Genomic DNA, 144,179 nt, shown 5'->3' with positions numbered 1-144,179 from the left:
TGGCACATTTTGCAGTGATAGCTATAAACTGAGGTAGACTGTACTTAAAAGATGAATGTAGCAGGCAGATCTAAAAAAAAGAAAAGAAATGGAAATGCTAAAATATATTGTACCTGCAGTCTTTCTAACAGCCAGAAGAGGGCCACTCCTCTGATTTCAAACAGACATCAGATTGTATAGAAGTTAGTGAGAAACCACCCGTACTTTTAATCTGATCTGTGACCTTACCAAAGGTTTTTCTAATGATATAATCAAGTCTTCTTCAACACAGTAGGATGCTCTAAATTAGGGGTGGGCAAACTTTTTGGCTCAGGGGCCACATTGACTTTTGAAATTTGACAGATGGGCCAGACCAGCATCAGATGGTTGGGGATTGTGCAAACTAGTATGAATTACATGTTAAAGACGATACCAACAAAGTAAAGAATACTCACATTTAGTTTCAGTGAGAACAGTGTTTTTGGTCACCCTTTTCTGCCAGTGCATCAAAGTCTGGTGTCAGTTTGGTTGTGGCAATTCTCAGGATGGATCTGAGGTGTTCATCAGTTAACTGGGATCTGTGGTGTGGTTTGTTGATGTTCATCACGCTAAACGTCTGCTCACAAACGTAGGCAGACCCGAAGAACACCAGCATCCTGTGTGCCATTTTCCCAATGTTTGGAAACTTGGCTTCACTTAGTGAAGCTAAAAGTTATTCAGTTTAAGGGAGCTGAACTTCTTTAAGACTGAGTCACTTTGAAGATTGATCAGTTCCAACTGCAACTCCTGAGGTGCTGTTTCTGGGTCTTGTGACAAGGGACATGATACCAGCTGAAGTGTCTTGTCATTTTTTTCAAAATCAGAGAACCAACGGCAGAATTCTCCATTTAGGTCTTCTTGTGATTCCTTATACTTCATCACATGTGGACTGTCCTCTGCCAGCGTCGCCAGTGTAGGGAAATGAGCGAAGGATTTTTTTGACATTTGTCTTGAGAATAAAGTCAGTTTGGCTTTGAAGGCTGTCACATTTGTGTACATTTCGTGTACATTTTTCCTGTGAGTTTGGCGATCCATCTGTGGTGACATTGGCGAGTTTACACCACGACAGCTTCATCCTCTGAATGATCCAGACATCCTGTCCTACAGTCCTCTCCTCATGTTTTCCCCTTCATGGATTCATGGTCAAAAATTCCTCTGTTGTCTCAAGATGTTCATTAATCCCTCTAATGAAAATTAAAAGCTGAGCAGTGTCTTGTATGTCATTACTTTCGTCCAGTACTAATGAATATAGCTTGAAGGACTCCGCTTTTTCGTTCAGTGAGCTGGCTAAGTCTTCGTCGAGTAGTTCAACACGGCCAGTAACTCTCCTGCTGATAAATTTAAAAAAAAAATTTCAAATTTGTTTTTGGTCTCTGGACACAGGAGACCTGCTGTCTTTACCATGCATTCTTTCAAAAACTCCCCTTCGGAGAAAGGCTTGCTAGCCTTTGCTATTTTAAATGCTAGCAAATAACTTGCCTTCATGCTTGACTCTTGAATCGTAGTTTACAGAAAAAACGTATTTTGCTGAGTGTGTAAACTGGCTGCCAGCCTCTGAGTCGTAGCTGTCCGTTCTTGCGCTGACTGGCTGCTAGTGTAGTTAGCATGCTTCGTGGAAAAGTGCCGGCTGATATTGTATTCTTAAAAATCCACAAAGGTTTCATTGAAAATAAGACATACAACCTTTGAACGGCCTTCAGCGAAAAAATATTTCGTATTCCACTCCTTCTGAAACACTCCACGCTCCCTGTCGACTTATCTTTTCTTTGATCCACTCATAGTTCCGGCAGGGCTCAATGCAGCTGCAAAGTAGAAGAAGAGAAAATAAACCAACAAAGGTCACTTGTGTCTGGAGCGCGCCATCTAGTGGGGTCAACAGAAACGTCGGGTACTGCAGGGGAAGGCCAAATGAATGGGGTCTTTACTGTAATTTCGTCAGTTCTAATATTGACAATATTATTTCGCGGGCCGGATTGAAAAGCCCAACGGGTCGTATGTGGCCCGGGGGCCGTAGTTTGCCCATGCCTGGTCTAAATAGATCATAAAACAGTGTATATTTTAGGATAAAATTACCCTATAATTGACAGGCTGCTACTATATGGCTGTGCATAATGTCCCCATGTTCTCAGTCAGATCTAACCCTCGGTCCTTACATCAGGCTTCAAAAGACCAAGATAGCGCTGGCCAAATTCCAAAGTCAAGGCATGTCACTTTTATATACAGTCTATGCAAAAACCTGTTAAATGATGTCCTTCCAACAACACAACAACCACTGGATACCATTCGGACAGTCAGCCATTGCTATCATACATATGTCAGGTGCATGAGTGCCTGGTTATGTTCTAAAATGGCAGAGGAACTTAACCTAACCTGTTGGATTAATTCAAGAAGAAGCCATGTGGGAATCATGAGAATGACAATGAATGTCCATTTAATTTCATTGACTCACCCTCACTCCCACATGTTGTCAGAGGAGCAGCTGACCGAGGTTACTCATTGGGACAAATGACAGTGATTTACACCCCTTCCCCTTGATTGTTCCCCTTGATTGGTCTGAATAACCCACTGCTACTCACTGCTGCCGTGCTGTTTTGTCTGTGCATGTGCTGTCAGTTTCCTCATTTGCACAGCAGCATCATCAGTTATGGTTTTGTTTTCACTGTCTGAGAATGTGGGAAGAGTTGTGTGACTCTCATGGTCCATGCCTGAAGATAGGTAGCCCTGCTAACAGCCACATTACACTTCAGAGAGCAGACTCTGATTTGGTTCCTTTGTGAACATCCCATCTCCACAGCTCAAACCCTGCACGATCAGCAAGCTAACGTCACAGCAGTTGGTTGGCAACGTGAGCTGAGGCTGACTTGTGAACTGTTTCTGCATTTTGCAACAGTACAATCTAACTTTTTGCTAATATAAGCTCTGGCTAGAGAAAGTGGACCAGGTGGGTTTACTCAACATTTGGTAGCCTGTTTTCAGCTAACGATTGCAGCAAGAGTTGTGCAGCAGAGCCATGTCGACTAGTTGAGTCTACAGGTTAGTGTGGAAATGTATTTTCATGCACAACTTATTTAGAGGGACTCAGTGGTTAGTTCTGTCACCTTGCAGCTAGAAGATCCCCGGTTCGTGTCCCGGCCTTCCTGGGATGTTTCTGCATGGAGTCTCCATGTTCTCCTGTACATGTGTGGCTTTTCTCCACACATGTACCCTGATGAGGATTAAGTGGTCTATAGATAATGGATGGATGGAACTTATTTAGATGAACTGAGCTTCTATAAAGAAAACCTAGGATTGTAAGAAGAGGAAAGCGTACATGGTAGAGGTATAGAATGCAGCTGTTGTTCTTGCAAAAATGTTCTAACAAATTAAACAGAATATAGCTGCCATTAATTTCATCTTTTCAACATTTAGATGTGCATTCTGAACTGTTTCAGTAGAACATGGCTGTTGTTTTTTCTCTTCTTGCTGGACATCAAATAACCTCCTTTGACTGGGATTGTAGCAGCAGAAATCATGACTGAGGAACCACAGCTTTCTGCATCATCCACTACATGCACACTGGTCTTCATATTTCTGGTGTTCAGATTGTTTTCTGCATGTCCCACCTTCTTTTGCTCTACGTTTATCTGTTGGGGTTCCGTGTCCAGCTCCAGTCTGTGATAAATATGAATGTGCACACACATGACCAGGATTATTTAGCGCTGTGACGTGTTAAATGTGTTCATATTTATTTGTATACATTAGAGCCGCATGGATTCTGGAGGCGCAGATGCTGACTGTATTTATATATTGTACTGGGGAGGGTCTCAAGTATAGTTATTTTTGAGGTACTTTCCTTCTTCTTAGCTATGATTATTGTTATCTGCTTGATTCTGTACTACTAGAATGTATTCGCTGCGATTGCCGGTTCATTTATATATGCAACCAGTTAAGTCGTGTTTTTTGACAACGTGGTTTTTGCTTTAAAGCAGTCATGTCAGAATATTTCTCCAAAAATTTGAGAACAATTTTTGTACATATTTATGACTCTTATTTTCTGTATGTTATTTGGTGGGAAACTGCTTTGTAATTTGCTCCCTCCTATTGTTTGTGGGGTTTGTTGATCGGTTGTTGGTTCCTGGTGAAGGTCTACCAACCAAACCTCATGCATAAATGTGTTTTTGAAAGTTAGACGGTGTGCAGGAATCTGTTTGAAACTTTACGAAGTGCACATCCGTCTCCTAAACTCCTGCTTCAAAACATATATGCAGAAGAGTTCCTCTGTCTTAAATCAAAGCAAACATAAAAGAAAATAAAGCTGAGAATTTAAAACCAGCAGAAACTTCATGTCCACCGTTCATGTCCTTGAATTACAATCCGTTGCTCATGGCTCAGACCTTCACCCTCATTAGCAATAAGACCTCAGGAAACAGAAGAGAAACATCACCATAAGTCTAAACTTTGTTGCTTTCTGGATTCGTGCTCTCACAGCTGCTGGTCTTATCAAACACAGCATGCTCAGCTGTCCAGTGTGGACATAGATTTTCAGCCAAAGCCGCTCTTCATTTTTTTGCCCCCCGATATGTATTTTTTTCTGGTGTTGACTGAGATCTTTCTTCCTCTCTTTGCTTGCCGCTTTCTGTCTCAGTCTTTCTCTCCAACAGACTCACATGCATTCACAGAGTCAACACCACTTGAGCTCGTGCAGAAAGCCAGCATAATAAAAGGGAGCGTGAGTCAGTCTTTGTCTCTGTCAATCACCAGAAACATCATGGAAACGACTGGCCCAGTTTTAGCAAGACTGAGCTAGACGGTGCAGCTTGTGCTTGAAATCTTATAGTTTCAGAAACATGAGTAAATTTGAGGATATTTCCCTGCATTTGTATTTATTTTTCTTTAATATATACTGACTTGACTCCCTGTGAAACACTTACATAACCAAACACAGGCTATAACTCTATTCACTGACTCAACTCTGAATGAGTCTGATGTATCTTGCTGGAAAAAAGGATTCAGCACAGTGCTTTGTTTCAGCTGATCAATAAAAATATAGTTTTTCTTTTGAAGATTTCATCCAAATTGACCTAGAAACAAGTCTCTTGTGGGTGAATATGTTTTAGTCCTGTTGAACTGTTTGGCTCTAACAGTGAGTAGAAGATTGTTTTTTAGTGGATGTGCATGTGAATCAAAAATCATGCCATGTTTTGACTCCTGAGTTCTAAACTAAGAACCACTTGGAACCAAATTCAGCATCCAGTTCAGTTTTTGTTGAAAACTGCAGGTCCTACTAAAGTATATCAGTCTGCACCACATTTGGAACATTATATATTTGGAGGGTTCTGTTTCTTTGCACATGTTTGGCTGTTCTCGGAGGCGTGGCCTGATTGAAATAAACTGCCTATGTAACCATGTAACCGGCAGTTTAACCGGTCAGGTCACTCAGCAGGTGGAGTTTGTCCTGTTGTCATGGAAATGCAGAATTTCAGCAGAACAATCGGTGCTGTTTCCAAGGTCGAGAATATTTGAGGCTCTTTACGCTCAGCATCTCCATGACAGTCCGTAATGGATATTTATATGTTTAAAGGTAGACACAGAAATTCTCCTTCAGTGATATTTTGGATTTTGTAATACAACATGTTCACTGTCCTCATTTTGAGACCAGACCTGCACCCACAAACACAGAGTTTTATCTCATTTAATTAGCTCAGGGTGCACACAACTCTATTATACAGCTTTAACAGAGATGCAACCATTGACCAAAAGAAAATGCTCCAGTGGAGTCAAAAATGAACAAACCAGAAGGAAAAAAGCACCTTCTGTATACCCGTTAGATCTCGACCAAGTCATTAGACCAGGTGCCAGGAAAACATTTAGTCCGATGTTCCCTCTGTTGAGGCTTGAAAGAGCTGCTAACCTGTTTGAAAATGTCTTCTCTTTTCTTTACTCTGTATGTAACTTGTTCAGATGTAGGCACTTTTGTAATCAGGGATAGTGATTTTCTGCATCTCAGTACTATTCTGTGTCCTGTCATTTTATGTAATCAGACTAATAACCTCTATCATTCATGGTAATCATGCTCTATGTTTCCATGGTGGTGGAGGCTCCCACAGCTTTAACTGCAACCCTAACTGAGTGCTCAAACAGCATCAGATGGGAGTTTCTCGATCTAAGTTGTTTTATCTGCATGCAGGAAAAACAAGAGTGGAGGTCTGTTATGCTAACCTGTACGATGAATTTAAAATGTTTATGGGGATGTTAGAGAAATCCATCCATTATCTATACACCTCTAATCCTCATTAGGGGGATGGAGTCTATCCCAGCTGACTGAGGGTGAAGGCAGCAGGAGACACCTGGACAGGTAACAGTCTGTCACAGGGCTACATATAGAGACAAACAATCACATCACATTCACTCCTACAGACAATTTAGAATCACCCATTAACCTCAGCTGGAGAACCTGGAGAGAACCCATGTATGCACAGGGAGAACATGGATACTCCATGCAGAAAGAACTGGGGATCTTCTAGCTGCAAGGCGACGGTGCTAACCACCGATCCACTACGCAGCTGCTAACATGCTAACTGTCCATCCATCCAGCCATCCATCCATCATCTATACACCGCTTAGTCCTCATTAGGGTAGTGGGGGGGAGGGGGGGGGGGCGCTGTACTCTATCCCAGCTGACTAAGGGCTAAGGGTGAAGGCAGGGGACACCTGGACAGGTAACAGTCTATCACAGGGCTACATATAGAGACAATCAATCACACTCGCATTCACAACTACGGGCAATTTAGAGTCATCAATTAACCTCAGCATGTTTTTGGACTGTGGGAGGAAGCTGGAGTACCTGGAGAACATGCTAACTAGCTCCACTAAATACTAGCAATGTTTCCCCAGAATCTCATACTTCACTTTTAAGGAAGACTATCATGAAAATGTGTCCTATAATGTGACTCGTATAATAATATGATTTTAAAAGCTCTAAAATATTGATATTGACATCCGCCTCATCAATCCAGTGTGACATGGGCTCTAGTTCTGATGAATTCAGATCTGATTATGAAGATAAATATTATTAAACTGAAACAGTCTGAAGGATTGTGCAGTCTTGGCTGGGATTCCCTGTTTCCAAGTGTTACTGCAGTGTCTCATGAGATCACCTGTCAATCAAACCATGTGGGCAGCACTGAGGCATCTTCATCCTCAGATTTGGATGAAGTTTGTGTTTCTGTAGGTGGCATTTGCTTTGTTTTTCCCCAAACATGACTGCTGCTGCTGCTGCTGTGCAAGCTAACTCCCCTGTCCTTCCTTTTCTGTTCATTCAGCGCAGAATGAAGCTGAACAGACATCAGAGCCTGGGCCCCGTGTCTTTGTGTGGAACTGCGAATGTAGAAAAAAAAAGCTGTTATATCATACAGATAGAAAGGAACAAACACTGTACTTTATGACTGTGATTATCGCTTTAGCTTCCTCCCCCATGATAAAAAATAGACCACCTTTTTTTTCACCACAGTTGTGCATGGTGAAATGCTGCTGCTGCTGATGACGCCTTTTAAACTGCTCTGTACAGTACGAGTATCCATTGTTGCTCTTTCTTTCTTTCTCTCTCTCTCGCTCTCTTTCACTCTCCCTGCCGCCTCCACAGTGATGCGTGTTGCATTAATGCTGAGGTGAAGAGTGGGAGGTAGAGGGCAAACTGAGAGGGCTACAAGAGGGATGGAGTGAAGCACAGAAGAAGAATGTGTGGGAGACTGAAGCAGAGATAGATAGATAGATAGATAGATAGATAGATAGATAGATAGATAGATAGATAGATAGATAGATAGATAGATAGATAGATAGATAGATAGATAGATAGATAGATAGATAGGGTCTGTCCTTCTTTCCTCTTCTCCTCCGTTACCTCATTTCTAACACGTGTGGTGGTGATGATTTCCCAAGGGTAGCCCACTCAGGTCAAACTAAATCTAGAAGAGAAAGAGAGAAAGGCAGAAAGATAGCCATAAAGAGTAGTGATGAATGAGGGATGAGGAAGAGAGAAGAGATGGAGGGAAAAGAGAGGCAGATGGAGAGGAGAAGTTGGTCTCTTTGCAGCTCCAAAGCTCTTAAAGCCCCGGAGCTGTGTGGAGTGCAAATGGGAGGGAGAAAGAAAGAGAGAGAGAGAGGAAGAGAAGTAGAGAGGGAGAGAGAGCGTGAGGTGGAGGGAGGCTGAAATGAGGAGAAGGAAAGCTAGAAGGGAGAGAGAGTGAAAGGGAGAGGAGGAGGAGGAGGGTTTGCGTTGGTGTGTTGGTTGGCAGAGAGAGCGCTTGTCAAAAAAACCTTCCACTGACAGAAGGCATGATTCACGACGGAGAGAGAGGGAGAGAAGGGGGGAGAGGCAGGGAGAGGGAGACAAGCGACAGAAAAAGAGAAAAACGGCAGAGATAAAGAAAGACAGAGTGAGAGAGAGAGAGAGAGACGACAGGGGCAGAGATGCCAGTAAGAAAAACAAATGAGGATGCTGATTTGAAGCAGAATGGTAACACTCTACCAGGATGGGACTGAGATCGACGCACTGGATTGACTGATGCCTTTTACTGACTGTGACCATGTTGATAAGGTTCTGGCTTTTCCATTGATCGGGGGAAAACAGAGCAGGTGGCAGCAGCAGCGATGAAAGAGAGCGAGAGAGGAGAGAGAAATGCTGAAGAACGCAGGCACGCTGAAAAGATAGAGACTAGGAATGATTCTCAACTATCCGCAGGCTCTTTGAAGGCGACTGATTTCTGATGGAGACAGATTAGACATTCAGCTCAGATAGATGTTCATGGCGACTGTAAAAAGCTTTTTAAAAATGCTTTTTTCCACAATGTGAATGTCAGTCTGTTCTTTTCATTATGTGAGGAAAGAAGTACCCTAAATTTAGTTTTCAAGTCAGTCAATTATTCTTCTACTTTTTTCCGCTGAAGTGGTTCAAGTGTTGGTGGTGGAATTAGTCGGAGCCGTTCTGAGACTGCCAGGATGTGTGCTGGATGCCACGCTTCAGTGGTCAAAATTTTAACCGCCTTTTGGTGACGTCCTGTAAGTCACCACAGCTAATCACCATATTAAGTACCGTTATGATCTCCCACCATGCTGGACTTCACCGCCCGCTGTCTGGCGGTCTGTTTGGTACATGCAAAGGAGGAATATCAACATCAAACTAAAATTTCACGATGTCGCAATGTGGCAGATGAGGAAAAATCTGTGTTTGATTTGTCGTATTAATGGAGGAAACAGCTTTAAAGGAATATTGACGTCATCTTGACTTTATTTTTGGCACCAAATTTGCACGGGGGGCTTTAAGGCTGCTTTGTGCAGGCTGTCGCATCACCATCTCTCCAACTTCAAAATGCTTGCTGAGTTGTTTGAGGTTTTGTCTTTGGTTGTCTTTGCTCTGAATATTATTTCACCCTTTAGGTTGTGAGCGCTGCTGGTTATGTGTTCTAAGATATGACGTCTATGAAATTGTCTGAAGGAATTTGCCCAAGCTGGGCTCCATCTTAGCGCTTAGGCAGTTTTTGGGAGGACAATCTAAAGTTAAACTCAAAGCACATTTTACATTTTCTAGTGGAGCATTTCAGCCTTTAGGTTGTGAGAACTGAAGAAATGTTGCATGTGTCCTTCTAAGATATCACTTCCAGAAGGGATTCCTAGCGCGTCCATATTTAGCTTGGTGTTCAGCCATTACTGGGAGAAAGAAATGAAGGATGAGTTGAGATTATATCTTCTCAGGTCTTGTCTTTGAAAACAGCTGGCTGTGAAAATGGTTGGCCTGCTCTTTGTCATGTTAAAGTAGAGAACTTCAATGAAACTGAGTCAATAGCCTACCTACCAGGGCTTACGGTATTGAGCTTAGAGCTTTGCCCATCCTTGGGTGAAAACTCATGTGAGGCTTTTGCTTTTAGTTGTGATCAATCTCTTTCTCCCTTTAGATTTTTGAGACTGTCGGCCTTTAATATATAACAAACTCACTAAAAAAATAATCAAACTAAGGCTTCAGATTTAGATCAGTGTTTAGTCCATTCTTTTAAATATACATACTTGTCCACAAAAGTAAAATTAAGTGTATATTTGGTTGAGTTATCAAAATGTAGCATTTATGAAATGAACCTGTAGATTTAACCAACAACTGTACTGATGGCATTTATAGAGTGCTGTCTTGGATACCAAATCACAAAAGTGACTGCCCACTGCTCCTCTCACATGTTTCTTAGCGCGCTCTGTTGGATTTAATTTCATATTGAACTTTGATTAAGTTAGGGGACTCATAAAAGACAGAATAAAAATGACTGGTTGCAATCAAAGCATCAGAGAATATTGGATGTCTTACTTTCCAGTATAATTAATGTTATAATTCCCTTGATGCAAATCCGCTGTGCTTCCTTTAAACCCCCAATGCACAGTAAATGGCAGGCTGCAAAATTGTGAAGTCTTATACTCAAGCTGAGATGTGATCACAACACGAGGGGGATGTTTTCAGAGTTCAGAAAGCTCCAGAACCATGCAGGACTTTATGCAAATGTTTTTACAGTATGAGTGACACTTTTCCTGACAAGTAAACTAGTAATTAGACAGACTGTCAATCAAAAACTATTGTCCTAATACTGAATATGCTAGTATACAGTGACTTTGATATGTATGGAGAGACTTTTTCAAGCTGTCTTTGGTTCAAATCATTTTTGTTGTTTGCTTTGTTTTCCACAGAAAGCGGACGGCAATCAGCAAACACAGCCAGAATGAGAGAAGAAGCTTTGACTGGATTCAATCCTCTATCCACTGTACTCGCTCTTTCTGTCGCTCTGTGTCTGACGGACTAATGCTCTGCTGGATGAAGATTTAATTGGCTCTGAGCAGACAGCCAGAACAATAAACAGCCAGAATAAATACAAATGCAATCACGACAGAAGAGAATGTGAGAGAGGATGCACTAAAAACAGAAACCTTGTGGACATAAAAACTGGACATATTTTGTCTTTTGTTTGTTTTGTTTTTTCAAAATTTTACTGGAATATTTCCGAAAATAGGATTCCATTTTCAAATTTCATTTGGACATTATGCTGTTTACACTGTTTTTACGTCATGGAACATTTGACAAAAGGCTCTTTATGCAGGAGTTGCATACTTTGGTCACAAGATTCTCCTGACTTCTCCTTAAAATAGAAGGAATATGCTTCAGTAAAGAAGGATAAAAAAATGTTGGATGTGACATTTCCCCACTGCTTTTGTTTTGCTATGACCTGTTCAAAACCAGTTCCCATGCAATCTGCGCTTTCTGACAGTAATTTTGCAAGCCAATTTTTTTCCTAGATTTAGTAAAACTAAGGACTTCACGATTCATTCTTCAAACTTCCCACGTGCCTCCCACCAACCCCTCCCACCGTCAGCCATCCGACCAATCATGGGCAAGCCTCTCAGCCGGCCAGGGTGTTTCAGGAAGAGCTCATGCTGCCTGGAGAAACATGGAGCTGGGGATGGGGGAGTGGGAGGGCGAGATGGGGGAGTGGAAGGGGGATATGGAGATGGCTACATACCCCAGCGATCCATTTATGACACCATGTGCATCAATCAGCAGATTGACAGCCATCACCACCACCCAGGAGGGTCTATACGGCGAGACGGTGGAGGAGAAGGGAGTTTTTGCTACTCTGCAAGTGGCTCTCTCAGAGTCAGCCGGTCCCCCGCTGACATGTTCGATCCCCCTCGCTCTTTAACTCCAAACCCCTCCTTTGTACGGCGACTGGATGAAAGAGCCATCTACGATTCACTGAAACTCGGTGGTCAGGATGCAGATGGTGGTGGCTGCCATTCACCAGGATGTTTCCCTCGATCAGTTTCTCCCTCTGTGTCATCCTTCTCAGCTCCGGGAGTGTCCTCCTCCTCGTCAAAGAAACACCACCACCACCACCACCATCACCATGGAGACAGCACAAAGAGCAGAGATGGTCGGCATTCCTGGAAAGTCTTGACACCGCCAAAACACCTGGAGTGTTTAGAGCTGACTACAGCTGAGATGATGGAGAGAGGAGGAGGATATCTTAACCCAGGGCATTACCCCACTCCTGGAGGCCAGTCCTCCTCCCTTACCTCCCCACTAATCTCACCTTTCTCTGGCTCACCCCTCTCCTCAGGTTACCATACTCCAGTCTTCTTCTCCCCTGCCAAACCTCGCCCCAGTCAGACTCAGAGCTTGCGCTGTTCCCCTCCCCATGTTATCCAGCCGAGGCATTACTCCCAAACCCAGAGCCTGAGGCTGTCACCGCCCCATGAACTCAGACGGTCGCCCTACCGAGCCCCGCTGGTCCAACTGTCTGCTCACGACCTGGAGCAGGACTTGAGGGATCGAGGAGGAGGATGGGGCCGCAGTGAGCGAGAAAGGGAGTGGGAGAGGGAGAGGGAAAGGGAGATGGAACGAGGGTGGGCCCAGAGAGAATGGGAAAGAGAGCGGGAGAGAGGACGACTGGAGAGGGAGAGAGCAAGAGAGAGAGAGAGGAGGGAGACATCGTTTGGAACCTTCGGGTATGGCCGACCGGTTCCTCTGCGTTCAGACCGAGACTCTGTGTTTTTAGAACCAGATCAGGGTCTAGACACAACACCCCTGTTACTCCCCCAGCCTTCACCTTCACCCTCCCCCAGTGCTGCCCCCAGAATGGGCACTGGAGCAGTGGGTAGGAATAGAGCTGGGTCAAAGGTGGGCCCTGACAGTGGAGGTGGAGGGATGGTCGCTAAGTACGATAATGGGGGTGTAGGGCTGGTGTTGGTTGACAGTAAACATGGGTGTGGGCCGAGGTTAGTGAGTGAAGTAAGTGTTGGAAACATGTCAGAGGCTGAAATCAGGGCTGTAATACAAGAACATCATAGAGCTGAAAACTGGAGCAAATACGACAATGGCTCTAGAGTTAGCATTAAAAATGTGCCTGAAACTAGAATGGGCTCCCAGGTGAAAACAAGACCAGGGGGCCGGGATTTAGAAGGGAAAGTGCAATCAGGTGTGGAGATACAAAACATGGCTCCAGCTATGAACAAAGAGGGACACAGAGGAAGCACAAAGAGTGGAGAAAAAACTGCAAAAGGTCTGAGTAAGCCAGAACCTATTGCTGAAGTTACACCTTCATTTGTGGGTGAGCCTGAGAGTAAGGTTGGGCCTGAAGATAAAGCTGAGACTGAGGCTAGATCTGGACCAGTGATGAAGCCAGAGCTTGACACAGGGGTTGAAGTTAAGGCTAGTTCAAGACAGGACGAGAACAGGACTGAAGCAGAAGCTGAAGTTGTAGCTAAAGTTACGAATGAGGTTGATTTAGCAACAGAATCCAGAGTTGAGGCTAAAGTTGAAACAGATGTTCAGATTGTTCCAACATCTAAGCCTGAGGCAGCACTAGAAGCTGGGGTTGGTAGAGAGACTGGGAATACGAATAACAGTGAGACTGGGGTTGTCAGTGAAGCCAAGAACAGCACTAAAACGACAGAGAAAGCTCAAATAAATGTTGTGGCTGCAGATAAAAGTGATGTTGCCCCTGCAGATCAATCTGAGAAAAAGCCTTTGGACATTGACAAAGTTGAATCTAGCCGTGTAGAGAAAAGTTCAAGATCTCACAAGTCCAAATCATCGAAATCCAGCTCCAGGACTCGACCTGGCACAGCCACAGGGCTTCGTCCAGGTGTAGCCAGCCCTCGACAGAGCAGAGGGCTTGTAGACCTTGAATCCACAGTCCCAGCTGAAGGCATTGAGTCCACATGGCCTCGCCGGATCATTGTTAGAAAGAGGACTGTTCGTCAGGGAGGGGCACTCCACAACCTCCCTATTCTCCCCCCTCTCCCTTCTGTCCTTTCAGCGTTGGAGAAGAGGCGTCCACTTGGCCACCTCCACCGGTCAGGACACTTCTCAGAGAACCCATTATCAACTGTAGTGAACGCTACAAGCCTTGTGGGACGGTGTTCACTTAAAGAACCCTCTCATGTAGAACCAGGACAGGGAACCAGTTTGGTGGGTAGGGCTTCCTTAAAGGAGCAGAACTTAGAGCACTGGAGGGTCTGCAGAGAGCAGGAAGAACCCAGGAGATCCAGAAGCAAAGAAAAGCAAGGAGAGCAGAGTAAGGAGAAGACTGAGAGAGAGGAGAGGAAGAAGAAGGAAGAGAAGAGTGAGGAGAGGAGAGAAGAGAAAGACAAGAAGGAAGAGAAAGTGATTAAAGAGAAGACTATTGTTGTTGTGGGGCTGGTGGAAGACACTAAACACGAAAAAGTAGAAAAAAGGGTTGAAGAAAAAGTCCAAGAAAATGTAAACAAAGACAAAGAAGTGAAGAAAGACAGGAATATAGAGATAATAACTGAAAAATTGGATGACAGAAGTATGAAGGTGATGGTTGAGATACAAGACCAGCATGGACAAGAGTTTCCGGAGGTGGTGACGACATTACAGACAGAAGAAGGAGAAATGGAGGGAGGGGAAGCAGGAACTCCTGGGGAGGAAGGAGGGATGGAGAGCTGGGATGATGTCCTCGATATGGTGAACACACTGTGGGACGACGGCTGGGAAAAAGGAGGAGCAGAGGGAGGAGGTGATACAGATTCCTTGTCAGGCTCCCTGCAGCGTTGGCCTCTCCTCAGGCCTCCAGTCGGGTTTGGAGGGTCCCATCCTCCATCCTCGGCAGCCTCAGAGCTCAGCCTGACGGAGTTGGAAAGAAGAGCCCGGGAGCTGGACTCTGACCTGGAGCACTTAGACCTGTCCCAGCCCCACAGGGACACCCAGGATCTGTACCAAACCCTGCTGGAGCCACAGAGGGACCGAGCTGACATGTACCAAACTCACCCTGGACCGCAGAGAGACAAAGCGGTCGTCCTCACAGGTAGAGATTAGCTGGATTTTGTATCAGCAGTTTATTATGTTATTTAAACCTCTGTTTATTGTTAAGGTTGTTTACTTGCTGTTAACACAGCAGTTGTGAAAGTGGTGACATCTCTTGGCCTGAGCTTGGAGACATTAGCATTTATAACAGAGGCTTTGCAGGATGAAGTCAAACAGCTGAGGGCTTTTACCATGCATGGATGCATGTTGTTTCAGCAGCACTTTCATTACTTCCCCAGAAACTTTTAACTACCAACAGATTTTAATGTCTATTTTAATAAAAATCTAACATAATCAAGGAAATGTAGCAGTGCAGACCTACATACTAATAATAATTAAATTCTGACAAAGTGTAAATGCAGCACCCAGGTATAAGATTAGGTAACCATGTAGGACCTACCTTCACTGATGCTACGCTTCAGGAGTGCACATTATTATACTTTGTAGCAAATTAGCAATTAACCAAATTGCCAACAGCTAATTGTAAAGTCAGTGTAGGGCTTCAGGGGTCTCTGGAGGTCTGGGGCACTAAATGTGTTTGACTGATAATTCAGCATCACACATAGATTTATGCACAATTGTTACTCAAAGAAATACCAAACCTAACAAACACCCATCATCAGTCATTCCTTTCTGTTTCAAAATGAAATAGCATACTGACAATTAAGAAGAAAATAATAATTACTGATAGTTCTACATAAAGTAAAAAGAAGTTACATGTAATTCTAGTGTATTAATGTATATGTTTTATTTCTGCTTCTTTGTCAATTCAGTCACATGTTTGCGCTCATTGTGTATCTTTATTACGTTAAAAACAGCACTATTGTCTGTGTGTGTGATTGTGGATGGTAATATTCTCTAAATGGACCAAAATAGGTGGTGTTGGTGACTTAGTGTCAGCAAATGGCAGCTGCTCTTTGTTTTCGACCGATATATTAATTCATTTCCAGACATAAACACTGTGCTTATTTTCTTTCCTAATTAATACAAACGTAATGTTGTAAGATGACTTGAAAGAGAGAAAAGTAAGTAAGGGAGAACCTCTGACAGGATCACTGGGCCCTGAATTTTTAGTATTCATAAATATAGAATTCTATTGTTTTTTTGTCCAGTTTTTAAATATAAATTACCAAGAACCAGTCACTCCCAAGGCATAACTGTCAAAACTCACTATCAAAGCAGCTCAGTTTTTGTTTTGTATCATCTCTCTTGGTTCCCTCAGAAACTCAGACTTACTAAATATAATCCATATTATATATATATATCAGCATTCCTGTCTGCCTGGACTCACAGTTCAGTAACACTCTGCATGTTATTTTATCATGAGTTCATAAAGAGAAAATGAATAACACAATAACTATGCCTTCTAAATGACATAATATGATATAAGGAGCTATATTAAAATACCTTCCAATAACACCATGGCTTTCTCAGACAGTTCATAGATTCTCAACCTTAAGTTACCCCTCAGATAAAAAGCAGAAGAAATGGGCTGCTATTTGAAATCAGTGCCAAAATATGTAATCCGTTTAGACATTTTTATGGCTCAGATACTGAAATGAGAAGGAGCTCTTTTTAACCCTTAAACACCGGAGAAAAAATAGGCACAGTAGTTAGAATGAGTTTAATTCATGTAGTGTGGTATAGAAATGGGACCAAACATCAGTAAAGTGATGTAGATTGTGTATCATTGTATGCAAATGTACCGTATGTGCAGCAGTTTGCTCACCAGGCCGGGAGTGATGATGGATTCTCTAAGGAGGAAGGTAGAGAGAGAGAGATCCAGGTGGTTGTAGGAGGGAGAGGTTTTATAATGCTTTATGAACTGCAGTGACAGATTCGGGGGTCCATTTAGGAAACCCCAGGCTTAAGTAGAAGAGCTTGTGATCATTATTGTCATGTTTCTGATCAGTGGTGAGAGTTGTTTATTACTATCACAGCTCTACCCATATTTACCCACTCAAACACATGTGGGACATCTTCTAATGCTACAGAATTACCTTCACTAGAAAACTGAACAACAGCTAATAATGTCAAAAGGACTGGATGAATGCTGTAATGCATTGATCATATCTCTTGTTTCTCCTGTTAAATAATGTGAAAGATGTACTCTACTTTCCAGGAGTGGGCAGCAGATCGCAGGTCAGTCTGGAGCTCACTGCTATGGCCTCTCCAGCTACAGACACAGACAGATCTCCTGCTGATTGGTCGGTCAAATCTGCTGGGACTTCTACTGTTGGCACCAGGTAACTCCATAAACATGACAGCATCCAAACTATTCTCCATTAAGTGTTCCATTCTGTACATCCTGGAGGACTGCAGTATCACTGAGCAAGGCAAAAACTAAATCCACATCTGAATCCAGCAAAGCTGAGCTTTTGATCTGGTCAAAGACACTTTCAGTGAGCATTATACATGCACAAAATACCAACGCATACTAAATTCAATTCAGAACAATGATTTTATACTATACATGGACATTTACTGGCTTTAGGGGCAATTTTAAGGAATGTTTGACTTATATTTGGATATATAAATGTTTTAAACGAATTCTCTGGGTACCTGCATCACCACACAGACACAGAGAACTGCTCATGTAACAAGTACATTTCAAAGCTGATTTATTCAACAAAATATAAACAAACATCCATCCATCCATTATCTGTACACCACTTATGTCTCTGTGGGGTCGTAGGGAGCATGGGGCCTATCTAACTTAGGGTGAAGGCAGGAGACACCTAGACAGGTAACAGTCTATCACAGGGCTACAAATAGAGACAAACAATCACACTCATACCTGGGGACATTTTAGAATCACCAGTTTGTCTCTATGTGTAGCTCTGTGATAGACTGTTACCTGTCCAGGTGTCCCCTTCCTTCACCCTCAGTCAGCTGATATAGACTCCAGCCCCCCTAATGAGGACTAAGCGGTGTATAGATGATGGATGGATGGATGCTTTTGGACTGTGAGAGGCAGCTGGAGTACCTGAACATGTAAACTCATGTAAAATCTTCTAGCTGTGAGACAACAGGGATAACAATCGAGCCACCATGCAGCCCTATAAAAAAAACAAAAGAAACAAAATAATTTTTGAGCTTATTTTTTTCTTTTCAGTTCTCATTTCTTCTTTTCTTTATAAATCTTTTGATCTATACTCACAAAGCAATGAAATTTGTCAGCATCCAGTTTTGACTTGCAGCCGTGCACCGTACAGTGCGGTCTGGTAGTGTTTGGATTCTACATGTAAATAAATATAAAATAAATGCCCAAACATCTCTTAAGTTGAGCCAGAAGTGATATAAATGACCAGAATGGAAATGACCCAACAGCTGAGCCTTTAGGCCCAACACATCTGGTCAACCACTCAGAACAGTGAGCAGCATTGGCATGAAAGATGGCTAACAGTCTTAGTCGGTCCCAGAGATTATTTGTAAATCCCACAAATAAAAGTAGGTACATGTGGGTGTTTGGTGGCCAGTCCTTTGAAGTGGTCAGTTCTGGGAGATTTGACTGCACACTTTTATTCCTATGAGCTTTCAGTAGTGGTGGAACAGCAGGAGTGGACATTGATTGGAAGGCTACAGGCTTATTTCATACATATGAGCGTTGCAGCTTTCATTAGCTGAAGGTTACGGGTTACAGGTGTCCAAAATTACATGCCACATCACGCATGTCAGAAAGAACTAATCTGATATGCACCTAATTAGGTAGAGGAGAAAACAGCACTAATAATAATACCATCCTTTCCAAAATCTGTAATCATCAGATCATGCTAACAATCAAAATGCTATTAATATGAGCTCCGTCACTGTCGAACAAATGAAGACCAAACTATTGTGCGCCCTCAGCCAAATTAGAAAGTGAATGTAGTCATAAGATGGTGTCTGTCACCCATACAACTGTGCCAGTTTCATGTCTTGAGGCTGTGCGACAGAAGCAAATCAATGGCCTTGATCTGGCAAAGTAGGTTGATGGTGTCAGTGGTAAGCACTCGTAGAGAGTCACAGGAGCTTGTCAGACACACGGGCATGAATCTGACTGCCTTGTCTTTTTTCTAGCTCCACTAAAGAGGACAGCTCTCCAGACTCCAATCTAACGCTCGAGTCCGACTCCAGCGGCGTCTTCCTCTCCTTATCCAATCAGAGCCAAGAGGAGGCTGGCTCTGACAGTGACCAGCCAATCAGTGGCTCCGACCTCGGCAGCAGCAGCACATCGCTGGAGAAAGACGGGGACGATGGAGGGCTAAAGGAATGGGGCAGGGAGGAGAGTTCAGAGCTCCAGTGGTGCTACCCATCACTCCTCCACACCTCCTCCCACGACGACTTTGAAGGAGATGGTGAAAGAGAGGAAGGAGACCATGGGAAGATGGGAGGAGATGAGGAGAGAAGGAAAGATGAGTACGGAAGGAAAGATGGGAAGATAGGAGTGGTTTCAGTCATGAAGTCCCAGCTAGAACGTTCTGTCATCAAGAGCTCTGTGACTGTAAACGTTCCACAAAGTGAAGAAATGCCACCCAGGAAAAAAGTGACCCTCATGGGAGTAGACTCCCCTCTTCCTCTGTCTCCTTCAAAACAATCAATCAAACACCTTCTAGATCCTGATCAGAAGCCAATCAGAAGCTCAGGACTAGATTGCGGTGACATCGATCCGTTTGTCCAGTCGGACAGCTTTGTCTACCTTGCTGTGTCTTCTGGAAGATCTGCCTCCAAGGGGGAAATCCCCGCAGTGACCGAAGTTTCAGCCCATGATGTAAAACCAGACAGCGTTCAGCAACATACAGATCCATACAGTCCAAAAACACATGTGGGTCTGCCGAACATGGAGCGGGACACCAAGCCAACCCACCTTACCCCACACAAACCAGAGGAGGGAGATTTTCTGTGCACTGACAGCTTCGTCTACCTGGCTGCTCCAGCATGCCTCCTACTGGGCCCTGCAGGATCTGCACCATACAGTGGAAAGTATGTACGCATTGATTTCTGTGTGTCCAATATGGATCTAATACGCTTTATTTTTATGATTCAGTGCGGGGCCAGAGAAATAATTCAATACATATCTCAGTTTAGCACTTCATCCATCCATCCATCCATTCATCCATCCATCCATCCATCCATCCATCCATCCTTCCATCCATCCATCTCTAAGCGTTAGCCCTACAACCTATTGACCGTCTGGTCATTTGCTTGAGGGTTGGAATGTAGAACAGCAAGTAAACTGACCGTGTCACCTTAAACATGCTTGTGCTTGTCATCTGTGTGACCAATAATCAGATTGCAAATGCAGCTTTATTCATACTACAGTTGGACCACGTCAGTCTGCTACTTGGCCGGTTCCATTTCCCCTCATGCTGAGTGAGCACAGTAAAACAAATGAGGAACCAGCAGCTGGTTACAGATTAAGCTGTAACACTGATTATTTTTGAGGTTTGCCGGGCACAGTGCGTGAACATAGAACTGGATATCTAGGGAAATAAGAACTTCCATCTGTGTTGGGCTCCATTGATGGAAAGCTATACAGGCAATGTTACAAGCAAAGTCCAGCAGTGACAATTCTGTTAATGATGATTGTCCTCGTACAGCCTCTCCTCACGCCAAACATTTGTTTTAAGCACTATATGATCTCCTGGCATGTGGGTTGTTGGCAAGCCTGTAGTGTGGACCCTTACAGATTTCAGAGGATGATTAAACTCACGTCACATGAACCCTTACAAAGTATGAATTGGCCTTTAGGGTCACGTCCTTCTTCAGCACAACACTCAGATTCAACCTATCACATGTTCCATTGTCCTCACTTATGTGAGGTGGAAATGTCTGGTCAAAGCCCCTGTCCTCAAGTTTTTCAACTCTCACCTCCAATTTGTCCTTCATCCTAAAGTTGGAAACATGATGAGTATGCTCAAAGCGTCCAGTAAGAGGCAGCTGTTTGCAGGTGTGAAGACCAGCTGTAGAGAAGGTCTTCAAGCTGCAGGAGTCCTGTTGAGCTGTTCAGATAAAGGGACTCTCAGATTCACGCACAGGGAATCCAGAAATACTGCATCTTTGGTTAGTTGTTACTGACACAAGGATTCAGAGGGTGGGAGGAGTTGAAAAGCCATGGAGAAGGTTCTGGCAAGCTGTCAGACGGCTGAGTCGAGGGAGACGTTACTTGACCCAGGCTGTTTGAAGAAGCACAGAGCTGCTGACCCAGACTGAGGAAACTGTCGGATTTGGAAGCAGCACTCTGTGGAACTCCTGAACTGGAGCACAGAGATTCTCTCTTCAACACACTGTTATCAATTTTTAAACATTTCATGTACATACAAAGATAAAATTTTATTCATTGTTATTTCCCATTTCATTTCCATTAGAAGTTCATTATTAAGTACATTAAATTGGAGCATGTGTTTATGTTCCATTCTATAATAAATCTGTGTAATTTCTAGCATATAGATTTGATTATGTTACTTCTTTTTCACCATTTTCCACTGTTGACTACCACCACAAATAGAATTTTGAAGTAAATACTTATAAAAATAAATAGCTGTTGCTAAGCTAACTGTTGTTTGATTAAATTACTAATATTAATATTTCTGAAAGTATTCCAAAATGAGCCTTTTTACGACAGTTTAGGTGATCATTACATTTATAGCAGAAAGGTAAGCAGAAGATCTTTGTTGTTTTAGATGGAAAACCAAAAAAGTTCACCAGGTGCCATCCTGACTCCAGCCAGGAGTGACGGCATCTTTTTCACAGAGTGCTTATATGGCTGAAAGTCACAGCTGATGCAATATTACACCATCACACACAAACAGTAACCTTTCTGATTGCAGTCTGTCAGAAGCATTGGCATATGGTGAACTTGAGTCATTTTGGCAGCAGTTCAGATTTGATGCAGCTTTCTGAGGTCATGACTGGAGCAACATGTGGTTCTTCTGGTCTCTGCAAGTCGAGCCTGTTGTAGAACATTCTCTAATGTTGTGTTTCTGTCTGCTGTGTTTTTCCAGGGAGTCGGATTCTGAGAGTTCAGGCTCTGGGCCTGTTGACCTGTCAGTACTGGGTTGTGGCTCGGTGGCAGGGGACAGCGACTGGGACTCTGATCTGTCCGACTCCGATCCCAGTCGCTCCTCCAGAATCTCTGCTGTTGGAAGCAAATCTGCCGGCGTAGCTCGACCCAAGCGGCTGCCGACTGAACCCGACTGGGACCTGTTTGGAGAAGCCACTGAGCCTGAAGTGCTGAGTGAGCTCTTCACAGAACAAGATAGAAACAACAACGGCAGGGCTGGAAAAGTTGCCGGGGTTACCACCAGCATGGCAGCAACATCAGCCATTCCCACGGCAACCCAACCTGTCACTCCACCAGTGAAGCGAGCAGCGACCGTGGATCAGACGTCAACCACAAAGAAGGTGACGTGGCAGTTTAAACCAGCCCAGAGGTCCGTTTGCACTGGAAGCAGGAAGGAGAAAGACAGGGAAGGGACATCTTCATCAAGGTTCACAGAACTGGGACCGTCCCCTTCATCTTCGTCATCGTCATCATCGTCACCGTCATCATCGTCATCTGGTTGAGTCCTGAAAGAAAGGGTTGTTTGAACTTTGGGAGAAGCTTTTCAACACCTGAAGCTGAATTGCAGAAAGGTAGAAAAGATCTTTAACTTTCTGTAGAACTACAGTTTTATGCCTGTAAAGTAGATTTTTGCATCTAGCTGCTGCCATTGCCTTCTTTGACCTTGTAAAGGCTGCATAAAGAGTTGTTGCATTTTCTTAGATTAGAATACATAATGTTGTCTGTAGTCACTTTAAGTTTGAGATGGAGGCTGAGACTCAGGCTTAACAGAAACAGTGACTCCTAATGGGTTCTATCAACAGTCAAATTTTGGAAAACAGGGTGGACGTGTTAGTTATGTGTTCACATTATTCTCTATCTAAATAATAAATATGAATAGTTCTGTTGAATTTTTATTCTGTTGAATGTACTGTACAGGATATCTATACAACTACAGGGAAAGTCCACCCTAAACACATTTCACATATCAGACTTTTTCAGTAACTTGGCTTGGTTGCTTGTATTTAACATAATTATCTCTTAGAATTCAGTTACAATAACATTTAAAAAGGATTTTAGTTGGAGAAAAGAGTCGCTGCTGCTCTCCGACGTGGTGTAATCTGCTTATAGATCTAACAATGTACCTGTGCCTCGGACCGTATTCCAAATTACACTTAGTTTCCCTATACTACCAGAAAAACTAAAACCGACCTTTAGAAAACAGCTGAGGCTGAACATTACGATGTATTTTTAATCCCCATCCAAATTTACAGTGTATTTAGCAGTGTGTCAATAATATATTTTGAACATGGAGATAATTACTGAGCGAGATATATATGTGATGAATGTGCAATCATGAACGACTAATGAAAGGATTTAACACATTTAATTTAAATGTTTTATTTATCGATTAGATTGAAATTGTGAATGTTATAATTGAGCAATATGCTTACAGATTCCTGCTATATTCTATGTTTCATATGTGGAAAGTGATGTATAATAATGGCTGAGTTTAATTATATTTATACAGCCAAACACTGATTGTAAATGCAGTCTTACACTCATTTAGAGGTTTTATGTGTAACATTTTTAATCATCAGGTAGTTTGGTAAGTGCCATAAACAATGAGACCGTTACTGGGATGATTGGCAGCCTTTGTCTCACAGCGGGGGTATTTTTAGTGCTAGAGCTTCTCAGAATAAAGACTTCTTCTCCCATAATCCTCTTTGTGCCCTGTCTGTCATCACCCCGCCCCTGAAGAGGATAAACATGCTGCAGACCATTTTTGTCCTGTTTGCCTCTAACTCCCCTCCATTTGTCACGGTGAGAAAATTAGACAGCTTTAGGTCTGTTTGTGCTTCAAGCAAAGCAATCCGTGAGATTTTACTCCAAATCCGAGTTGGCGGCACTCGATGTAAAGTGCAGTGTGGAGGCTGACGGAGCCGCCAATCATCCCAGCAGCGGTCCTGTTGTTGAATAATTACACTAACGTCTCACAATGAATGTGGTAATCATTTACTGATGTTAAAAATGATACATGTAGCACCCTCAGCAGACAGCACAGTGCTATCAGATTTGTTACGAATGTGACGGAAGGAAGGTGACGGTGAACAAACCATCAGTTACACACTAATGATTCCTGCTGTAGGTATGATGTGGCTGTGAAAGGTTGTGTGGGAAGTCATGGCCTGACAGCCAAATTGCTCGCTTAGCAGATTCAGTTTGTGCTTAAATTTAAAATTGGACAATGAGAGCAGACCTCCACATGTGCTGAATGTTTAATGTCTTCTGGTGTGTTTGAAGTGAAGGTGAAAAGATTTGGACGGTGATTTGTTGTGGCGATGTGCAGCCATATTTCTTGATTACAGCTGCTGGGAAAAGATGGACATCTTTTTTATGTGAAATGAAAACTGTTGCCTTGTGCAGCTTTAACTGCCAATATGAACACTGAAAGGCTCTGCCAGTCGGTATCCTCCATGATGATGCTCTGTGGAACCCAACAGGATCTGGTGTAGCCTCAAACGCACCTGTCAGCTTCAGTGACGGATTTCTTTCTGGTGCTTTTAGGCTCAGATTTACAAGCACATCCACAGAGGAATCAAGTGTTTCATTAGCATATCTCTATTTTTAAAGCTGCAGGTCTTTGTTTTTGACTGTTTGAACGTCTTAGGCGGTGAATGTCAGTCAGCACAGAACTGATGAAGGTTTAAAACAACCGCAGCTGCTGGGTTGGGATTTTTTTCTACGCCAGAAAGAATTAAATGAATGTTCCTTGATGTTGTTATGAGACACAAAAGCATTTCAAATCCCAGTGAAAGTCATCTTATTTAGATTACTAATAGGGAGCTGTGAGGTCACTTTGGAGTGGAAGAGTTAATCTGTCAGGGCCAAAAATGATAACGGGTCTCCTGAAGGAAAACCTGACCCCAGTTTTTTCTTTGTTTGTTTGAGAATTTGATTCAACAAAAATTAATGCCAGAATATGTTCCATGTGAACTCAAACAGGGGTGTTATTCTACTTACACTTTGGCCAATCTCCAACCAAATGCCGTTTGCAGTCAGATTTAATCCGTCATACATTTTCATTACTCTTCAGTATTGTTTTCTTGCTTTAACCCTCATGTCGTCCTGCGGGTCAAAATTGACCCGTTTGAAAGTTTGAAAATGTGGAGAAAAATATAGATTTTCACAGTGAAACTTCTGACGTCCACATTTTCAACATTTTTGGGAACTCTTTGAACATTTTTTGATGAAAAAAAGAAACGTTAAAAAGATTTCGTTGGATTTTGGTTGATTTTTTTGTGAATGTTCTTAAAGAAAATATTAGAAGTTTTACTGATATATATGTAATCACTTTAGATATTTTTAAGATTTTTTTTGAAGATTTTTACTAATTTTTTGAAAATATTTACAAGAATTTTCTTGCCACATTTGGAGGATTTTTTTTAAAATAAAACTTTTAGGGAAACTTTCAAGAAATTATTGGAATTTTCTTCCTGAAGGTTTTGCAAAATTTCTGAGATTTTTTTTGCTGAATTTTGGGATTTTTTTTCAGACAACTTAATATTTTTTGGTGCCCGTAAATGAGGACAACAGGAGGGTTAAACATACACAGTGTGAAGTTTTCTTTACCTCGCATTAGGTTTTGCCATCTCTCCCAACATTTGTATTCCCTGTGGCCCACAGACAAAGACACTGCTGTACTCTAATATAGGATTCTATATTCTGCAGTAGAGTGCTGTTTGTGCCATATTGCAGTTAGATAACTAGAGGAGCTAATTATCTCACTAACTGAGACAGATTGTCGTCATGGAACGACAGAGCTGTGCTATGGTGGAGGCTGTATAGCTGTGCTTTTGTTACGATCTTGTTGGCTAGAACACTACATGCAGCAGATGTTCAGTGAAGCTCCAGCAGAAACACATCTGTGGAACCTGACAGGAGCTCCATGAGTTCAGACACCACGTTGCTCTGTTAGGATTTCTTGCCTAATGTTACAGGGAACAGTAAAGAGTGTTTAGTGTACAGCTATCTTGGACTCACAGCATCATAGATTAGACCACAGAAGTCCGAGCAGGAATTACACCCACAGCCACAGCTTCGCCCAGCGGAGCAGCTGCAGCTCAACACTAACTGAGATCAGCCTTTAGGAATAAATGCATAAAGTAAAAATCTACATCCCTTCTGCGGTGTCTGCACAGCTTTTCCTAAAATGGTAGTCTAACATTCACCGATCAGCCACAGCATTCTGACCACTGACAGGTGAAGTGAAGAACATCCATCATCTTGTTTTAATGCAACGTTTTGCTGGGAAACCTTCAGTCCTGACATTCATGTGGATGTTTAACATGAACCACATATCTAAACCCTGCAGGTCAACAACCCCCCACACTAACAGCAGTCCTTGATGCCAGTTTTCACCCTCAGCAGGACAATGAACCCCGACACACCACAAAAACTGCTCAGGAGTGGCCCAGGATATCCCCAGAGGTCCTGAGTCCATGAACCACTGGGTCAGAGGAGTTTTAGCAGCAATTTTATACCTTATCGGTGTAGCTAAAATAGACCCACAGACGAACTGCTCTTTGAGACTAGAGGGAATGAAATAATATTGCAAAGAACTGCAGAATTTAAGACAAAAGATTTATAGAATAGAATAGAATAGACTAGAATAGAATAGAATAGAATAGAATAGAATAGCCTTTATTGTCATTGTACCGGGTACAACGAGATTAGGAATTATGAGGAAACTAAAAATTGGTTAAGAAAAAAACCCGCCTTTGGGCTCTAAAATAGTTTATATCTGCTGTTTGTGCATCACTAGCCCAGCTGTACAGTTATAACATGCAGAGAAGTCTCAGAATCAGGGAGAGAAATTTCATTTATCGCCTCAAACAGTCGTCTAAAAACTACAAGAAATGAAAATACAGATTCCATTGACCTCACACACACCTTACTTATTCTCATTCTCTCCACATCTCTTCATTTTCTTTTACAGTTTTGGTCACTGTACCCCTGCAGCTGTCCCTCAGATCTGCAATCTCAGTTCACTAAATCTTCCGTTTTTTACACCGCAGCCTCAAACTCTTTAGCGAAGCTCGACTGCACCACTTTACAAAGACAAACAGCTGTGAGCGCTGCATGCCAGCTCAACTTAAAGTTCATCTACAGCTGCCAGCCAGAAGTAAAAATCATAGAAATATTTCAACTGCATTTTTAGAAATAGAAGACTAGATCATGTGTTATTTGACCTCACAGTTTGGTGGCGCCAGAAAATTACCAAATTACCAAAAGCATTCTGTCATCCAGTTAACTTGGGGTCACTTGAAAGCGCAAAACTGCAATCAGAATTAGCTCTAATTTGAAGCTCACATTGTGATATTCTACATCATTTGGACCAGTCCACCCACTTTTCACATCTGAGCAATTTAAAGACACGCAGAGGGCGTATGTGTGAGCAGAGTTCTCACTGATGCAGTCTCATATCGCCTCCTCCTCTTATTCTCTATGAGAGATGGGAACATGGCTGCAGATCAGGCGTTCAGAGCCAGTTTTCCCTGCAGCTCCTCAAAGACTTCAGGCAGTTTTTAGTGACTGTCAGCCAACTCTGGCTCTCAGACGGGATCATACTCCAGAACTGTGCTGTTGATTTGAAGCTGACTGTGTCTAGTTACGGAGCAGAGCCAGGGCTAGGCGGTAATAGAACTACCTGGATCACCTGTGTGCTGATCCACACTGCCTATTTTTACTTGCACTTACATCACAATGATCCTATGCTCTGGCTGAGGTCTTGTTGTGAAAAGGATGTTTAAACGGCGCTGTTTGTGTGTTGATTAATGTGAACTGTATGTAATTTTTAAAAATATCTGAAATGATTAGCACTCTGCTGTGTACCATCTGAAAACCTGCATTCTTTTGGAATGTGACATTTTCTAACCTGCTGCTTTTTGTCTGCTGGAGGGTTTTTTTTTTTTTTTTTTGTCAGAGTAACTAAACTTTAAAGCTCATAAAGTGGACCAAATGTGAGGATGAGCCAGATAGATGTATGTACAAATTTTACTGATGAAATAATCGTTGATTTCTGCTTGCATTAAACTGTGGCAAGACATCTAGTTTCACTGTGATATACTCTGGGTAAACGACTAATCACATCCTTTGCTGACTTTTGTAAACTCCAGTAATGTCAGGCCATATGCATAACAATTTGCTGTTCATATCAACGCTGATCACTGTTAAAGCTTAGTGGTGATTAACAGCTAAGACCTGGGATGGATCGTGGGAACAATGACTTGTGTAGAATCTTATTGTGTGCCATATTCCCAAGCCTTGTTGAACCGCATTAATGTACAAATAAAGACTAAACTTGATGGTGGAATGTGACTCGTTTTGGCCGGTTTGTTGTCTGTCTGACCTGTCTTAGCTTGTGTTACAATGTTTTAGCTTTGATTTGTTGCATTCCTACTGGATATTAGTCCAGCAAAGCATTTAAACAGTGTCAGTAATGGTGCCTGCTGTGGTGACTGAGATCAGTAGAAAATGCAGTGAAATTGGTATAAGCAAGAATTTGTGGTCAAATCTACAACTCATTGCAAATCTTTGTCTAGAGACACACTGGAGGACCTGTGACAAACTCTGGATGAGTTCAGACTTTGTCTTCACAGATCTTTCATCTTCTCCATATGCAGTTAGATTGCAGCACCACAGTAAAGCAAACTGCCCCCCCTCCTGCTTGCCGTAGTTTCTGATATAACTATAGATATGAAGGACATTTTTCCAAGTTAAAGCTCCAGTTCAACATATCTAGTCAAATTTTAAATGGATATAAGTCCAGCTCAAGATTTCTGCAACATCATTTTGACTCATTCAAACTTATTTAAAAACATCCTATTTACACTACTGGTCACTTAGACATGTCCTCAGGAAGAAAAACATTGTTTTTTCAAGGAAGATAACATTAAATGAATGATAAATCCAGTGCAGACATTGTTAATGTGGTAAATGACTATTGTAGCTGGAAACGGCTGATTTTTAATGGAATATCTCCATAGGGGTACAGAGGAACATTTCCAGCGACCATCACTCCTGTGTTCTAATGCTACATTGTGTTAGCTAATGGTGGTGAAAGGCTCATTGATGATGGAGAAAATGAAATTGCCTAGGTGACCCCAAACTTTTGAACAGTGGTGTATATATTTATGACTGTAGTCCATCATGGTCTGGCTGCACCACACTATTGTTCTGCTGTAGGGAAGGAAAAAAGCTTGGGACTGTTTGTGTTTCTTAATTGTATTTCTTTAACCAATCACAGTGGTGGCTAATTGAAGAATGTGATAATGCTGTTCTCTCAAAACAGTGGCATAGAAAAGCCGACTGAATTGATCTACCAATGAATTAAACCATTAATAGACAATAAAACTGAGATTAGAACGAGTCAGACTTGCAGATACATGCAGCTGGATTGTAGATATCCGTAATGAAAACTCGTACACATGAAGGATAGAAGTGGCATCAACTGCAGTTACTTAAACGGTTACAAACTTTTGCTCTTTAGACTCTTTGCTTCAACTTTAAGGCATCGGTTAGCACCAGTTTTGAAAGAACTATGAAGGAGAGATCGTCTATTGAAGACACTAAAGGGCAAAACGGAAAGTAATTGGACAACAACATGTTTTCTGAGCAGAGGTGTGTCGGCTTTAGTTTATGTACAAAAAAACCCACACATGGGTCTTAGTTGAGTGAGACTGAACTGAAGTTTTCTGTCGATAGCGAGAGCAAAGAGGTGACCATGCAGGTACAGATATTAATGGTCTTATGGATAAAAGTAAAATCATTTGAAGAAAAAAAACATTTATGACTGCACAGCAACTCAAGAACACTGCCATTTCCTTGTCAACCGTCAAGAGAAGACTTCATGATTAGACCCTCAGTGGATTCACCAGGAGATCCAGACCCCTAGTAAGCCTAAGAAACAGGAGGAACAATATTCTATAGACTGATGGAACAAACATCAGCATGTATTGAAATATTGCATTAGATTGGAGACCTGTCCAGGATGAACCCTGCCTTCACCCTCAGTTAGCTGGGACAGACTCCAGCCCCCTGTAACCCAACAAATGGATGAAAAGGGTGGAGAAAAATAGGAACAAGTCATGAACTGAGACATCACTTCATTTGTCAAACATGCTGGTACTTCTGTTGTGGTCTAGGATGTACAGTGATGATTTTACTGCTGACATAATCATCAGGAGGAAACAGACAGGAGAACTCTGTGCAGATTTGATCATTCAGAAACCTAGAAACAGAATCATAGCAACCAAAGACCTGTGCAGGATGAAGAAGATCTGTGATTAATTAATTCAATCACTTCATTTCACTTACTTAAGGCCAGATCAAAGGTAGACACCTGAAGGAGTCTGTAGTGAAGGTCTTTAGAGCATCACCAGGATGTAAACAGCTCGATTTTCTGTAAACTACTACATTTGATGGCTTTGTTTTGTCTTCATTTGTATCTGGTTATTAAATATGAAGCCCCAACGTTATTGCTGGATACTTAATCACACTTAATCTATGCTGATGTAAAGCTGGTCAAATTAAACCTGGCACTTGACAAAATAATATACTTTATATTTCCAAATACTGTTGAACATGTGAATGAATTAAAGCTAATGAGACAGAGCACGAGTATTTTCTATCGCAGGGCTACACATAGAGAAACAATCACACTCACATTCACACCTACAGACAATTTACAATCATTAATTAACCTCAGCATGTTTGTGGACTGTGGGAGGAAGCTGGAGAACCTGGAGAAAAGCCACACATGTACAGGAGAACATGGAGACTCTATGCAGAAAGATCCCAGGAAGGCCGGGACACAAACTGGGGATCTTGTAGCTGTGAGGCGACAGAACTATCCAGTGCTAACTACTGTGCAGTCCCATCCAGAACTTAACCATGCATGTTTTTCTTATTATTAATGTGAAAGATTTGCTCAAAAATGACACAGAATTCCCTAAAACTTCAAAAATGAGTTTTGCTTTATCTTAAACCTTATTTTGTTTTAACAGCCACTTCTTGCTCTTTAATCGCTAACTCTGTTAGGAAATGGGGGGGTTTAGAACCCAAGCGCAGACATGACAGGCAGGCAACAGGAGTTAAAGAAAAGGGGTTTTATTAAATAAGGATCAAACTACAACAAAACTGAAAACAGGACTGTGTTGGGCAAGCGAAAAACCAAACAACTGAAAAAACTACTGAACTGAGGGAAGGCACTCACACGTGGGGAACTAATAACAGTAGGTGAAAGCAAACTGAGGTCCATCCAAATACCAAAGTCCAAAAGGTAAATACATAGGGAGGAAAACGCGGAGAAGTCCTAAACTGATGCAGTCCAGAGGGGTAAGGAAAGCGGGGGAGTGAAGACAGAGCCAACGTGAATATCCAACAATGAGCCAGCAAAGACTGAGTGGGATCGTAACAAACTCTGATCAAACCTGTCCCGTGCCAACCACCAAACAAAATAATCAACTTGCTGGAGCATCAAAGGTTAGTGACGACCAAAAGCAAAGAGAAAAACTGTGGAAATGCTGGACTTCCATTCAAAAGGTGGTAGGAAACATTACTACACATGTTGCTCAGTAGCAGTATAACAACTAGTATGTGATTATGAGTGACAAGAAAGAATTAAAGCAGCTTCAGCTTCCTAATAGGGACATTTAGGATTGTAAAGATGGGATAAGATGATGTTATGGCAGATCACGTTAATCCAACGAGCTTCGGTAGAAATCAGCTGGACTTCTCTTTTAGGTTCTTGAAGATGTTTCACCTTCATCCAAGATGTTTCTCCAGATCTAATTAGTGATTAAATAAATTAATCAATATTATCAGGGGCGTTGTAATTAATTAATCACAATTAATCACATCTTTGTCAAATATTAATATTTCACACAATAAGCAAAGTTTTTCAGTTCAGATAAATGCTGGTTGAGACTGAATGGATGAATATTCATATACTTGAACTTAAACAACTAAGATATTTGCTTCATTTCTATTTATCTGCATTTTTAATCTGTCTAGTACATTCACCGATTACTGCAAAATCAAAGTGACATTATAGTGATTAGATTTAACATTTTAAGACTTTCTGTAACTTAAGCACTGTCAATATTTCTAAAGTGGTCTATTATGGGATGGCTACACTGTTAGCCGGTACCAGGACAGTCGTAGCTAACATTAGCTCTGATGCTAACAGCAACATGTTTTACATTGAGGTCATACCATTAGCTTGAAATGCTGCAGTGATCAGAAAACTCTTCGTTGAACAATTTATACACAACCAGGCTTTTATCCAAGCTGACATCAGGAACATTTTTAAAAGAAAGTTTTCCACCAAATGAGCTCAATGCGTCACGTCTTCCTTTACTGTTCACCAAACTTTAGGGTGACCATATTCTGTTTCTCTGAAAAGAGGACACACTTCCAGCTTGCGCGCGAAAAATTTTCAGTCCCCCACCCCCACCCCATTTTTAGGGGTTTTCCGTGGGTCAGGGGGCTTTCTGTGCTTCAAACTCAGTTAAACAGATATTCTGAATTCCCCAGAAAATAACACTTTACCTGGATATACAGAAAAATAGCAAAGAATTGGTGCCTGAAAAGCACTGGAGCCTGGAGTTGGTGCTTAGGTGGTGGAAGCACTGGCTCCAAACTAGCACTGGAACCAGCTTGGTCGAAATGGGGCCTCGTGCGTCCTGTGGATCTTCTTCACGGCTGGAAAACAGACTTTAGGTTCATTACCGCCACCTACTGGGCTGGAGTGTTCATCAGTGTTACGGATGAGACAGAAATTAGGGAACTGAGAAAGGTGAGATTCGATGTTTTAATTTTTCTATAATAAAGTCCCAGCCCTCGTTCTAAAATGTTGAAAAATGTGCATGTAATTTTGCCCAATGATGCCTAAAAAATCCGCCTACCTCTGTTGTAGCTCTGATTTACTGCAGTTGGTTTAAAATGCGAAGTTTTCTGAAGTTGTAAAAGGAACATTTAAACCTTCATTTTCCTTTGAAAAATAAATATGTTAGTGATATCAACAACCATAGTTAGGTGCGCTGCTATGCACACACACACACACACACACACACACACACACACACACACACACACACACACACACACACACACACACACACACACACACACACACAGAGCCTGCAGTGCCATCTGTGTATTAAATAGTACATGGTGCATGAGGAGTTGTGTCAGTAATGTAGGTCTGTCCATCTATTTAGGGCTGATTAATTAGATCACTGTGAATAAGGCCACAGAGAGAGAGAGAGAGAGAGAGAGAGAGGGAGAGAGAGAGAGCACCGTTATGAATAGTTAATCTCTGTGCCAGTTCCTCGGCCACCACAGGGACGGTGGTGATTTACTGGGCCAGATGACACAGTCTGTTTGTCGCACAGTCTGTAAAAATATACGACCAGATTTATTATGATTCTTGAACTAATTTGAACAAAGTTTTCGGGATCAGTGCACTCAGAAAAATGTGGGACTGATTCAACAATACTTTTATAGATAGATGTAAAAACACAGGCCACTGTATTTCATATTTAATTGTTTCTCTCATATCTCTATAAGTCTGCATGACTAAGCGCTCGTCACATAGTTTGTCTTCGGGGACAGATGGTGTTTCTGATCTACAGTGGCTGAGATCAGAAGTCATTATTTTTCTCCTTTTGTTAATTATCTGTCAAGTATCAAAAGTGCTGACACTGTATCTGTAAAATACTCATTATCAGAGTATTTAGTGCCAAAGTATAATAGTATAACAATCACAGGAGACATTTGTTCTTCATAGATCTTCTTACTTTTAATACTTTAAGTACATTTTCCTGAATATACTTGTATACTTTTACTTAAGCAGCCTTTTCAATGCAGGACTTTTATTCAACAGAGTACTTTTAAGGTGTTTTATTCGTACTTTTGCATCAGTAAATGATGTGAACACTTCCTCCACTACTGAGTGGGATGTGGGAACAGTGTGAAAACTGATTTTTGGGATTATTTAGGTCAAACTGCTGTGCAGAGCAGCTGCACAGTTACAAACGAGGTACATTTTCTTGGAATATACCATGGATAGCAGCGGTGTAAACTGTCAGACCAATCAGATGACCTCTGTCTGTGCCAGCAGCATTGTGCTCTGTGTCACAGCAATCTGGTGGGTTCATGATGTAGAGAACAGTTTGGATTCACCTCAGATGCTTTCTTTGATTTCACTCTCACTGTACAATGTGTCCATGAGAGATAGAGGAGCTGAGTCACTGCAGATGAAATGACACCCTGGGCAGAATTCATTTTACAGTCAAGAAGAGATCGCAACTTCACCTTCATTTCTACAATTCTTGGTTCCCGGCTCGAGGTAAAGGTCCAGTGATTTAGAATTGCACTCCCATAAAGCTGAGAGAGTCACAAGGGAGAGCTAAAAAAGAATGGTGCTGCAAATACCCCAGTATGTCAAGCTCCAAAGACTCCTCACTTAATAGCCTCTCTTCATTAGACTGTCCTTGTTTGGTAAATGTTCATGTCTTTCAAACTGATGTCTCCAATTTGTAATTCCTCTTTTCTGCTCTAAATTTGCTCTCAGAGCTCCTGATGTCATCTGAAGCCTTTTTATTCTGTCAGACTCAACAGAACAGATAACCAGTGAGCCTGTCGTTATGAAATAAATCAGTTTAGCAGCCCCTGAAGTCTGGTTTATTTGTAGATCCTCATGTTATATTCAACCCTGGGCTGCACGGTGACTCAGTGGTTAGCACTGTTGACTCACAGCTAGAAGATCCCCTGTTCGTGTCCCGGCCTTCCTGGGATCTTTCTGCATGGAGTCTCCATGTTCTCCTGTAAATGTAAATGGTAAATGGTCTGTATTTATATAGCGCTTTACTATACCTGCAAGGTACCCAAAGCGCTTTACAAGATACGTCACATTCACCCATTCACACACACATTCACACACTGATGGCGGAAGCTGCCATGCAAGGCGCTAACCACGACCCCATCAGGAGCAATTCGGGGTTAGGTGTCTTGCTCAGGGACACCTCGAGCACGACGGGGCGAGGATCGAACCGGCAACCCTTTGGTTGCAAGACGGCCATTCTACCCACTGAGCCATGCCGCCCCTTAGATGTGTGGGTTTTCTCCAGGTTCTCCAGCTTCCTCCCACAGTCCAGAAACATGCTGAGGTTAATTGGTGATTCTAAACTGTCTGTAGGTGTGAATGTGAGTGTGATTGTTTGTCTCTATGTGTAGCCCTGTGATAGACTGTTACCTGTCCAGGTGTCCCCTGTCTTCACCCTCAGTCAGCTGGGACAGACTCCACCCCCCTAATGAGGATTATGTGGCGTATAGATGATGGATGGATGTTTGACTCTGTCTCAAAAGGCTTCAGCAGCCTCACAGTATCAACTACACACGTGGACAAAATTGTTGGTACCCCTCAGTTAAAGAAGGAAAAACCCACAATTCTCACTGAAATCACTTGAAACTCACAAAAGTAACAATAAATAAAAATTTATTGAAAATTAAATAATCAAAAACAGCCATTACTTTTGAATAGTTGATTAACATAATTATTAAAAAAAACAAACTAATGAAACAGGCCTGGACAAAAATGATGGTACCTCTATAAAAGATTGAAAACTATTTGACCAGAGTGACATGATTAACTCAGGTGTGTCATTTAATTGACATCACAGGTGTTTCCAAACTCATAATCAGTCAGTCTGCCTATTTAAAGGGAGACAAGTAGTCACCCTGCTGTTTGGTGAAAAGGTGTGTACCACACTGAACATGGACAACAGAAAGCGAAGGAGAGAATTGTCCCAGGACATCCGAAAAAAAATGATAGACAAACATGTTAAAGGTAAAGGCTATAAGACCATCTCTAAACAGCTTGAAGTTCCTGTGACAACAGTGGCTCATATTATTCAGAAGTTCAAGACCCACGGGACAGTAGCCAACCTCCCTGGACGTGGCCGCAAGAGGAAAATTGATGACAAATTGAAGAGACGGATCGTTGGAATTGTATCCAAAGAGCCCAGAGCAACCTCCAAAGAAATTAAAGGTGAACTCCAAGGCCAAGGTACATCAGTGTCAGATCGCACCATTCGTCGTTGTTTGAGCCAAAGTGGACTTCATGGGAGACGACCAAGGAGGACACCACTGCTGAAAAAAACTCATAAAAAAGCCAGACTGGAATTTGCAAAAATGCATGTTGACAAGCCACAAAGCTTCTGGGAGAATGTCCTTTGGACAGATGAGACCAAACTGGAGCTTTTTGGTAAGGCACATCAACTCTATGTTCATAGACTCAAAAACCAAGCATACGAAGAAAAGAACACTGTCCCTACGGTGAAACATGGAGAAGGCTCAGTAATGTTTTGGGGCTGCTTTGCTGCATCTGGCACAGGGTGTCTTGAAAGTGTGCAAGGTACGATGAAATCTGAAAACTATCAAGGCATTCTGGAGAGAAATGTGCTGCCTAGTGTCAGAAAGCTTGGTCTCAGTCACAGGTCATGGGTCTTCCAACAGGACAACCATCCAAAACACACAGCCAAAAACACCCAAGAATGGCTGAGAGAAAAGCGTTGGACTATTCTAAAGTGGCCTTCTATGAGCCCAGATCTGAATCCCATTGAACATATGTGGAAGGAGCTGAAACATGCCATTTGGAGAAGACACCCATCAAACCTGAGACAACTGGAGCTGTTTGCTCATGAGGAGTGGGCCAAAATACCTGTTGACAGCTGCAGAACGCTCATTGACAAATACAGAAATCGTTTAATTGCAGTGATTGCCTCAAAAGGTTGTGCAACAAAATATTAAGTTATGGGTACCATCATTTTTGTCCAGCCCTATTTCATTAGTTTGTTTTTTTAAATAATTATGTTAATTAACAATTCAAAAGTGATGACTGATTTTGATTATTTAATTTTCAATAAATTTTTATTTATTGTTACTTTTGTGAGTTTCAAGTGATTTCAGTGAGAATTGTGGGTTTTTCCTTCTTTAACTGAGGGGTACCAACAATTTTGTCCACGTGTGTAGATACTTTCTCAATCCTGAGGGAAGTTCAAAATGGCAGTCATTCAGGCCGTGTCTTTTTTTTATTTCTTGTTGAAAGACATATCAAAGTTAAAAATCATCCACTGACACCAACAAGCCCTCATATTTACACTACCAGTCAAAAGTCTGGACACACCTTCTCATTCAATACTTTTTATTTATTTGTATTATTTTCTACATTGTAGATTAATACTGAAGATTAGCACTTTTTTGTTTACAGCATAATACCATTTGCATTATTATATAATTTTGATGTCTTCTGTATTAATCTACAATGTAGAAAATAATTAAATAAAACCCACTGAATGAGAAGGTGTGTCCAAACGTTTTACTGGTAGTAAAGCTAACTAAATATGGCATCACATTATCAACCCAACAGATCCGAGTGTAAGACCTGTACTTCCTGTCACAGTCCACATGTCTGAGTCCATCTAATGGTGATGTGCTGCAGGTCATCCTGTGTCTTTACTTCCCCCTTTTCTGTCTCTCTTTTCCACTATCACTGTCAATAAAAGCAAAATGCTAAAAAAATAGAGATACTTTTAAAATCAGAAGTCAGTGCCATCCAGCACCGTGTGTGAGCTCTGGGAGCAGCATACTAAACAGCATCTCAACTCTGAAAGGAGGTTTGTGCCGACAAACCACTAACATCAAAACAGCTAACATAAGTACTGGGTTGGTTTTTAGCACTGCAGCTTTTTCCTGACCTTGGAAACGCAGAGTGACAAAAAATAAATAAAATTCTCAACAAAAACACAGCAACACAAGGTACAATTTATGAGTTATTAGCAAAGAGTTCCCATGTGTTGGCCTTCATCAGCTGAAGGAGCTGCTGCATTGAAAAGGAAACGGCTGAAGAACAAATTATCCTGTGATTGTGACGACATGAGTTCTGTCTCTTCATGCTTCAGGTTCAAACATCCAGGGTCAAATTAGTCACTATTCTAATGGTAGAACAACTAAAAGTTAAAATGCTGCATATTTTTGATGCACCTGTTATTAAATTATTACTTCATTAATATTTTTAACCTAAATATTTCACTTAAAAAAGCTGTGACATGGATTTACTTCATCGCTACGTGAAGACAATCACTAGCTGCTGTATTTTTGCAACAACAGTCTGTAAATCAGACTAAACTATTTTCTCACTTATGGATGTGCAGCACAAGTGCAGGAAGGACTTTGAATACGGGGGCGATGAAGAACGAACAGTTCTGATTGTTTATAACCTTTACAAGTCAGTATGCTGCTCATCGGACACAAACAGTAGAAGCTGAGTACTCTGGGATGTTTTCTGTCCTGGTGGTTGTGCAGCAGTCGTACCGGTCGATCAGATATTTCCACTTGCTGGTCTTTGTCTAAAATACTCCCACACGTTACATGATCACTGGAAAGGTTTGTCTTCAGCTATAACCTGCTCTCTGGGGAAATCCTTGCCTTCTTAGCAATGCGCCATCACTGTAATAAATGACATCATTATATGGGTGAGTCTTACTGTGGTCACCAACTGCTCTTTAATGGGTATATTTATTTTATTTTTCTATGTTTCATAAGAACCGATCATCCACCACACAGAGAGAGAAATTCCTGGATCTCTTGATGAATGGAACCAGCCATGCTAACCATCTTGCTCAGGTTTTTTTTTTTTTGCTGTAGCGGTATCACTCTACTTTCCCTCCCTGTGTGAGACGTTGTCCATTTGCATTGCTGATGTGTTGTTTTCCTGCAGAGGCCTGAAATAGCTGATGAGAGGAGTTCTTCATGTTGTGTTTATCAAACCAACAGAGAACTCCTCTCTGCTGTTCACCAGGTGCTTTTTGACCTGTTCTGAGCAGGTAGGTGGTTGAACTGTTCCCTGCCTGATTAGCCGGTGTAGGCCTGCTCAGCACGAAGCGGTTTGTTTTACTGTGTGTGTGCCGGTATATTCACGGAGATTTACCAGAATATCAAAGGAGAACAGATGGGGATAAAAGCAGCGTGCACCAAATGAAAATACCACAGCAGCACCATGCAGCGCCATAAAACTCTGTAATTTATCTTCCCACTGACAAGATGTTGATAGCTTTGTGTGTCTGCAGTGACCATTAGCACAGTGTCCACATTTGAACTCAGCTACTGCGGAGAGCCGGCAGACAGCTGACTTCAGAGCCTGTCTTTATTCTATCAGTGATCATCATACGTGCACATTAGTGTGAGCTGCAGAACATGAAACCAGCCCGTCTGCCTCTGCCTCTCTGCTCGGCGTCTTCTTTGCATTTCTGTTGTGTGTTTGACTGTGTGTGGGCGTGTGTGTGTGTGTGTGCGTGGGCGGCTGCTGGCTTTTATACTGTCAGTGTGTGTGTGAGTTGTTGTGTGTGGGTGCTAGCTGTTTGTATGCTCTGCATGTGTGAAGAGAGGAGGACGAAAGGAGCTGCTGAATCCCAGCAGAATCCAGCGGACACATGCAAACAAAGGCAAGCAGCGATGTGAAGCGGAAAGCATCAGGATTCAAGGTTGTAGCTCAGACTGCTAGAATAAAGACCAGTGAATAGTGGAAGAATTTACAGGGAGCTGCTCATCACCGTCAACCACAACACTCCAAAAATCCTGTTAATCATCACAAGTATTTACTGTCATCATCCACAAATTTCTCAGAACCTGTCATGCTGAGACAGGATGGAAGAAAGAACAATTAGAGCGTTCTGCAGCTTACAACAAGTTTCTTTTGTTAGATTAATGACCAGAAACTGATGGACCAGCTTTGTAAAAAACAAAAGGTAACATTTGTTAAGAGATGCTTGCTGGCCGCTCTACTGACGACTAACAGTTTAATAATCGTTCTGAAAGCTTTTTGCAGAAAGAAAACGACCTCAGGATGATCAGCGGGCTCCAAATCACTGACTACTCTTTTGCATTTTCTTTTAATTTATTACATTTGTCTTTTCAAATGATAATATCAGGTTAACATTCTGAGTGAAAGCTTGAATCTGTGAAAAATGTCCATGGATGTCAGAATATCTGGCTGCTCTTTACTGACAGCTGCATTCAGGCTACATGGACTCCAGCAGTTTATCCAAACCTGGTCATCTGTGTTCTCTCAGCGTGATGCGACAAAGTTCCAAAGAGCTTCCTGTCATGTCAGGGATGTTTGTCTTTCTCATAAATGTTCAGCAGGGTTGAACATAACAGTCAGCAACCCTCAGTCTTCAAAGCTCTGAGGTGTGTTTGGGCTCGTTGTCCTTCTGCAGGATGAATCATTCTCCACGAAGACGCAGACCGGAGGCTGGAGAACGTCTGGAGAACGTCTGGAGAACGTCTGGAGAACGAAGAGCATTTTCTCCTTCGACAGGGTGGAGTCCATTCAGTGTTCCTGTGCCTGATCTCTAACCAGGATTCATCAGAAAATGGGATTTTTTACATCACAAATTAAATTCTGACTCATTGAAAGTTTTTAGCCCCAGAGGATCTGTTGGCCTCTAGGTTACGGATCCCCCTGTAGATTGGTGAATGCATGGATCTCCTGATGGTGAGCTCCTTTTTGCTCCACCTGATCCTGCTTTGGATGCAGCTGATCCAGTTTCTGCAAAGTGTTTTAGAGCTCCATGCACGGCCTCCTCAGAAAGCTTCCATGATATAACATTGAGAGAGCTCCTCCTTATTGACAACAACAGTCTAACTTCTGACATTTATTTCTGATGCCACATTTCCCACTAAAACAAAGAAGCAAGTAAGTTAACATGCACTCCATTCCTCTGCTTCAGGTGGATTGCTGACCTAGAAATGAAGCAAAATCTGAAACATTTCTTCTTTTTGTCAGAATTTTTGTGCCTTTAAATGTCTCTAAATCCCTATATTTTGTGATTATTTCAGGTTCATTGTGGTCTCAGGCATGCTCATTATACATCTATATATTTTTAATTATTCTTCACACCTGTACAATAGGTTAAAGTTCGTTTAGTGTCATTAGGAAAAAAACTTATGTGAATGAAAAAAAACAGGTGGGGATTTTTAGCTGTCAAATGGTTTCTGTCATGACTCTTGAAAAAAACTATCAGAAAAATAATGTGATGGCATGTGGAGGTTTAATGTAGAAACAGGATCTCACCCAAGAGACCAGGAGTTGGATCCAATGTCAACCCATCCATCCATCATCCATCCATGATCCATCCATGATCCATCCATCATCCATCCATCCATCATCCATCCATCCATCCATCCATCCATCCATCCATCCATCCATCCACCCATCCACCCATCCATCCATCATCCATCATCCATCATCCATCATCCATCCATCCATCCATCCATCCACCCATCCACCCATCCATCCATCCATCCATCCATCCATCCACCCATCCACCCACCCATCCATCCATCCATCATCCATCCATCCATCATCCATCCATCCATCCATCCATCATCCATCCATCCAGCCATCCATCCACCCACCCACCCATCCACCCATCCATCCATCATCCATCCATCCATCATCCATCCATCCATCCGTCCATCATCCATCCATCCATCCATCCATCATCCATCCATCCATCCACCCATCCATCCATCCACCCATCCACCCATCCATCCATCCATCATCCATCCATCGTCCGTCCATCCATCCATGCATCATCCATCCATCATCCATCCATCCATCCATCATCCATCCATCCATCATCCATCCATCATCCATCCATCATCCATCCATCCATCATCTATCCATCCATCCATCCACCCATCCACCCATCCATCCATCCATCCATCCATCATCCATCCATCCATCCACCCACCCATCCACCCATCCATCATCCATCCATCCATCATCCATCCATCCATCCATCCATCATCCATCCATCCATCCACCCACCCATCCACCCATCCATCATCCATCCATCCATCATCCATCCATCCATCATCCATCCATCCACCCATCATCCATCCATCCATCCACCCATCCACCCATCCATCCATCCATCATCCATCCATCATCCATCGTCCGTCCATCCATCGTCCATCCATCGTCCATCCATCGTCCATCCACCCATCCATCCATCCATCCATCCATTACACCACCTAAATCACCAGTTAACTTCAGCATGTTTTTTGCATATTTTGAACTGTGGGAGGAAGCTGGAGAACCTGGATAAAACCCACACATGTACAGGAGAACATGGAGACTCCATGTAGAAAGATCCCAGGAAGGTGGAGACACAATCTGGGGATCTTCTAGCTGTGAGGCGACAGAACTAACCACTGAACACTGCGCAGCCCATCCTGTAAATCTATCATTCTTAAATAAGTAACTTTCATTTTCACTCATGGTTTGGTTCAGTTAAGCACCAAAACTGCACGGTTCTGTTTAGGAAAATATCAGCGTTTGGATCAAAATTCACAAATTTATTACACGTTTGAAGGTTCTCCTCCATTTAGTGGGTTACCATAGTGACGAGCCTGCTCTACCTAATCATTAGGAATGTATTTATGATGTGTCGCAAGCAAACATAATCTATCAGACTGTGCAATGCCACTGAGAGTGAGTTTAGTTCCATAGCAGACATTTTATATTGACATTTTTCTCTCCTTACTCATCAGAACGGTGTCCAGTTTGTGTTTTCCATGCCTCATGTCTCTCTGAATAAATGCTGACAGCTTGGAGGGATCAGAGCGTTCTTCTGTCTTTACTGTTCCCAAATGGATCAGATTAATGAACTCTCCTTCCAACAATAAAGGAACTAATTCCATCAATCATGACTCTAGTTCAGCAATCACAGTTAAATGATGAGGCACAGTTACGTTAGCTTCATCACAGCTAAATGTCAAAGTGTTTACAGAGACAAAGGTTTATTAAATATGCAGACATCAACGGAAAAATGTGGAAAGCCCCCGAATGGATTGCCTGAAAACATCCATCTATAGCAGGGGTGTCCAACATGAGGCCCGTGGGCCAAAAGCGGTCCTCCAGAGGGTCCAATTCGGCCCTCAAAGTGTAAAAATTACAGAGAAGACATTAACTGCTGATTGTAAATTAGTAAACTATAAATTTAAAATCATTTCTAGATCATGACAAGTTGTTTGTATCATAAAGTAAAATACTGGATTGTTCATTGTTCTTTTATTGTTTTGTGTCTCATTTTTGTCATATTTTGTCTTGTTTTTGTTGTTTTTGTCATTTGTTTTCTTTTTTGTCATTTTGTTTCTCATTTTTGTCGTTTTGTGTTTTGCTTTATTCATTGTTTTTGTGTATCATTTCTATCCTTTTGTTTCATGCTTTTGCCATTTTTGCCTCGTTTGTGTCATTTGTGGAATTTTTGGTCTCATTTATCAATTTTTATCTAATTGTTTTTTATTTTGTTTCATGTCGTTTGTCTCATTTTTTGTCATTTTGTTTCTCATTTCTGACATTTTGTGTCTCATTTTTGGAATACTTTGTTTTGTCTTTTTAAAAAGTAAAATACTATATCATCTATCAGTTACAGTTACCTGTGACCAAGTGGTTTAGTATTTTATAGAAGCTGAAATGTGTAAATGATAAAGTGAAGCATAAGGTACAAATTCTATTTTTCTTAACAAATTTCAGTTTTTCGTAATGTATTGTTAAAATTTTTTGATTAAATGTGAACATTTTTACAGTGTTCTTTTTTGTACTGAAACAAAGGAAAATTTTGAAGTTGTGGTTATTAATAGGTTATTATGCTGTAATTTCACTGGTCACTGAAGATCAGATTGGACTGAAACTGGAACCTGAACTAAGATGAGTGTGACACCCCTGGTCTATAGTGTTTCAGTGTTTTATGGTGTCTGATGCTTTATTTTCAGGTGATTAACTTTGGTAATGTTTTCACAGCTAAATCTTTCTAAATACAGCTGTGATGGAGCAGACTTTCTCAGTTCCAGTGTTTGACGTGTGCCGTATCTTCAGATCTTAATCAGGGAGCTTTACTTCATGCAGTGAACTGATTCTCAGCTGGTGGGGGACACAGTCGATGAAGTCATCACAAATCAACAGACTGTTAGGTGCAAGTAGGACGGATAGACACTCAGGACCATTATCGACAGCCTTTATGTTTGCAGTATGTTTATCCCAGAACAAAAGCAGGGACAAAGGCTGAAAATAGGAGAAGTGTAATGTTTGCCAGTCTGTCTGGGCAACAGCAGACTAGCTAGCTCAGCCATGAAAATGATTATGACAGCTTTTTCCTGTTTCTTTTGTCAAAGCTGCTGAAGAGAGAGTGAGAGTGAAAGAGATATGGGCAGGCAGAATGGAATACAAGCGCTCGCAGAGGAAGAGAAGATCAGGAGGTGTCTATTATATAAGACCATCACAAATATCATGGTAAAGACCTGAGAGGGAGCAGAGCTATTTTAAACCTGGGCTAGAGCTCAGAGAAAGAGGCAGTGTGGGCTGATATGTTGGCCATCCCAGCAAACGGTGCATGTGTGTGTGTGTGTGTGTGTGTGTGTGTAAAGTGTGTGTTCCCTGCAGAAAGCTGGCAGATAGCGGACTGGGACTTTAAAGACGTGTTACATAATGTGGGCTGGGGCTTTTATCGCACTGAAGCACCTCCAAATTTGTCTCCTGGTCCAATCATTCCCAGTCCGTTGTTTCAGGACGGAACAGGAAATGTGGAGTTCTGAACCAATCCTGATGGAACTGAGTCACTCTGTGTAACGTATGGAGGATATATGTGTGAGATGCAGCTACAGATAGTATACTTTCACTTCCTCAGCAGTGATTCGGAAACAGAGTGAAGTCAGTGATGCAGTCACTGTTGTCATTTAAGATGATAAATGCTGTTGAACAGTATTGTTTGTGCCAGCTTCAATTGCCTTCCTTATCTTACCTGTTTCACATAAAGATGTGAAAGGACACAGTGGAGATGTGATGTACTTTTAACTACCCTAAGTTTGACCCCATAACTGAGTACAGCTGTTCAAAAAACTCCCTGTATGACAGTAACTGAACTGAATATCTTAAAACAGTTTTTCCTGTACAAACAGCTGATGGGAAGAGTGGCTCCAGGAATCAGGTCCATCGCACAATCTTATTCAATTAAATTTTATTTTATTTATATAGTGCCAATTACCGTCAAATTGTCTCAAGACGCTTTACAGAACCCACATGAACCCCCAGATCAGCCCTAAGGAGGCAGTGGTAGAAAAACACACTTTTAACGGGAAGAAACCTGGAACAGAACCCGACTCTTTATGTGGAGGGACCATCTGCTGCTGGAAGGAGGTAGAGAGGGAAAGAAGAGGTAGAGAGGTAGAGGAAGAAAGGAAGACAGATAGAGGGGTGGAGAGGTAGAGGGATGGGAGAAGATTGGGGTGGGGAACAAGGAACATATAACACAGTTGGATACACGTATGATCAGACAGATGATACATACAAAGGGGAATCTAACATGTAAACTCATTCATAGTTTACTGTTCTGGTGTATGGCTCCAGCATTAAATATACTACATATATAGATGGTAATAAAATTCAAACAGTATGTAGAAGAGCATATCAAGTATAGTGAGGGTGATGCAGAGTAGACTGGTGGAAATGGGCAGCTGGAAGCAGTGGGCTGGAGGAAGGTCAGCAGCAGCATCCCACAGTGGACATGATGGAGACTAGACCAGTTGGTGGGACAGCAACCACAGATCTGAAGCATCCAGCTCTGGGACCAAGGACACTCGGAGAAAGGACACAGGGAGAAACAGAGTTAATGTGATGCAATAACAGTATATATATTCAGTATAAAGGTAGATAGAGAAGGGCTCAGTGCATCCAGAGAGGTCCCCCAGCAGCCTATAGACCTATAGCAGCAGAACTAGGGGCAGAACTAAGGGACGTCCAAGAGGAAGCCTCCAGTTGACCCCCTCAGGGTCACCTAGTCAGCCCTAACTATAAGATCTGTCAAAAGGAAGGTTTTAAGCCTGGTCTTAAAAAAAGAGAGGGTGTCTGCCTCCAGAACCCAAACTGGGAGCTGGTTCCACAGGAGAGTAGCTGATAACTGAAGGCTCTGCCTCCCATTCGACTTTTAGAAATTCTAGGAACAACAAGTAAGCCTGCAGTCTGAGAGTGAAAAGTTCTGCTAAGACAATATGGTACTATCAGGTCTTTAAGATATGATGGAGATTGGTTGTTAAGAGCTTTATATGTCAAGAGAAGGATTTTTATTCTAGATTTAACAGGAAGCCAGTGAAGAGAAACCAGTCTGGTACCGAGTAGAGGTCTGCATGCAGCTTTTATGGATGAGGAGAGTAGTTGCAGGTAGACCAATCCCCACCACAGGTGCATCTCCTCAGGTGATGATCTGATTGACAGCACCTGCCCTCACTCCACGCATCCACACCATGCTGGAAGAAAGGAAAGACCACTACCTGGATCTGGAGGTGGATTCCATGACAAAATGTCCATGTGCAAACTTGTGGAATCTGTTGTTCAAGGTGGCCTTCTAAGTTAGGGGATGGGAATGTTAAAAATTAAGAATAAGTTAAACACCAGATTTCTTAAAATGAGTTTATTGTTTTATTGCTTTATTGCTATTGCTTGTCCAGACAATGACGCACCTATAACCATACATCTCATCACCTGCTGGGTTTATGTGAAGAACCCACCTATATAAGCTAGGAGAAACAGTTGCTCTGCAGAGGGATTCTATCGGGCCTTGAATCCTCTCACAGGCATGCCATGGTGTCTGTGATGCTGTCTTTGTTTTAATAAACCTTTTTATATATTAACAAGACTGTGTTGGCGGAGAATTTCTTCACCATCTTCACATCATCGCTACACAAGAAGATACAACAAACTGAAACCAGGACACTGTTACTTTATGGTTTGCTAGCTGAAACCTTTCCCACTAAAGTGACATTTTTTTCTTTAGCAGTTACCAAAAAGCTTCAGGTGCATTCCCACCACCCTGTAGAAATGAAGGCTCCATGGCCTGACAGAAGACAAACTGGTGTGACAAACAGAGACAAATAGATTAAAATGTAAAGGCTTTAAATCATATCTGGATATCTGGCAGCAGATCAGTGCTTCACAATCTCTGTTCACGCTGTAGGACCAAAACAATGAGCTGAAAGAAGCCAAATGTGTTGCAGGAGTGTGTAGAGGGTTGACTGTTATCTGGGTTTGTTTATGCAGCTCTCCTTTAGCATCACACATCATCCGGCGTTCATCTTCTTAAACTGCCTCAGTGACTGAATAAGACGTGCGCTTTCAGATAACACTAACAAAATCTGTAGCCCATTTTTCTCATTTTAAGGTACTTATTTTTGCATGATTGTTCCACTTTTTCCATAAAAACATTCATTTTTGAAAACAGAATCATGACTCAGCTGCCGAGTCAAGTTGCAAACTGGTAAATGGCCAAAAAATTAAAGATGACCAATGATGATAATGAGACGGAAGTCTTTATTTTAATGGCTTGATTTAACTAGAGGGGGAAATTACATATTTATATTTATACACCATAATTACATAACTGTCTTGCTGAACATATTACAGCAAAGGAACATGACTCAGAGGAAAATTAGCATAAAAATAACATCTGTGCCCGCACTCCACTCGCTGCATTGTGCTGCTTTTAACAGTGTTTATTGATTTTACACGTTGAATCATCTGGTTTGGTGCAGCTCAGTGAACAGAGGCCATGTTGTCCTGTTTCCATGACGCTCTATGCTACAAACATGTGTAAAATGGGTGACCTATCATCTGAAGAGGTATTTTTAAACTCATCCAAACATTATGTGGGGTTTCAGTATGATTATATCAGCCAGAAGAAGATGGCACATAATCACCCTGTGGTAGGTTTTATTCTGAAACCTTCCTGAACAGTCACACGCCTCATTGAATCACATTCTGCTCCAACAAACTGTACGTGAGGAGATGTGTGCTGTCAGATATGGACATGACAAGGATTCCATTCTCGTTTTATCTGCACAGTGTAGAGGATGTCTGCAGGTACTGTACACCTCAGTACAGATAGACACCTGTCCTCTGCTCCAGCCCTGGAACACTGGCATTACTCACAATCCTCCTGGCTACCTTTCAATATAAAATCCACAGTCGTGTTCAAAGAAAGTGCATCATGCCTTTAAGTTGTAATTATTGTCTGAATAACCAAAGAGTGTGACAGTTTTCCCTCCAGATTGCATCAGATAAGATGACACAGGTAGGTGATGATGAAATATTACATCAGCAGAAAGAGCTGCAGTCATTTCTTGGTGTTTGTCAGGATGGAGCCTGCTGAACTTTTCACTTTATTCTTTGTATTTCAAATGGAAGCAACTCGACAGCCTCCGGGTCAATCTAAAACTGAGGGACTTTTGAAGTTCATGGGATATATCATGCAGATATTTTTATTAAAAGTTTTAAAAAAAAGTTTTTATGTTCATTATGATCATGTCTTTACAAATTCCATTATTATTTATTATAGAAGCAATCATTTATTAATAAAGAATGACTGGATATCACTAAAATGTCAACTATGATACAAAAAGCCTCGCAATTATATATTTAATTGTCCAGAATGACTTGAATATTGTCCAAAATGACTCAAAAATTGTCCAAAATGACTTGAAAATGATCCATTATTACAGAAAATTAGTCGAGAAAATTATGAAATTTCTCCTAAATGATTGAAAAATTATCCCAAAGACACAAAAATGATCCAAAATGATGAGAAAAGATTCAAGCTGGCATTAAACTTGTTGAAAATGACTCAAAATTTGTCCAAAATGACTCGAAAATTGTATAAAATGACTTGAAAATGAAATGAAATTTCTTCTAAATGACTCGAAAATTATCCCAAAGACACAAAAATGTTCAAACTATTCCTAATAATACATTTGAAAGTGTTTCTGCCTGATGAATGGACAAAATGTAAAGAACACCACCACCCACTATGACCTCAACAATACGAGTAAAAACAGAAGCTGTAGATGCTTTGTAAGGGTAGGATTTAAGTCTGAGATGTCAGATTGCACTAGATTCCACAGGTGTTCCTGATAAAGTGTATAAGCAGTCAGATTTGTGAGCTACATTTGAGATAGTGTGTCAACATATTCTGGGTCATTTCTTTGATGTCAACAAGTCTGAACTGCTGAGTCCACAGGGAAGCCGTCAGTACGTCCTAACCTGATGCTCTATCTGTGCCTGGCTCAGCTAAGATGGAGCAAAATGTGATCTGGTCACCCAGGATTGTCCTCATCAGTAACTCAAAGTTCTCCAACAGTTACACTACTGTTCCAGAGTTTGGGGTCATCCAGACAATTTCAACCCTATCCCACTTTTATCCATGTGCTAACATAACTGCACAAAGGTTTTCTAATCATCAATGAGCCTTTCAACACCATTAGCTAACACAATGTAGCATTAGAACACAGGAGTGATGGTTGCTGGAAATGTTCCTCTGTACCCCTATGGAGATATTCCATTAAAAATCAGCTGTTTTCAGCTACAATAGTCATTTACCACATTAACGATGTGTAGAGCAGGGGTCTCATTTTAGTTCAGGTTCCACATTCAGCCCAGTTTAATCTCGAGTGGACCGGACCAGTAAAATAAGAGCAAAATAACCTAGAGATAACCACAATTCCTATTTTTTCCTTTGTTTTAGTACAAAAATGTTCACATTAAAGGAATTATCTTTTTACAAAACTTTCTGAACAACCTCAAATTTCTTCAGAAAAATAAGTTCAGTTTCATCAACATTCAGCCTCAGTTTATCATTTCCACATTACAGCTTCCAGATCACAGAGTGTCTGCAAAGGAACACAACATTTAGTCATCTGAAACTGAACGATACAGTGTTTTAGTTTATGGTCAAAATGACAAAAATCAGACAAAAACAACATAAAAAACAACAAAAACAAGATGAAATATTGCAAAAATGAGACACAAAATGACAAAAAAAAATGAGACAAATGACACGAAACAAAAAAAGAAACAAAAATAAGACAAAAAGTTACAAGTAACAAAAACATGGACAAATGAAAAAAAATGACAAAAAATTACTTCAGCGAAAAACAAAATGACAAAAAATAGACAACACAAGCCAGACCTAAAAACACAAAACGACAAAAATGATACACAATACAATGAATAAAGCATAACACAAAATGACAAAAATTAGACTGAAAACACAAGCGAGACAAAAAGGAAACAACAAAAATGAGAAATAAAAAGACAAAAAACATGAGACAACGACAAAAAAATCAAGAAAAACAAGACAAAATATGACAAAAATGAGACACAAAATAACAAAAGAGCAATAAACAATCCAGCATTTTATGATCCAAACAATTTGTCATGGTCTAGAAATGATTTTAATTTATAGTTTTACTAATTTACAGTCTGCAGTTAACGACTACTCTGGAATTTTTACACTTTACACTCCTCCAGAGGGCCAGATTGGACCCTCTGGAGGACCGCTTTTGGCCCATGAGCCTCATGTTGGACACCCCTGATCTAGCTGTATTTCTGATTCATTTAATGTTATCTTCACTGAATAAAGCTTTTCTTATAAAAATAAGGACATTTCTAAGTGACTGTTGAGCAGTACTGTAGATTCATTTTCATACTAAATGCTTTGATTTTTTTATTTGAATAGAAGCTGGTTGAGTTGCTTCAAATCCAGTAAAAAGTCTCTGTTTGATGATATGACGAAGGTTCTAAAGGATCCTCTCAGCTCTGAATGAACTGCTCTGGTCTGTTTTCACACATAGTTCTGTTTGTGTTTGTAAAGCAGGAAGTAGTGCCAGCTGATCTGACACATCCACATGACATCCTCCCGTCCCGCTGAGGTCGAGGTGTCGGGTTCACCTTCACGTTAAGGCCACAGAACATGCTCGGGTTGCTTCATACGTGTTCAACACATCATTTAAACACTAAAACACCTGAGTGATGCTGCACATGAGCCTGGAGTCTGTCTGCTGGGTGTAAGATTGTTCCGATCAGATTAGAGCATCTTTGTCACAGCCAGCAAGCAGCTCACTAATCCTGCTTTATGAAACACCCTCCAGGTGAAGCCAGGTGGGTGCAGTCTGTCTGTCAGTGAAGAGCAGCGCTCTCTGCTGGTCCAACTCTGGTTTTACATACAACCTGAGCACTGAAAGGGAATCCAGTCAGTCCTGAGACTATGCCCCAGTCATAAGTGTCAGTTTAGGGGGGACGGTGGGGACGTGTCCCCCCCACTTTTTGTCAGGGGTCATTTTTGTCTCCAACACATTCAAATTCTTCACATGTAAGCCGTTGTAAACCCAGTTATTTTCAGTAGTAAAGAAAATTCCGACGCTCCTGAACGCACCATCCGCACTCGGCCGAGAGTTGCACAGACATGCAGCACACCTTCGTGAGGTTAAAACAAACAAACAAAAAAAAAACACGCAGATGCTAAATTTGCGCCTGTGCCACGTGGAAGCTCCGACCAGAGGCGTGCAGGGGTAAAATTTCGGCCCGGGAGAATTAGTATTATAGCGGCCCACAGACTTCTTTCCCTGCATGTACCGATAGCTCAACAGCTTGAGCCTTCGCCGTTGATGCAGTGGTTGTGAGTTCAAGCCCAGCTTGTGGCATTTTGCCGCCGTTCTTCGACATTTTCTCAAAGTGCTGTGGTCTCCGTCCCCCCCCCCCCCCCCCCCCCCCCAAATGTTTGAAAATATTTTCAGTGCCTACTTTTACTTTGATGTTTGCCGTCACTCTACTCCTTTCAGGTAGGTGGGCTTTAACTGCACCTCCTGTTATGAACTTCATCTCTGCTCAGCTGTTTTATTAAAGGAAGGAGAAAGGTTTGTCTGCTGGGTATCGGTTTATGACCCTGGTCTGGTTGGTTAGAACCATCGGCTGTGAAATGAAGCTTTTATTTATTTATTTTTTGCCTTTTATTGTGATAGTGGCAGTGAAGAGTGACAGGAAATGGGGAGAAGAGCAGGGGCAAGACATGCAGCAGAGGGCCGCGGACAGGAATCGAACCCGGGCCGCTGTGTCGGAGACCAGCGACATGAAGATTTTATGACGAGCAACAGAGCTCTAGTAACAACTCCAGCAGTTTAGTGCCGTGCTTCCCCGAGACTAAGGGGCTTCAAGGAGATTGATTAAAAAATAAAGAATTGGCAGAAGTGAAACAGGTTCCACATTCAACCCAATGTGACCTCTAGTGGACTGAACCGGTAAAACCACAGCATAGTAACCTAGAAATAACCACAACTCCACATTTTGCTTTTTGTCTAAGTGTAAAAATGTTCAAATTTAAGGAATTATCTTTTTACTAAACATCATGAATAACCTGAAATTTCTTAAGAAAACTGAGTTAATTTCATCAACATTCAGCCTCAGTTTATCATTTCCACATTACAGCTTCCAGAGTGTCTACAAAGGAACACAACATTTAGTCATGTGGAACAGAACCATAAGGATTTAACTTTCTGATCAAAATGACAAAAGTCAAACAAAAACAACAAAAACAAGACAAAGTATGACAAAATGAGAAACAAAATAACAAAAAATGAGTCGAAGACACAAAACAAAGCAAAAAAAGAGACAAAAAGTTACAAAGCGACAAAAAATAGACAAATGACAAAAACGACACAAAAAATACATTAATGCAACAAACGAGACACAAAATGACAAAATCGAAAAGCAAAAAGACAAAATAGACAAAAAAGCAAGACAAAAAAACACAAAAGAAATAAGGCTAAGCATAAAATAATGACAAAAATGAGAGAAAAAAAACACAGACAAGACAAAAAATAAGACACACAATGACAAAAAACATGAGACAAACCACAAATCAGACAACAAAGACAAAAAACAACAAAAGAAGATCAAATATTACAAAAATGAGACACAAAATGACAAAAGAACAATGAGCAATCCAGTATTTCACTTTCATGATCTAGAAATGATTTTAAATTTATAGCTTTACTAATTTCCAATCTGCAGTAAATGTCTTCTCTGGAATTTTTACACTTTGAGGCCCGAATTGGCCCCTCTGAGGACCGCTTTTGGCCCACGGGCCTCATGTTGAACACCCCTGCAGTAGCGGCTGATATATCCTAAGTTTTACTCTAAATAGGTCACACAGACCAAAAATAAAAGCTGCAGTATCTGCTACTAGACCTGCATGTTAATAAACGTGTAGATTAGCAGCTCAGGTTGCTTTAAGAGCAGAACTGACAACAACACAAAGCTGAAAGCTGCATGTGATCACATATTATTCCCCCTTTTTATGAAGCATGACTTCATAATGGCTTTTCTCTACCATTCTTTACAGTAATAATTACTATGATGTTCAGGACTGTGGCTCAGTCAAACACTTAAATGTGCAAAATGTAACTGGTATATGATTTTATTTCTAGAAAAGAAAATGGGGATAAGATTCTGATCTTATTCTGGAGTGAAATCAGGTTTTTCCCTCTCTTTGTCAGCGCTGTTCTTTGTTGTTTTAATCATGTTTTTGTGCTTCGTACAGCAAGCAGCTCAGTGTGTTCTGGAGAGTTTTCCCTGAATGACTTCATTACTCTCTTCTTGTTTAAGCAGCGCCGCCTGAACCCTGAATCTCTGGTTTGTGTCCTTCAGACGGTGTTAGGATTGACAGTATCGGTAATTAGCAACCAGATTTGATGTGAATGAGATGAAGAGTTGGTGTAAACTGCAAGGCTCAGTGTTCAAGGTAGCATTTTTTTCATTCACGACACAAACAATACTCATTACAGAGGAAAAACAGAGGTGGAATACACGTAATGAACAATGTTTTTGTCCCATTCAGTGTCCCAGTAAATGAGGGAGTGAGAACACATGATGAAAACCCTGGAAGTGACTCAGCTAAACACCAGTTACACCTCCATGTGAGATCCCTCAGAGCAGAGGAGTCAAATCCATCTTAGTTCAGGTTCCAGATTCAGCCCAGTTTGACCTGAAGTGGACCAGACCAGTGAAACCACAGCATAATAACCTATGAATAACCACAACTCCTAATGGTTCCTTTGTTTTAGTGCAAAAATGTAGGTTTTGAATATATGCACATTTAGGGAATTATCTTTTTGTTAAACATCGTGAACAACCCGAAATTTCTTAAGAAAAATAAATTAAATTGCATCAACATTCAGCCTCAGTTTATCATTTCCACATTACAGCTTCCAGATCACAGAGTGTCTACAAAGGAACACAACATTTAGTCATCTGGACCTGAACCACAGAGGATTTAACTTTTTTTTGTCTGCCTTTGTCGTTTTGATCATAAAGACAAAAAACAACAAAAGTAAGACAAAATATTGCAAAAATGAGACACAAAATGACAAAAGTGAGAAACAAAAGGAGATATCAGTAAAACTTCCAATATTTTCTTTAAGAACATTCATAAAATACTAATTTTTTATGAATGTTCTTAAGAAACATTTTGAACATTTCTTTTTTTCCAGCAAAAAATGTTCAAAGATTTCCCAAAAATTGTGGAAAATGTGGACATCAGAAGTTTCACTGTGAAAATTTTTTTTTTTTCCCCCACATTTTCAAACTTCCAAACGGCTCAATTTGAATCCAGTGGACAACAGGAGGGTTAAAGGGGAACTTCGGATTTTTTCAACCTGGGGTCTGTTTTCATATGTCATTTCATACATGTGAGTGATGGAGAAATGAATGAAACCGGTGTTTTGGCGCGAGCTATCGTGCGATTTCGGAACGAGATTTGCTTTCTAGCATCCTGAGATTTGGATACAGACCACAACAAAGAGCGATCGCCAGGTAACGTGGAGGTTTTCGTTCACTTCTCATCTCTAGTATGTTGTGGGACACTCATTGAGACTATCTGAGCTGATCAGTGTGGGGAAAAAAGCACGTTGACGCGGGGGGCAAGTTGCCCCATACTTTTCACTAGCTGAGCTGCGAAGCTGCCTGCCTGGCTAAATACTGGAGCTATGTCAAAAATTCATTTCTCCATCACTCACATGTATGAAATGACATATGAAAACAGACCCCAGGTTGAAAAAAAACGAAGTTCCCCTTTAATACTGATATCCAGGACCTGCTGCTCTCCTTGCTAAACAGAGCACAATTAGCTTCAGAGGTCACAGAAGAATATGACATCTACTGATATTTTAGCTGAATAAATACCTGGAAAAGCTAATATTCTTCATGTTTGGCTTCAAGCAGACCAGCTTCATCTCTAGGCACCTTTCAAATAGGATTAAATGTTTGCTTTGTACTTATTTCTCATTTGTCTCTCAGTAATGTCTCACATTCCTTCCTAAACCCTACAACTGATGTCTGTGGACCAGTGAGGCTCCTCAGGTCTGTTCCAGATCAACTAGGAAGATGCAGAATCAGTCAGTAGAACATCTACATAACAAACACTGTCCTGACATTCCCACAGAGGTCTGTCCTGTATAAACAGCGCGTCATCAGACGAGGTGGCCGAGTGGTTAAGGCGATGGATTGCTAATCCATTGTGCTCTGCACGCGTGGGTTCGAATCCCATCCTCGTCGGTGGATATTTATTTTGTCTCCTGACAACCCAGTAAAACCACCTCCATTGCTCATAATGTAGCAGGTTTACACGAGAGGATCGTCAGCTTCACTTCAACAGTGACCAGGAACACGCAACTTCCGGTAAAACTATAGGAAGAAAATAAAATGACAATACTGGCAGTGTTCTGTCACTTAGGCATGTGGATGTATTAAATACGGTTAAATATGGCTCGTTATGGTTAAATATGGCTCAATATGGTTAAATATGGCTCACTATGTTTCAATATGCTGTTTACATGAGTCTTACATTCTTTCATACACACTTGTGAACACACTACAAATACTGTCAGTGTCAACACCATAATACTTTGTTCAGAACTGATACTATAGAGTAAAAACAAACAGTTCACCTGTTCTACTACGATTTGTTCGTCCTATTAATTATTATTATTATTATTATTATTATTATTATTATTATTGTTATTGTTATTATTATTATTATTATTATTATTATTATCGTGATTATTACTTTGCCCACTGGAGGTCAGTATTCACTCATGGTATCAGTGAAGTCATTTTGGTGCTTTTATTATTGTCATGATTAGTTTAGGACAGAAACCAGTACTTCCGGTGAAGCTTCAAAGTCAACTTAGATTTTTATTATTTCTAGCAACCATATAATAATAACAACCATATAATAACAACAACAATAATAATAATAACAACAATAATATATTATTATTATATATTATTTATATTATATTAGATTTATTCTGTTACTTTCATCAGACACTTTAAAGCAGACGTTAGACCTCATTGCAATATTACACTTTTAAAATATTATTTACTTGTATATAAATATTTAATACGTGTTTTATACAGTTGTTCATTGTTTGTTATGCTATGTTGTTTTTAGTTTTTTTTTTTTGGAGGTGCCAAAAAAGTTTTGTTGCAGAAATGCATTGACAATAAATAAATATCCTTGAATTCTTGAATAAATTATGTTATATCATATTACACTATATTATCTTATACTATAATAATAAAATAGTAATGACATTTACAATATGTACACGGATGAGAATGAAGTAGTACAGTACTGACACTCTGTAAGCAACACAATACAATATTATTTTATTGTACTTTATCCTATATGTTATACTCTATTATATTATGTTTTGCTATATTGTATTATACTATATTCTATTGTATTCTATGCTATTATAGTATATTATACTCTATTGTATTATATTATTTCATATTAGAATATATTATATGATTCTATATTATAAGATATCGTGCTATATTATATTATAATAAATTATATTATATCATGTTATTATTTTATACTATATCACTATTAGTAGTATCATGCTGGCAGATATCACTAGCACAGTGATATGAGTTATATTTTATTGTGAATCCAAACCACCACTCTACGGCTCTCTGACGGAAGTCACGTGATGCAGTCATGTGACCTGAAGTCTCTCCCACTCGGACCATCCGTCAGTGTTTTCTGGTAGATTCCAGCGTGCAGCGGTTCCTCCACCATGACTCTAGAAGCCTGGTACATGGACTCCTCTGAGGAGGACCAGAGGAAGCCCCACAGACTGAACCCGAACCAGCCCGTTCCTCTGAAGGAGCTGAACCAGCTGGGGGTGTTCTACTGGAAGGTGAGAAGATCAGGAGCTCCTCAGCCTGTCGGTGCTTCAGCTGTGCTTTGTATTTATAAAGCTGCTTATCTTACAGAACTTACTGATTAGTCTCCTGATCCCAGAGCGGGTTCAGCTTCATGCTGGTCTACCAGCCTGAACCTGAAGGTTCTCCTCCATGGAGACAGCTGATCCTGTACAGGTCAGCCTCAGGAGTCCAGGCACCAGGAGGACAGCTAAATGTAGTTTTCTGAGGAGGAATGACTGCACGAACTTTTAGTTTTCCTGCTTAAAGCGGATATATTTACAGGATTTTATGACTTAAGACTTCTAACTGATCCTATAATTTATCTAAATAAAAACAGAGCAACAGTCAGTTTAATAATTAAACACAGTTTCTGTATTTACTGCAGTGTTTCTGGGTTGAGTCCTTCAGATTCGGGCTGTTTATTACCGTCCTCTGGAGCTTCACAGTAGTCAACCTTCTGTTCTTTTATATTACTAAAATGTTGGTTCATCCAAATGACCAAGAAGTCCAGGAAAGACACTACTGTTCCAAAGTTTGGGGTCTTACAAATGTACTCAGCAGTTTTATTCCAATGAAGATGACATTACATTAATGATAAATCCAGTGTAGACATTGTTACTGTGGTAAATGATTATTGTAGCTGGAAACAGCTGATTTTTAATGGAATATCTCCATAGGGGTACAGAGGAACATTTCCAGCAACCATCACACCTGTGTTCTAAAGCTACATTGTGTTAGCTAATGGTGTTGAAAGGCTCATTGATGATTAGAAAACCCTTGTGCAGTTATGTTAGCACATGAATAAAAGTGTGAGTTTTCATGGAAAACATGGACTCCTCTGGATGACCCCAATTATTGACCAGTAGTGTACATAAATAAAACAATCTAAAAGGAGAGTCTTTGTATCTAGCTATTTGGAAAGTTATATTTATTTTGAATTCTGACATTGGAGGTGAAAGACATTTTTTCAGCTTTAAAAAGGACATTTATAATAAAATTCACCTCTTTTCCAAACTAAGAGTCTGTGCTGCTCTACATCTACTGAACACAACGAGCACTTTTCACTGGAGCCACTTTCTAGAAACAGATCAGATTTCTAGAATCTTAACCAGTGGTTGTTGCTCTCAGTAATTTACGTCTATCAGACACGGGGAGCTTAAAGTGACTGTAATCAAGAATCAGGATCACATCATTATCATCACATAGGAGAGGAACAAACAGTCCATCAGCAACAAACCAACCACTTTCTGATTAATAACAGATCCGTTTGTTCTCCTGTTTCTGCAGCTGAATGCTGATATCTATGAAGCAGACCCAGAGCTGGAAAAAATCCGCAAAGAGCAGGGCTACACCTACATGGACATCCTCAGTATCCGCAAGGACACCCTACCTGACTATGAGACCAAGGTAACTGCAGGTTTTACGCAGCAGAACTTCTACAAAGGAAGGGAGTTTTTTTCTTCTAAGATTCCTGGTTTGTTAGAAAAGTTCCTACGAACTGCAGAAGATGATCTGAGCTGTGATGGACGATGTTCTGAAGTGGTTTCTAAGTTCTTTATCAGCATCTTCTGCAACCACTGTTAACGTCTGGACAGATAACATTTGAACTACGTGAAGATTTAGAATTCAGAGAGGAATCCAGCATTAGTCAGACGTGTCGGTCCATAGCTGGACTCTTCTCCTCTGTGGTTCCCCGGTGGTGGAACGAGTTACCAAACTCTGTTCCATCTGCAGAGTCTCTCAATCTTTAAGAAAAGACTAAAACTAGCTCTTCAAAAAAAAAAAAAATCATCCTCTTCCATCTGCACTTCCTGTTAACACCACGGTCCTACTATCTCACTAGAACCTGTTTTATGGTTCTTATCCAGGTTCTTTCCTTCTGACTAGATCCTTGCTGGTGTTTCTACTCTCAGATGTTTGTTGTTTTGGATAAAAGCTCAATGAAACTGTCGATTTGTAGAATTCTGTCCGTCTGTCCCTCCAGCTGAAGATGTTCTTCACCGAACACTTACACCTGGACGATGAGATCCGCTACATCCTGGACGGCCGGGCCTACTTTGACATCAGAGACAAGCAGGACAGATGGATCCGGATCGACCTGGGCAAAGGAGACCTGATCACCCTGCCAGCCGGCATCTACCACCGCTTCACCCTGGATGAAACGGTACGTCGAACAACATCTGCTACACATCAGAAACGGAGGACATGCTCCTGAAATTACTGCATCCAGACGACATGAATCACCTTCTTAAAGCGTACTGATGATGTTTGGGTGGGATGCAGGAATTCTATGAAGTCACAGTCCTAGAAAACACTTCAGTACATAACTGTTCTGTTTGTTCTGCGGATGATTAGATACTCAGAACTCACAGTTTTAATGATGCCTGAGGAGAAACTGTTCTGTTCTGCTGCAGACAAGAACAATATTTGACTTCCTGAACAAATATTGAGAGCACAACCCGAGTGTTATTTCCATACAGCAAAATGCAAACACAACCGTGCGTTATCAGAGTTAATGAAGCTAATGTTTAATCAAACTTATCAGATGAAATGTCTCTTAAATATTAAAATAGAGTACATTGTGCAGTCCAGCTGCGGCGCTGTGAGCTATCAGACATGCAGATGAGTTCCTGTTGTTGGGACTGTCACCACTCTCATGTGAAGCTTCTGTTTTTTCGCTCACGGTAAATTTACTTTGAAATTCAGCTTGAAATGGTCCAAAGGTAAGTGGTGAACTGTCAGAGGTAAAAAAAAAAAAAAGAAGGTAAGGTTATCCAAAACTGAAAAATAACATACATTTCAGAATTATACAAAAATACCTTTTCCAGGGAACAGAAATGGGTTAACTACTTAAAGCTGTGTGCAGCAATGGAGGTTGATAAAGCCTTGAAAGTTGGAGCTACCAAATCCTACAGGTGTCCCAACTTTTCTAGATTCCTTTCAACCCCCTCTGTCTGCATAAAGTAGTGTTGGAACACACCGTGGAACCCTCCAGAACATTACTAGAACGGTACTGTACTGCAGAAAGTAGTGAGTTGCTGTAAAAATGGAGAGACTCAGAATCAGCTTTAATGGCCAAGTATGTACAGAACATACAAGGAATTTGGTTTCAGCTGATGGTGTCATCCTAGGAATGAGGAAAGAGAATAATAGTTTAAAAAAATATGTAGCAAGAAGAAGAGGGAAAAAAAATAGTAACAAAAATAAATATAACACAATATATACAGAAATTTACAAGATCGAAAGAAATATGAAGAGTTAATTTGCAAAAACAGATAACTCCATTTTAATACATTTTCAGAAAACTTTTTTTTATTGTTTACTTGAGATAATATCAATCAAACTGAAGTTGAGTGGATTTGACTTAGTAAAAAAATACATGACAAAATAGAGAGAAAATAAATTATTAGCGTTATTATCTCAAGTAAACAATAAAAAATGAGTTTTCTGAAAACCGAGTTACCTGTTTTGCAAATGAACTCTTCACATATAAACACAGTAGTGCAAAAATGATAATTACTAGATGATGATGGAGTGCAGAAAGTACTGGACATGTCCACTGGTATACTGTACAGATGTGGAGGAATGGAGCTGCTTATCAGGGTGATGGTAGTGGGGTGGAAGCTGTTCTTCTAACAGTTTGAGGTGTGATGGGGGTTGTTGGGTGGGTGAGGGGTGTGAATGCATCCCTTTTTAAACCTACAGTAGAAGGTATTGTTGATGTTGTTGTCCAGATCTCTGGTTGCTTTGGCAGGGGGGAGGGTCTCCTGTAGGTGGTGACGTCTAGAAGGCCTCTCCTCACTGAAGCAGGGTTGTTAGCTGAGAACCGGTTCTTCAGTTTCAGAGTAGCTCCTCTTAGCCACTCAGATCTTTGTTCAGTGAGTCTCTGTCCCTCCCTTAGGCGTCCTCCTTGGCGTGGTGGAGCTATCGCAGGTTGGTGGTGAACCATGGCTAGTTATTGCTGTAAATCCTGAACACGTCCTCACAGAAACTGTTGGAAGCCGTCACTGTGTCTGTCAGATCATCCAGGTTGTTGTTGGCAGCTTCAGAAACACTCCAGTCTGTACAGTCAAACAGTCTTAAGTTCCTGCTTTGCCTCACTGGTTCATTCCATACGTGTACAGAGTGAGAGGAACCCTGAACCTAAACGTCTACCACAGCATTCTGCAGCTCCATGCAGAACCCTCTGGTATGTTCTAGTTGGTCAGAGGTTCATCCTACAGCAGATAATGACCCAGAACATCAGTCCAAGCTCTGCAGAACTACCTTAGGAACAAAGAACCAGATGGTTGAAAACATGGAGTGGCAGCACAGTCTCCAGACTTAAACCCCATGGAGCTGGTTTGGATGAACTGGACAGAAGAGTGAAAGCAAAGAACCTACAAGAACCACACATTTATGGGAACTTCCACACATTTATGGGAACTTCTGCTGTAGAACTGGAAGAACTTTCTGAAGAATGTTTGATTTCCACTGTGGAAGGAATGAGTGTGTTCAGCTGATATATCTGCCAAAGGTGCTACTCTGATGAGTCAGAAGTTTAGAATACATTTTGGTTTTGTAAATAGATTGTTTTTAACTTTATCTGTTTATTTGTTCTGTGCTTTCATTTTGGAGTACAAAGAAACACTCACATGGGCGGCATGGCTCAGTGGGTAGAGTGGCCGTCTCGCAACCGGAAGGTTGCGGTTCAATCCCCGGCCCGTTGTGCTCATGTCGAGGTGTCCCTGAGCAAGACACCTAACCCTTAATTGCTCCTGATGGGTCGTGGTTAGTGCCTTGCATGGCAGCTCCCGCCATCAGTGGGTGAATGTGATGTATAAATACAACCATTTACCATGGAGAAACTGGAATGTTCTATAACTTTTGAGAGAGTAATTGACCAGCTTCTGATCTGAACTCTTTGTATCTACAGGACTACACTAAAGTCATGAGGCTGTTTGTGGGGGAGCCGGTGTGGAAGGCTTACAACAGACCTGCTGATGACTTTGAAATCCGCCAGAAGTATGTGGCTTCTCTGAAGGCATTCTGAGGAACGACTGGATGGATTCACTACATGACCACTGCTCACACTAAATCAGGGTGATTGGGAAGAGGCAAATAATTACGTAGAATAGTGAGAAATCTACAGACGATTAAAGCAATCATTACGCACCAAGAGGCCTTTTAGAGTTGGATGAAATGATGTAGCCCTATAGGGGGGTTCTATAGATACACTTCATTGTACTATAAATCAGAACCTGTGATGGGTAGAAACACATTTAACTGTGATCACATCATAAAATATGATACTAAACACCGCCCAGCAACCTTTCACATGGTTCAGTCTAGCTTCATGTCAACCATCTTCCATTGAAATGCTGCCCAGATGTTAAAGCATCTGGAATAATAATGGAATCTAACACTTTTAAAGGGGCCACTCTGCAGGAGTACTTTACTTTTAGAACACTTCAGTATCATTTGCCTCTACTTTTACCAGAGTAGGTATTAATTCAAGGTCTGAATACTTGTTTCACATCATGATAAGCTGATAAATGCTTTATTCTCTTAAATGTAGAAATAATTCTGACTACTGGCATCACTGTTTTCTAATTTTATATTCCAATCTGTCTGGATCAATAAAGAGAAATGACATGATTTATCTGAGCTAATGGGGTGAAGCATCACTGACAGATCAATATACAGTTTATATTGTAAGAAAAATAAAGCTGCTAATGATTTTAATTTGTGTGTTTTTATCAGCTTGACCTTTAATCAGGTTGATTTAGAATAAAACAAAATGTATTTTAATGTACATAAATATGATCAGCACAGTATGTAAACAGTGGAAGACAAATCAATAAAAGACAATTATCTCAATATAATCATTTCAAAAGAAAAAAAAACATCCACCTCTTTGATATGTACAGTTCTGGATTCCTACTTTACATTTCTGTTTAGTGGACGATGCGATCTGACGGGCTGCTTTAGTTTCACTGGTTAATGAGTGAAAGTGGTCTGTTAATGCGCTGTTCCAGGTGTGCAGCTTCACAAAGGGCTGCTGTGGAGTTTATTAGTCTTTAAACAGTGCAGCTCAGGATAATGCCCATCTCAGGTCTCACATTACGAGCCAGCAGTTCCCTAAAAACCTCAGACTGTAGTGTGACGGTCTGTTTTTACCCTAATAACGGATCATCTGATGATTCCTCTGTAGTGGTGCTGACTGGGATTTCTAAAATATCACAAGTGTAAAAGAATATTTGGGGAATGTGTTTATTTGTGTTCTCTTAATTTCCTTCTCTGTCTGCTAAACATGAAGCTGTAGGCAGCAGCCGTGTAGCTTAGCTTAGCTTAGCATCAATGCTAACAACAAGAGAAAGCAGCTGATGGACACTGACTGTGTGTTACAGGGTAGGTGCTAGGCTGTTTCTTTAGGGACTTCTATGGTTGTGTGATGGACAGTTGGAGGTGTCAATGAGCTAGTTTTTAGCCGCCCTGCTGGCTAAGTTAGTAAAGAAGTGCTTGTTGTTCTCAGGTGTCCCTGAGAAATCAGTAAAACTATAAAAACCAAAGGAGGAAAAAAATGGTAAAGCTTGGCAACCTGCTACAATCATCTTCTGTTTAGTTTTAACTGTGATTCAAACGTAATCCAATTTTTCTAATACAAAAGAGCTCATGAGTGAAGCAAACTGAAACATCGAGGTGTCCCCCCTCCAAGATGTACGACCTTCATTATTAAAAATGGAATCATAATTCATTGCCAATCAGATTTCACCTTTTTTTTGTTTTACACTTTCACTATCAAAGAATTTTTCCTCATACATGTGCTTCAGTTATGCAGTAAAAGACTTCCACTACTTCTGTTTACAGTCTAGTGGTGGATAAATCATCAAATCTCAACATATTGGAACAAAAACATAAAATGTAATGACCAGTAAGAGCATAACACACTAATGATAGCTCACACAGCTGGTAGTAAACGTGGCAACGCTGCTGCTCTGGTGGTGATTAGTTCTCTATGAATGACCCCAGTCAATCACATGGACCTCATTCTACAGGTCTTAGCAGGACCTCAGTCTCCATTTTCTTGTTCTGGTTCAGTGACTTCATTGATTCTCACTTGTTGCTTAGCAACAATCATTGGGTCTGGTCAAGAAATACTCGAGTATGTAACCTGCGACTCTTTACACTTCTGATTTAAGGGTTAGAATGTGTTCATTGATAGGTTCTACCAGCTGCTGTAGCTTCATGTGTAGGAGTCAGAGAGATTTCTATCCTCAGGAAATAAACACGTTTCCCCGAAATGCCAGACTCTTGTGTTAAACTGTAAAATAAAACTGGTGTACATACAGGGTTTTTGCTGCTCCAGTCTACCAGTATATGTGAGCTGATTTTGTTGCTGGGCTTATCAGAAATGTGTCCCTGTTCTGGAGTATTAACAATAAAACCAGCTCTCAGACATCAAGGATCAACTTACATTTGGGAAACCAAACATCCCATCACCACGCTCTGACAGGATGCGGAGCTTTCCTCCCTCCTGGACATTCTACTTTAATTCTGCATCTCCCAGGAGGACAGCTGTAGTGTGTCTCCATCCCAGTTCTCCTGCCTCTACACCAGTTTGAGGCACTGGGTGTTGAAGCTGTCTCCCTCCCGGCAGGCCACGGCCTCCAGCAGGGCCTGCTTCTTCTGGGTGCTGCGAGACGACTCCAGCTCGTACATAGTGGTCAGGTTGAAGAGCACGCTCTCATGGAGGTAGAGCGTGGGGTCCTGCTGCACCAGGCCCTCCAGCTGGCCCAGGGACTCCTTCAGCCGCCCCAGGTACAGCAGGCACACCGCTGCGTTGTTGTTGGCCTGAAAACACAGGAGTGAGAAGAAGATTTTCAGTGGTAATTTATCATCAGCTGTGTCAGTATATTAGAATCACACCACTGTTTAACCTCCTACGTTATATTTAATCTTTAGATTACATTTTTTGCCACCCCAGAGTTCCACAAGTCAAACTCCAACACTTGCAGCATAAACTAGCAGAATGAATCAATAGTGCTCCAGATAAGTTTTACTCTGCTTTTAGATGAGTTGTCCCTTGAAGGCTTTTTCTGCTTTGAGATCAATTTTACAGTCAGAGCAACGTTCTGAACCAGAAAATGGACAGAAACCAAGGACAAATTTATAATTATATTCATAAAAGGTAAGTTCAGCATTGTCAGTACTACCTGTAATAATGTTATTCTAGATGGCCAGAGGACAGCAGATGCTTCCAAAGTTCATAAACGGAGCTGCCAACAGCTCTACAGCTCCCTACTGGACATGCGGTATTCTGGTTGTATAATCAGTACACAAACATGCGTGTAGATATGAGAACCATTAAAGTTCTGTTAAGTGTCTGGGTGCAGTCAAAGAGCTGCCGTCACCATGATGTTGCAGATTTTGCGATCATTGGAGCTGAACAGTCATAAAGTAAAACCTGTGTTTAGCAGCTCCATCTGGCAAAAACACTACAGTCTGAGAATAAAAAACTGCCTGTTCACACAGTTATTTTCTTTAAAAGAGCGGAGAATACAAAAGAAATGGATAAAAACTGCGAGTTGGTCAGTTACAGTTAAAAAAAAAAGCATGTATTGTTTAAAATGCCGTGAATCTTATTGTAATAGTTAAGACCTCCAGTATTAAAACTCTGCTGCTGACTTAAATCAAGTGCAACATATTATTATTATTATTATTGTTATTATTAATATTATTATTACTCCAACAAGCAAAGGTGGAGTTATGTGACAATTGGTGTACGTTTGTCCGTCTGTCTGTCAGTCAGCAACATCACTCAAAAATCCTACTCGCAGATCTGGATGAAATTTGCAGTGAAGGTCAGAAATGACACAAGGACCAAGTGATTAGATTTTGGCAGTGATGCAGCTTATAGTCTGGATCCATGAATTTGTTAAAGATTTCTGTCTTATTGTGAGGTACTATGACTGTAACCATGACAACAAGTGAACACTACATCAGCTGATTGTGATCCTACTACAAATCCACCACTGAGGACTTATCAGGACTTATCCATCAGAAATGATCCAAGGAACAACTGATTAAACTGTGGGAGTGTTTCTGAGTCCCATCAATTCCCGCCTCCCGCTACATATTTAGGTCACGTGATTCGGTATCTGTACATAACGTACACATGCAGAACACACGCCTGTGTTCAGCGCATGGTGTCTTCTTCTTTCTTCCTTCTATCAACCATCAGAGTTGAGTCAGCAGTGTAGCATCACTTTTGGAGATACACAGATTAACACAGACTTTCTCTCTTTTTCTGACAGTGAAGACGGTTCTTCTTTGAATAAAATTCACATGGTGTTTTCCCCGCTTTTCCAACAAACCCTGCTAGCATACTACAGCTAAAATAGCAACATCTTGTTCACTGTGAAAACATTTACACCTAAATAAATGTCATAGAATGGACAGTTCAGGGAAAATGTACATGCTGTTACACTCCTAGCTCAGTACTGGGTGAATACTGTAAACAGAGCGACAAAATGGTCCTATTTTCCTGCAGATTTTCTAGGAAATGCTATGCACTAAACTCACTGTTAATCTTCTTGTTCTACTCATTGTTTTTTTTTCTAAATTCTGAACTCTTCCTCTGAGGTGCAGTAATTAAATCAAATCATGTCTTTCTGACATTACCTTGACTTGATGTGGTCACATTTATCAACAATATACCTCTATATAATTAGATTTTAAATGATGAATATGAAATTTTGATCACGATCAAGCCTGACCATTCTACGGTATCATCCCTCAAAACATCTGAGTTAATAGATGCTCCAAGGACTAATCATGAGGAAGTCTAATTAGTGTAATGTAGAGTTAATAGTTTAACTACTATAGTAGTAGTGTAGGGTAGTGGATGTGGTAGTACTTACAACAGGGTTTTTTGGGTCAATTTTTAACACTTCAATGAAGGATGCATGTGCTTCAGCGTAGTTGTTCTGACTGAGGTAGACAAAAGCCCTGAAAAACACAAATACACACTTTATCCACAAACAGTTCTGATAACAGGTCCTCCTAGCAGTAGAAGCTAAACAAGCTAACACCCACCAGGATGTGATCGGTGGACACGCCATTTCAGAACCACAAAACAAAACAGATTCTTCTGGTAACCAAACACACGCTACATAACTGAAACAATCAGAATTCAAGTCAAGTCTGGGACCTTTGTTGCATGTCGTTCCTCCTCTCTACCCCTTTGTTTCCTGCATGTCAATCCACTACTGGGAACAAATGCAAACACAGCATCAGTCGGCTGCTGGAACTTCTCTCTCTCAAACAGATTTTGGAATCCAGCTACAGGGATTTGCTCCCATTCATCCACAACAGGCTTTGTCAGGTCAGGCACTGATACCAGGAGATAAAGTCTGGCTTTCAGTTGTTCCTCTTCTTTCCAAAGGTGTTGGATGGGATTAAGGTCAGGGCTTTGAGAGGACCAGTCAAGTTATTCCACAATAAACTGGACTCATCGTACAATACTGGTCAGAAGTTTGGGGTCACCAAATAGCTAGATACGACTCTCCCTTTAGATTATTTTATTTATGTACACTAATGTTCAAAAGTTTAAGGTCATCCAGACAATTCTATGCTCTCCATGTAAACTCCCACTTTTATCCATGTGCTAACATAACTGCACAAGGGTTTTCTAACCATCAATGAGCCTTTCAACAGCATTAGCTAACACAATGTAGCATTAGAACACAGGAGTGATGGTTGCTGGAAATGCTCCTCTGTACCCCTATGGAGATATTCCATTAAAAATCAGCCGTTTCCAGATAGAATAATCATTTACTGCATTAACAATGTCTACACTGGATTTATCATTCATTTCATGGCATCTTCACCGAAAAAAATGCTTTTCTTTAAAAAATAAGGACATTTCTAAGAGACCCCAAACTTTTCAACAGTAGTGTAGATTTATCGTACCACTATTTTATGTTGCACTATTAGGATTTCTAGACCAAACAAAAAGTAAATCTAGATCAAGAGTACACAAACAGGGGACTGCATGTTGTATATTACCTATTTGGACATCAAACAATCAAGCATCTGTTAATTAATCAACACACTTTTTGCTCATGCTGATATGGGTGAACAATCAGTAATGACATGGAGATTTAAACAAAGTTAAAATACTATATGTGTATTTAAAATACTGAACAGCTTAAGCTTCATGTGTAAATGCCTGGAGGCTGGACAGCATATCTAAGATACAGAGTGGAATTAAACTTAGGTTACATATAGTAGGTACACACGTGGACAAAATTGTTGGTACCCCTCAGTTAATGAAGGAAAAACCCACAATTCTCACTGAAATCACTTGAAACTCACAAAAGTAACAATAAATAAAAATTTATTGAAAATTAAATAATCAAAAACAGCCATTACTTTTGAATTGTTGATTAACATAATTATTTAAAAAAACAAACTAATGAAACAGGCCTGGACAAAAATGATGGTACCTCTATAAAAGATTGAAAACTATTTGACCAGAGTGACATGATTAACTCAGGTGTGTCATTTAATTGACATCACAGGTGTTTCCAAACTCATAATCAGTCAGTCTGCCTATTTAAAGGGAGACAAGTAGTCACCCTGCTGTTTGGTGAAAAGGTGTGTACCACACTGAACATGGACAACAGAAAGCGAAGGAGAGAATTGTCCCAGGACATCCGAAAAAAAGTTATAGACAAACATCTTAAAGGTAAAGGCTATAAGACCATCTCTAAACAGCTTGAAGTTCCTGTGACAACAGTGGCTCATATTATTCAGAAGTTCAAGACCCACGGGACAGTAGCCAACCTCCCTGGACGTGGCCGCAAGAGGAAAATTGATGACAAATTGAAGAGACGGATCGTTGGAATTGTATCCAAAGAGCCCAGAGCAACCTCCAAAGAAATTAAAGGTGAACTCCAAGGCCAAGGTACATCAGTGTCAGATCGCACCATTCGTCGTTGTTTGAGCCAAAGTGGACTTCATGGGAGACGACCAAGGAGGACACCACTGCTGAAAAAAACTCATAAAAAAGCCAGACTGGAATTTGCAAAAATGCATGTTGACAAGCCACAAAGCTTCTGGGAGAATGTCCTTTGGACAGATGAGACCAAACTGGAGCTTTTTGGTAAGGCACATCAACTCTATGTTCATAGACTCAAAAACCAAGCATACGAAGAAAAGAACACTGTCCCTACGGTGAAACATGGAGGAGGCTCAGTAATGTTTTGGGGCTGCTTTGCTGCATCTGGCACAGGGTGTCTTGAAAGTGTGCAAGGTACGATGAAATCTGAAGACTATCAAGGCATTCTGGAGAGAAATGTGCTGCCTAGTGTCAGAAAGCTTGGTCTCAGTCACAGGTCATGGGTCTTCCAACAGGACAACGATCCAAAACACACAGCCAAAAACACCCAAGAATGGCTGAGAGAAAAGCGTTGGACTATTCTAAAGTGGCCTTCTATGAGCCCAGATCTGAATCCCATTGAACATATGTGGAAGGAGCTGAAACATGCCATTTGGAGAAGACACCCATCAAACCTGAGACAACTGGAGCTGTTTGCTCATGAGGAGTGGGCCAAAATACCTGTTGACAGCTGCAGAACGCTCATTGACAAATACAGAAATCGTTTAATTGCAGTGATTGCCTCAAAATGTTGTGCAACAAAATATTAAGTTATGGGTACCATCATTTTTGTCCAGCCCTATTTCATTAGTTTGTTTTTTTAAATAATTATGTTAATCAACAATTCAAAAGTGATGGCTGATTTTGATTATTTAATTTTCAATAAATTTTTATTTATTGTTACTTTTGTGAGTTTCAAGTGATTTCAGTGAGAATTGTGGGTTTTTCCTTCTTTAACTGAGGGGTACCAACAATTTTGTCCACGTGTGTATATCATTTTGCTTTCATTCCAGTCTGTTCATTCTGACCTATTACACAAAACAGTAAAAATAAGAACAGCTAGGTATTATTTATGAGTGATATGATTGCATGGAGATACCAAGCTCCTGCCATTTAACGTGAGAGACGGGTTGTCACCTGAACGTTGCCTTTTTCTCCACATTACCTCAAGCCACAGCTACAGAGGTGTGACCTCCTGTGTTAAATCTCATGCCAGGAGGAAGCATGAACTTGTGAAAAGCCCTGAAGGAAGCACAGAGTCCACAAAGCAGGAATCATCCTGAACGGTATACAGAGGCGTTAAATGCTCAACACAGATGTACCTGTTCATTAACACGCATGTGGTGTGGCTGAGCTGGCTGCCTTTCATCTGGCAGGTTTTCTCCACATCCTGGAAGTATCTCTCTGCCGTTTTTACATCTCCGATCTGACAAAGAACAAAAGCAGGAGCGACATGTTACCAGCTGATCTCACTTTGTGTATTAAGGTTTGTGCAGGGCAAAGAGAAGTAGTTTAGATTCCATGTAGTAGTAAAGAAAGGACGACAACAACAATTATTTTGCTGATTGTACAAGAAATATTGACACAGTGAATTTAAAAGGTAGGAGTAATTGTAAGGAAACTAGGCTATTAAAGTTCCATCCATTTTGTGCACATACAGTGTATTAGTTTTGATAGATAAAAAGCTCTTCTAGCGGCAGTAAACCTGATTCCTTTATAAATGAAGCATTGAGTCTGTGTAGAGAAAAATGCAACGGGAGAAGTGAACTGTGACTCTCACTAAAGAAAAAAAACATCAAAATCACTGAAGCTTTCAATCAGTTTGATTCTAACTACAAGAACAAAGTGTTTCCAATTCTGTGTGTTTTCCTCTTAACAGCGGATGAGGCTCAGGAGTATTATTTATAGTCATTAAAACACCAAACTAACGAGAAAAAGCAGTTTCTCAGAAAGAAGAAATTAAAAAGGATGGTATAATAAACCTGCAGAAATATTGAATTATCCAGGAAGCTTATATATTATTAACCAATGAGCATATTATTTCAGGAAAACTTTGAAATGAGAATTCAGTGTGGGGAAAATACACGTTGAGCATAGCACAAGGCTTTGGTGACCTCAAAAGATATGGACAACACACACTACCGCTCAAAAGGTTGGGGTCATCCAGATAATATCATGTTTTCCCTGAAAACTCCCACTTTTATCCATGTGCTAACATAACTGCACAAGGGTTTTCTAATCATCAATGAGCCTTTCAACACCATTAGCTAACACAATGTAGCATTAGAACACAGGAGTGATGGTTGCTGGAAATGTTCCTCTGTACCCCTGTGGAGATATTCCATTAAAAATCAGCTGTTTCCAGCTAGAATAGTCATTTACCACATTAACTATGTCTACACTGGATTTATCATTCATTTAATGATATCTTCATGGAAAAAAGAGCTTTTCTTTCAAAAATAAGGACATTTCTGAGTGACCCAAAACTTTTGAACAGCAGTGTAGAAAAAAAAGAACAGTATTTAGAACTGCAGTCATGAATGAGTAGTCAGCCAAAAGTAGGAATGTGTCAGTCATAATCCGTGTACAAGGAACACTTAAACATTTTGGGCAGTTATTGTGATTACTTAATTATTATTTAAAGATTTATTTCTTGAGAATTAAATTGAAAAATCGATATAAATCTCAGGCTTTATTACATTTAGATCCATCTATCTGCTGATGTGCAAACCTGCAAGAAGATGCGTCCGATACCACTGAGCAGCTGCACGCACTGCTGGGGTTCATACTGGATGATGGAGTGATAGGTCTCCACAGCCAGAACATAGTCCTGAGGACAGAGAGACAGTGATTAAAGACAAAGAAAAGGCACGTAGGATAATAAGAGAAGAATAGAGGGCAGCAGACAAAAAGAGAAGTTAGAGGTAAAGTGAGGTAAACGGTGGGAGGAGGAGACAGGTGGAGGGCGAGCGTGGTAAAAAAGAGCAGAGTTTAGGCATGGAGAGAAAGCGAGCATTAATCAAACATATGGAGTAATAGCAGGGCGATGTGACCCTCCTCCCACCTCCAAACTGTGACGCTACACATCGCTCACCTGGTGACTGGAATGCTGAGCGGGCGACAGAGAGAGGTCAGAGAGGTGTGTGTGTGTGTGTGTGGAGGGAGTGTGTACCGGGCTGGAAAGTGTTCACTCTACATGTGTGTGTGTGTCACAGGATGTTTAAAACTCCTCACAAAACTAGATATGATGTAGTATAATACAGCTACACAATGATATTTACTAATGGCTATACTGTATTTCTATAAATACAGATAATGCATTCTGCCTTACAGATCGTCCAACATAGTGGAAAACTGTTGAAAATGACTCAAAAGAATGTCCAAAACTACGCAAAAATTCCTCAAATTGATCCAAAATGTCTCAAAATCTGTCAGCATTTTTAGTGCGTAGGCACCTGGTTGGGTCTAAAACTGATCAGGTGTCAGTTTTTGATTAAAAAAAACCTTCAGAAGAAAGTTCACAGAAACAGATTAATGGTTAGTCGCACTGCATGATTAAATGAAAACTAAAACAAAATGTCTAATCCATTACTGAAGTTGCAGCTGTATGTATTTTAGTTGTGTTTCCGTCGAGCTTGTCTCTCGCTGCTTCACTCAGATGTTTGCTTAAGTTAAATTCAGCATTAAATAATAAAATATGGAAGCACTAAACACTACTGTAAACCCTATATTTATACAAACAAAAACAGTCATTAATCTTTTCTGTATTCACTGCAAACAGTGTGCTGTATAAAAGGCAGTCTGTTTATAGGAAGTAGATGGAACTTTGTTTATGTGATTTTATTGTGGTTTTATCTCCTTAAAGGATCATTCTGGTGATATATTATTCTAAACAGGATGAAAAGTCCCACCTGGCAATTAATGCATCCTACTAACAAATATTGTGTCCATATACCGGTACTTCTACATTAAAAATGACTTTTAAATGTAGATAAGTTTAAGCGAATTTAAGGTTAAGTCTTGTAAAGAAAGGTGCTCTACAAATAAAGATGATCATTATTCATTAAATGCAACATTTTTACTGAAACTGTAATTGATCAGCAGCAGCTGTAACATAGTGTAATCTCACCTCTGACCAGTAGGTGGCACTGTGTCTCCACCTCCAGTCCAATCAGAACCCACACCCCATCCTCTCTCTCTCCTCTTGCTCTCTCACATTCACTCGCTCTCTCTCACTGACCAAGAATCCAATTAGTGGTCAGTCTGGGGGGATTTCACTGTGAATCCTCCACCAGCCTGGCATCAGAGATCTCTGAGACTCACACACTCACACACACACACACACACACACACACACACACACACACACACAGCGACACACAAACGCAGGCTGACAAACACACAGCCCTACCTTCATCAGCAGCAGGCAGTTGGCCATGGAGTACATGACCCGGCTGAGACGAGACCTCCACAGCTTCAGAGACGCTACAGTCAGGGGGAGAAGAAGAAGACAGTCAGGGACGGGGGGATTCACTTCTCTGAGTGACTTCCTATTTTCATTCCACATGACTTTTTTTTTCTGGTAACACCGTCCTCTTCCCCATGCGTCCACCCTTCGCCCTCATCCCTCTCATTACCCCCCCCCCCCCACACACACACACCAGGGCTTATTTTAAGGGGAGGTGGTGAGGAAGGAAGACACTGCGGCACACTCCGCTTTCTTTTCCTCTCAGACAGTGCACCTTGTGGAAGAGTCTGTGTGCGCTGCCTATTACTATTCATGGCTGCACACGTGTGTCTGTGTGTGCGCTGGGGAGTGGAGCTAATCACTCAGTAGGGGTCTGATGTGTGAAGGCAAGGCCCTGCGTTATTGACTTGACTGTCGACTGTCTGCGTGGGTAGAGAGAGGAGAGGCAGAGGACACAGCCAGCACAGTGCTTTTGGGAGGGGAGAAACTGGCAGAATGGGTGCACCCTCACACATGCATTAGTACATGCATCACCCAATCAGAAGCAGACGTCTGCGTACTTTTAGCTCAACTTCACTAATTAGCTGCTTATTGTCCATTTCTGTAAACTGATAAACAGATGTTGAAAAGTCGTTCAAAAACAACTTACAAACATAAGACTTCCTAAACATTTGAGATGGAGGCGCCTGCTTATTTCCCTGGCACACTTCAGCAGATGGGAGTGGATTGGATGGGATTGATCAGTATTGATCTGCTTGGAGTGAAGGGCTGGAGAGACCATTTGATATTCAGCACGAGTACCGAAGCAGTGAGGTGCTAAACACTTTTAGAGCACCGCATTGGTGCGTTTGTGTGGCTGTGTGTGTGTGTGTGGCCGAGGTATGCTGCAGTCCTGCACCAGGTGTGCCTCTGCCTCAGTGCTGGTGTGTGTGTGTGTGTGTGTGTGTGTGTGTGTGTGTGTGTGTGTGTGTGTGTTTTATCCACCAGGGCCCCATGACCTCACTCTCCTCCCACAGTGTGATGCAGTCTGGGACCACGGCCAGGTCTGTAGCCAAATGTCTGTTTGTGTGTGCCAGTGTGTACGTGTGTGTGTGTCTGTGTGTAGATGTGTGTGTCCTTACCTTGCCTGTTCTCCTGGGTTAAGGTGATCATGCTGCCATCCTCAGCCAAACCCTTCTCCAAGTTCTCCAGAATCTGTTAAGGAGGGGTGAAATTCTAACTTCAGTGGGGTAAGTTGGTTCGCTGCCAGCACTGAGGGCTTTTTGTGTGTGTATTAAAATCTGCATATTCAATAACTCCAAAATCCAGCCATATTTGGATGTTTACACAGGTGGGCTTAAGGATTTGTACGGCTAATGTGCTTTTCTGTGGGTGTGTGGTTTTATTGTGCGAATACTACAGAGTATGCATATCTTTATGTTCATCCAGAGGCGGTGTTTGGGTGTGTGTATGTGTCTACTAACAGCCAGGCAGACGGTTTTGAGATTGTGCAGGCGGTCCAGAGCCTCCTGGGGTTTGGTCAGGTACTGGGGGAGCTCGGCATGCAGCAGCCGCATGGAGAACGGCACCATGGAGCCTGGACAAGGAGGAGGAAGGAAGGAGGGGAGACGAGGGGAAAACAGGAGATGAAGGGAGAAAATGTGTGAGGAAAAAATAAGAAATAGGGTGGGATGAGGACATAGCACGAAAGAGAGAAAAAAGAGAGGGAAGGCAGAGAGAGACGGAGAGACACAGAGCGCGAGATGAGAATATAAACCCATCCACCCACACACAGACTGCACACAGCCCTGGAGGCAGGAACCTACAGATGGCATTGAGCTACGTATGGCTGCTTATTAAACCCTCTCATCTCTCTCTCTCTCTGTGTGCTGCACAGCTCCATCACTCATCTCTCTGCCTCATCCCGCTGTCTCTCTCTGCCTCGACATCATTCACTGTCTCACACACACACACACACACACACACATCCCTGAGGAAGTGCCTATATTCAGGTGAGTCCCCGGGCTTTGATCAGGGTCCCTTTGATATTGTCATCAGATCTGAGGCGCAGCTAGCTGGTCCATCGTTGGCTGCTGCTTCTGACAATCTATGTATCTCAATTTCTATCTGCTTGTGCTTTCTATCTTACCCATCTACAGTAACACAATACTCTCTCCTTCCCCCCACAAATCCCAGTGTTGGTTACAACTGTACATGGGTTTACTGACCATGGTGTCCTCAACTGATTATCTCTTCTGTATCTTCAGTCATTTTCATCAGAATAAAATGAATACAGTTCATTAACACTTGAATGTAGAGTTTTGGATGTTCTGATGAGTAGGTGCACATATTCTTCAGTATCTATGTGGAGCTAAAGCAACTTATTTGAAAGGAATCACCTTTAGGTACAGCCAGATGTATTTTTTTTGTATTCAAAGCTTGACTTTGGTGCACTTTGATATGCTAATCATGATCAGTGTGTGAAACTACAACGCAAGACAGTTCTTACACTGAGGAGTAGACAGAGTGTCTATCGTTTAACCCATTTGTACTGTCCACTTTTATGAAACCTTTCTCTGCCAGACTGAAAATTATTCCACAAAAGAAATGTCTGTGTATGTTCTCAGTCATCCAGCCATCTTAGTAATGCTAAGAGCTTCAGAGGAGGGCAGCAGGACTTCTTTGTGTTCTTGTCTGAAGAGTATCAATAGTGAAATGAACCTGTCCTGTTCTGCTCTACGGTCTGAGACAAGGTGTGAGCTTTTGGTGACAAGTCTGAGAGCATCTCAGGATGAAACAGGGATGTTTTCTGTAGTCTGAGAGTTTCCTTGACATGCTCTCATATTCCCAAACAATTCGAAGGGTGTTCTGGCCCTAGTGCAAGGAAATACGTACATGTAGATTGTCAGTCGGTAATCTTAAGTGCTTCTTTTTTTTGGTTTTATTCTTTTAACAACAACGAAAAAAACAAACAAACAAGAACTCCAGCTGCCCTCTACTGGAGCACTTGTTGTGTAAATAATAAAACCCATATGTAGCCAGTAGCAGAAGAGGTGTGGTTATTAAAAATACTTATTATTTTAGAAATAAACAGTGTTAATTTATTTTCCGGGCTGCACAGTGGCATAGTGGTTAGCACTTTCGCCTTGCAGCAAGAAGATCCCCGGTTCAAATCCCGGCCTGGGATCTTTCTGCATGGAGTTTGCATGTTCTCCCTGTGCATGCGTGGGTTTTCTCCGGGTACTCCGGCTTCCTCCCACAGTCCAAAAATATGCTGAGGTTAATTGGTTACTCTAAATTGCCCGTAGGTGTGAATGTGAGTGTGATTGTTTGTCTGTATATGTAGCCCTGCGACAGACTGGCGACCTGTCCAGGGTGTCCCCTGCCTTCACCCGAGTCAGCTGGGATAGGCTCCAGCACCCCCTGCGACCCTAGTGAGGATAAAGCGGTGTATAGAGAATGGATGGAACTTATTTTCCTAGGGGTAGTCAGATAACTGGCAGTAAGCTAGGTCAGTAGGGAAATGAGAATGGCTGGTGTTTGACTGTTGCTGGGCAGCCGGCCAGCTACAGAGGTATAATCATGAAGGATACGTTTGTTTGTTTTTTTTTTAAACTGGAAAGGTATTCTTAGTAAACAGCATATACATTTTGCATTTTATACTAATTCATTACATTTCACAGCTTGCACCATACATGCAGTTTTTTGCCAGAAGAATATTTCCCATCAGATTTAAAAAATAGTGCAGAAAAGATCTCAAAGCCAAATTCAGAACACACTGCAGGAAAATAAAATTGACAAATTTTGTTGCTATCACATTACTTTAAAAAAAAAAGAAAACCGGGTGTTAATGGGAAAAATCTCGTTTTTTTTTGTTTGTGTCCAAAAATCTGGATTCTGGCTTTCAAACATCCTGACTTTGGCTTTAGTCATGATTGTACCACTCACTTTTGCAAATACATACAGAACGTTTTTTTGTAGCCTGACCAGGTCCTGACTCTATTCATTGAACAGATAAAACAGTTGTCATGTTATGTAACAACGCAGCAACTAAATTAGTAAAAGAAGAAGACTGCAAATTGGATAATGCAAGTTCAGAAAAATCGGCGTTGCAAATGTTTGATGAGTAACGAAATGCATTTAACTTGGGGCGGCTGCGGCTCAGGTGGCAGAGCGGGTCGTCCAATGATCGAAGGGTCGGTGGTTTGATTCCAGCTCTCGTCTAGTCATGTGCTGTTGTGTCCTTGAGCAAGACACTTTACCTCCCTTGCCTCCAGTGCTGCTCTCACACTGGTCTACGAATGCGTGTGAATGTTGGTGGAGGTCGGAGGGGCCGTAGGCGCGGATTGGCAGTCACGCTTCCATCAGTCTGCCCCAGGGCAGCTGTGGCTACAAATGTAGCTTACCACCACCAGAGTGCGAATGTGTGAGTGAATGAATAATGGATCCATTGTGAAGTGATTTGAGTGGCCAAAAAAGCGCTATATAAATCTAATCCATTATTATTATAACTCAGCTGTTAAACCTGAAGCATACAATGAAAACCACTAAATACAAACACTACTGCATTTACCAGCCCACTCAACAGGGCATCGTTATGATTTCATGTAAAAGATCTGTACACTCACTGGAGACATTTAAATAACCTCAGGAGATGCACCACACGCCTGCAGGTTCTAATGTTTGAGTCCAAATTGGACTCAACTTTTCATTTGGCAAACAAATTCATAACAGACAAACATTGATTCTTTTTCGAGTGCTCAGTCGATCCTAATTCTTGGGAGAGCGATACATGGGGCAGCCGTCTCTTAAGGCGTTCAAAGAGTGTGATCATGGGTAATAGATAGTCGATGCAAGCGTTGGACTGGAGAAATGTTCGACTTCTGATGCCAGGCTACACAACTCATGCCAGTTTGTCTGTGAGCACCTAGTAGGGCACAAAGCGTTTAATATTGAGCAATGGAAAGTCAATCGGTGCTCTCTTTAGAGGCTGTGCAGTGTAGCTTCAAGTGTTGTTTTTTTATTTTTGGGAAGAGTGTGGGTGTGTGTGGTGATTGTGTGTGTGCAGCTGTGTCTCTGCTACTGCCTTCACTGTGGTAGCCCGAGGGGCGAAGCAGATCCAAAGTAATGGGAATACATTAGAGAGCAATTCATGCAGTGTAAGAAGAGGAAAAACAAAACCAAAGAACTGCTGGAGACAAGTAGAGTTGTTGGAGCTTCTTGACGATACAGTATGATATCAAGCTCCTGGCAGAAACTTTCCTTTGAATATTTAATAGGACAGTGGTGGTTGCTTGTGTATCCTAAAAATCGTGGGTAAAATGTAAAATCTTTTCGGAGAGCAGGCTAATAACACATTCAAAACTCACAGATTAGTGTTCAAAGCAGCTCTTCAGCACTGTCACGAATACTATCTATTCAACCTACAGTTGGCTGTCCAAGAGAGTTCATGGAGCAGCTTTTGGACGGACGGAATATGAAAAGAGATAGAAAGAGATGAATGATTGTACAACGCAGTGGTTTCTATGGTAAAGTCTCTGCTGAGCTGTGATCAATACAAAGAGTGCTCCTCCCACATAAAATGTCAATAACAGGCCAAAGAAGAGAAAATGGTGTGGTTTTATACAAAGTAAATGTGTGTTTGGGTATATACCTCTCCTTCCAGGGTAAACAGTCGGGTAGAACTCATAGTAGAGGTCTGGTTGATCCAGGTTGCCGAAGGGTTCAAATTCCAGCTCAGCATTTTGGAAAAGGTTCAGCTTGGTGAGGAGGGCCAGACGCACCAGCCAGAGCTGAAAACCACACAAACACACCCCTCTGTTTGTAAAACGTATAAAACATTTATCAAATATTCTGAGCACAAAAGCAGCAAAAACAGATAGACTGTGCAAATAGTCTTATCTCATCGGGTGTGCTGCAATCTGTCTGCTGTGTAAACACTTCATATATATATGTGTAACTGTATGGAAACTGCTAAGACAGTTATCTCCAAGTTATGTCATTAGTCAAAATATTAAAGCATGAGTAGCTAACTTGGTTAACAGCAAAAACATAGAAAATACACTGCTTAATAACATAAAAAAAATCACCTTCTTTTTAATCCTCTATGCAATATATATGATATAATCTTGTTTTACATTGGGGTAGAATTATTATTAATACTACTACATAAAAAAACATGCATGTTTTAGCTGACAAAACATACATATAGTAGACTGTATATATAGAGCATGTGAGTGTGATTAATGTAAATCTTGTCAACAATGTGGATATTACTTTAGAACTACTTAAAACCAGTTTGTTGGCCTCCCCTCAAGTGAAACCTGTCAGGATTAACTGCACTTCTCCCTGTTTGACTGCATCAAACTAAAGATTTTGAGGTCATCTGACCTAAGGGGGAACAAACTATTTACATCGGGATGTTATTGGGAAAGCATGTTGTGTAACTCTACTCTTTATGTATGATGTTAGAGCATTAATTAGCTGTGACATTACAGTTTTAATCACGACAAAATATCATGTTCTATTGTTTGGATGATTCTTTTTGTTTTCTGTCGATCAACAGTGGAAGTAAACCGTTGGGCTTTAGAGGATAACATTCTGGACCAATGGTGTGAAAATTTTATTAGAATTTTTCATTTTCAATATGCTTTTTTCAAAATGCACGTTTTAGGGATCAGCTGATCTGTTATTAACCAACATGTACACTGATAAAAATGAAAACCTTGGTGACAAAATGTAAAATTACAGAAACTTCAATAAAATTGTTTGTTGAAACGCCTCTGATTGTTTATGTTTAATTAAAAAAGAACTTAATGTTCATTATTTAGTGTTGTTTCATGGCATCTATGCCATCTATCCCTCCCCCCAAATATAAGAATTCACTCTGGACTATGACACACTGATGCTCTATGTAAAACTGTATCCTCTGCTGCTATTGCTATTATTATCAATATTGTTGCTGTTAAATTATTACTGATCTTGCACGACCATTGCACCACAGCAAACTGGTCAACTGGGACTCAGCACCTTACTCTGCAACTGGATCATGGATTCATGGATTCACTGACCTTGCACAACAGACCTACCTCACAGTACAAAACCATATCTTTATCCTATCTTGTCTTTTATAAGAACCACAGTGCCTTTATTGGCATTTTTTATTATTTACTTATTTTTCTTTGTCTAATTTGTGTGTTTTGTTGTGTCTGTGCACTTCACCGTTTGTCCTGTCTTTACACTTGTCCGTATGGGACAGCGGGGAACGCAATTTCGATTCCTTTGTATGTTTAATGCATGTGAAGTAATTGACAAATAAAAAATTGACTGACTGACTAGAACCAATCAGACGGAGCTGTAGGTGGAGCATAGTGGTGACTAAAGATTAAAAAAAAAATGACACTGATCATTTTTAAATGCTGAAATTGGACCTGTAATCATGTATTTACACACACAAACACCCACACACTACACTAAAACAAAAAGACCAAATTCAAATGTAAAAGTCAAACTGCTAAATCCATAGGAAGGTCATGGAAATGTAAAATTTATGTTTGTTCTAAATATAAATTTGAGAAAAGTTGCATTCTCAGTGCTCCATGCAGATCTGGTCTGTACCTAAAGCACTTCCTCATTCGCTCATTTAATACTCCCCATGTAACAGACACTAAGCAGTTTATTCAGTAATGAGAAAGTACTAATCATCATTATTTTGTTTTGTCTCTGACAGTCACACAAGTAGAAAACAGTGTGCACACCATGGGCACATTTAACTGAGGAACGTCTGCGGGCACATAGTGCATCTGTTGTTACACTCACGTACATGAAAAAGGTGAAATGAAACAGAAAATACAGAACAAAATATGACAGCCTCAGTGTTCCCATTTGCCTCCAATTTTTTACTTTAAAGTGATACGTGATACTTAAGAACTGCTTTATTAATTCACCAGCTGATGTGGATGTTTCTTGCTTTAAGTTTCTTTTTTTTCTTGCGCATAAAAATCATACTGAGATGGTGTTCCTTTCAGACTACAGTTAGGATTGTGTTGGACTGTGTATTCTGTGTAGAGCTGAACCACATCTGGAGAGCACACACTGGTCCAGGATCAGTTGTTGATCGGAAATGGAAGCCCAGTCACATGCTGTATTCTGAACTGGCTGAGTCGGGGATGTGAGCCTCCCTATTAGACGATGTCATGGAAGATCTGGTGAGCAGCATGTGACATGATTAAAGACGCTGCTCTGTAGATTCCTGTCTTCACTGTGGACCACCACGACACTGCTGCCTGTCATTAACACTGATCGATTACAAAGCCTAGAGGAGTTGAGGCATCAGGTGAGCTGTTTACAGATGAACACATTTGAAATAAACCTGGAGCAGATTTCAGGACAAACGGAGACTCAAGATAAATGAAAACGTTAAAGCAATAACCTTTTGATTTATTCTGTAGTACAGATCTGACCATTTTAGATATACAGACTTTGTTGTGCAGCTGAAGCAGATGAGAGATGATCGAAGCGGACTGAGCTTCGTTCAATGCAAAAAGATACTCTCCTTTTCAAAATGCCCATCTACATCAATACAAAGACATAATTTAGCTCACTGTTAGCAAAAAGAATAAATATGTAGATTATGTTTTCAAGGATTCATTACCATGTTGGACCGCTGCAGTGATTTCAGTGTTCGAGGTTTCCATTGTACTGCACTTGGAAAAATTTTTACAGCAAAGCCAAAAAAATGTGAGCCTACCCTATCTGCAAATGAACATGTTTTTTTTGGTTTAAATACCTATTTGTGTGTGAAGGGGCTCAGAACAGAGAGCAAAGAGGGAAGATCTGCAGAATAACGGCTGTATATTTTAAAATTCTCTTTTGTTACTTTATTGTTTCCTTTACAAGATTTCTGTATAGACTGACAGAATGTTTAATAACGTAAAACAAACTGATAAGTGGCATGAGGCAACGACATGGTCAATTAATTTAAAGTCTCGATCACAGGGGTGGCCCTCTTAATGAGCTGATGCAATCATCCATCTTCTGAATAGAACCCCACAAACACAGACAGAAAAAAACTGCGAGCAGCAACACTGAAAAACACACGAAAAGACAGTGCTCCAAAAACAAAGTCAATGATGAGAACCATTTTGGACTGTCCTCTCTTACAGATGCCTGTTTTAGTGGTGCTGATGTAGAAGAGGACAAATCCCACATTGGTCTTACTAAAATTAATTTTAATAAATTTCCATATATCAAATATCCTCTAAAAATGTATCATCATTTTGATAAAAAAAAAAGTAACCAAAAACGTAATGTTCCTCTGATAACCAAATAATAGGGTACTGAATAACGTGTGAAATAATATCAGTGAGGATATTTCACAACACTATTCTTCAATCATATTACTGGGCCTATTTTCAACTAGATGTAAAATGTATTTCATTTTCAAGTGCTGTTGAGGAATAATTACATTATTGTGTAGTACAGGACATGTACTGGCTTCAACCCTCTCCGCCACCCACGAAACAAAAAGACAGACAGACTGGTGGAGAGACAGAGGGATGGATGGATGAGGAAAGAGTCCCTGGCGTCCTACCTGCAGCGAGTCTGTGGTGTGGGAGGTTGGCTGGCTGGCTTTGCCGTATCCCTGACCGTGAGCTGTCAGCAGCCGGCCCGTCAGATCCACTGCAGCCCGCCAGTTCTTACTGCTCTGCAGGGGAGGAGAGACACGACAGGTCTGAACCACACCGCCCTGACTGACCGAGTGACCACGAGTACATGTTCAGGGGGACACATGACCAACAACATACATGACCAACAACTTACACACTTTGTTTCAAGTACTAGGAATGAATTATTTTTCCTGTTTGGTTTATTTTTTTTTCTTGGTCTCCAGTATTCTCACAAAAGAAGAGATATTTCAGAATACTCACAATAAACATAACTTTGGTTTATTACTCTGTTGTGTTCCTTGGTGGAGTTATGTGACGATAAGTGTTGGTTTATTTGTCTGTCTGTTAGCAACATTACTCAAAAACAGACCAATGGATTTGGATGAAATTTCCAGGGAAGGTCAGAAATGACACACGGACCAAGTGATTAGAATTTGGCCAGGGCTCCAGACTGCGACTAAATGGTGCATTTTGCGACCAAAATTTGAGCGAGTGCGAGTAAATTTTTCATCTACTTGCGCATGTGCAACCAGTAAATTTGCCGATTTCTTTTTAAATTATTATTGAATATTTTTTGTTACTGACAAACGTCTGCTCCACACTTCAGCCCAGTAGACAGTAATGCGCAAATAATCTGTTTGCCAACCAACATTAACTCTAAAAGAAGACAGGAGTCGAACACCAAAGAAGAAGAAGGCCGGTCAATGTGTGTGAGAGCGGGGGGGCGAATGATGGTGAAGCTCCTGATGTTTCAGAAAGCCTTTATTTACGTTCAGCCTTATTTTCAACACAAATTCACCTTCCTGTCCTTCACTCCTTTCTTGTCTCCATTCCAGCTGCTTCTAAGTTTAGACACATCCTTTGCTAGACAGCAACAGCGTGAAACCGTTTTCTTTCATCTTTAAGTGGATTTTCGGACTTTTCAACAGCATCTTCGCCATGTCAAGAAACCTCTTTTTAGAGAAGCACTTCCTGTGCCGCTGGAAAGGTTACAAAATAAAAGCCCGTAGCATTAAAAATACGCCTTCAAAATAAAAGCCTGGAGAGAACAGTTATTTCAACACTAGCAAAACAAAGACTTGCAAAAAGTAATGAATTGATCAACAGACCTTTATAAGAGTAATTTACACGTGATTCAGTATAAATACATAATGTGCACATGCATAATATGCCTGTGTTCAGCACAAGGTCATTTTTTATTAAAATTTTAATCTGTCGGAAATTATACATCAACTGAGCAGCTTTGGTGGAGTACTGCGCTCTGAGTGCTTTTCTTATGTTGTGTCAACTGCTGCACAATAAAATGTGAATTGAAAACATAGTTTCTGCATTTATTGTGCAAGTATTTATCAGTAATACAGTGAAAATGAGAGGAAATGTGAATATTTACTGTGCAAGTTGATTTTGATGTGCGCCCCTACATTTTCTGGTTGCGCTCCTAAAATTTTAACTTAGGGGCCACTGTGCTCCTAGGAAACAAAGTTAGTCTGGAGCCCTGTTGGCAGTGATGCGGTTTATAGTCTGGATCCACTGATTTGTTAAAGATTTCTGTATCATTGCCAGATAGCGGCACGGTGTCACTGTAACCATGACAAGTGAACACTACATCAGCTGATTGTGATCCTACTACAAATCCACCTCTGAGGACTTTTCCATCAGAAATGATCCAAGGAACAACTGATTAAATTGTGGGGGTGTTTCTGAGTCTCATCAATACCCTCCACCCGCTACATATTTAGGTCACGTGATTCGGTATCCGTACATAACGTACACATGCAGAACACACGCCTGTGCTCAGTGCAAGGTAATTTTTTTTTAGCCATCGGAAACAATACAAAGGCTGAGCAGCCTTGGGGGAGTCCTGCACTCTGAGTGCTTTTCTTGTTTCTGCTGGTTCTTGTTTAAATAGCTCTGTTAGTAACGATAATCGCATGTTCACCAATGTATTCATCCAGCTCTGAGAATGTGGCAACATCCCTAAAACAAAATACAATAAGTCAAAAATCTGTCTGCAACCTGAACTTTACAATTGATTCTTCATTTTGGAAACTGGAAAGTTTGTCAGCAATTTTGATGGTCTACTTTAACTGGAGTTCTCAGCCATGCCCCATAGTAATTAACAGCAGTACTGACTTTGGTCAGATGCAGCGTATAATTGTAGGCTGAGTACCAAACCACTCACACATGACTACAATATATTTACTACTTACCATTTATTTTGAGTGTGAAATGTATGAAGTATACAGTGTCCTCAAAAATCATCAAACCAGAGTGAGTATAAGTGTTTCTGCTAACAACACAAAATTGCAATGTGTTGGCTTTTATAGTTCTAAAATTACTGCTGGTGCCACTCTACGCCTCCAGTGACGACCACAAATCATGATGAGTGTCTCCAATCTAAATGTGCTCAAAATAGAGTGACCTGCTAACTACTTACTGTTTGATTTCTAAAACACAGATGAAAAATTCAGCACTGCTTACCTTTGTTTTTAGCTTCCAAATAATTCTGGCAAAACTTGTTTTTCTTAACAGCCTGTCCATCACTGCACTAAACTGCGGAGGGTAACAGTGATATTAATCTAATATCTATTGGTTATTCTCTATGACTATCACGTATACGTCAAGCATAAGCCTCCCATTTCCTCCCTTTCCACTGTTTGTGTGTGACTTTTTTAAAATTCTTGTTCACTGAGAGACACAACAATAACAAACTACAAACAGCAGACTAAATGGTAAAAATGAAAAGTTTTGTCAAATATCTGAATTGCACAATCAGGAAATCCTGCTTGTTTTTTCTCTAAATGACTCCTTTTATTGACAGAATAATAATAATTAGGTGGAGTCAGACTCTCCTCCAGCACTGAGAGTCACTATGTGAGACTAACGGTAATGGCATTATTTTCTCTCAGCTCAAGGTAGCCTCTTTATGTCATCTGTTTTGTCCAATCAAAAGTCTAAAATCCTAAAATATTTACTTTAAAATTAAAAAAAAAAAAGAGGAGAGCATTTATTACATAAATATTTCAGTACAAAGTGTCTTCCCCAACAGAAATTTTCTTTGTATTACAGCATTCCCCAAAGTAGGACTGCAAAATCAATGAAAATAATGATTATAATAATGATGTTAGATCAGGCTGCACAGTGAATCAGTGTTAGCACTGTCGCCTAGTACTTAGAAGATCTCCGGTTTATGTCCTGGCCTTCCTGGGATCTTTCTGCATGGAGTCTCCATGTTCTCCTGTACATGTGTGGCTTTTCTCCAGGTTCTCCAGCTTCCTCCCACAGTCCAGAAACATGCTGAGGTTAACTGGTGATTCTAAACTGTCTGTAGGTGTGAATGTGAGTGTGATTGTTTGTCTCTATGTGTAGCCCTGTGATAGACTGATACATGTCCAGGTGTCCCTACATTCACTCTAAGTCAGCTGGGATAGATGGTATAGATAATAGATGGATGAATAGTTGTCAAATCAAAAATAAAAAAAAAACACTAGCCTAGCCGCGCTAGACAACCCACGGCAACGAATTTAATTCTCTGCCAGGGTGGGCCTAGTTACCCTCCATAAGGCTTGAGGCTGGATGCTCCTAAAACTGGCCGGACGAATCACCATGAAGTGTAGAGTCAGAAGGCGGGCGTAACGAAGTGACGACAGAGGCACGACGATTCTGACAGAAACAACCGGAAACAATAAACAGTTATCTTTCGACTCGGCTTTGGCCACAGCCCTTAAAGCTGCTGTCCGGAGTTTCCGTTTGTTTTCAATTTATGTATAATTTTTTAACAAAGCTTAAATGTGTTAGTCTAGTTCGATACTATAATATAAAGTTAGTATAACGCGATATGAAAATTTATTCCTGAGCTCCGCCTTCCTCTCATAGACCCCCATGTTATTCCAAAAAGCGCCGGTCGCTGCCGACCAATCAAGTTCGAGCTTCAGCTTTGTCATGCTGTCAATCAACGGTTACGCGCACAGCAAGCAAGCCCATGCAGAGGTGGGCGAGCTACGCACTACGCAACCGCGCGCACATTTGTTTTGCTTGTGGAGGAGAGAGCATCAGGGATCAGCAACTTCCAGAAAAGTTACCAATCCCATGGCTTGTCAAGCCAAGAGACTGCAGGACGTTTTTTGGCTCGGGGTGCTCGCGTCGTTCCCCGACCACGGCCTCCATAGCCCGCCTGACGGCTTCGTTTAGATGCCCGACCTCTGGAGGAAGATGTTGGGGCGTCTGGGACATACTCTTCGTCAGAGGAGTCATGCAATTCTGAACTCTAGATAGAAATAAATAAACAATGTAACACATATACACGCGTAAATGCACTAAGTTTGATAAACAACGTCATTGAGAGGGATACACGAGTGTAATCACATATTGACACTTTACTCGTTCGTCCTAACAGATTCATGTTATTTTGGTATTAGGACAAGTTAGACTCAATACAGCATTCTAACGTTATTCCTTTATTATTTACTAAATATACTAAATGTAGAAGAGGGGAAAACAGCAAAACAGGCGAGATGCTGCAGCACTCTGGGCACCCCTCTCATGTACTGCGCGCGTGCACAAATAAAGGGGCGAAATCAGAGGGACGGAGGGTGGGACCAACAGTGTTTTGGGAGACGCTGCGATTCAAACTCCGGACAGCAGCTTTAAAGATTTGAAGCTAAAATTCAACTTGAAAGATAAACAAAGGACGGCACTGAAGTGTTTCATTGAGAAGAAAGACGTATTTGGACTTATGCCGATGGGATATGGCTAATCCTTAATATACCAGTTGGCTCCGCGGCTCCGCTGGTTGGGAAGCTAATGGGACTTAGCCACAATCCGCCGGTGCTCTAGGAACTATGTCAGCCTATTCGTTGCGTTGATTGGTTGTATACCTACCCAATTGCTGCAGAGGGATTTGATAGACAACCTTTTAGCCCGCCTCCCTCCCTGTCGAGCGTGCCTAGACCCTTGTGCCTTCAGAACATGGGGTCTAGCGCGGCTAGGCTAAAAAAACACATTAATAATCGCAAAAACAGGACGTGAAAAGTTGTTTGAATGAACTTCTCTTGGGAAAGGCAGTGAAGTGAGAAGGACAAGGTCTTGAATTTTCTGGAGATAAGTCTCAGGTCAGAGTAGGCGGACAATAATGGGAGGATTTTTAGTTCCTTACACCGGTGTCAACTCCAAAGTGATATTAATGTGACATCTAATGCTGCAGAATTAGTCACAACATGTGACTAATATGTGAATGAGTGAGGTGTGGGTAAGAACTGGTAGCCATTGAAGCTGGAGGACAAAGTACCTACACACACACGCACACACAGATATTAGCAGCATCTGCTTCCACAGGAGGTGGTACAATAGGTAAGTGGGGGACAGAGGTGGGAGGGGGGTGTAGAGTCACCCCACCCCATCAACACCCATGACAAGGTCGGCTCGTCGATTGGGTCCTAAGTGCTGTGCCATTCATCACAGCCAGGGAGCTAATTAGGAGAGAGGGAGAGAAGGCTACTTTCTTTCTAGTCATCTTTATCACAAAACTCATCATCCTCTTCCGTCTCCTCCTCCGCTGTATCTGTTCCCTTCATCCCATTCATCCTCCCTTCATCCCTTTTCTGCTTTGCTATCATTCTTTTCGGCTCAGAATTTGCCTCCATCTTGTCGTTTTCTCTTCTTTTCCTCTCCCTACATCTCCTCCTGCCCTTTCATCCAACTCTGATGCCTACTTCCCTTCTCTTCCCGCTGTCATTGTTTCCTCATACATTGCTCCTTCCTCAGCCCATCCTCCTCTCCTCTCCTCTCCTGCCCTGTGCCAGTAGCTGCGCTGCCTCTGAATCTTCATTAGAGGGGGAAATGAAGCTGAAAACGAGGAGGCAGCCTGGATGGCCAAAAGCAGCTGCAGTCACTCACACACACACACACATATCCTGTAGTACGCTACAGTACATCGCTGCCCTGCCATGGGGCACAAGAAGAAGACAGGTGTGTGTGAGGAGTGTGTGCGTGAGACTGGGATGAGGGGTCAGTAGAGGAAATGAGAACAGCTAGGAGTGGGCCAGTGGTGGTGTACAATAGCTGCATTCACACACACACACACACACACACACACACACACACACACACACACACACACACACACACACACACACACACACACACACACACACACACACACACACACACACACACACACACACACACACACACACACACACACACACACACACACACACACACACACACACACACACACACACACACACACACACACACACACACAGAGTGAAGACGGCAAACAGAGGGATGAGGGGTTTCAACAGAGGATAAGCAGGATGTGAATGAGGGCCAGGGGGGCTGCAGAGAGGCGCTGCAAGGAGCCAAAGAGAAAAATCCCACAGAACAGGTGGTGTGAACTTCAGCTTAGGCCTTACATAACTATGCAGCATCGCTGCTACGCCTAATTTTGTGCTCTGATATTATCTTCCGGCAGCCTATAATTTTAGGTCTTGAACCAAACCAAACATTACACACACAGAGGAGCTGTGATTTGAGTAGAAAGCATGGAGACTGTGTGGTTCAAGTGGCAAGGTCACAGGGTTAGTCTCCATTAAAGACGCGATGGAAGTGCCCTTGAGTAGATAATGACGGCTGTGTCTGCTTCACTGTCATCTAAAATGGTCGAACCTCAGGGTTGACCCCGCTGATGGAAAAAGTGAAAGAACAATCACAGACTTGACTGTTCAAGATGCTAATCTAACATTCAGAATGTACAGGGTCTTGACTCCAGCTGTCAGCATTCATTACTGTTGCTGAAATTCCTATTGTTCCTTTTCAATTTCACTCAGTCAACTTCTGTCCAGTCGTGCTTTTCCACACAAAAGCAAGGTTACCAATCTGTGGTATAATTTAATGAAATAACAGACAGAACAGGAAATAACCACACTGATCTGCTCTATTGTGATCATTGGAACTCTTCAGGCACCACCTTTATAAGTTCATAGCAAACCGGTAAAACAAGATAAAACACTTCAACACGACAAACAAAAAAGCACCTCATGGTGGTGCTGGAGGGAAGGTCCAAGTTAGTAGATGAAGTCCTGAGGCGACCATTTATCCACATCTGAAACACTTTAGTCTAGAGCAAAGACTGACCAACCACGAACCACACTACTGCATGTGGCTAAACAGGTCAGGTGAGCTTACTTCTCATTTGATGGCATACAGTGTGCTTCATAATAGTTCGCTAGGAATTCCATCATGCATACAAACCTTCCTGTCACTCATCAGGCTTCAATGATTCTAACTAACATAGAATGGGCAGTGGGACAACAAAAACATAGATAAACAATAGGCTGGTGGTGATTAATAATTTAGCTCAGCTCAAATGCATAATCAGATTCCCCTGAAATCAAATGAGGAGGCATTACCATGGTGATTAATTGCCGGTAATATTAAATGCGGGGTTGACTATAGAGGCTCAGTGACAGATGTGTGCTGGGATTCTGGAGCACTGCCTCCCTGTCTTTTGTATGATGTTTTGTGCTTTTATTTGAAGATGATGGGTAGTACACACCTGCCTTTGCTCCAGACAGAACAAAGACATCAGACAAAAATAAGAAAAGGAGACAAACAAGACAGGAGCAGTCGGATATGAACCCTCAGAGTCACAGTGGTGCTCCAGAGTGTCCCTGGGGTAAGGACTCAGCTATGATTTGGTATAATGACTAAGATGAAAGTTAATCCAGTACCATTTATCAAGAAGACCCCCCTATAAATATCTCACATGTAAGCAGAGCACATGCTATAAACATGTTCAGAGAACACAACTTTATTCAATCTAATTAAGTCTGACTTCAGTAGTATTACAGTGGTTTAGCCACACTCCTTCTTACTCACTCCCACACAGAACAACGTGTGCAATGGAAATATACACACATTACGTCCTCTATCACTTTCTCTCACACACCAACACATATACATAATTAGTCTCGTCGCGAGTTTAAAAGGGGTGAGGCTTCTTAATTGTGTTGAAGATCGGAAGTTCAGCGCGCCTATCCTTTGGTGAGTTTTAAAAAAACATCCAGCATAACAAAGCTTGATGAACAAATGAACGCCCACTTGTTCTCTCGCAAGACCCAAAGCCTCCAGGCGAATCTAACTTTAAAAGGCTTCCTCACACCAGCTTTGGTTAACACAGGGAGTTCCAGTGCTACTTCAATTAAACCCCTGCATTTTGGATTACACAGAGGGTGCTGGAAAAAAAAAAAAAAAAAAAAACCATTAGTAATATGCTAAAAGAGAATGCCAGTCACTGCAACGGCGGCCAACATTACTTTGATGCCTCAGTAGTTGGTCTGCAGACACTTGAACCAGGGGACAGATATTGCCCTCCAGCTGAAGGATGCCATGCTCGGGTACTGTACTGATATGAACTTCACACAGCAGCCATTTTGTCTCCCACAGGCAATAGCTGGACGCTTCAAACAGTATCACCGAGAGACATCCGGACACAAAGCAGCATAATATATTTTGTGAATACACCGTGCTAGCTCATAGCCTGTAAGAGAACTCCACATAGCACTCCCTAAGATTGCTCAACACAGCTTCCAACTTCTAAGTGATGTTCCTCTGAGTAATATCAACCACTGATTGACTAGTGGGCTACGGGATACTGTTTGATGGTTTGGTTGTCAACAATAACACCATGTCCCCAGTTCCCTTTCCCTCTGAGAGCACTGCTGAAGACTGCATTAAAATGTTCTGTCAGGCCTGATCTACAACCAGCTACTCTACACACCAAGCATCCCCCAGTATCACTAGGCCGAAAGTTTTCTAAAAACTAAACTGATTGGTCATCAGTTGTGGTGACAATGAATTCCCTAAAGGAATTGCTGAGATCTGGGAACGCAGTGAAATGCGAGCAATTAGATGATTACAGTGCGTTGTTAAAACATATCTGAAGGCATAGGTGTTGTGGTATCTCTTCAGTACAGCCACATCCGAAGGCAGTGCGAAATTGACTGATTTAGAGACGAGAGAAGGATTGTCAAGGGACTGAAATGATAGGCACTTTCAGACAGTCTCTATTGAAGCCATTCTTTGGTGCAAATGAAAAATGGCATAAGTAGTGTAAAGAATGAAAAATAAAGGTTGAAAGAGAAGCTCTGATCATGTGCACCTGACCAACTACTCTGTGAAGTGTGTTTGCCTGTTGAATTGTTGATTTTGGAAGGTGACAAATGCTTGGATGCAAAATTTGTTACAGGTGTTACAGAATGGGTTATAAATACTGTTGTTACCATGTGACAAACCACATGTGAATCCAGCCTGACTTGTGTCTCTTCTGTTAGTACGAGTTGTTTGGTATTTATCAGCTTGTATCAACAAGTGAACTAGATTTTATGTATTTCAATAAAACTTTCTAATCTGATTCTGATCAACAGCAAGTATTCCACACAACAGTTCATTCAGGGACTCAGTTTGTAAACCGTGAAAGACGGACACCTAATTTGGGTAATAACTTTACCATTTAGCTTTGGTATATTCACCACTGCTTGTGGAAGCAATCACCAGTTCAACTTTAATTTTCTAGGAAAGGAAATAGATGGAAATGCTGGTTGATCGATAAACCGTTGCTCTACCACTATGGATACAGACTGAAGTACTTCAACAACTATGGATGGATTGTCATAGAGTTCTGTAGACAGTCATGGTGCCTAGATGATGGTGATCAGTGATACCTTGACTTTTTCTTGCTACCAGGATGTTTTGGGCTAAGTAGCAAACAGTGAACATGGTAAAAATGATATCTGCTATACAACAGCATGTGAGCATGGTCACAGTTGGCAGATTAGCATTTAGCACTGCTGTTCATAAGTACAGTCCCATAGATGGTAGCTAACACGCTAGTGTGGCTGTATACTTTTATCTATTAATCTGCTGCTATACAGTGGTAAAGTATATGTTGTAAGTACCACAAACAAACAGATCGGCATTGGAATACCACGAATGGCACTGTTCCACTAGCACCTACTTGGCTCGACTCAGCTCGACTCTACTCAACTTGTGATGTTTTCCATTAGGACATAGTAAATGGTACCAGCTACTATTTCAGTACCTACTCGGCTGGAGTTCCAAGCGAGCTGAGTGCAGCCGATAATGTGACGTCTACAGAGTGCAGGCCACTGATTGGACAGGGAGTGATGACACATGAGACCGTGGGTGAATGAAGAGGTGCAGACTTTTCTGTCTTTGGTAGCGGACCAAAGAATACAGAGAGAGCTGGATGGTGCGTCTCACAATGAGACAATTTATCAGGAGGTCTCCGAGCAGATGGCCGCTCATGGATACAGCAGGAAAATGAAGCAGTGTCGGGAGAAGCTGAAAAAGAACCACAACAGCCGGAGTGGGTCAAACCGGAGGTGTTGGAAGTGGTTTAGCCAAATGGACGCCATTTACGGGCACCGACCGGCGAGCGACAGGAGGGAGAATGGCCTCAACTCTGTCGCTGCATTATTGGAGACCATACTGGAGGATTAGCAGTGTTTTGTGTTTTGAGGTGATATTCAATTGAAGACGACCTAAACCGAGTCGAGTAGAGTAGGTGCTAGTAGAAAAGCACATTAAGAATTGGTATATGCCACTTAAACACGATTGATGCTCCATCAGTCATTGGTTACCATGTCATTCCAGAGATTCTTGAGTTGACAGACCTGCAGACTAAACTCCACCTGCAGCTTTACAATAGGTCTGAGCTTATGGCTGCAGCCAACACAAACAGACTAAGGTGAGAACAACAAGCACTAAGGTTTAAACATGCCCTTCAGCACTACAAACGCTGACGGTGCAATACTCAGACCTAGGCTGGTGAGTGCAACTGGTGGCAGAAATGACAGCTATGTAGAAAGGTTATCATAATGACAAGTAAAGGTTACAGCAATGATATCAAAGAGCGATGCAGCAGCTGGGTCATTGCAGTGATTATGGGGGTGTGTCTGTCTGACCCAGCCAAGGTGGGTCTATCTCTCTGCCTTGCACCGACACACACTCAGACACACACACAGACTCAGACACACACACAGACACACATATATACATGCTGGCCCCTGGCCCAGACAGCATCACACTGTGGGAGGAAAGAGAGGTTAGAGTCTCCGGTGGGTAATGCAGAGGGAAGGAAGTGAGAGACAGAGATGAAGGAGAAGGAGGAAAAAGAGGGAGAGGGGAAGAGAGGAGGGGGTGATTGCTAATGAGAGAGACAGATGAGGCCAGCCCAGGGTGGTGCTGAGCTAGAGACTAACTCACTGCTGACCACACCACAGCAGGGACAAGAGAGGAGACAGAGGTCAAGGGAGAAGTAGAGGAGAGGAGAGCCAGCCACTTCATTGACTATCCAACCTAAAATGTACGCTTTCTTAACAAAAGAAGGAATAATATACTTACATTTCAGTTAGTTACGGGTTTATTAGCCCCTAATTTTGTAGTTTTGGACAAATTTTGTTTGTTAATGATCACTTTGTAGTCCCCAAATAATGAAATCTGGGACAGTGTAGCGTCCAGTGAGGCTTTAAACACAAGCAGTCTCAGTTAGATAGTCTGTAACATATGGGACACTGTCACACTTGTGGTTTGAGAAGGGATGGGCTCGAGATAAATTTGGAATGGGGTCAGGAAAACAAGGATTGGAAGTAGATGAGAGTCAGAAGAAAATGTCTATATTACAAATATTAGGGCTGTACAATAGATCTTTTCAGCATCAAAATTGTGATTTAGTCAAACCGCAGGCAGATCAACTCAAAGACATCATGCTCCAACTTTTTCTGCTGCTTGACACACAAAGAAAAGCACAGCACAAAGCTGCTGATTAAATAAATTCCGCCATGGATGTAAAGCCAGATTCAGAAAGCATTCAGATCAGACAAAAAAAAATAAAATTTTGATGCAGGTATGTGTTCAACAATTCCTCACTTTTATCCATGTAAAACTGCTTAAATGAAACCGTTTGATTTCTGAAACAGTTTTACAGTTAAACGACTGGTTGATTGATGGAAAACGTGTCCACAACAATTAATTTATCTTTTAATTCAATGTTTTATCACACTGAAACAAATAATGGGTACTGTTATTTGTTTTTATATTTTAGAGCCTCCACAATCAAAATTTGCTTTAGTTGTAGTTACATTTTCCTACAGATAGTGAGAATATTTTTACAGATCCTCTCAGCTGTGGTACAGGCTGTCTGGCAAAGGCATGCAAGTTTTAATCCACATGAAGATTCATCACAGGGAAGTACTGAGTGTGTCTCTGATGGCAGCTCTCTGACAGAGACTGACTGATGTCCTCATTCACCAGATGAGGGAAGGGACCCTCATGAGACAAAAAAAAACAAAACAAAAAAACAGAGAGAAAGAGCTAGAGAGGAGCTGCAGACACTTCCTCTTAAATCTCTTGAGTGCATTTGCGTGTTTAGTATACATATGTGTACGCATGTATGAGCGGAGGGAGCATGTGGTGGCGATGGGTGCAGTCACACTCTGGCTCTGCAGCATGACTCATTCTGCCAGCTCACAGCAAAGCTCTGCAACACACACGCACATACAAGGATGCCACACAGCAGAACAAAGCTCCGTGGACTGACGACCAATGTCATCTGAGGAAAAGGCCGTACACAAACGATGATCTCAAGAGACAAATAATGCCGAAAAGCACATAATATGTATGAAGAACGTAAAAAGTACAAGTTTGTACTCCTCACATGTGCATACAGTCACACAGAGAAATAATGACACATACTTGCATAATGTACCGCCATGCATCAGTTTCAGCAGACTATAGTTTCAACAGCCACAATGTGGACTTCCCTGTGCTAATATGAGAAAATACATGTATGTATGCATGTATGTTCTGCTTGCTTATGCACATCCTCTGATTTTCCTAACTTTAACCTCCCCTCCCAGCCCAGCGAGCTACATCACCTACGACAGCTTTGATCTATGAATTTGTTTGATCTTAAAGTTTGGGAATGTTAGAATTTATTGGTAAGTAAATCATTTGAATGTAAGTAGATGGAGAAGGCAGATGGTGTCTGATCCATTCATCAGTGGGAGTGACTCAGTCAAAGCCATGCAAAGCTATCCCCCTGCTCCTTATTAAGGAGCACGGTTTTTGGATTCACAGTGGATGATGCAGTGAGTGGAGATGTTGTCCTTCAGCTGGAGGCCCTGGGTACAAGCTTCTGCATTGGCATTCATTCCCTGACTGAACTGCTGTTGAACAAGACACTGAATGTCAGTCACTGCTAAGAGAGTCTCCCTGCAGCTCATTCGGAAATTTGGAATCCCTGTAAAATCAAAATTTCCTGAAAAGATTGCAAGCATCATATTATATGGGCACAGCAGACTGTTGCCAGCCGGAGAACCCTGGATCAAATGTTAAACAACTTCATTCAACAAGGAAAAAGTAAAGGAAATCACAATGCAACTTGGTTAAACACGAGAAGATCTGCATTCTAAAGCTCAGAAGTCATGGAGTCAGTGAGCAAAGCAGGTACGGCAGTAAGATGAGAAGAATTTCCACTAACACATTACATTTTGAATTCATTATGCTTGTTATTAAATCATTCTTTCCTAAATAACTCCATAACTTACTAGAAATAACTCATCTTACATGGTTATTTTTTTTAATTCAAGAGTTGACAACACTCATATTAATTTCCTTCAAATAACCGAATCATTAAGTCTCCAGAGAATCGCCACACAGCAGTCTTCCATGCTCTGAGGTAAAAAGTGTCTCTGTATCTGCTTATGGCCAGGTGAAGCCCTCCTCTGCCTCCATATCTTTCACTCACACAAACACAACTTTCTCTCTGGCTGCTTTGACATCTCTGCTGTAGGTCTGCGCTACATTTCTGCCTCACCATCTCTCTGCTTTCTTTTACCTCTTGCACCAGGGAGCCACCCACACCAATCAGCAGATGGCGTATGATCCTCTTACTTAGACACACACACACACACCATATAGAGCAAGCTGAAAGCACCATCTTGTGTGTGTGTATATATATATATATATACACACCAAGTCCAGAAGGCCCTTGAAATATGCACAGCAGTCCCATGCATAATACATGGGCACAGCAGGAGAAAAGAACTTGTGAGCCGAGTGGATCTCCACCTCTCCATCTCTCAACTCCACCCCTCCCGTCCTTCTCTCCTCTTTCCCCTCTCTCCATCACAGCGTCTGCTGCTGCTGCCGCCGTGCATATGTTTTAAATAACAACTGTCTCTCAGGGTCATCTGTGGGTCACAAATTATGATGGAGGGAATGCAGGAGGGCTGGACAGACGGACAGATAGACGGCAGGAGGAAAGCGAATGAGGTGAGGCTGCACAGTCGCAAAGAAAGACACATATTTCTATGCCTGGCATACATAGCATAATATGAAGAGAAAGGAGACGAATTATTCACTGTTTTCATTCAACTGAGACCCCAGCACCCAGCACCTTCAGTAGAATCACTGACTTTACAGAGTGACTGTCAAAAGGTCAGTCTAGCTGCAGTCACCACAGGATGCTAAGCAGTGCTAGCTTACCAGCGGTTGTCATTTACTAGGTAGAACAATTCAGACATTTCACATGGAAACTGCAATTTCAAGCAATACAATTCGGAAAATTTCCAATCCAGGGTGTGGCTATTAAGTCATGCTTTAACTCAGTTTTATTTATTTAAGTAGATAAAACATTTTTAAGGGTTATTTGTGCTGCATATTTATCAATGTGCACCACAGGGTTAAGGTCTACCTGCTGTGGCTGGACTGGCATGAGCCCACTGCCATTATTTAATAGCCACACTGAGCACATTTTGCAGAACAACTGACCCTGGTTTTACAACATTATGATGCTTTCCTTGTGTGACAACCATGTGGTAGATAGTCTCTCTATTGAACTGAGGCTTGGTTTACAAAAATTCTATCACAAATTAATCTGTACAGTCAGTCAGAAAAATCACAGATATGTTCCAAAGATCATTCAGCTCCAGCATGTACCTCCAGAAAATGTGGCACTCGTAGTGAAGAGTGAAGCTTTTCAGCCCGACACAACACAAACAAATCCACCATTTTATAGACACATATTAAGTTACGGTTTAGTGACAGACTTATTTTTAGCCTGCTGAATACAATGTGAATGTGTGGAGTACTTGGACACAGTTATTTGTTAAGTGAAGACCTTGAAAGCTTAATTTTGAATAGTTTAGCACTACAGGAGTGCATCTCAACTTTATTGTTGTTTTTCCTCTTAACATACAATCTTAGTGTAAATGCAGAGAAGGTATTGACAAAACAACTTCCTTGCAAGTTCCACTTTCTTGTTCACAACCTGTCAATAATTTCACGTGACCTTCATTCACAGATAATAATAGTTAAGTTCTGATGGAATTTGAATAATAAAGATGTTGAACAGGAAACTTAGGAGCCAGCAGACCTTTAAGGGAGTGTTTTTCAGGAGCTGCTACTAAGATCAAGAATGAACTGTCAAACTAACACTCTGTTTCAACTACATGGAAATTATGCAAAGATAAAATAAATTAGCAGAAATACGCATAAAAGTTGAAATAATGACTACATTACAACATTAAACGGCACACATTCCTTTATAAAATTGTATATATGAGGTTTTAATTTCACAGTGAATGTTGTTCAGAAGTGAACATTTACAAATTAGTTCTAGGAGCTTCAGTAGAAAGCAACTGGACTTCTCTTTCAGGTTCTTGAAGACAGAAGCCCACTACCATTATCAAATAACCACACCGTGCACGTTCTGCAGCACGGCTGACCCAGAGTTTAAACTGTCATGTGAATGGTATTCATGCTGTTTTCACTGTGTTACAATCATGCTTTTGACGGTGTTTCATGTGGTGAAGCTCCGTCACGTTTTAAATCTATTACACATTGCAAACTGAACCGAAGCTTGGCTTACAAAAATTAGATCATTTTCTACTGAAGCTCCTAGGACTACCATGATGTGGATGACTAAGAATCTACAGACTTAGAAGTAAGTGACTTACGATGAGCTGTCTGAGGCCGCTGAAGGACTGCTCCACAGAGTTGGCGGTGAGGACCTGCCGCTTGGTGGCTGCCTGCTCTCCCAGGAAACGAAGCATTAGGTCTTTTACAGCATCACCCTGAATCAGAAAACGTAAATTTAATATCATCTAAAGGCATGCAACAGAAGTTTATAAGCACAAGACATGACTTTTAACATGCTGGTGTGTATTTTGAGGACCAGAGTACTAACTGTAGGATATAAAAATATCAGACCAGGACTTGGTAGTTACTTAATATATGCTAGACTTGGGGCAAAAAACATTAATGTGGACATCTCTAGGTTTAGACCAAATCACAATCAATAAAAACAAAATCTTGCCCTAAAAGGAGCAGAACAACAAGCTGCAGACTGGAGAAATGGTATTTTTAATCCAGCTTTAAAGTGGATCTAATTTGCTTGCTGAAAACTGGCTCTTAGACCAAGATGATGGAAAAATCCTTGATTTTTATTCATTTATTCAAGCAGGCATTCAAACACATTCTGAGGGGATAATGAACACAATCGGAGCCGGGAGGTGGACGCACACCATAAGACTCAACTGAATAAATAAGTAAATTGATGTTTCATCAGGGTTGTTATTAAGGATAAATGTTGCTGCTGAAGGAGCTCACAGGATGTTTATTAGAAAAAAAAAGCCAACATGACATGGTGACCCAGCAGCGATGAAGGGCATTAGTGTGTGTGATTACAGATGTCTTCACACTATAACCCTTTTAAGACATGGAACACGGCTGGCTTCATCAATCCGTCAACGTGATGGCATGCTAGTCTTTCAGACATACAGGAGCTTACTTTCCTCTTAATGTTCCTCAGTGTGTCATGCAGACCAAAATCCCCACGGTACCGGAGAGCACACCAGATTCATGAGAGACTGAGTGATGTATAATACATAGTAATGCATTAACAGATTTATCTAACCTGATCGCGGCTGATCAAAGTGTCCAAATTACTAACGGCCCAGTTTATTTCTGATTCCTTAAACACTAAAACTGAAAGCTCAGGACTCAACCTAAAGAAAACAGAGACTCTGTGAGACAGCTCACCTGTCTGAGGTGAACAAAAGTACACAGTGTGATCTGCCATTAAATCCTGATTCATCCTTTCTACGTGTCGGGAATAACTTACAATTATACTAACTAACGAAGGTCCTGCTGTTGCTCCATGAGTATATGCATGCAGCTCTCTCTCTTTGGAGACACTTGTTGATCCCAACGCCATCTGATGCTGCAGGTCTGCAATAAACTACAAAAAATAGCTATAAACAGCTGGAAACTAAACTTCCATTCTGTGACAACTCACCTATCTGATGTGAAGACATGTAGGCTGACATGTACCCCGCAATTAGATCCTGATCTCACTCAAAATTTAAAGTTTTTGCTGTGTATTTGAATTGCATCTAGGTTTTATTTTCGATGAATGTGCCATTATAATAACAGTTCTCACCTTCCAGCATTCAAATGTTCCACTAAAGCATCATTATTTTGAGGAGACATCATTGGCTCTGCCTAAGATGACTGCGATCACTTTAAAGTACGTTAGATTATTGTATTTTATTGTCTTTACAGGCCTTAACAAAAAAATCAATCAGGCAACTGCAGCCAGTCCAGAACGTTGCTGCCAGAGTCCAAACTAACACCAGGAAACTGGACCAGATCACACCAGTCCTCACATCACTACACTGGCTTCCTGTTAGTCAGAGGATGGAGATCAGAATCTTAGTCTTGGTTTGCAAAGAATTAAATGGTCTTGGACTAAAATACACCACAGACTTGTTCCCTATCCAGCGCCCTCAGGTCATCAGAACAGGTTTACTGTGTTCCCAGAACCAAATCCAAACAAAGTGAGCAGCATTCAGCTACTACACACCTCATCTATGGAGCAAACGTCCAGAATACCTGAGCTAAAATAACCCATCGACTCATTTAAATCAGGCCTGAAAACATTAGAACTCACTACAGTTTTCTCAGATTAATAATCATAGTTCTTAGTTATTAAATCTTGTATTTTAAAATGCACTTTTATTGGCTTTAGATTGTGTTTTATTTCTATGATTTTAACGTGATGCTTTAATTTTAATGCCTTAATCTCTTGCATTTATTCTGTGATTTAATTTCAGTGTTCCTTTCTGAATGTAAAGCACTTTGAGTTGCCTTGTGTATGGATGATGCTTTACAAATAAACTTGCTTTATCTTGCCTAAACAAAAGCTCGTGTTTTTTACCCCAAAGCAGAATAACAATGAGGTGCCGTCATTCTGTGCTGCAGAACAGTCTGACTATGGGAGACTAGTGACAGACAAAAGAAGACAGCAGAACGTTTAAACTTATGAGTTATCAAGATAGAGCCTTTGGTGAATACAGTTCTTGGTGTAATAGGCCAGCAACTTTTTTCTTACATATTGCTGCAATATTTAAAATGATGCTTTCTAATTAGAGCTCAGCGGTTTCACCAAACCTAGAATCACTAACAACGTATCTGCAGTCTATCCAATAACTAATCGATCAATTATTGCAATATTGATCAGCTAGAGTTCTTATAATCCATATGGTGGCTCAGTGAAGCAAACAAAATCAAATATTCAATGTTCATACATTTCAAATGTAAGGATTAGCTTCTTTTTTTAATCTAATCTAGATTTTGTTATTACTTTGACAGTTAAAAGTGCAATAGTAAAAGAACCAACAGATTAATAAATACTGAAGCATTCATCATTTACAAAGAAAAAAAAGCAGAGGTAATGAAAATATTTCTGGTGTCTCATTTTTACTGTTATATAAATATATTCATTCACATTTAGTCAAAGGACTATTCAACTTATTTATTGCTGCACTTTGACAAAGTTTTGATTCTAAAAAGTAGTAAAAGCAAAAACTGAAGCAGCAGAGGGACAAATATCCTGATTTTTACTCCCTAGATTGTCTGGGTCAAGCTCAAAAACGTTAGAGCCTACATTCCATGTAATATAACTGAATAACAGCGTTATTTGTCTTATTGAACCTGTGTTTTTCAAACTACTTCACACTAGATTGTAATTCAAAGTTTCTGTTGAGTTCATAGTCTCTGAGACAACCGTTCCCATCTCATCATTAGGGTTATTTAGGATTTATTTAAAGAGCTCTTTCTAAAGTCACATCAGAACATTTACAAATGTTTAAACAGGCTGAGCAGTACTGACTAAGATGTGCAAAATTGGTGGACGACACCTTTAAAAGAGCAACACTCTTGCACACTCAAAGAGAAGAACTTTCTCTCTGGGCTTTCTGACTACACATGCTGAATACTGAACATTTTACAGGCTAAATGTTTGTCCTACCTGCAGGTTGTCAAACTTGAGGCCAGGCATAGTGAGTCTGTTGGTCTCTGCGTAGGCTGGGCTATACTGCTGGGTGGCAACAGAGATTAACACCTTCCTGGTCTCCTCACATGGCAGCCAGGCGTCATGGCGTCTGTCCACCTCACTCAGGCTCAGTGCCGTGGCAAAGGGGTCATCACTGCCTGAAAACACAGCCTGGAGCTGGTTGAAGGGCTGTGGCTGAGAGGCTGGCACTGAGGCAGGAGTCTGAGCTGGAGCTGGGACCGTCTGAGATGGAAGAGGCTGGGACTTTGGGGTTGATTCAGCAGGGGCAGAGTCAAACACTGAGCTAGGGGTGGGAGCACCAGAGTCCAAGGTTCCACCAGGGGTGGAGATGGAGGAGGAGGCAGAAGACAGCTGGCGCTCAGGTGTGGGGGCTATGGGTGCAGGGCTGGTGCCAGGAGGAATGTCTGCATTAGGGTTGGACACAGAGATGAAGGAGGAGGGAGCAGTGAAGGAATCAAAGAAGTCGGAGGCTGGATTAGCTTGTCCATTATCAGTGAAGAACTTACTGAGGCTAGGGCTGGGCTGGCACACCAGGGGGGCTGTCAGCTTGCTGGGGGTCACGGCCCCATCACTTCCACTACCACTCCCCATGCTAAAGCTGGGAGATTTGATGAGGGTGGGCTGGAAGCCATCAGGAACCAGAGACTTGGGCTGTGTGCCCTGGCTGAATATAGTGCACACCGGCACAGGCTCATCTTTGGGGGTATTCGCTTTGGCTAACTCAGATACCGCTTCCTCACCCTGACTATCAGATGGACTCTGTGTGTCACCTTTAGGTGAATCAAAGGCTGTGACTTCCTTTTGTGTATCTGTCAGCTCCTTTTTGTCCTCCTCTATGTTTTCCTCCATGCCTCCTTCCTCCTGTTTCTCCACTGAAACTTTAATCTCAGTTGTATTATGTCCAATTTCACTTTGCTCGTCTTGGTTTCCTGAAGTCTCTCCTGCATTCTCGCTCTCAGGTCCATCCAGAAAGGAATCAATGGGAGCTACATCATCCTCTTCGCTGTTATTGGGTGAGTCTGAAATCATGACACTTTCCATCATCTGGTCGTTGAGCTTGTCCATCAGGCTCTCTGAGGGTGTGGTGCTGCTGTCCTCCTGTGGGGTGGCAAACTCCCCGCCCAGGTCAATGCTGTCCTCCTGGGGAAGGACGTTGCTTCTGGAAGGGGTCTGGCTTGTGGTTGGCTCAGTAGGGGCTGGAGCTGAGGCCTCCGTGCCTACATCTTCCACTGTGATGTCCAGTGTGACAGGCCGCTGGGCATGACTCTCCCCTGTATCCATCTTACTGGTCCTGACAATTAAAAGACAGAATCACACAATGTCACCTCTTTTATGTGATTTTATACTACAATAAACCTGGACAATAAATATTTTGTTGTCAAAGGCCTTCAAGACTGCTTTACTCAGTTACATGTTGTGCCTAACCAGCATAAATTGTTTCTTGGTGCAGATAAATCCAAATACATGATCTTCATCAGAGGCCAAAACATTCTTGATGACAGTGTGGTGATCTCTACCATGAAGGATATTCAAAGAGTGACATATCTGGGAATATGGATAGATGGAAAGCTGACATTTAAATGCCATGACTAAACTACAACTAAAATTGGCTATATATGCATGCATCAGCCACAACTCTTGGACACTATTTATCAATCTGCAAGACCATTTATTACTAAAGATAGTTTTAATACTGTATATAATCCTGTGGGCTGAGTGGTCCTCCCTCTTCATAAGGTGTGACAGACAGGTATTTTGAACCCCTTTACATCACCACATTGTTACCTTTTACTGAGGATGCTTGTCGTAACATTTGAAAGAACTGGCTTACTCTTATTGGTGTTCAAACTGAGCTTAGAAAATCCAGTTCTAGTCACTGTGCACCTGCAAAACTATTTAAAGTCTCATACATTTAAATCAGTACATTTATTCAGCCCTTTAATTTCATTCTTTTCTCCTTGTTTCCATTGGTTAACTTATTTTACCTACTTAAATGATCTCATGAACACTTTTATTATTTTACTAACTTTGTCTTTAAAAATCTTCTTATTACCCAAGTTGATTATTTTTGTGCAAGATATTTTATTTTCTTATACAGTCATATTGTAAACTAGAAAAGCACTCAGAGAGTGCAGACCTCCGCCAAGGATAGAGAGGAAAACAGGAAACCCATGCAGTAAAGGATCATGAGCTGGAATCAAACCTACATCTCTGACACAGTTCTGTTTACGAATCACCTTCTTAACCAGTTGAGCTATCTCGACACCTTGTTCCAGTTTGTTGGACGACATACTAACCTATGATGTTTTTGTCGTCTTTTGGACCACATACTAAAACATACTAAAAGATTCAAAGTGATCCAGAATCCAGGATCCTTTCCAGATTGCCAAAATTAAATCCGCTCTTCCTCTTACCATAGTCTACATCTCCTCAAAATTTCACGTGAATCTGCCCAGGCGTTTTTGAGTTATCTTACTAACAGACAGACAGACAGACACACAAACGCCGGGTGTCACATAACCTCCTTGGCGGAGGTAATAATGCCTCTCTACCTAAATATACTCATAGTTTAAATAAAGGCTAAATGAGTATTGGAAAGTCAACAGCAAATCACCAGTAACGTTACAGCAGGGGCATCAAATGTGTGGCCCTCCAGAGGGTCCAATCCGGCCCTCAAAGTGTAAAAACTCTCGTGAAGGCATTGACTGCAGACTGTAAATTAGCTTCTTCTTTTCCTTTCGGCTTTTCCTTTCAGGGCTCGCCACAGCGAATCAATTGCCTCCATCTAACCCTGTCTGCTGCATCCTCTTCTCTCACACCAACGACCTTCATATCCTCTTTAACCATATCCATAAACCTCCTCTTTGGTCTTCCTCAAGGCCTCCTGCCGAGCAGTGGGAAACTCAGCATCCTTCTACCAATATATTCACTCTCTCTCCTCTGGACATGTCCGAACCATCTCAGTCTGGCCTCTCTGACTTTATCTCCAAAGCCTCTAACATGTGCTGTCCCTCTGATGTACTCATTCCTGATCTTATCCTGTAAATTAGCAAAACTATAAATTTAAAATAATTTCTACATCATGACAAGTTGCTTTGATTATAAAAACACTAGCTCATTGTTTCTTTGCCGTTTTGTGTCTCGTTGTTGTAATATTTTGTCCTTTTTGTTGTTTTTTTATTTGTATTTTATTGTCAGACTTTGCTTGTTTTGACATTAAAGTAAAACACTATCAGTCCAGATATCTGTGACTAAATGTTTTGTGCCTTTGCAGTAACACTGGTCTCTAAGTTGCAGTGTGTAAATGATAAACTGAGGCATAACACTGCTGAAAATGAACATATAATTCTTGAGAAATTTCAAGATTCTCATAATGTTTTGTAAAAGGATAGTTCCTTAAATGTGAATATTTTCAGAATGTTCGTTTTTTGCACTAAAACAAAGGAAGAATTTGGAGCTGCATGGGTTGTTATGCGGTGATTTTACTGGTCCAGATCACTTGAGATCAAATTGGGCTGAATGCGGAATCTGATGTGGAAGATGACTTTGACATCCCTGCCTTACAGTTCATGCATTTCATCACAACATATCCCATCTGTCGTAGTCATTTCCTGCCACGGACAGCAAAAGCACCATTTTACATGCTCTTACCATCAGCTCTGAACCACAGCTACATTGACTAGGCCATTTCCTTTTCTTTTATACCCGCTTAAAGTGCTGCCGTTACCTCAGACATTACGGGATACTTTCTATTTGGTGATGGCTATGTTGCTAAAGCTACATTAGCAGACTGGCTATCGTTAGCTAGCTTAGCTAAGCAAGAACTTTCAACGGTCGTGTTTCGTTATTAGCTGTTCACAATTTAAAATGAACAGACAGCGCTAAAATACTACATTTATCACTAGACAACGAAAAGCGGCCAGTAAAAAGAGAAACACAAACAGGACTGTCGGTGTTTTCTTACCGTACTGCAGACTGACAGATAGAACCGTAGGGCGCATGCGCTGGAGAAGACGGCTCCGTGTACGGCACTCCAGACCGGACAAACTTTATGACGCCGAGTTTTTTGGTATTCTTCATCTTCTTGTACGTAATTTAAAAAACCTACGCAACGTTACACGTCTGTCGGTACGTATTGTAGCCGCACGTTATTTTTTTTCACGTTTTCAATCGCGGAAGTGCAGCAACTGTGGTTTGTTTTGAGCAGTACGTTGCACAAGTGTGGTGTTTTGTTCGTCTTTTTTGTCATTTTTTTAAGGATAAGAAAGCGCTGGCAGCAGAATAAAACATGGAGGACGACGCTCCTGTCATTTATGGTCTCGAATTTCAGGTACGTAATACTGTTCCACTGTCACACCATTCATTACTGTCACTGACTGACAGCTATTTTATTTCTATTCTATTGTATTCTGTTCTATTCATGCACATGTTCTGTTGTGTTCTTATGTACGTTGCAGGCCCGAGCACTGACCGCCCAGACAGCTGAGACTGATGCTATCCGTTTCCTCGTGGGTACACAGTCACTGAAGTTTGACAACCAGGCAAGTAAAACATTTCACATTTTACAGAGGTCCTGTTTCATGTAAAGAAGGTTTCTAGTGTTGGTTCGTATCTTCAAACAACTAATAGTAGTAATAGTAGTTTCACCTCTGGATCATTGCATCTATCATGCTATCTGCTGCATTAGTTTTTCTTCTTAAGAAAAACTTCTTCTTTACTTTCCCAGCTTGTAAATGTCTAAAATATATGCAACAGTTGTGGCAGTGCAGCGCAGAAATGTAAAATAGCAGTGACTTTTATTGAAACTTTGCAGTTAATGTCTTCTCTGTAATTTTTACAATTTGCAAAGTTGTCCCAATTGCCAGATTGGACCCTCTGGCGGGCCGGTTTTGGCCCACAGGCCATACGTTTGACACCTCTGGTTGAAAGCATCTAAATTATTGATTAGACTAAACAACCGCGACCGATAACACAATAAACACAACTTTTTATCCCAGAGCATATTTTTACCCTAACCTGCCTGTGGAAGGAAACTGTTACACTCAGCGTAGAATATTGTTTGGATTTGTTTATTTTCTATGACTTCTTCTGTGCAGGTATATGTTTAAGTTCTCCAAAAAATCCAAATTTGGAATTCAAAGATTTGTTGATCTTTGCACAATCAAAAAATACAGTCATGGAAAAAATGATTAGACCGCCCTTGTTTACTTCAGTTTCTTGTTCATTTTAATGCCTAGTACCATTAAAGGTATTTGATCTGAAGAATACAACGAACACGACAAAAAATGCAGCTGATTCCATAATACTTTATGTCCTATTTGACATGCTTCAGCTTCATTGTATTCCCAGGTTATATAAGAGGCCATTTCATGTCATCAGCAGCACTGCACATGTAAAGGTCTAGAGTGGTTTCCTGCTGACATTCAAGTCATAGTACAACTCAGAAGTTGTCAGCTCTCACATAACGCCTAAAACTAAAGAATTAGGTGAAGCCACAAAGGCAGCCATCTTGGCACTGCTGAAAATTGGCATGAATGAGAGACAGGTAGCAAAAAACTGAAGATCTCCAAGACAGCCGTTCACTACACAAAGGAAAAACAAGCCCAACATGGTTCTACCAAACTGCTAGCTGGTCAGGAAACGTCTTTACCCACCAGATGATCGTCACTCATTCCTTCCTGTGTCAGGAATTGTCCTCAGACCTACAGGAACTTTAAAAATGAGAAATGAGTGGACACTGTGGAGAAACGGGACCTGTTGGGCGAGGACAGTTGGAAAGCGACTTGTTGAAGCTGGTCTGAAGTCACACAGGGCAGGAAGAAGCCCTTCATCAAGGAAAGGCAGAGGAAAGCCGGTTACTCTTTGCTGGGATCACAAGGATTAGATTGTTGATGATTGGGCTAAGGGTCTCTTCAGGGATGAATCCAGTTTTCAGTTAATGTCCACTCCAGCCAACTTACTGTTTAGAAGGAAGCCTGGAGAAGCTACAAACCAAACTGTCTGCCCCTACAGTAAAACATGGGGGTGGATCAGTGACCATCTGGGGTAGTTTCAGTCTGGATGGAACAGGGCAAATGAACCAGGTCATGTTTGGAGCTACTCTAGAAAACAGCCTTCTTCCATCAGCTGGAAAACTCTTTCCTGCCTCCAATGACTGGATTTTCCAACAAGACAAGGTCAGTTAAAGCCTGGATGGAGAACCAGAACACTGGAACCATGCCTTGGCTGCTCAATCACCAGATCTAAATCCAACTGAAACAATGGCTATGAATCAGTACTAACTCCTGTGTGGATCATGGGACTAATACAGACAGAAAATAAAACATGGAACCCTAAAAGCTGCTTTTGACAGAACAATGCCATAGCTATTGATGTAAGAACTGAAGTGATTTTGGTTATTATCAAGAAAACCATAGAAAATGTCTCATGTCAGCTCTGAAATTAAACTCTTATGAGCTATTTTTGTTGGTATCATTATATTTGTCCAAACAAATGTAGCTTTATTTGTACCAGGCTTTAAAATGAACAAGAAATTGAAGAAAACATGGACGGTCTAATAATTTTTTCCATGACTGTATATATTCAAGTCATTAATTTAGTGCTAAAACTATTAGAACGGTTTTCATTAACTGTGATTATTTTAGATTAAAATGATCATTAAGGGAAATGTGTCTTCTGTAGGACTTTGTGTATATTTTCTGCTTTTCTGTGATTTGTTTCTTTGTTAACTAATTTCCTCATTCTGTTGTGTGCACGAAAGCAGCAAAAGGAAATTATATGTCACTTGGGATTTGGAAACTTTTTTGCCGTTTTAGAAACCAAAGTTGATCAAAAAAGTCAACTAAATAATTACTAATGGAAATAAAACTATAGTGGCAACTCTAAATTAATTATGCAAACTTAAATTAATTAAACATTCCATCTGCAAAATGTGCAGACTGCATTTCGCAAAATCCCATCGTAACTTTTCACAGCCCGAGCTGAGATCCTCTGCCTGCTTGTTTTGTCCTACAAACACTCTAAAACCCAGATATCTTTGTTCCACACTCAGATAAATGTAAGCATAGCACAGTGGGCTGGGACCTGGAAATCTAGAAAATTTGACCCCCTCCAAATTGCTTTTATTTTTGTTTTTCTTATAGTAGAATAAAAATCCAGTTCAAAAAAAAAAAAAAAAAAAAAATCAAGTCAAACGGTCTATTCTTTAAAAAGTTAGGCCAGTTTGAATCTCAGGAAATGACACATTCCACAGGCGTAAAAAAATTGATATTTGAGCTTTTCATTCTATTTCTTTTTGAGAAATTAATAATTTTTACCTGAGATTTTTAACAATATTCAGGTTTACCTGCTCCAAATTTTCTTAATTGCTTAAATTTAGAAGATTTCTGCAAAGTTTGAAAAAATATAGTAAATTTTCACTTTTTTTTTCTGAGACTATTTTCATGTACCACCCAGAATATTTTCACTTGCCATAAGCCAGATATGGGAAAGTATATATTTTCTGAAAGAATAGGATGTCAGGTGTTGAAAAATACAAGTGTCAGAAAATCTGGCTTATGGCAACTCTCACAGATCAAATTTTACTGAAGAAGGTCTAAGTTCCCCTGTGTGGACCTTGGGCGATTGATGTTAACACGTATGTATCGAAATTGTAAGTAGTACTTCTAATATACACCTACTTTGCAGTATAAAAAGACTTCTAGATGTCTCTAAGTGTAACAACTGCCTTCAAAGTTTGAAAATGGTCATTTAAGGCATCAAGTTAGGGCAGATTTCATTAAAAATTTTTGAAATTTGGTAGATTTTTCCAGTTTAGACTTCATGTTTCACTGTTATGTTTTTTGTAAAGTAGTCATTTACTCTGCATAGAATTAGTTAATAAAACATTTGAAGGCAATATCATGTCTCGCCTTTCAAATTTACGTTGAATCACCAAATTCCATCGGTGGAACCCTACACTTATGTCTAGAAAAATCTCCCTGCAGCCTTAACTTTTTAATATAATTTAAAGATATCTTTTTAGATGTATTCCCAAGTATATTGCGGTTGAAATGAGCCCTCAATCACTACCAGGGGATGATTTTTTGCCAAGATATTACATTTTTCCAAAAAATAAGCCGAGCAGCCCACTGTGCATAGCCACAGATCCTCACGTATGAGAGGCTGTAACCAGTGAGCTAAACTAAAAACCTGCTGCATTTAACATTCATATTCAAATAATTAGCTGATTTTTTTCTTAGTGAATTGTCAACAGTCTGGACCAACAAGCTAAAAATATTCAGTTTACCATAATTTAGGAACAGGAAAGAATGGGATTATTTTCATTAACAACTAATCCCCTGATTTCCTTAGAAATCAGATGATGAAATGTAAGAAAAAAACAGTGAAATAAAAAAACCTGTTGCAATATTCTGGATCCCAAAGTCACGTCTTCAGTATTTTCTGTCAGAGTCGGTCAACGGTCAACAGTACAGCTATATATTTACTTACAGTGATTGAAATGTTAACAAGAATCAAATCCTCACAAAGAAAAAGCTGAAACCAGTATAAACCTGTCACTTATTCTCATAACAGGTAATCTGTTATCAAGAGTGGCTAGTTGTGGCTAATTCATCTTCTAAAGACTGACCAACTCACTGACATTGGAGTCCTTATTTGGGATTGAATAATGACTTAAACAATAAACAGATTATCAGACTACTGTACGTGCAGGCCATTATTCTGTCAGTAGAATAACTAATTATTCAACTAAATTATCCAGATTTAAATAGGTAATGGATGAGCAAAGTTGCTGTTGATTAACTTTGTGTTGATTGCTAATTTATATCATTGGTAAGGACTATTCATTTCAGGATAGATTTGCATTTAAGCTGGTGCCATCCTAATTGATAGATCTGCTGCATGTGCACCTATGCTCTATAGTCATCTGTGGTTTCTCCTGTGTGTGTTTGATTGTTAGTGAGGGTTTTCTAATGTGAGTGTGTTTGTGTCTGTGTGTGAAGGAGAATCGAGAGTGTGTGAATGCATGCATGCACATCTTGCAGAGGTCATTACAGAGACAGATGACAGAAACAGTTGGCTCTAAACGGGGGGAGAAATAATTAGCTCTCTGAGAGCGAGCGAGAGAGAGAGGGATGAGAGAAAGACAGAGAGAGAGATTTCTGCCTTGAAAAAGCGAGCCCATTTTCTGGCAGACATCAGTGTGAAAACAGTCTGGCACTGAACGCAGACGTAGTTCAATCCAAGTCTTGTGTAGTGAGGCTAATACAGAGCTTGTTGGAAATGGTGACAATGCATCCCAGTCGATCTGTGTGATTTCTTATTACACACTGTCAGTCGCTTAATATACTCCTCCTAACACTTTCCTCTAGCATGAGCTGAAGCGCAAGAACAGAGTGAATTCTTCATACTAGTACAAAGATAATCTTGCACAATTATCAGATTCAGTCGTAATAAAGGCGCTTATTGCTCATTTATTAAACAGACTGTTTGCTTTAAAGGTGGGATTTTCAAACATCTCAAATGAAATCATTCAGATTATGATGGAGTCACAGTCTTAGTGTGCTTTAAAGGACTGGTTTGCTCAATTTTTGTAACGTTCAAAACAACTGGACAATCCTGCCCACTTTATGCTGTACTTTGACAACTATTTGTGTGAATCGAGACACGACGGATGAGAGATCATCAGCAATACAGGGAATGAAAAGTGTCTGATGGTCTTCCACTACTGGTTCACTGGCATGTGTCACTTCTTGTCTGGTATACTGCTGCTGTTCCATTAGACAAACTGCTTTCCTACTGTTTGATACGCCATTCTTAGCCATCAATCTGACTTGTTAGCTAGCCTGTATTGTTGGGTTCATGCATACTGCCTCTTTTCTTAGAAATCTGTATGTGTGTGCAGATCCCAACGCTCCCATCAGCCTTTTTGCATGCTTATTGACATGAATGGTTTAAAGACAGTGGTGTGTCAAATACACAAAAGTAGCTTCTTATCTAATCTGGAAGAGTAGACATAGCTAGACAACACATTCTATAACCTCCTATAAAGTGTAACACATCACAGTGCGACTAATAAAAGAATAGATTTTTGCAAAGCAGCTAACCAAAGCAGAATACAAACAATAGAAGGCGTGCAGCCTTATTTTGTATTTGAATAATATCTCTACTTCATGTAAACCCAGTAGCTTATTTTCTAGATTAGTACCTATCAAGATCACACATGATTATGAAACCAGACAGGCCTTAAGCTGTCGTTTCAGACTACCTAGACCTAGGACAAATGCACTGAAAAGAACTGTATTGTACAGAGCTATTGCATATTGGAATGGACTTCCTTACTGCTTCATACTTAAGTGTAAAAAATCAGGATTTAGAAGGGAATTGAAAAAAGTGGTTTTGAGTAAAGAAATTAGGTTAAATTTAGTTGACTGATGTTTGTAAAGCTGCAGAGTGTCTTATTTTTGTATTTTTAGTTTAAACTGTATAGAGACAGCTCTGAATGAACTGATCTCTGAATGTCTCTGTGTATGCGTAGGCACATCTGTGTGTACGTATGTGTATGTGCATGTAGGTGTTGTACTATGTATTTATACTTGTACTGTGTATGCATACTATATGATCCTTTAAGAATTTGATGTGTGTGAGAGGGTGTGTGCATGCACACCTTATGATGTATGCTTATATCTATTTTTATTTTATGATTTGAGTTAGTTTATGAGAATAATTTAATTGCTTGTTTTATATGTTATGTTGTATTTTTCGTGATTTCTATTTGTGGGAATTGTCTTTTTTTTTTTTTTTTAGGGACCCCAGGAAGAATAGTCGTCACCATGGTGACGACTAATGGGGATCCAATACACAATAAACAATAAACAATAAACAATAGAAGAGCCACTGCTAGCTCTAGCTGTAGCTGAACCTGTTTGTGTTTAGAAGCTTGCATATTTTCTGTATGTTGTACTTTTTGCCACAGATCAGGGCTAAGATTTTATAAGGTCAATCTCACAGTGTTGCATGAAAACAGCCTTCAAGAATGCTGTTACTATACAGTGAATATAATGGAGTGCTGTTTCTTTTGGACATCTTTTTTTTTTAATAATATGTGAAAACATTTTCTTCTGCTTTGATTTTTGCTGCCAATGTCAGAGACTTCAGTGCTGTCGAACCTTAAACCTGTTCTTAGAATGACCCTTAATTCTCTAGAAGCATGACTTCCATCCGTACAGTGCGTTTTATTCATGAAACTCATTGTCTTTCCCAGCCTGCATAAGTGTGCCGGCCAACATTGGTTAGCTCAGTTCGTCTGCGTTTGAACTTACATGAAAAATGTTTTTTCGATTGGCATTTTAGCCCTGCTACCTTCTGCTGTATCCATAAGCCTGCTGGCCTCTCCACCTCCCATTAAGCATAATGCTGGGTGGAAATGTCTCTCTTAACTCGCTGAGCACCTCTCAAATCCCTCAGAGACCAATAGCTGGAATGACAGATCGGAGGGCGCGTCGGCATGGCATTTAAGGCTGCTAACGAGATAAAGCGCCCGAGCTTGGCACCTCTCACCCGCTCGCTACTCCTCCGCCCCGCTTACTGTCATCTGTGCGGCTAAAGAGCTTTAGTGAAGAAGCCCATGAAGTGGGGGCCACAAGCCAGCTCGGCTTTATCCCTCCCTCACCCCCTCTTACCAGTCTCCCTCTTCTCCTCCTCCCTGCCTTGATTCCTCCACCATCGGCACATAATTAAAAGCGCTGGGCCGGGTGCCCAAGTGGCTGAAGGCTATGAGTCACTCCCCAGGCTTGGATGAATGAGGGATAAATCACCTGGGGGAGGAGGGCTGGAACTTCTCTCTCTTCTCACACCTGGGTTCATTCGGGGGGACCCTATTACTAGGCCCTCCAATTACCCTGTCCCGCCGGCCTGAATTTATTTGTACTGCTCCCCCACTACCATAAAATTATAACTTTGCGTAATAATTTTTTGCTCGATGCAGTCCAACCCAAGGTTAATAGCCGCCTAGCTGACTTTGAGGAGGCTGAAGGATGCTGCCGCTCTGATGCTCTTCTCCTCCCCCTCACGCCTCCTCCTTTCATCTTCTTGTTCAGCCTGTAAAAGTAGTACAGGCAAGGGGAGTGGAAGTGCCTGGCGGGAGTTATTGTCCAGTGCAACCCCATTAACAGTCCTCCAAGGTGCTGTAAGTGTCTATCTTATGGGAGAAACCACCATTAATTGTCTGATCAAACCTTGAGACCCTCACTGTTTTACTGCATTGTGGGCCCTGAACTGCATTCTATCGGGGGCCCTCATAGAATAGATTTCCATCTAATGAAAAGAGCTCAGTTAGGAGGAGCTGCTATTAACTTCTTATGGATAAAAGTTTTTGCTTTTTTTGTTGAACTTGTGTGCTGTGAGATCTTCACAGCTGTCGGTTGTGTTTTCATGTGTAGCCATGGCCTCAGTATTATACCAGGTCAAGGTAAACTAAAACGGCGCTTTAAGCATCATATAGCAGACAATGTATAACTGTTAGCACTGATAGGTGTTTGTTTGCAATCCTGATTGTCGAATGCCCTGAAAATATAAAGGAAAGTCAGCTCAGAAAAAGAAGTCTTTGTCAGAGGGAGAAACTGACAGGGCCAAAGCGAACGTGGCAAGAAAGTGACTTAAAGTTGCTCTGGTCATTAATTTAACCCAGAAAAACTAATTTCTGTGTATCAAAGTTACACATTTAGAATTTTTTTCCTTAAAAATAATCTCCTACTGCCTTAAAACTGACTTAGATGTAATTCTAAACCGTTGCCTTGTCTTAAATGTGTGGATCTATGTAGTCCCTTCCTGTGACTCTGATACTGTAAAACTTTTCTACACAACACAATCTGACAGCCCTTAATGTAGGAAACCTCAGAAGGTTTTGTGATGAGCATCAACATGCTGCAGATTCATGGTGAGAAGGCTCAACCATCGTATTTTTTTGCATTTTTTCCCTCATAATATGTCTTCAAACCAAGTGCATGTGTTAATGAGGTGGAAAAATATTTTGACCAGATGAGGTTCTTAGCATTACTTTAAGCCAAAAAATTAACTCAATGTTGTCTTACAAATTTTCAACCACATTTTGCATCTGGGTCAACATATATAATTGTGTGACTTTTTGTAACATCGTCGACATTTTTACTGTTTTCAGGCCTAAAATCAACATGGCCGCCTATAACCAAACACCACATGGCATTTTACAGAAAGATTAGCTACACTAACAGTACTACAAAAAACTGTAAAATGTCCCCAAAAACCCCTAAAATTATCACAAACAGATTGAAAACGGTCTCAAAAATGCACAAAAGAACCACAAGAATGCAACAAATGAAGACAAAAAGACCTAAAATGTCCACAAAATTGACTGAAAATGACCAAAAAAGAAATAAAATGAGCAGGTCATGTGATCTGGAATTAACACACTTCCTTGAGAGGTGCTTTTGTAATGAGGAACTTATGGAAAGGGATTTCTCAGACACAGATACAATTTGTTATTTTCCATATAAAATGTGATATATTGCCAAAAACAAACATCTTTCATGATTATCTCAACTTAATAAAAAGAACACAATCCAAACTGTTTCTAAATCAACTCATTTTATTATGCTTTAGCTCATTAGAATGTGGTTGGTATTAAACTGGGACGGTTATTTAGTTGACATTTTAGTGATATCCAGTCATTTTTTATTAATTAGTGATGATTTCTATAATAAATAATTATGGAATTTTTAGAGACAGGATCATAATGAACATAAACAGATTAGTTTTTTTTACTTTTAATAAAAATGCAGGCAAGATGTATCCCATGGACTTCAAAAGTCCCTCGATTATAGACTGACCCAGGACAAAGCAAGTTAGTGGATTGGTGGTAAGATCTTTTGTCAGGGTGCTAGTGGGATGATGGGACTACATTTTTCTTAATACTATGGGAAATAAATGCAGCAAACACCCTGTCGAATTTGGCTGAGCTCATGCCTGCCACAGTGTTCCTAATCAATAACTTCAGTATTTACCCACAGATCAGAATTAGGTATTTGAGGATATGGTATCTTATCGAAAGCTAAATTATCATATGAAACCAAAGGTTTACTTATATGAAATCTGTTTTTAAGAAAGTACGCAATTACAGCTCTCATTTTAGCAGTACCATTTATCTAAAAAAAAAGGGGGGGCTGTTGTTTAATTTCCTTTTTCTCAACCATTTTCATATGATTTCTCCAGTGTGTCACACACATACCTCCCATGAATCCAACGTGACTTCTGAAGTGTCTTAATCGCTGCTTTAAAGACCAAATCAAGATGAAAATCTTGAGCTGTATGAAGTAGACGGGACAAAATAAAAAGAACCAAAGCGACTCCTGCCTTGAAATTACGTTTGCTGTCATATTATAAAGTGAAACTTTCTTCTCTTCCGGGGAATCAGACGAGCGAGTGGAGCTTTGAACTGCAGTTGGTGCGAGTGGAGGGAGGTGCACTGAGTGGTTTTCAGCTTCATCCTCAACACATCTCCTCTCTCTCTCTGCTTTTCTTTCAGATCCACATCATTGACTTTGATGATGAGAATAACATCATTAATAAGAATGTCCTTCTGCACCAAGCTGGGGAGATATGGCACATTGGCGCCAGTCCTGCAGATAAGGCTGTGCTTACCACCTGCTATAACAAAAGTGAGTCCCACTGTTTCCTTCTGTCTTTGGCTCCATTCACTGCCTCTTTGTGTTTCTCTCTTTTTTTTTTTCTGTTTTGTTGTTTTTCTTTCATCTCATTTTTTTCTTTGCTTATACTGGATGCAGTCTGTTTATGTGCACGTCCATAGGTCTCACTGTTGTGCATGTGATATGTCACAAATGCCTTCAAGGAATTCCTTCAAATAGGGCAAAAACTTTAATTAGATTTTCAAAGACAAATCAAACTGCTGTTACATCACAAAACACATACAACATATTTGTGAATTCATATGCTAATTAAACAAATGTTAACAGGATCAAGTGATTAAAAGATGACATTTAGATCCAGAAGGTCGTGTCAGCTTTATATCATCCACATTTTAGAAGGTCTAGCTTCTTTACAGCAATATCTGCATTTGAAGTATTATTCACTGTAACTGTAGTTAATTTTGATTCATTTTAAGTTATTTTTTGGCCTTTTTAGATTGGTTAGTAGTGAGCCAGGGAGAAGAGTGGGGGGAACCTTTACCTGCAGTAAAGGGCTGTGAGCTAAACCGAACCCAGGCCGCTGCGTCGGGGACTATAACCCCTGTATTTGTGTCGCCTGCTCAACCAGTTGAGCTACCCGGGCCGCTAATTTGTATTTTTAATGTCTAATGACTCCCTGCAAAGGTCTCTAATAGATGACTGGTACCAGCCACTCTGTCTTCCCAGGTTTAACAGTAGCAGCTATGGTAGAAGTCATGTTCAGACCGTGATAGAATCAGTACTAATGTGTGGACATGATGACCCACAAGAGGGATAATGGCAGACTACAAAGTCACTGTCTGGCAGGAAATACATTTTTGAAGGTTACATGCACATTATCAGTGCTTTCATGTAAGGTTTTATTCTACATTGTGCAAAATGACACATGCTTTTTGGTTTTCCGTACAATATTTACATAGAATTGGAATAACATAAGCTGTAGCAGTCCGAGGCCGGAACGGGTCTCATCCAAAAGGAAAGTACTTTGGGATTCTGAACAGTTTAACTGAGATTTCTGAGATAACTGAGATCCCTCTGTGACTGGCTGCAAACCGGACTGTTCTAAGGCTGTGGTGGAAAGAAGGACTTTGAATAAACTGTTGTCCATCCTGGATAATCCTGACCAGCCACTTCACCTCCTGCTGGACAGGCAGCAGAGCAGCTTCTCCACCAGGCTGGTCCAGCTCCGATGCCACAAGGACAGATGCAGGAAATCTCTCCTGCCACAAGCGATAACTCTGTTCAATGCATCACCTCTGGCTGGCAAAGCTCTCAGTCCTCTCTGTCTTGTAGCACCTTTTCCACTTCTGTAATATGAAATTGTACACTTTTGTATGCTCTTGCACTCTTGGAGATGATTTGCGCTATAAAACACTTTAACATTTGTACATCCTTTACATGGGACATTTTGCTTTTCATATTATTACCGCCCGGCAAAACTGCGTTTTCTGGAAGGTATTGTTTTCAGCTGCATGGCCTTGCTTGATTGCTTGTTTGTCTGTAACAATTTGGTTTCCACGCGATAACTCGATAAAATATTGATGTAGCCTCACCATATTTGGTACACAGGTGTACCATAATAACACACAGGTAAAGTTCGAATTTGGTGACCGTGACCTCATTTTCAAGGTCACAGGGGTCATCTTTGTCGCCGGGTGGTCCAAGTTTGGTAAAACTTCTTGTTCTTAATGTTTATTTGTATTTACTGCACATTTTTACTTATTTAGCTGTATTTGTGCTGGTGGGAACAAACAAGTTTCCCCTCGGGGATTAATAAAGTATTTCTCTTCTATTCTATTTTATTTGGTGGACCAGAGAAATACTGTGATAGTAACCTAGTAGTATAAATAATAAAAAAGACCAAAAACTCAGGAATAGATTGAAAAAGTCTTGTTTTCGTTTCTATGTTTAACTGAAATGAACATAGACTCTTCTAGCTTTGACGAGAAATATTTTTAATTAAATGAGTAGAGGAGTAATACCAATGTAGTACTGTATAGAACACCCCAGTTTTTCCAGTTTTCATTGTAAATTCTGCATGTTAATGTCTCATTGTACTCTGAAATTAAAGCAACAAATAAATAAACACATGAAGTTACAAAAAATCTATTTAGAAACCAAAATATATTCTAAACTTCTTACTCATCAGAGTAGCACCTTTGGCAGATATAACAGTTGAACACACTCATTCTTTCCACAGTGGAAAACAAATAATCTTCAGAAAGTTCTTCCAGAAGCAGAAGTTCCCATAAATGTGTGGTTCTTGTAGGTTCTTTGCTTTCACTCTTCTGAGTTGCAGAATGCTGTGGTAGACGTTTAGGTTCAGGGTTCCTCTCTTCTGTACAAGAACCGACCCTGGATCCAGCAGAACAGCCCCAGACCATCACACTTCCTCCTCCATGTTTGACAGTTGATGTTCCACACTGAGGAACCGTCCTTTCTCCTACTGGACGGCTACAAAAATCCTGCTGATGAACCAGAGATTTCAGATATAGATCCATCAGTCCATAATACCTTCTTCCAGTTTTCAGTAGTCCATTGGTGGTGTTTCATGGTCCAGGAAGCCTCTTTTTCTGATTCTTACGTCTTAGCAACAGCTTTCTGCTGCAGCTCCACCTGTCAAACCTGCAGCTCCAAGTCTTCTCTTCACAGTTAAGCTGACACTTCTTACTACGATCATTATGAAGCTGTGATTGGGTCTTCTGGTTCTGTTGTGGTTTTGGGTCTTCCAGACTTCTTCCTGTCAGAGTTTCCTCCAGTTCCTGAGCCTTTTGATGGTAAAGAAAACTGGACTCACTGACACCTGGACCTTCTCCACAGTTTCTCTGTAGGAAAGACCTACATTTTTAAGTGTTTTGATGGTCTATCTCTCTTCTATTGTTAATTGCCTTTTCCTCTCCATTTTTATATCATCTCACTACTTTCTGCAGTACAATACTGTTCTACTAATGTTCTGGAGGGTTCCATGGTGTGTTCCAGCACTACTTTATGCAGACAGAGGGGGTTGGAAGGAATCTAGAAAAGTTGGGACTCCTGTAGGATTTGGTAGCACTAACTTTCAAGGATTTATCAACCTCCATTGCTGCAGAACAGCCTTAAGTTGTTATCCTATTTCTGTTCCCTGAAAAAGGCCTTTTAGTATAATTCTGAAATATACGTTATTTTTCAGTTTTGGGTAACCTGACCTTTTATTAAACCTCTGGCAGTTCATCACTTACCTTTGGACCATTTCAAGCTGTTCATTGGACTTGAACTACTTGAATTTCAATAAAAAACTGGACTAATTGGGGTGTTAAATAATATATAGAATTTATGTATTTGTCATAAAGTGAAACTTGAACATGCACACACAATAAACGGATAGCGTTCCTCTTCTGCGTTTCACTGGTTCTCCAATATGTGAGCAAGAGAACGCTTCACAGTGATTGCTTGGCCACTTTCTCCAAGTGCAAAGTTGTCTAAAACCACTCAAGAGCCTGCGGACGTGCACCACATTGCTTTTTAATTTGACAAATAAGCCTAACGCCTGTGTTCTCTCCCTCTCTCTGTGACTAGCTGTGCCTTCCACTCTCAAACTTTTAGTCCAATTACTAGATCAGCTCTACATTTACTCCACTGGTTCCAATTAGCAGTTTAGGCTCTGGTGTGGATGTGCCAAAATAACGCCTTTATGATGTGGATAAGGAAGAAAAGTGTGTTCACGTCGCTACATTACTGCTTTCCCATGTCACACACACACACACACACACACACACACACACACACACACACACACACACACACACACACACACACACACACACACACACACACACACTGCCCCCTAACTACCTGTGAATGACTGAGTGTGTTGTGTGTTTCCCCTCTCTAGCCAGTGACAGCAGGCTGGTGTCCTGTGCGGCAGTATGGCGGATGCCGTCTGACTGGGAGACAGGAAGCCATGAGTCACCTGATGACTCCGCCCACAACCCTCAAACCCTGGAGCTGCTCTGTCACCTGGACGACAGCACCTATGGTAACGCTGCCTGGTAGGTGTTGCTGGGGAACAGTTCCAGTCGTAGTAGTGATCCAAGTGTTCTTTTTTTGATCCGCAGTAGAGTGTTGTACTCCTGTGTGTATTTTTTATAATGGGTTATTTATAACATTTTTGCAGAAAGGAGACCTTGTGACTTGTGGAGATTCAAATAAACTGCGAACACTTGGCTAAGGCTAATGGAAAGACATTCTTGTAGTTCAGACATTCACACCCTTCTAAGACTCTAAGTTTAGAGTAGGTCTGATAGCATTATATTTCCACTACAGGAGAGCCTTAATGTCCTGCAATTAGCTGGAAAATGTGCAATATATCTGTGTCAGCATCAGCGATAGGCCAAAATGAGCTGGAAAACATTATCATAGTGGACACTGGCAAAAATGAAGTAGATGGCATTTGAACCTGTAATCATCTTTTAACTCTCTGGTTGGAAACTAGTGACAGGCACATCCACAGACGTATTTTCATGTATTTCTGAATATTTTGTCCGACTGATGGTTGGCTTATGTTTGGACTGATCAGGTCATGATAAAAAAGAAAAAAAGTGTTTGTCACACAATAGAAATCATAGGCTTAGAAGAATTAATGTACATTTTTTATGTATATCGTAGTAAAGCATTTTATGGCCTATGTTATGTTTATAGAAGTGTTTTGTTTGCTATAAATGTTCCTCATGTTCATACTGGCTATTAAGAAATTTGTTGCAAATGTAGTTACACTGTAAGATGAAGGGGACAAAAAGTTGAGTTGCAGTTGTTGTGGAGCATCAGCAGTCAGAGCTGGTGAAATGAAGTGGGCTCTTACCACAGTTACACAACTTTAGTAATGGAGGGACACTCTAGTGACATTCACAGAGGATTTTGTGCTAAAAACATGGCAACTGTGGTAGATGAGTGTTTAATCTGCATAACTGCCACTGTAACCTCACGATGTATTTCATGCAGAACATAGACTGTGAACTTACACTGGAAATGTGGAGGGATGTCTTGATGTCCAGTAGAAGGTAGAAACACAAACTCTTTTGGTGTACAAACGGGCATCTAAGCAGTGTTTTAAGACATAATTGAAAAAAACTTTTAACTCTTTCTTCAAACCTGATGTATGGTTTGAAGTTTCTTTGTATGTGGTGCTCCCCTACATACATCACAAGGCCAGTTGTTTACAGCAGCATGTGTTCACTCAGGGGTGTCCAACATGAGGCCCGTGGGCCAAAAGTGGTCCTCCAGAGGGTCCAGTCGGGCCCTCAAAGTGTAAAAATTACAGAGAAGACAGTAACTGCAGATTGTAAATTAGTAAAACAATAAATTTCAAATAATTTTTAGACCATAACAAGTTGTTTTGATCATAAAGTAAAATACTAGATTGTTTATTGTTCTTTTGTTGTTTTGTGTCTCATTTTTGTCATATTTTGTTTTGTTTTTGTTGTTTTTTGTCTGACTTTTGTCGTTTGTCCCAACATTTTTACCGTTTTCTTTCTGTTTTTTGTTGTATTTTTGTCATTTTGTGTTTTGCTTTATTCATTGTTTTGTGTATCGTTTGTATACTTTTTTGTCGGTTTGTTTGTCGCCTTTGTCGTTTTTTGTCATGACGATGTCGTTTGTCCATTTTTTTGGTCACTTCATAACTTTTTTGTCTCTTATTTTTGTTTCGTCATCTGGAACTGAACCACAGGGGATTTTGCTTAATGATCAAAGCGGCAAAATTAAGACTAAAAACAACAAAAACGAGAAAAAATATTCCAAAAGTGAGACACAATATAACAAAAACGAGACACAAAACAGAAAAAAAAATTGATGAACGACATGAAACTAAATGTTGTGTTCCTGATCTGGAAGTTATGTGGAAATGATAAACTGAGGCTGAATGTTGGTGAAATGTAATTTACTTTTCTTCAGAAATGTCAGGTTGTTCATGATTTTTTTGAAGAAAAACAATTCCTTAAATATGAACATTTTTTCGCTTAAATGAAGGAAACATTGGGACTTATGGTTATTTATAGGTTATTCTGCTGTGGTTTTACTGGTCCGGTACACTGGAGATCATATTGGGCTGAAAGTGGAACCTGAACTCCTAGCTTATTCAGCAGTCTTTGGCAGACACTTTGCTGTTTGATTTGGACACCTCAAATGACTGAACAATGAACAACCTACAGGCATTTTCAGTCATGATGTCTTATTTGATGAGATTACAAACCCTACATCTACATTAATGTGAGCCACGGTGAACGTTGAAGTCACACTAGGGGACAGATGGACATGTTGTAGGCCTACAGAAATTTAACCAACCCACACAACCACACTTTTAGATGCTGGAATAATTCTCCTCTTTATCTCTGCTCCATACGAGTGTTTGTTTTTTTGTTTTTTTTTTCTGGCTCAGACTATTGACTGGCCCACATCTCAGATTGTAGTCACGGCCTGATCTTTTTGTCTTACAGTCAGAGCTCCTCACCATAACTCACTGCCTATGAGAATGAAAATCAATGGTCATTCCCCTTTTTACTCCACCGTTCATCGTCTGGCTCATGATTGCTATCATTTTTAGAGGCGCCAATCAGTTAGCGTGATGCATACTGTAGCAGGTGTCTGCGAGAGGGAGATAAAGACGAGGAGAGAGTGAGGGAGACGGAGAGAAAGATGGAGAGAGGCTCGCAAAGAAAAGAGAGAAGAGATTGAATTTGTGCAGCTCGGTGTGTGGTTTGTGCTCGCGTGTGAAAGGAGTGAGGCTTTGTATATTCGGTGATAAACCCTCGTACTGCAATACTGTATGTATATAAAAGTGTGTGTGTGTGTGTCAGAGGGCAGGTCAGGCTCGACTGCTGGATAAAGATTGATGGCTCTGGACTCCACCATCTTAACACCCTGAGAGCTGTAACCCTCACAAGGGCACCACACTGTGTACATACACTGTGTGTGTGTGTGTGTGTGTGTGTGTGTGTTGTGGGAGTGTGAATTCGATGCTGTGAAGCCTGTAGCCTATGCTGTGCACTATTGGCTTCCCTAGATGGATGGCTTTGGTCTGCTGCCCACCTCCTCCATCTCTCCACGACACACACACACACCCAAACACACACACAAACACAAACTTATCCCCACTCACTCTGATTGCACTGGCAGCTCGCTCCACTCTGTGCATGCATGTTTGTGTGTCTGAGTGTGTAAGAAGTGCAAGACGACAAAGAGTAAAGAGATTTCGGTTTGTATTCTTATGAGGCTTTTGTCTGTTCTGTCCGTGTGTGTTTGTTCACCTGCTTGTGCGTGTTTGCGTCCACCGTAGCGTGTCTGCCCGCGAGTAGCCCGCATCCTTCATGTGTGTGTTTTTCGGCTGCCGGTGTCCCTCTACTCCCGCTAACAATAACACTTTCTCCTTCCTCCAAATCCCCTCATTGTTTGGGTGGGCAAACATTTGAGCCTCTGCCCTGTTGTGAAGCGTGCTTAGAATGGAAATATCGGCAAAACACACCCAAAAACCAAGGCTAAACAAAGCTGGAGAAAATCTCTCGTGTGTGTGTGTGTGTGTGTGTGTGTGTGTGTGTGTGTGTGTGTGTGTGTGTGTGTGTGTGTGTGTGTGTGTGTGTGTGTGTGTGTGTGTGTGTGTGTGTGTGTGTGTGTGTGTGTGTGTGTGTGTGTGTGTGTGTGTGTGTGTGTGTGTGTGTGTGTTTTGGTGCTTATGTGTGCTTTTTCTTCTTCTTCTTCTTCCTCTTCCTCTTGGCTTCGATTGGGAGCCTTGCCAGTTGAGTGAATCGATTCCCGTGGAGCCATTTGAGCCAATCATGGCCCTAGGAGGGAATGGTAAAGCGCAAAAGGCAACAAGGTTGATTTTCTAAAGTGGGGTGTGACAGGAGGGGGTAGGAGGTGTTTATGGGTGTGATTGTGTGTGTTTGTGCGCACGTGCATGAATGCAGACGTGTGTTTTGTTGTCTGATTGTGAGAAGTGAAAGGCTTTGCACTTGAAATTATGGCTCTATGTAAGTTTGGCTGCTTTTATCTCGTAGTGTAGTGTAGAGAAGTGTGTCTGATTTTTGTCTGTGTGTGTGCCTGGCCATGCAAAAAGTGTGTATGTGTGCGGAGGCCGATTCTTTGTGATCAGTAAGCGTTATTTTTACCGTGAGCATGCCTTAGTCCCAATCAATTGGACCCCCGAAGTGTGCTATCAGGCCAGTGTGTGTGTGTGTGTCTTAAACACCATGACGGAGGCAGTGGACTGAAGTTTGGTGGGTTTTCCTCCAGGGCAAGGTGCTGGTCAAAAATAATCTTGTGCGGTTCGGGCCAGTGACAGGTGCATTAAAGGTGGAGTATGCAATTCTAATCCAATTCACTTTTATGTCAAATTCAGCAAAGATCTCCTCATGGTCCACTAGCTGCTCGTTCTGGTGTTCGTGCACAGCTCCAGCTCTCTAAATGAGAAACAAAGCAGCTTGGACAGATCCACACAACACTGTTTCAGCAAGAGAGGAATCGGTGGAAGTGAGAGGCTAAATCTGACATGGTAGCCATGTAAATATGTTAACTAGCTAAACATTCTTCAGAATCAGACTCCACCTTTTCAGGATAATCACAGTTTATTATAACTTCTGTCCTTCATTTCTATCTGTAATGTCACAGCTACAAATGAGGTTTTTATAGCATTGTGTCCACTGGAGGTTTTTGATTTTTTTTCTTACATACTTAGGGATTAATTGTTTCTCGATGGCAGGTGTGTCCAACATGAGGCCCGTGGGCCAAAAGTGGTCCTCCATAGGGTCCAATCCGGCCTTTAAAGTGTAAAAATCGCAGAGAAAACATGAACTGTAGATTGTAAATTAGTAAAACTATACATTTAAAATATTTTCTTGACCATAACAAGTTGTTTTGATGATAAAGTAAAATACTGGATTGTTCATTGTTCTTTTGTCATTCTGTGTCTAATTTTTGTAATATTTTGCCTGGGTTTTGTTGTTTTGTTGTCTTTTTTTGTCATTTTTTGTCTAATGTTTTTTGTCGTTTTGTTTCTCGTTTTTGTAATTATTTTTGTCATTTGTCCATTTTTTGTTGCTTTCTAACTTTTCTATGTAATTTTTGTTTTGTTTTGTGTCATTTGTCTCATTTTCTGTCATTTTGTTTTTGTTGTTTTATGGCTCATTTTTGTAATATTTCACCTTGTTTTTGTCGTTTTTGTTGTTTTTGTTTCTCATTTTTGTCTCTATAGCTACAGAGATCCATACACAACAAGCTCCAACACTTTTCTTTTTTCATGACTTGTAATTTTTTTTTTATTTTAGAATCAACATATATGTTAATCAACATACAAATCCTCAACACCCAGACACCCACATCCCACCCACCCACAACCAAAAAGGGTCCATCACTCTCAGAGGTGATTTGCATCTTATTCTATTATGGAAGACAGTACAGATAGTGAATAAGCTGGCTGAATATTAGTGTAAATAGAACAACACAAAACACATCTAGTAGTAGCTCATCGACATCCTTGCGTATCCGCCTGATCTTTCCTGTGACATCTGGGTATCGTTGAGATTCATGCCCCACTTTAGGTAATATTTTTCTCTTCTTTCCAGTATCCTTTATGACATTCTTTCATAAGCAGCAGCTCTGTCCAATTCACACTTCCAGTCCTGGAAAGAAGGTTCTCCAGGTTTCCTCCAGTCTCTGAGGATGATCTGTGGACTGATCATGATAACAGTTTGTGTCCAGTGTTTTAGTAGTTGTGGAAAACAAGACATCACTGTACAGTCCCCCAAAACAGTAGCTCCCACACCTTTCTTAACTACATGTCAACCTAGCTTTAAGGTTTTCTGCTGTCTGAGCTGCAGTAGCTCTTCTGTGGGATTGGACCACATGGGCCAGTCTCCCTACATTACTGAAGGTTGAGCTCCATGTTGCTTGTTCACTGGTTGTCATTCCTTGGACCACTTTTGGAACTCTGCATACCAGGAACACCACCCATGATCTGCTGTCTCGTAGATGTTCTCACTCAGTTGTCTAACCATCACAATGTGGTGCTTTTCCTGCTCCCTGCATATCAACTTCAAGAATTGTCTGGTCACTTGCTGCCTAATATATTCCACCTCCTGACAGGAGCCATGGTAACGGGATAATCAATGTTAATCACTTCGCCTGTCAGCAGTTTTAATGTTGTAGCTGATTGGTGTATACTGCCGTTGATGTCCCTGTATTCATGCTGAAATCTGCTCCAGAAGGGGGGAAGACGTGCACTTTGTTTGCGTTGGCTGCTGCCTTTGTGTAGGAGGGACTGGAACTGAACTCATATGGATGCAAAGCACAGCCATGTGAAGGAGCAATCTGATGGGCGAGAGACATAGGGAGAGACAAAGAGAGAGAGAAGTGCATCTCTGTTCCAGACTTAGATATATGGGCCTATAAAACCTCCTCAGCTCTCCTCCATAGTATTTACATACCAGTCCAATAGCCAGTGTGCCAGCTTGTTGCAGAGCTCAAGGTCAAATGCACATAACTTACAGTCTTTAATAAGAGAGAAAGGCAGTGTGAGATACTATACACCAACTGTCTCACCCTCTCTGCATTGCATGAATTAATTGATGCTATAGGGAAGCATACGGTGTGTAAATCCCAAAGTGGGACGTATATTTTAATTGGTCCTGTGGTGTGCTGAAGTATGAGTTTGGGAATGAGTAAGAGAGAGAGAGCAGCGGTGTCTGACATGCTGCAGTTTCCATTTATAAGGCCCACAGTTAGCTTCAACTTGGGGACCAAAACCTGGAGAACGAGGTTTTAAAGTGAGGTTAAGATTAGGCTAAAAAATGAACATGGAGTTGTTCTGCTTAAATGTTTGATTCAACTTTTTCCAAGTCTGTCACAATACGATAGTCACATTCACAGTAGCCATGAATAGATCATGTACAGCTTTACTCTAAGATATAAAGAGACAAAATTCAGTCCTTAGTCCTCATTCTGTGTAAAAACGTGTGTTAAAGTTTGGCTGAGGCTAACGCTACTCTTCAGTCTGAATCAGAACTTAACAACCCAAATAGACAGCTTTACAACAATGAAATTCCGCAGACTTTATTTCCTTTTTTATAAGGAGTTTCTGATTATTGTGTGTAATGTAAGTTTCTGATCAAGAACAAAGTCGCTGCAACATACCCATGTCTTAATCAAGAATTGTTTGAAAATAAAAACTAGGAGTTGAAAGAGTGCAATTTTCCAACTACACAAGGCACAATTTCACCAAAGCTCACATTAATAAAGATGTCTCAAATCAGTTTTTGAGCTGAAAGGCAATATATTTATACTATAATGTAATATGCCTTCTAAAATAACACCTGTCTGCTGCCTTTAAACTTTCTCAGCTTTTACTGAGCAATGTTAATTCTGTCAGGCACTAAGGACAGTCGTATTCTTTTTGCATCTGCAAGTGACAAGAGTCTGTTGAAAGTCTAGCATTAGCCGGAGGCCTCATTTATTTTCAGGTGCCACAAAGTTGTTCAGTACATCATATCATGGTCATTTTATGGTAGAATAGTGTCGCCACAGGCACGCAGTTCAAAATATGTAAAGACAAGAGCTTTGATATCATTCAGTCTTAGGCTCAGTCATCATTGTTAACCTCATTTGATGATGGATCGTGACTTAAACAGATATTGATCTAAGAGAAGCTCTTTGATATTTTCACTTTAATGCCTAATTAAATGTATGCAAAATTTATTACACAAAGGCTGGAGTTGGTTCTATAAAACATGACTGCAATGTGAATCAAAGAGACAACACTGGTCAGAAAACGATTGCTATTAGATATTTTCTGAATCGTTTAGCCTTAAGTGTAGATACATATAACTATGAGAACTCTTACTTCAACCTTCAAATACATTTCTGCACTAAACAGGAATTGTGCAGCGGCATCAGGAAGCGACTGTTTCGTTCACAGTACATACATATGAGCAAATGATTAATGTATAAAAAATACACGAAACAAATCTATCCCTTATGTCTCCAGGGATAGATTTGTTGATGAATTTAAGCTGGCGTAATTCCTTATATGTGACTCAAAGAAGTTTTCACACATGTGCATTCCAGGTCCATGACTTAGTGCTCCTCAGGAGGGCAGTAAAAGCTGTCCCTCAGCAGCCATGAATTTACAGCCCTTATAAACACCGCTCCTCTCCCCCTCTTCTGCCTCCTTCATTCTCTCCCTCTCCCTGCTCCACCTTTTCTAATAGCACTATGCATATTTGAAACCTGGATTAAATCCAAAAGCAAACTTTAACTTTGTCTTCCCTCCCTTCCTCTGTCATTTCTTTTATCTCTCCTGAACACTCTTACCTTCTCTAAGGCACGCTCACTCCCTCAAACACCGGCTTTGTTGCTGCAGCTTCAAGTTGACAAATGATTCCCAGGAAATGGAGTTGTCTAATTGATGAACTTCTTAAATAAATGGCATCATTTAGAAAACCTCTAATGACAGCAGTTTTACAGCTGTGACAGACTCACACATCCAAATCTTGAGCCAGACCACGTCGGCACCTCTGTGACATTTTACATCCTTTAACCCAGATTAGACGCAGCTTTTTTTCTTGAGCTGGAAAGTCACACTAAATCAAAACCTTAACAGGCATATAGCAGCTTTTCCAGGCCAAGGTTATATTTAGCTTATTGCCAGGTCTCTGACTGCACTGACATATTGCTTTTAAAGTCGACAGGACTCAGAGTTAAAAGCGCTGCTTTCTCACTTGGGTTGTGTCCTCTTTCTTCTACCATGCAGCTTGGTTTCTGTTCTTTATTGAGCTGCTAAACTTATCTAAACTAAGAGGAACCAGCAAAAGCATAAAAGCAATCCAGTCAGCATCAAGGGAATTATGAAAAACGGTCAGGGCTCTTGTGTGTTAGGTCTGGTTAGGTCCCTAAGGCCTGTAAAACTAAGACATACTTCAAGCAGTGTAGAGCACGTGGAGAATCACAGCTGCAACAAGCATGCAGTCAAGAATCGATATCCTCCAGACATCAGTATGCAGGGAGGAGCCAAAGTTGAGCACGCAATGAAAGCTACCACTTCTTTTTAAACGCCAGTGAGGCTCTCCTGTATTCCACTTTTGCAGAACTGGATTGACAGAATCGGGCTGCTGGATTTACCAGTCAGTATTCTGTTCTAACCATGGGGAGCTCGGTTATATGCTCTCGTCAGTTTAATGAACAAATATTGATTTTGTCACCTAATTTGTGCAGATTAACTTTATGAAGGACTGTGTCATGCAAAAATCCAGTTACATGCCTAAATGCACACACGACTAATCACAGACACAATCTCTGTGGGGATGACACCTGAGTCTGGGTTAAAGAAGCCTGTAATAAATCCAGTCAAATGAATGTGGAATTACACAGAGTAGATGATTTACAGATGAAGAAAAATCTGGTTTTTGACTAAAATCATTTTAAATCAGAGGTAATGCCTTAGGTGGTGAATACACAGGAAAGATCACTGTTACTCTGCTTGAATGTCAAAACACTTAATAATGAAATAATGTTTAACTCAATAATCAGTTCATTATTAAGAAGAATAAAGAACAGTGGAGAATTTTCCATAAGCTAGTAGAGCTAGTATTGATTATGGACACATGAAACTGGTCACAGAAGCAGCTAAGTTATTTTCTGTACACTGTTACAGGACTGTTGTCCTACTTGACATCGTCTTATTTAACAAATATGACTGAAACCAGTTAATCTCATGAAATTCTTAATCATACTGGCCTGTTGCCAGCTAAACTTCACAGTCCTCTCTGTACAGGAAAAAATGCCCCTCTCAAAAAAAGAAAAAAAAAACTTATTTCTAAGAATTCTTACCTTGAAATAAGTGAAAAAAAATTCTGCCAATAGAACAAGTGAAAAATGACTTGGTAAGATTTCTGGAAATAAGATATGATTTTTAGAATATTGAGATCTTAAAATTAGCTGGGGAAACTTATTTTCATTAATATTTTACCAGAATTGTCAAGCTTAGGTGTCTTAAAATAAGTCAGAATGCTAAAAAAATAGCAATTTTCACTCAAAAATAGATTTTAGCTTTCATGTAAGCTCCTAATTTGAGATGTTTTAACCCTCCTGTTGTCCTCATTTATGGCCACCAAACATATTGTTTCCTTGTCTGAACAAAATCCAAAAAATCCCCAAATTTCTGAAAACTTGCAAAATCTTCAGGAAGAAAATTCTAATAATTCTTAAAAAATTTCCCTTAAAAGTTGTATTTTCAAAAAATCCCCCAAATTTGGCAAGAAAATTCTTGCAAATATTTAAAAAAAAAAATGAGTAAAAATCTTCCCGAAAACTCCTAAAAATATCTAAAGTGATTACATATATATCAGTAGGACTTCTAATATTTTCTTAAGAACATTTAGAAAAAAATCTGTTGTGATTGGGAATTTGTTGTGAATGTTCTTAAAGAAACATTTTTAACATTTCTTTTTTTCCACCAAAAAATGTTCAGAGATTTCCCAAAAATGTGGACATCACAAGTTTTATTGTGAAAATATATTTCTTTTTCCCCACATTTTCAGACTTTAAAATGTCAGTTTGACCCGCAGGACGACACGAGGGTTAAACTTATTTTGAGTTTTCTTGTAAAATTCAACTCATAACAAGATAATTTCAACATTTTTTGACTTAACAAGATATTTAAGATGCGTTGTCTTAAAACAAATCCCTCCATCTTGCTGAAATGTCACTTGTTAAGAGAATTTATCTTAAATCAAGTGGGATGAAACATTTAGACTAAAAATAAGACAAATAGACTTGGTAATATTTTGACTTTTTGCAGTGCACCTGCCTCCTCAGGTCACTTCAGTACTAAACAGTAAGAGGCTCCACCTGGATGCACAACCAAGTCTAATACATTTTCTGACATGCTCATCCTTTGTCGTCTGCCTCATCAGTTAATATATTTTTAATTGGTTAAACTGTCAATGACAATTAAATGATGAACAATTAATCACTGACATCCCTAGCTGCATGGTGTTTGAGGGTATTCTTGCATGTTTGAAATCCAACCACAGCATTTTTAATGGGGTTTAAATTTGACTTTGACGAGGCCCTTCGACAACCCTCCACTGCTTCTCCCTGAGCCGTTCATTGGAGGATTTCTTTTGACATTCTTAGAATCGTCCAATTGAAAGTACCACTTCTAGTTCATCTTCACTTTTCAGACAGATGGCCTCATATTATCTTCAAGCACTCTTTGGTATAATGCAGAATTCATAGTTGGATCTTTGACTGCAAGCTGCCCGGTCCCAGAGGCAGCACAGCAACTCTCAGCCAAAACATTTCCATCACCAAGCCTCACAGCTGGTGTGAGGGTCTTCTCCTGAAAAGTTATCTTTGGTCTGCAGGAAACGTTTCTACTGTTTCTGTAGCCAAACAGCTCTGTATTTAATTTTTCTGTGCCGATCATGTTATTTCAAACGGCCTGGTCTTCATCTGTATTGGCAAACTAGTTTTGCTCTGAATTCGCTTTGGACCGCAGACTGCTTTTTCTTGGCACACCTCACATGCAGGTCAGAGCTGTGCAATCTCTTTTCGTTTTTCATATGGCTAATCTGTTTTTTTATGTATTTAAATGACTTTTAATTTCCAATTTTGTGTGTCATTTGTTTGAGTATTTCACCTCTATCTTTAGGCACTGTTTTAAAGGGGATCAAATGTTTATTAGGTGCAATATGTTTAAAAGTCAACAATTTTCATTAGATGTGCTCATTTTTTCACATCTGTACATGGTCAGCATCCCCATGTTGGAATTGTCATTGGGAACAAAGGCATGTCAGCAGTTTGGGGCACGAAAAAGCATTTTTACCATACAAATTTGGAAAGCCTAGAATGGTCATGTGATAATTATATTATTCCTTTTCATGTTGTGTCAACAAGAAGTCCACCAGTATGCTTCCTTTGTGCTTGGTCTTTGGGTTTTTCCCTATTAGCTGGGTTACTTTCATTCAAATGAAATGGGTGCCATCTTGTTGTCTGGTATCCATTCCATTCCTCCTCAATACACTGTTAACATGCTGGTGTGAATATTTAGCTCAAATCCCAGCAAAGCAAATGTAGCTTCACAGGGTTGCTAACATGTGTGTTGACTCTTATACTTGTTTGATCATGGACCAGTTTTCACGTAAAAGCCAGTTTCACAAGGTTAGCCATTAACTATCATATGGATCAAAGTCAAATCTGTTTCACAAAGTTCTGTAGCTGTTGACTTTCCAAAGTAGGTATAATTCATTAGTAACTGGTTGGGTTGACAGTAGTGGATTTAAGAGTGGCAGAGGCATATGGGCCAGTATATAATTGTGGGACTTTTTGTATCATAGTTGACATTTTTGCTGTTTTCATGCCTAAAATCAACATGGCCGCCTATAACCAAACACCACATGACATTTTAGAGAAAGAGTCTTTTGAATATTACATATAGACAGTGGCGGCTGGTGGTAAAATTTGTTGAGTGGGCTAACAAATGCATAATATCGATTAAATAGTTAACATCACCTATGATACACATAGTTACATTAATTACAGGTACACTGTACTTTAGTGCTCTACATCAACTCTCTCTCTCTCTCTCTCTCTCTCTCTCTCTCTCTCTCTCTCTCTCTCTCTCTCTCTCTCTCTCTCTCTCTCTCTCTCTCTCTCTCTCTCTCTCTCTCTCTCACACTCACACACACACACACACACACACACACACACACACAGAGGCCACATCGGTTGTCTCATCAGCTTGCACAGCCAGAAATGCCGTCTGTGATATTTCATCAGTCACTTTTTGTTCATAAACAGCTAACATACAATCAAGCAACTCGTTTTGGCTAGTCTTGGATGTGTACTTCGCAACTTGTGTGTCTGACAGGTGATCTGCTAACTGGCTGTCTAAAAAAAGAAAATTGGTCAACAAGGTCCAGAAATACGCTGCATTGGGTTGAAGTGGGGGATTCGTCAGACCCCCGTAAAGCTAGCTCGTGTGCTCCACAAAATTTAATACAATCCACAATCCTTGATAGTGAATGTCTATTTTTTTTCACCAGCTTGTTGTACCTCTGTACAGCGATGCGGTGGCCCTCATCCAGCTGACAGGCGATGTTAACTTTTCCTAACATGGACAGCTTGACGCTGTTTCCGATGTGACTTGTGCTGCATTCATGTTTTCTAATTTTGGCCAACAAATGTTTCAAATCCACAATTCCTTGTTGAGTCCATGCAGTATCTCCTCCAAAAAGTAAGCATGGGAAACAGAAAAGTGAATTCTTTGCTACACTTGCCGTTAGCCAGTCCTTTCTGTCAAACCAAGAAACGCAAAACTTGCGATTTTGTCGTTTGTCCCGGTGAGTTATTTGAACATCGTTTGGTGAGTTATTTGAACATCGTTTGGCCAATGTGATCCCAGTCTCTTAACTTCCAGCTTTTCCTCCAAAGACATTGAGGAAAATGGACAAGAAAGCAAATAATCCACCTCGTTTATGCTAACGCCCGCCATAGCTTAACTTTGTCTCCCTCCTTCCCAACTCTGGCACAAATAGCAGCACAGCTGTATTAACTCGCTGTTATTGGTCAAAAGTCAGCGGCCTGTGGGCTTCCTGAAGTTAGCCCAAATGATCAGTAAATCACGGGGGCGGGACATGACACCTGTCAATCACTTACAAAAACGAAATGAATGAAAGTGGACTGTATTTGCTGGGGCTGTAAAAAATAAGCCCATTTAGAGATATTCTATGTTTCTCTTTTGACTGATTGGTGCTGTTGCTACCTTTGGTTTTACCTAAACTTAAAACAATCTGTTGTAAGTTATTTAAAAAAAAATCATTTTCTCATCTTTTTTGTGTTTGCTTGGGAGGGCTTAGCCCTGTTAGCCCATTTATACCAGCCGTCCCTGTATATTGAACTGAGTAAAATTGAAATGTAATGTTATTTCTAAAGATATTGTAGTAAACCTGTTGACTACTTTATATTAAATAAGTCAGAAAGCCTTGGAGTCTTTCCAGTCTTTTCTTCAGGAGGAAATGACATCATGTGGAGCAGGTCATGTGATCTGGAATTAACACACTTCCTGGAGAGGTGTTTTTGGAATGGATAACTTAGTGGAAAGTGATTACTCAGACACAGCTACAATTTGTTATTTTCCATATAAAATATGATATATTGCCAAAAAAGAAATAGCTGTCATGATTATCTCAACTTAATAAAAAGAACACAATCCAAACTATTTCTGAATAATTTTATTATTGTTTAGCTCATTAGAAAGTGGTTGGTATTAAATTGGGACGGTTATTCAGTTGACATTTTAGTGATATCCAGTCATTTTTATTAATAAGTGATTTTTCCCATAATATATAAAAATGGAATTTGCAAAGATATGATCATAATAAACATAAAAACATTAGGTTTTTTTTTTCTTTTAATAAAAATATATGCAAGATATATCCCATGGACTTCAAAAGTCCCTCAGTTATAGCTTGACCCATATGGTTTTTATTGACATCAAATGGTGGCATTGGCCATACCACCATGAAGAAACATTTCTGCAGCATATATATGAAGTGTTTGCTGCATTATGTTTTGGCTAAGTGCAACCAGCTGCAGGATTAGGTCTACTCTGCACAGAAGTCTTCATATGACATCAAAAATGTTGTTTACATCCCTTCCTCCGCAAACCACAAAAGCATGTCATCTGACTATTAAAAACCCTTTGAGTCACGTTGTAGCACTGGGCTGCATGTGGTCATTTTTATTATCTTTAGAAAAATTAGAACATTGTTTTGAGTTCAATCCACATGCACTGTCCCGGTGCTGAAAATACTCACTGGAGCCCAGAATGTGTATTAACCCTCCGCTTAAGGTAGGAGAGAAGAGCTTGTGGTAGGAAGCCCTCGCTTCCTGCAGACCGGCAGCATAAACTCTAGGTCAGAAAGTGGAAAAGCAACACTTACCACTCTCATCAACAGCACTGTGGTGCCCTTGAGCACAGCCATTCACCCCAACTGCTCTACTGGAGCACTCTTAGGTCGTACTAGGCAGCTTCCAAGTGCTACTCTGTGAATGTTATCAGGCAACAAACTACCAAGAAGCAACAAGGGTTAGAAAAGAACGGCAAAAGGAAAATCAGCCACAACTTTTACTGCAACACAACAGAACATTTTCTTGCAATGTACTGTGTGAGTCAGTGAAATAACTTACAATCAGGTGTAACATTATGACCACCTTTCTAATATAGTGGTGGTCCCTTTATGCTGCTAAAACTCCTCTGATCCAGTGGTTCATGGACTCAGAAACTCTGGGGATGTCATGTGGATCCTGTGGGTTTTGAGGAGGGACCGACCTAGATCAGGCTGATCCTGGACCATCCCACAGATGCTCAATAAGATTTAAATCTGGGGAGTGAGCAACCCGGGTGAACAACTTAGCTCTGTCGTGTTCTCTGGGTTCTCCTGAGCAGTTTTTCTGGTGTGTCAGGGTTCATTGTCCTGCTGAGGGTGGAAACTGGCATCGAAGACTGCTGTTGGGGGGTTGGTTGACCTGCAGTGTTTAGGTGGTGGTTCATGTCAAACATCCACATGTCAGGAGTCAAGGTTTCCCAGCAGAACATTTGATTATAGGAAGGTGATTGATGTTCTTCACTTCACCTGTCAGTGGTCAGGATGTTATGGCAGATCGGTGTGTTTCTGGTAGAATATTTTGTTTCAACGACACTGATATCTGTCACTACTACTAAACCATTGTGCTGTACTTTGGTGTCTGATAAACCCTAAAACACATTAATCTGTAGATGTGATGATGCATCCTGGATTCTATTTGACTGTCTTACCTCAAACAGAACTCCTCCATGATGTCCTTCTCCAGGTTGTTTTCATGCAAGGCTTCGTCTGAGTCTTCTTTTTGTTATTTTTAATGGGATTTGTTGACAAAACTATCAAATAAAACCTGACCTAAACTTTGCAAATGTGTTAAAATGAGAATCAGTTTTCATGTTGACTCTGTGCACATCTGCATGCACTCCGTACTCTACCTGCAGATGTTTAAATGAGTGTAGCTGTGATTTTGTACAGAATTCCACCCTTTTGTGTCTGCAGCATGTGTAGATTAGCCTGTATGCGTGTTTCACCAACATGTACATGCTAATCGACTGTGACTCTGTTGTGCATTTGTGTGTGTGCTGAATGTGTGTCTTTGTGTTTTCATAGCGTACTCTGGGAGCCCATGGGGGACGGCAAGCGTGTGATTTCATTGGCTGATAACAATGCACTACTCTGGGACCTGCAGGAGAGCTCCACACAGGCCACAGTAAGACTCACACTGACTGTAAACCTCAGTGCACACGCACATGCAGACCATATCACACAATAGCTAACTCATTATTTGATAACCACCGTATCGTTTTGGTGTTATCAGACGCACACATCCTCTCTCTGTGACAACAGCAGAGTGTCCACTATTCATTCTATCTCATACACTTACACACCTACACACACACCTGCACACTATATCTGGGCATTTCTAAGCTGTTGCTCCTTTAGTATTATTTTGATCAAGTCTCTCCCACTGTGATAGTAATGGTCTTGTTTAATAAGTAAGAGAGAAATCATTCCATCGCGCTTCACAGTTCAGTAAAATATTGCTGCAGCAGTTGGGCCTTGTGTTTCACTTAAGAACCACAAACTGCTCTACATGTCCAAATGTATGTGACCAGTGGAACATTATACCCAAATGCTGTAGCTGAAGAGCTCAGAAATGTGGGCGGTATGTTTATATTTCATAACTTCCAACTGCATTTAGTGTCATTAATGTTCTTGCACCAAGGACTTAATGCTTTTGTACAGCTTTATTTTAAATATCAGAAAGTGCTGGATGGTAATAATATCAAATTGAAAGACAGACGTGTTGTTGTCTGTGAAAGTTTTCTTCTCAGCAGCAGTTCTTCACACACTGGGAGCTGCTGGGTCTAGTTGGCCTTTGTCTTTCAGTCGATCGACTATAATGTTGACATGTAAAGTGCTCTTCTCATAGAACAGTTCATGTAAACAAAACCACTTGGTTTCATTTGGGAAAATCTGACATTTTTCAACAGCTTTTTTCAGTCTGTTCAAAGTAGTTTTTGGTTACACAACTGTCTGAGCTGCTGCATGGCGGTAACTTAGTGGAGACTAGGCTTGGGCGGTATCCAAATTTTGATACCGTCAAAATTCCTTCACATTTTACTGGGGTATACAGTATTACCGTGACTATTACTGTTACTGGCTTGTGCCTTCACATTCGGAAATTGAATACTCGCAGCAGTGAGTGGGTGGTTGATTCGGAGATGCGTGCTTAGGTTAGAGGTGTTTCCATCTCTCGCGATCACCTTTTGATTGCAGAATTTACAAATCGCTTCATCAGTATTTACCGGCTCTCCTTTCTCGTTTGACTGGAACCCGAAATACTCCCAAACTGCAGAAGTTGTGTTCTTTTTTGACACCAAGTCACTCCGTGCGGGATCCCCCTCTCTCTCCGCGCTGTCACATTACGACGTCACGTTCATAAACTTTATGGAAAGTCTCCAAAAGTAGGCTAAAACATATGTTACCGACCCGTTTTCTGTCTGGTAGTGCTAGCCCGCCTAGCTTAGCACGGCTCGTTGGTGGTAACAGCCAATATATAGTCCAACAAAAACTCTGCAGTTGGGAACAACAGGGCACTTTATTTAACAGCAGCGACTGTTCACACTTACTGCTTGGAGCATACATCGACTTCTCACACTTCTTTTCAATAACTTCTGTCTCATCATGTGCAGCTCAACATATCTCCGTCTCTGCTACCGACACACACCCGCCGCGGGCCCCGTTACGTACTCTTCACTCACACACATACACACACTCTATCACACACACGCCCACCGCTACGTGCCTAGGTTAAAGGGCCAGGCTTGGCCTGCAACACATAACTGTTTAAGTAAAAACTGAAACTTCAACCACACATAAGTGCTACTGGACATAGAATCAATTTTAGGCATTAAATGACTTTCATTTAATATTTAATCCTTATGTTAACCTTTCCTGCTCAGCTCCCGACCGTGGTCAGGAAGCCCAGGGGAGGACAGTTCTCCAGGGCCGAAGTTATTGTTGTTACTTTGGGGTTAACCCCCTTCACTTCCTCAGCAGTCGCAGAAGGCAAAGACACAGGAGCCTGGCCTTACTGAAGAATACTGCAGCCTTTATTGTAAATTAACAGTGGCTGAACCATACAGTCGCTGTTATCCCAGCAGCTACACACCTCTTCTCTCTTCCTCCCCGAACCGACTGTGTCCTCTTCTTCGCTCGTGCTGCATTCAGGGTCGCTCGGACATCTCGCGCTTCCCCTCTCTCACACACACACACACACACACACACACACACACACACACACACACACACACACACACACACACACACGCTGCTCTCTCTGCCTCTCTCACAACGGAGCCACACACTCTCATAACACTTATCTCCTGTATAAGAGCATTGCATTTTATTCATGACGGTATTGGAACTGATACCACTGCTATTTTTAAACACCGGCGGTATACGGTATTACCGTAATACCGCCCAAGCCTAGTGGAGACTAGAGGCTTCTCTGTGCACATATGATAAGATATCCATCGAAGTAATCCTGATCATCATTCGACCAATCCTGCAGCCCTAGTCAGTTGTATGGAAATACACTACCTGTCCAAAAAAAGTTTCCACCTGGGCCTAACTAAACAAACAGTTAAGATCCTTCCATTGGATAGTTACTGCAGTGATAACAACTTCTTTATCCCTAGCTGATGCAGGGAGGAGCTTCTCATTTCTCAAACAACCATGTTGGGAGACATATCCTGTGGTCATGGAAAGGATGTTAATCTCTCTCAGAAGGGTCAAATTATTGGCCTGCACCAAGCAAAGAAAACAACGAAGGAGATGAAACGACTAAAATCAGGTTAAGAACCATCCAACACGTTATTAAAACCTGAAGGATAGTGGAGAACCATCATCTTCCAGGAACAAATGTGGTTGGAACCAACTCATCCTAAATTCTGTGAAAGGTTCCAACCGATTCTCATTCAAAAAGGCCATTTATATCTTTATTTATTCTTGTTTTTATACAGCAGCATCCCCCAACAAAATCACCACTATGATTCAAGAGTGATTGTTTGTTTCCCAATAGTCATTCAAGTGATCTCCTGAAGGTTCCTTTATTTTTTCATAGATCAGCACATTTTTAAGAAATGCAAAATATGGCAGTGCCAGTTCTTTCAAATGCAGTCCTTGTGGAAAACGTCTTTATACAGAAAAAAATGTGCAAATGAATATGCATGGCTATATGGTCACCTGAAAAGCTGTCGCAGAGTTACCTTCTTCTGCAGTTAGCTGTAATGAACAGGTGGCTAAATTTTGTGTTTACTTTCTGTCAAACTCAGAGACAAAGAGAAAGCTAGTGCCACTCATAGAGCCACAATGGTGACATCTATGGGAAATACATTAGGTTGAATTAAAATAGAATTTCCCTTAAAGGCCTGCCTCACAGTTGGTGGAGAAGTTCATCTCAAAAGTAATGGATGAGGTCTAAGTCAGAGTTCTGTGTAGGTCAGTCAAGTACTTTCAGACCACGATGGGGAAACATTTTCTTTATGGGCTCGACTTTGTCCATTAAAAAAGTGACAGGTTGAAGCAGGAGAGAGACAAACGCAAACTGTCGCCACGCTGTCTGTCAACGTTGCTCTCCGCCTGCTGAAATGCACATTGAGGGCTTTTAATACACCGAAAATAAAGAATCCAGAGTGAAGCTAAATTGTGTGTTAATACGTGTGGTCAATTCGCTTGTTGTTGTGTCCTTCCTAATGCAAGGTGAAGAGGCTCTTCTCTGTAAATTCTCTGTCTCCAACGTGCCAGCTTTGCACTTAAAATGCCCATTATGTATTTAAAGCCTCAAAATATTGGTGTGTGCCAGGTGTGCATGCATGTGAGGAAGAAGTAATGGAGTAGTGGTGTGTCAGCCCGAGCTCTCGTGGATGTGTGTGTGCTGTGCCAAAAGAGGCCATGAGTGATGAAGAATATAGATGAGTCATTAACGATTCATGCACTCGTTGAGGGATTCACAGAAAGGCCAGCCAGGTCACACACCTAATAGATAGAAGTGTGTGTGTGTGGGAGTGCATGCGTGATCATCTGATCTTGGTAATCTGAATCTTCACTAGTTGCAGTTTGGATAAATGCATGCACATGGCTTCTCTCTGTCTCACTCTGCCAGTGTGAACGATGGGACTGTTCTCAAACAGTTTAATTTTGGTTTTTCTTCATTTGCATTCAGTTTTGGGTCAGTTCTGTTAAACAGGAAGTGTTGTGATTTTAGCCCAGTAGATAGAACTGCTTGAAGCACATCAAGCAAAACTGAAGTTCCAGCTTGGCTAGCCTTGTTTCATCAGTTTAAATGGTCTGCACTTATACAGTCTTTTTCTGGGGTCAGTCATGTTTCACCTGTGAAACTCTGCCTAGAAGCAAACAGAAACAGCAGCCTTGCTTAATGGCCTTAGTCATGCTGGGGGTGAACTCCCAACGTTCTCATCAGCATCTCAGAACCTTCACTGCTGAGCCACTTCTAGCTACTGCCTGTAAAAAATGAGGAAATGATTCACAGATTTTCTTTGATCCTTAAGAGTTTTCCCTCCAAGTACGGTAGGAGTAAATTAAGGGTCAAGCATTTAGATCTTTACACTTGTACGGTGTATAGCGCCTGCACTCGCCCACTTGTCGAGAAACTGATGGATGACTCATCTGACCAGATCACTTTTGCACCACTAAACTGTTAAATGTGCATTCATCTTTGTAATCGGGGTTCATGCACTGCAGCTGTAATGTACTATCTCTATGTATGTAATTATTAATGGGCTATTCTTTCTGAGAGTCTGATCTCATCTCATCCAGAGGAGAAGAAGGGTGGAGAGAGGTCCTTGTTTTGGCCCTGGTCTTCTTTGTGATGTCCGCTGTGTTTTCCGTGTCCTTGCTGATTTTAGCTGAGTTTTTATGTTTCTATGCTTTATTGCTATTTACACTATTGCATTGTGCTGCTGGAACATCTTCATTTCCCCTTGGGAATAATAAAGTTAATCTCATCTCATCTCATCTCAAGTTTCTCCTCTGTTCTTCCTTACAAATCACACGAAGGCATGGACATTGTGGTTATCAAATGCGTGCTGCCAACCATGTTTTCTGATCTTATTTCCTGATGTCTTCAACATGGATCTAAATGCAGGTTTTGCTTTATCATTTTTGTAAAATACCAACGAGTTAAGCATTTTTTGTGACTGAAAGTCCTGCCATCTGTACCCCAACAAGGAACCCTCTTTCAAAGTCACTGAGGTCTATTCCTCTTGTTGTAAAAACTACCAACAACAACAACAGCAAGAGAAGGAAAAAGAAAGCAAAACTTGTCGTAGTTGCATGTAGTATTTCATATATTCTGTTTGCATAGCTGCATGAACACATAAAGCCTAGTTGCTAAAAGTTTGTTAAAAAAGACACTGACTTCAGGAGGACTTATGAACTGTCCTCTGTAGCTCACATGGTAAATTTTGCACTCACCTAAAAAAGTATCCACAGTGCTAATTCTGTCAGCATAACAACAATCATGTCAAATGGACCCATCTGTAACTTTGAATCTGTCTGCTGGAATATACATTTTGTGCATTGTGTACATAAATAACAAGAAAAGCACTCAGAGAGCTCAGTCCTCCTCCAAGGCTGCTCATTCCCCCATATGTCAGAAATGCAGCATTTGTTTATTAGTTATTGATGATCAGAAATCACTGCAACATAAAATGTGTCCATTTAATATAGATGTACCCACAAACAAAATGACCTTGCTCTGAGCACAGGCGTGTGTTCTGCATGTGTATGTTATGTACGTACACCAAATCACGTGACCTAAATATGTAGTGGGAATTGATGGGACTCACAAACACCCCCACAATTTAATCAGTTGTTCCTTGGATCTTTTGTGATGGAAAAGTCCTGATAAGTCCTCAGTGGTGGATTTGTAGTTGGATCACAATCAGCTGATGTAGTGTTCACTGGTTGTCATGGTTACAGTAATGCTGTGCCGCTATCAGACCCCCCAGCAGCAAGGAGTACATTTGAGCAGTACAGAACACAACTCAGTTAGAGGCTGAAGGACACTTTTGACATTCATGCTAGTCAAGCTCAGAGATTGAAACATTGAAAAGGTGTATCCCAAGAGGCGATCTGTACCTGTCTGTTTTTTATTTAGTATTTTAGTTTCTGCAGGGCAACACTACGATGTTACTGTAATATTATTATTTTAACAAACTCATTAAAGTTTTTGAGTAATGGTTGTTCTTTTCTATATCATTGCTATCGGGCAATGATACAGAAATCTTTAACAAATCCGTGAATCCAGACTATAAGCCGCACCACTGCCAAAATCTGATCACTTGGTCCTTGAGTCATTTCTGACCTTCCCTGAAAATTTCATCCTAATCCGTTTGTCTGTTTTTGAGTAATGTTACAGACAGACAGACGTCAATCGTCACATAACCCTGCCATTCTTTTAGTAACAAAACAAAAAACGTTTCATCACAGTCACAAAACTGAATAAAATCTAGAGTCTGACTCCACATTCTGAAGGTCAGTACAGACTGGAGCTGAACCTGATATTCACCGTACTTAAATGTAAGAAGTGGAGCCTTTAGTTTTGTTTTTGTTTGTCTGGTTCATCCAGCCAATGCAGGTGCAGGCTGTAGTTGTGCAGAATGTGTCTCCCCTGTGACTGTGTGATGTAAATTCTTTGCAGTAGTGCAGAAGTTTCACTCAAGTTAAAAACATTTTATATTGTG

General features: G+C 40.9%; 4 protein-coding genes and 1 non-coding gene across 7 annotated transcripts; 4 read left to right on the top strand and 1 right to left on the bottom strand.

Annotated features, from left to right (window-relative positions):
- Window positions 1–7,930: 7,930 nt before the first annotated feature.
- Window positions 7,931–28,251, top strand: LOC110950106 (uncharacterized). Its single transcript, XM_022192508.2, has 5 exons — window positions 7,931–8,593; window positions 10,720–14,855; window positions 16,977–17,100; window positions 18,914–19,816; window positions 21,838–28,251. Exons 2-5 carry the CDS (start codon window positions 11,414–11,416, stop codon window positions 22,397–22,399), a joined length of 5,031 nt encoding a protein of 1,676 aa, XP_022048200.1. The 5' UTR covers window positions 7,931–8,593; window positions 10,720–11,413; the 3' UTR covers window positions 22,400–28,251.
- A 27,107-nt stretch (window positions 28,252–55,358) lies between these two features.
- Window positions 55,359–55,440, top strand: trnas-gcu (transfer RNA serine (anticodon GCU)). Its single transcript has one exon. It is a non-coding gene; the product is annotated as a tRNA-Ser (tRNA).
- A 1,441-nt stretch (window positions 55,441–56,881) lies between these two features.
- Window positions 56,882–62,826, top strand: adi1 (acireductone dioxygenase 1). 2 transcript variants are annotated; one of them, XM_051951027.1, is made up of 4 exons: window positions 56,882–57,095; window positions 58,390–58,509; window positions 59,063–59,266; window positions 62,018–62,826. In XM_051951027.1, the coding sequence occupies exons 1-4, from the start codon at window positions 56,973–56,975 to the stop codon at window positions 62,132–62,134; spliced, it is 564 nt and encodes a 187-aa protein (XP_051806987.1). In that variant the 5' UTR covers window positions 56,882–56,972; the 3' UTR covers window positions 62,135–62,826. The 2 variants fall into 2 exon arrangements, with proteins under 2 accessions (XP_051806987.1, XP_022048199.1); XM_022192507.2 differs by having other exon boundaries at window positions 56,886–57,095; window positions 59,087–59,266.
- trappc12 (trafficking protein particle complex subunit 12) lies at window positions 60,152–106,676 on the bottom strand. 2 transcript variants are annotated; one of them, XM_022192506.2, is made up of 12 exons: window positions 106,546–106,676; window positions 102,537–103,872; window positions 99,184–99,300; window positions 83,065–83,178; window positions 79,126–79,264; window positions 74,957–75,069; window positions 74,615–74,687; window positions 73,437–73,510; window positions 71,757–71,855; window positions 70,348–70,451; window positions 67,005–67,092; window positions 60,152–64,935 (listed from the first exon to the last, which is right to left on the bottom strand). In XM_022192506.2, exons 1-12 carry the CDS (start codon window positions 106,659–106,661, stop codon window positions 64,693–64,695), a joined length of 2,616 nt encoding a protein of 871 aa, XP_022048198.2. In that variant the 5' UTR covers window positions 106,662–106,676; the 3' UTR covers window positions 60,152–64,692. The 2 variants fall into 2 exon arrangements, with proteins under 2 accessions (XP_022048198.2, XP_051806986.1); XM_051951026.1 differs by lacking the exon at window positions 106,546–106,676 and adding an exon at window positions 106,233–106,518.
- Window positions 106,677–106,746: 70 nt separating this feature from the next.
- On the top strand, window positions 106,747–138,924 carry LOC127533138 (EARP-interacting protein homolog). Its single transcript, XM_051945505.1, has 6 exons — window positions 106,747–106,911; window positions 107,039–107,122; window positions 117,142–117,274; window positions 121,173–121,329; window positions 137,518–137,617; window positions 138,919–138,924. The coding sequence occupies exons 1-6, from the start codon at window positions 106,870–106,872 to the stop codon at window positions 138,922–138,924; spliced, it is 522 nt and encodes a 173-aa protein (XP_051801465.1). The 5' UTR covers window positions 106,747–106,869.
- Window positions 138,925–144,179: the final 5,255 nt, after the last annotated feature.

Source organism: Acanthochromis polyacanthus, chromosome 1, assembly GCF_021347895.1.
Source record: "Acanthochromis polyacanthus isolate Apoly-LR-REF ecotype Palm Island chromosome 1, KAUST_Apoly_ChrSc, whole genome shotgun sequence".
NCBI lineage: Eukaryota > Metazoa > Chordata > Actinopteri > Pomacentridae > Acanthochromis > Acanthochromis polyacanthus.
The sequence above is the reverse complement of the archived record's forward strand: the minus strand, read 5'-3'. Positions and strand labels throughout refer to the sequence as shown.

Excerpts from the sequence above, each read along its gene's own strand:
- LOC110950106 (XM_022192508.2), top strand. The coding sequence starts at position 11,414 with ATGGGCAAGCCTCTCAGCCGGCCAGGGTGTTTCAGGAAGAGCTCATGC. Across the intron at positions 17,101-18,913 it reads ACTTCTACTGTTGGCACCAG|CTCCACTAAAGAGGACAGCT; the intron begins GTAACTCCATAA and ends TCTTTTTTCTAG. Across the intron at positions 19,817-21,837 it reads TCTGCACCATACAGTGGAAA|GGAGTCGGATTCTGAGAGTT; the intron begins GTATGTACGCAT and ends GTGTTTTTCCAG.
- trappc12 (XM_022192506.2), bottom strand. The coding sequence starts at position 106,661 with ATGAAGAATACCAAAAAACTCGGCGTCATAAAGTTTGTCCGGTCTGGA. Across the intron at positions 74,688-74,956 it reads TCAAAACCGTCTGCCTGGCT|ATTCTGGAGAACTTGGAGAA; the intron begins GTTAGTAGACAC and ends CCTCCTTAACAG. Across the intron at positions 67,093-70,347 it reads ACATGCGTGTTAATGAACAG|GGCTTTTGTCTACCTCAGTC; the intron begins GTACATCTGTGT and ends TGTGTTTTTCAG.
- adi1 (XM_051951027.1), top strand. The coding sequence starts at position 56,973 with ATGACTCTAGAAGCCTGGTACATGGACTCCTCTGAGGAGGACCAGAGG. Across the intron at positions 57,096-58,389 it reads TGGGGGTGTTCTACTGGAAG|CTGAATGCTGATATCTATGA; the intron begins GTGAGAAGATCA and ends CTGTTTCTGCAG. Across the intron at positions 59,267-62,017 it reads GCTTCACCCTGGATGAAACG|GACTACACTAAAGTCATGAG; the intron begins GTACGTCGAACA and ends TTGTATCTACAG.
- LOC127533138 (XM_051945505.1), top strand. The coding sequence starts at position 106,870 with ATGGAGGACGACGCTCCTGTCATTTATGGTCTCGAATTTCAG. Across the intron at positions 107,123-117,141 it reads CACTGAAGTTTGACAACCAG|ATCCACATCATTGACTTTGA; the intron begins GCAAGTAAAACA and ends CTTTTCTTTCAG. Across the intron at positions 121,330-137,517 it reads ACCTATGGTAACGCTGCCTG|CGTACTCTGGGAGCCCATGG; the intron begins GTAGGTGTTGCT and ends GTGTTTTCATAG.